Below are 110140 nucleotides of genomic sequence, written 5' to 3'. Positions count from 1 at the left end.
CCTTGAGTATTCAAACCTTTGTTATGGCAAGCCTTAATAAGCTCAGGAGTAAAAATGTGCTTAATAAGTTACAGAATAAGTTGCATGGACTAATAGTGTTTAACATGATTTTTGAATGACTACCTCATCTCTGTACCCCACACATACACTACATGACCAAAGGTGTGTGGATACCTGCTCCTCGAACATCTCATTCCAAAATCATGGGCATTAATATGGAGTTGGTCCCCCCTTTGCTGCTACAACAGCCTCCACTCTTCTGGGAAGGCTTTCCACTAGATGTTGGAACATTGCTGCAGGGACTTGCTTCCATTCAGCCACAACAGCATTAGTGAGGTCGGGCACTGACGTTGGGCGAATAGGCCTGTCTCGCAGTTGGCGTTCCAATCCCAAAGGTGTTCGATGGAGTTGAGGTCAGGGCTCTGTGCAGGCCAGTCAAGTTCTTCCACACCGATCTGACAAACTATTTCTGCATGGACCTCGCTTTGTGCACGAGGGCATTGTCATGGTGAAACAGGAAAGGGCCTTCCCCCAAAATGTTGCCACAAAGTTGGAAGCACAGAATCATCTAGAAATGCTGTAGCGTTATATATCTCCGGTATTGAACATTCTATTTTCCATCTTAAATTTGATTGTTTATTTACATATTAGGGTACCTGAGGATTGATTAGGAACGTTGTTTGACATGTTTTTACACCAAGTTTATTGGTAACGTTTGGGATTCATTTTGTATGCATTTTTTATGAGGGGAAACAGGTGGATTATTGAATGAAGCACGCCAAATAAACATACTTTTTGGGGATATAAAGAAGGACTTTATTGAACAAAAGGACCATTTGTTATGTAACTGTGACCCTTGTGATTGCAACCAGATGAAGATGTTCAAAGGTAAGGGATTTATTTTATCACTATTTCTGACTTTCGCGATGCATCTGCTTGGTTGGAAAATGCTTTTTATGCTTTTGTATGCGGGCGCAATCCTCAGATAACCGCATGGTGTGCTTTCGCCATAAAGCCTTTTTATATGATATATGACACTTGTATTTTCATGAATGTTTAATATTACAATTTCTGTCATTTGAATTTGGCGCTCTGCAATTTCACCGGATGTTGTCGAGGTGGGTCGCTTGAGGCACGCCTAGCCCAAAGAGGATAACCAAGTGCACGCCCTCACCGGAGCGCATCAAAAACATTTTCTAACCAAGCAGACGCATCACGAAAGTCAGAAATAGCGATAAAATAAATCGCTTACCTTTGAAGATCTTAATCTTTTTGCAGTCCCAAAGGTCACAGTTACACACTTAGAAAGAATATGAATACTTCTTCATTTTTCAACAACAAAAAACATTGAACAATTTCTAAAGACTGTTGACATCTAGTGGAAGCCATAGGAACTGCAATCTCGGTCCTAATAATTAGGCTTTTCCATAGAATAGCATTGGAAAGTCCAATGTCCTCCAAATTGTTTTTTTGCCTGGATGGATTGGCCTCGGGGTTTCACCTGCCAAATCAGTTCTGTTATACGCACAGACAATATTATAACAGTTTTATAAACTTTTGAGTGTTTTCTATCCAATACTACCATATATAGTATATCCTATATGCATATCTTAGCTTCTGGGCCTGAGTAACAGGCAGTTTACTTTGGGCACCTCAGTCATCCAAACTTCTGAATACTGCCCTCTAGCCTTAACAAATTAAGATTTCCCTTCACTGAAACTAAGGGGCCTAGCCCGAACCATGAAAAACAGCCCCAGACCATTATTCCTCCTCCACCAAACTTTACAGTTGGCACTATGCATAGGGGCAGGTAGCATTCTCCTGGCATCCGCCAAACCCAGATTCGTCCATCAGACTGCCAGATGGTGAAGTGTGATTCATCACTCCAGAGAACGCATTTCCACTGCTCCAGAGTCCAATGGCGGCAACCTTTACACCACTCCAGCCGACACTTGGCATTGCGCATGGTGATCTTAGGCTTGTCTGCGGCTGTTCGGCCATGGAAAACTATTTGATGAAGATTCCGACGAACATTTCTTGTGCAGATGTTGCTTCCAGAGGCAGTTTGGAACTCGGTAGTGAGTGTTGCACCTGAGGACAGACAATTGTTACGTGCTACGCGCTTCAGCACTCGGCAGTCCCATTCTGTAGGTTTGTGTGGCCTACCTCCTCGTGACTGAGGCGTTGTTGCTCCTAGACGTTTACACTTCAAAATAACAGCACTTACAATTGACGGGCAGCTCTAGCAGGACAGAAATTTGACAAACTGACTTGTTGGAAAGGTGGCATCCTATGACGGTGCCATGTTGAAAGTCACTGAGCTCTTCAGTAAGGCCATTTTACTGCCAATGTTAGTTTATGGAGATTGCATGGCTGTGTGCTTGATTTTATCAGCAACAGGTGTGGTTGAAATGGCCAAATTTGAAGGGGTGTCCACATACTTTGTTTATATAGTGTATAATTATCTGTAAGGTCCCTCAATCGAGTAGTGGATTTCAAACACAGATTCAACCACAAAGAATAGGGAGGTTTCCCAATACCTCTCAAAGAACCTATATGAATATCCCTTTGAGCATGTTGAAGCTATTAATTACACTTTGGATGGTGTTTCACTACACCCAGTCACTACAAAGGTACAGGCGTCCTTCCTAACTCAGTTGCCGGAGAGGAAGGAAACCGCTCAGGGATCAACACCAAGAGGCCAATGTTGACTTTGAAACAGTTACTAAATTAAATGGCTGTAATAGGAGAAAACTGAGGATGGATCAACAACATTGTAGTTACTACATAATACTAACCTAATTGACAGAGTGAAAAGAAGGAAGCGTACAGAATACAAATATTCCAAAAACATGCATCCTGTTTGCAACAAGGCATTAAACACTGCAAGAAATGTGTCAAAGCAATTATCTTTTTGTCCCGAATAGAAAGTGTTATGTTTGGGGCAAATCCAATACAACACGTTACTTATTACCAATCTCCATATTTTCAAGCATAGTGATGGCTGCATTATGCTTGTAATCGTCAAAGACTGGAACGTTTTTCGGAATAAAAAATAAATGGAATGGAGCTTAGCACAGGTAAAATCCTAGAGGAAAACCTGGTTGAGTCTGCTTTCCTCCAGACACTGGGAGATAAATTCCTCTTTCAGCAGGACAATAACTGAAAACACAAGGCCAAAAAATACACTGGAGTTGTTTACGAAGAAGACAGTGAGTGGCCGATTTACAGATTTGACTTACACTAAGACCTGAAAATTGTTGTCTAGCAATGATCAACAACCAATTTGACAGAGCTTGAAGAATTTTGAAAAGAATAATGGCCAAATGTTGCCCAAATGTTGCCAAATGTTGCCCAATCCAGACTTACCCAGAAAGACTCACAGCTTTAATCGCTGCCAACGATGATTCTAACACGTATTGACTCAGGGGTGTGAATACTCATTCATATGAGATATTTCTGTATTTCATTTTCAGTTAATTAGCTTAATAAAAAAAATGAAAACATGTTTTCAATTTGTCATTATGGGTTATTGTGTGTAGATGGGTGAAGAAAAGTAAATCATTCATCCATTTTGAATTTAGGCTGTAACACAATAAATGTCAAGGTGTATGACTATTTTCTGAAGGCACTGTAACTATGCAGTCTGTTGGATGAATCTGCATACCACTGTGGCCTAACTTAACCCTGTTCCTCTGTTTCTCCCACCCTGCAGAGCCCAGGGCCAATTAGAGAGCCTCACAGAGAGATGGGAGACGGACATTCACCCATGCTTCTGCTACCACCTCCTCCTCTTCCGCCTCCTCCCCAACTGCCTGCCCCCTGTCCATCCCTACACCTGTCAACATATTCCCCCCCCCTTCTATACCACTCTCCCTCCCATCTCTATCTGTGACACACTGCAACCCATCCTCCTGCCCCATCTCTCCATCCTGGATGAGGAGGAACCAAAGACAGCCATTTACAAGGAAACGGGAGCTGAAATGCTGGGTTTGGAGAGGGACAGGGTGAGTTGAGGTTTAGGATGAGACTCTGGGATTCATTGAATAGAATAAAAGGGTTTCACTGTAGATTCACCGTAGATGAGACTTTATGAGGGTCAGACCTGGGTCAAATACATTATGTAAAGTATTTGACTGGTGAACTCTTCTAATTCTCCCTCTCTGTCTCAATCTGAACGAATAGACAGAGGTGAAGGAGCAGGCAGAGGGGAGCATTGATAGGAGAAAAAAAAAGAAAAAGGTAGCGAAAGCACCAGAGGAGAAGGAGGAAAGGGTGAACAGGAGGAGGAAAGGGTGAACAGGAGGAGGAGAAGAGGGATATTCAGGGAGATGAGATGAAACGCAGTGACATTCATACTGAAATTCAGGCAGCAAGAGAGGACAAGAGAGACAGGAAACTGAGTTTCAAGAAAAGGTGAGCAGATAGAAAATCTCAAGCAAAATAAACCTCAAATAAATATTTTATGTTTTCCATAGTTTGGGGGTATCGGAGTTAACAGATTCAACCCATAGAAGAAGAGTAGTAAGAATAGGAATAACACAGGAAGGTCTTGAGGGTGATGTACCATATTAAGTAAGTTAGGTTTCTATAATTTAGTTTCTATATTTTCTATAATTTATTTCTAGAGCCGGGTCTCCCAAATTCGTTCCTGGGTGCACATTTTTGTTTTTGCCCTAGCATTACACAGTTGATTCAAATAATCAACTCATCATCACGCTTTGATTATTTGAATCAGCTGTGTAGTTCTAGGGCAAAAACCAAAACGTACACTCAGTGGGGGCCCCAGGACCGAGTTTGGGAAACCCTGTTCTAGAGTATATATATATCTATCTGTATATCTGTCTCATTCACAGATGGATTCGGTTGAGATGACACTTCTTTCTCCTGTTGACCCATCATCCGTCTAAGAAAAGCTACCCAAGCTACTAAGTACAAAAACAAACACACACAAAGACACACACACACACACACACACACACACCTGTCTGCCTGCCGACTGACCTGACCAACTGACCAACCTACCTATCTACTGACATACCTACAGTGGCTTGCGAAAGTATTCACCCCCTTTGGCATTTTTTGTATTTTGTTGCCTTACAACCTGGAATTAAAATAGATTTTGTAGTTTGTGTCATTGTCACGGGGGTCGTAGTGATTGGACCAAAATGCAGCGGGAATGTGTATGCTCATTTTCTTCTTTATTAAATAAATGAACACTGAACAAAAAGAACGACAAAAACAGTCCTGTCAGGCACACAGCTAAAGAAACAACTACCCACAAAACCCATAGAAAAACACCTCTACTAAATAGGACCTTCAAGTAGAGGCAACGAGGAACAGCTGCCTCCAATTGAAGGTCAAAACAATAAACTAAACATAGAAATAGAATAACTAGAAAATAGAACATAGAAATACAAAACATAGAACACTACCCAAAAACCCTGACAACACAAAACAAACACACCCCTGCCACGTCCTGACCAAACTACAATAACAAATAACCCCTTATACTGGTCAGGATGTGACATTCATTTGATTTACACAACATGCCTACCACTTCAAAGAGGCAAAATATTTTTTATTGTGAAACAAGCAAGAAATAAGACAAAAAAACAGAAAATACTTTGTAGAGCCACCTTTTGCAGCAATTACAGCTGCAAGTCTCTTGGGGTAGGTCTCTATAAGCTTGGCACATCTAGCCACTGGGATTTTGCCCATTCTTCAAGGCAAAACTGCTTCAGCTCCTTCAAGTTGGATGGGTTCTGCTGGTGTACAGCAATCTTTAAGTCATACCACAGATCCTCAATTGGATTGAGGTCTGGGCTTTGACTAGGCCATTCCAAGACATTTAAATGTTTCCCGTTAAACCACTCGAGTGTTGCTTTAGCAGTATGCTTAGGGTCATTGTCCTGCTGGAAGGTGAACCTCCGCCCCAGTCTCAAATCTCTTGAAGACTGAAACGGGTTTCCCTCAAGAATTTCCATGTGTTTAGCGCCATCCACCATTTCTTCAATTCTGACCAGTTTCCCAGTCCCTGCCGATGAAAAACATCCCCACAGCATGATGCTGCGACCAGCATGCTTTACTGTGGGGATGGTGTTCTCAGAGTGATGGGGGGTGTTGGGTTTGCGCCAGACATAGCGTTTTCCTTGATGGCCAAAAAAGCTAAATTTTTGTCTCATCTGACCAGAGTACCTTCTTCCATATGTTTGGGGAGTGTCCCACATGCCTTTTGGCAAACACCAAACAAGTTTACTTATTTATTTCTTTAAGCAATGGCTTTTTTTTCTGGCCACTCTTCCGTAAAGCCCTGCTCTGTGGAGTGTACGGCTTAAAGTGGTCCTATGGACAAATACTCTAAACTCCGCTGTGGAGCTTTGCAGCTCCTTTAGGGTTATCTTTGGTCTCTTTGTTGCCTCTCTGATTAATTTCCTCCTTGTCTGGTCCATGAGTTTTGGTGGGCAGCCCTCTCTTGGCAGGTTTGTTGTGGTGCCATATTCCTTCAATTTTTTTAATAATGGATTTAATGGTGCTCCGTGGGATGTTCAAAGTTTCTGATATTTTTTTATAACCCAACCCTGATCTGTACTTCTCCACAACTTTATCCCTGACCTGTTTGGCGAGCTCCTTGGTCTTCATGGTGCCGCTTGCTTGGCGGTGCCCATTGCTTAGTGGTGTTGCAGACTCTGGGGCCTTTCCGAACAGGTGTATATATACTGCGATCATGTGACAGATCATGTGACACAGATTTCGCACAGGTGGACTTTATTTAACTAATTATGTGACTTCTGAAGGTAATTGGTTCCACCAGATCTTATTTAGGGGCTTCATAGCAAAGGGGGTGAATACGTTTAAAAAAACAACATTTAAACAAGTTATTTTTTTCATTTCACTTCACCAATTTTGACTATTTTGTGTATGTCCATTACATGAAATCCAATAAAAATCTATTTAAATTACAGGTTGTAATGCAACAAAATAGGAAAAATGCCAAGGGTGTTGAATACTTTTGCAAGGCAATGTACCTAAACAACCTACATGCCTATGTACCTGCCTACCTGCCTACCGACATACTTACCAACCTACCGGTCTACCAACCTACCGACCTACATACCTACGTACTTTATTATGGCTTATGGCTTATGAAAGCGTAATACATACATACATTTTTGAATGAATTTTCATTGTGTCTGTGTATTTAATTTGTAATGGAATTTACGTTGACCTCTAAGGGCAATTGACTCATTAGATTCTGTTTCCTGTTCACTTGTAAAATAATGAAATTGAGAGAAAAGACAGGATCATAATTTTGACCTGAATGTGAAATGTTGTGAAAAACAGGCCTTACCTACACCTATAGCTTAGGACCATGGACAGTTCCCAAGCATTCAGGCCGCAGTGCACTCTTCCTAAGCAGTTAGAAACCAAGGGGAATCAGATCTCTTTATAGTAATGACAAGGGGAACTAGAAGTCCACATTTAAAATACTTTTTTACATCAGGTATTGTTATTTTAATGCTAGACTAATAGCGAGATTATCACACCATATCATCCAATTATTTATAACTGTGTATCACTTATTAAATCACTATATACTGTATAATCTCAAGATCAACAGTCTATAAACTCATTTTAAAACATGAATAAAGTACATATTTCTGTAAACATTTTACCAAAAGTTTTGTATTGTCTGAACACATCCAGAATCCTGGTATATTAGCACATTTGGCCCGAAGTGGATGTATTGTAGCATCACCACAGGAGGTTGGTGGCACCTTAATTGGGGAGGACGGGCTTGCGGTAATGGCTGGAGGGGAATGAGTGGAATGCTATCAAATCACATGGTTAAATGCCATTCCATTCGCTCCGTTCCAGCCATTATTACAAGCCGTTCTCCCCTCAGCAGCCTCATCTGGGCTGCAGCACTCAGGCTATTTCAACAGCGATAACCCGGCCTCGGACCCCAGTTATACCTCTCATTAAAGATAAATGGAGCTTTATTGTCCTTATAATCCCGATGGAGGGTGAGTCAGCGACTGACGGAGTAAAACCCTCTTGGTATGTCCAACACTTCCTCCTCGTCAATGTCACTCCATCTGGTACGGTTTTCTATCTCACACACATATATATTCTCTCTCTCTCTCTCTCTCTCTCTCTCTCTCTCTCTCTCTCTCTCTCTCTCTCTCTCTCTCTCTCTCTCTCTCTCTCTCTCTCTCTCTCTCTCTCTCTCTCTCTCTCTCTCTCTCTCTCTCTCTCTCTCTCTCTCTCTCTCTCTCTCTCAAAACACAGTGTTCTAAAACTCACCCACTGACACAGAACCCTAAGCCCTGCGGGCATATCTGGACTTCAGACCAGATTTTGTTTTGAAAATAGATTTTCACACCTTGTTTCTTCCTCGCTTCAAAAGCACTTAAGGTGTAAATGGGGTTTCTGAATATTTCACACGAGGTGAGAGGGAGTTGCTGTTGCCAAGATAAGACAGATAGCTAAGCCAGACAGACATTTCATAGAGTGAGCAGAATAAGCATGCAACACGCACACACACACACACACACACACTTAAGCACTTTATTTGTATCCACAATGATACATTGCAGCACAGCTAGAGCAATTTTTTGAGGAGAACGCTGAGTCCCAATCCCAAGACAGCAATATTATTCTCCCACTAACATCCGTAACCAGCCAGAGAGCAGCCACATCGACGCGTGCAACTAAGAATAGACCTCTGGCTGTCAGATTTGTTGAGCAAACATATTTCTATGCCGGCTCTGCTATCTGGCTTCCTCTGTTTCCCTGGCAGTCTGACTGGCTTTGTCATTGAAGGCCGCCCTCTCTCTATCACACTCACACACTCTTTTATTCGATGATCCAATAAATGAAATCGAATCCCCAATTTTCAATTCTGAACGAAAAGTATACTTGTTTTTTGGTCATAGTTTTCTTTTTTTATGGAGGGTTGGGATCTCTCTCTATCTCTCCTTCTCTCTCTCTCCCTCTTTCCCATGGGAGGTTATTACCAGTATATCATACCACTGCTGATTTCTTTTATTCCCACTCAGCACAGATGGACACTGGAATGCTAATGTACTCATTGTCCAGGCTAAATATCTTTGTACATACACATTTATAAATATATTAAGTCATAAATATGTCATACCAGACTTATTGTACTACATGTAGGGGTATAAATGACAATGTTTAAACTCTCTAATCAAGACCCGTTTATTATTCTAAATTCCCGGTAATCCAATCAATATTCATGGTCATGGCAGGGATTAAAATGAGAAAGGCCATTTTACGTGTTCATTTTGTGTGCCACATATGTGACTGCTCATGTCAATCTGCAGTAGCTAAGCATAGTACCATTGACCTTTAGGTGTTTGTATTTTTCAACATCTGTAGTGAAGATTATTTTTTCGAAGCGCATACACATACGTGCGTGCATATGCACAAACACGCAAACTGCCTTTACCACACACACACACACACACACACACACACACACACACACACACACACACACACACACACACTTCATGTCCACATAGGTCCAAACACACACACACACACACTTCATGTCCACATAGGTCCAAACACACACAGAGATATTTTGCACACAAACACAAACCCACAGATCTTTTCACACTCAATGGAAGTGTGTTATATCATTCAGGTATTTGACTTATTTTATGTATTAGTAGGTGAATCTTTGACCGAGATAGAGCAAGAAATTGGGGACTTTCATAACAACAGAGGGTACAAATAAAGCTCTACCACTGACTTCACTCCTAAACTAACAATGGCCAAGCTGAAGGCTTGTAATCTTAATATGTTAGAAAACACGTCTTAAAGGCACAATCTGTCATTTCAACAGCCTGACCCGGCATCTTGGTTTGGTAAGCTGAGGGATAGGGCTGGGGTAATGTAACCACTGTTAAATACATACACTGCTCAAGAAAATAAAGGGAACACTTAAACAACACAATGTAACTCCAAGTCAATCACACTTCTGTGAAATCAAATTGTCCACTTAGGAAGCAACACTGATTGACAATACATTTCACATGCTGTTGTGCAAATGGAATAGACAACAGGTGGAAATTATAGGCAATTAGCAAGACACCCCCAATAAAGGAGTGGTTCTGCAGGTGGGGACCACAGACCACTTCTCAGTTCCTATGCTTCCTGGCTGATGTTTTGGTCACTTTTGAATGCTGGCGGTGCTTTCACTCTAGTGGTAGCATGAGACGGAGTCTACAACCCACACAAGTGGCTCAGGTAGTGCAGCTCATCCAGGATGGCACATCAATGCGAGCTGTGGCAAGAAGGTTTGCTGTGTCTGTCAGCGTAGTGTCCAGAGCATGGAGGCGCTACCAGGAGACAGGCCAGTACATCAGGAGACATGGAGGAGGCCGTAGGAGGGCAACAACCCAGCAGCAGGACCGCTACCTCCGTCTTTGTGCAAGGAGGAGCAGGAGAAGCACTGCCAGAGCCCTGCAAAATGACCTCCAGCAGGCCACAAATGTGCATGTGTCTGCTCAAACGGTCAGAAACAGACTCCATGAGGGTGGTATGAGGGCCCGACATCCACAGGTGGGGGTTGTGCTTACAGCCCAACACCGTGCAGGGCGTTTGGCATTTGCCAGAGAACACCAAGATTGGCAAATTTGCCACTGGCGCCCTGTGCTCTTCACAGATGAAAGCAGGTTCACACTGAGCACGTGACAGACGTGACAGAGTCTGGAGACGCCGTGGAGAACGTTCTGCTGCCTGCAATATCCTCCAGCATGACTGGTTTGGCGGTGGGTCAGTCATGGTGTGGGGTGGAATTTCTTTGCGGGGCCGCACAGCCCTCCATGTGCTCGCCAGAGGTAGCCTGACTGCCATTAGGTACCGAGATGAGATCCTCAGACCCCTTGTGAGACCATATGCTGGTGCGGTCGGCCCTGGGTTCCTCCTAATGCAAGACAATGCTAGACCTCATGTGGCTGGAGTGTGTCAGCAGTTCCTGCAAGAGGAAGGCATTGATGCAATGGACTGGCCCACCCGTTCCCCAGACCTGAATCCAATTGAGCACATCTGGGACATCATGTCTCGTTCCATCCACCAACGCCACGTTGCACCACAGACTGTCCAGGAGTTGGCGGATGCTTTAGTCCAGGTCTGGGAGGAGATCCCTCAGGAGACCATCCGCCACCTCATCAGGAGCATGCCCAGGCATTGTAGGGAGGTCATACAGGCACGTGGAGGCCACACACACTACTGAGCCTCATTTTGACTTGTTTTAAGGACATTACATCAAAGTTGGATCAGCCTGTAGTGTGGTTTTCCACTTTAATTTTGAGTGTGACTCCAAATCCAGACCTCCATGGGTTGATAAATTGGATTTCCATTGATTATTTTTGTGTGATTTTGTTGTCAGCACCTTCAACTATGTAAAGAAAAAAGTATTTAATAAGATTATTTCTTTCATTCAGATCTAGGATGTGTTGTTTAAGTGTTCCCTTTATTTTTTTGAGCAGTATATATACCACAGTGGATGTAAGGACTGACAGTTTTACTTGGCTCATAAGGCATTATAAGGCATGTTATTCAAAATAGGAAAAGTGATCACACATTTGAGGTTGATAGGTAATAATGAAATTATATCCCTCTTATATTTAAAGTCCCCTCTTTTGGGGACCTGTGTGATTCTGGTACCGGTTCCGACTGACATTTTTGCTTAGAAATCATTATGTGGACGCCACAGATTGAAATGGATAACACACACACACACACACAATTAAGTTATACTATGTCACTCAAAAGCTAGGCCTCAATGTGCCTCTGGAATGTAATGTGGAAATGCAAGCTAGCCGGCGAAACAATCAACCAACCTCCGATCACGTATTATGGCCTAATATTTGGCCTAATATGTGATACTGTTTTTATTCCTGTAACAGAATGGACAAGACGTGACTAAGAACCCATGGGAATGAGTAATGAATACACGTGCATGAACCGCAGTGCCAATTACAACCTCAAGGACGGTCTGATAAAAGTGATCAGCTACTGTCTGTGTTTAGATAAATGAGTAATTGTGGTGGTTATTTTTATTTATTTATTTATTTCACCTTTATTTAACCAGGTAGGCAAGTTGAGAACAAGTTCTCATTTACAATTGCGACCTGGCCAAGATAAAGCAAAGCAGTTCGACAACATACAAAAACACAGAGTTACACATGGAGTGAAACAACATACAATCAATGATGCAGTAGAAAAAAATGTAGCCATTGCCTGTCCCATCTGAGTTTTCAGCATTGCGGTGTTGTAAGTGAATAATAGTATATGCCTCTCTATCCTCCTTGTTTTATTCAATAGCTTCTATACTTAGCTTGTGTTGAGCTGGAGTCCTGATTCTCACGGACACAGGAGTATGTCTCTTGTGCATGTGTGAAGCAGGATGTGAAATCTGACACCACTTGAAGCTGGGTTGTCCTTCCTTACCATTTCATTCGCTCGTCCGACTCCCTACGTCACAGTCAATAACAACGCATATGCCTGGAATCCTTACATCGTACCGCAGCAGGAGAGAGTGGTTTCGTCGCTGTAGAACATTCAGAGATCGATTTATAGCCAGCAATCCAAAAATAATTCATAGATCGTACACTTTCTGTTTGTCGTAGACGGGTAAGATTAATGTGCGATGAAAGGCGAGTTCCTAACGAGCTCAGGAAGCCAGAGCTCTGTGAGACGTTCACAGCTGTGGGGCAGACGTTTTGATCAAGAGAGACCTTTCTGAAAATACGCACTGAATACACAGATATGTGTTTTACAGTTATAATAAGGAAGGTGAACTCTAATAGCTTATTCGTTTTATAAATAGATTATACTATATTTAGAAAAAAAGATGTACTTTCAAGCCTTATTCATACAGCTTTGTTGAATAGGAAAGGGATCATATAAAATATTTCCTATTTTCATCATAATTGTACTGTGCACTTGAGCTTGTGTCCTCAAAAATGACTACACCTCAGCAATTTATTATTAAAAAAGACCAGAAAGTTGAGATTTTAACCTTTCTTGGAGTATGCAGCATTACTAGTTATTGTTTATCGCCCTCTCATGATAAATCATTACTTTTTGGGGGATTATGTAGATTACATTTTCAATTACAATTAGTTACATTTAAGAAGTCTTAAAGGCCTTGTGAGTTTTTCTTGTCATCGAGGTACATTCTTCAAGAATCAATGAGCTTTATCACAGAAATATAATCAGATGATTCTATTTAAAGTAACTTATGTGGCTCATGCACATCCTATCTAATGATGTGAGGAACCGCTCACACTGTGATTGCTACCGCCCAGCCTTTCCTGGCATTGTGGCGCATCATAACACACCCCACAGCGTTCTCCTCCAAATCACGCCCAAAACTTTCTTCTATTTCCGTTTTGCGATAATAATGAACACGCCGGTGAAACGAGGTCACTCGTCAGAAGCACTGGTAAATAACATGCCACGGAGCTGAGTCTAAAAAGACACCAGAGCAGACAGCCCCCCCCCCCCCCCCCAGCAGAGCGAGAAGGCTGAAAGCACTATTTGCTCACAGGCCTCTTTTGTACCAAAATAGATTTAAGAAACAAAAAGTTGGCACTCAGTAGAAATGACAGAGCAGCAGAAAGGAATAAGAGAGTGAGAGAGATGAAAAGAGAGAGAGAGAGAGAGAGAGAGATGAAAAGAGAGAGAGAGAGAGAGGAAAAGAGAGAGATGAGAGAGAGGAAAAGAGAAAAAGAGATAGAGAGAGAGAGAGGAAAAGAGAGAGAGAGAGAGGAAAAGAGAGAGAGAGAGAGGAAAGAGAGAGAGAGAGATGAAAAGAGAGAGAGAGAGGAAAAGAGAGAGAGAGAGGAAAAGAGAGAGAGAGAGAGAGAGAGATGAAAAAAGAGAGGAAAAGAGAGAGAGATGAAAAGAGAGAGAGAGATGAAAAGAGAGAGAGAGATGAAAAGAGAGAGAGAGAGAGATGAAAAGAGAGAGAGAGAGAGGAAAAGAGAGAGAGAGGAAAAGAGAGAGGAAAAGAGAGAGATGAAAAGAGAGATAGAGATGAAAAGAGAGAGAGGAGAAGAGGGAGAGAGAGAGGAAAAGAGAGAGAGAGGAAAAGAGAGAGAGAGAGGAAAAGAGAGAGAGATGAAAAGAGAGAGAGATGAAGAGAGAGAGAGAGAGAGAGAGAGAGAGAGAGGTGTTATGCTAATTGGGGGGGCCAGATATTCAGCCTGCTTATGTTCCTGAGCCAGGAGACTTATCCCCTTGCTCTCTACCTACTGTGGAAGAGCTTCTGGATCTTAAAAAGCCACACATACTCCAGCTTGCATGCACACTAGCTCACACACACACACGCTTGCCTCTAATGCTACTTCTGTGCCCTGCCGTGTGCTACGAATGTTGTAACCTTTACACTGCGGGATGACTGTTTGTGGAGGCAGAGTTGGGAAACAAAAACACAGAGTAGAGGGCCGCACGTGCACAGTCAGGAGTGGAAGGAGAAGAGAGAGAAATAGACGTGGACATTTGTCCAGAATCTTAGCTGTCGCCCCCACCCTGCCTGATAACAGCACGAGCCACACATCTCCATTCTACCTGATTCCTCTGGATGGTGTGATGAGGTGTCAATGAGAGAGAGAGAGAGAGAGAGAGAGAAATGCGCCATGAGAGAATAGAATAGTACAGCAAGGATGAGTACGTACTCTAAGTGGGACTAAAAATGCTCTTACACACAATTTATAAAATATGTCCTTTTTATGTAACAGCCATGTTCTCTCTCTGTCACTCCTCGCCCTCACTAATCCACTTACACCATAAGTAGTGCTTAAAGCTCTTAGTATATTTGACTTCAGTCGATGGTCCAAATGGCACACTATTCCCTACATAGTGGACGTTCTGTTCACCAGAGCCCTATGGGAATAGGGTGCCATTTGAGATGCAACCTACATGATCCCGACAAACATAAATGCCCTGTATGAAACTCGGGTTACAGAGTAGCTAATACACTTGATATGTATTATGTATCACACACACACACACACACACACACACAATTAAGTTATACTATGTCACTCAAAAGCTAGGCCTCAATGTGCCTCTGGAATGTAATGTGGAAATACAAGCTAGCCGGCGAAACAATCAACCAACCTCCGATCACGTATTATGGCCTAATATTTGGCCTAATATGTGATACTGTTTTTATTCCTGTAACAGAATGGACAAGACGTGACTAAGAACCCATGGGAATGAGTAATGAATACACGTGCATGAACCGCAGTGCCAATTACAACCTCAAGGACGGTCTGATAAAAGTGATCAGCTACTGTCTGTGTTTAGATAAATGAGTAATTGTGGTGGTTATGTAGCCATTGCCTGTCCCATCTGAGTTTTCAGCATTGCGGTGTTGTAAGTGAATAATATTATATGCCTCTCTATCCTCCTTGTTCTATTCAATAGCTTCTATATTTAGCTCGGCGTCATGGGGTGGGTGCATATTTAAAAACTCGAAGGGGGGGGGGATGCTTGCAAGTGAGAAGTACTGCTTTTTAGCAAAACCACTAATTATTACAGTAGATTGACCTGGTAAAGTTGACTATGAGAAAGTGTATTTGATGTTTTTGAAGATTTTCATTGTGTTTCACCCCCTTTTTTTAATGTGATTTGGCTATTCTAAGGTTCAGGTTCTGTCCATGGCATATGGTGCTGAAACATGAGACTAGGTGCCTTCAGGATTTACTTTGGAAGAGGCGCTGTCCAGCTGTAATATGGTCCAGAACCGTGAGGAAAGAGTCAAACTCTGTCCGGGCATATGGTGCTGAAACACAACGTTCCACCTAGCCTTCCTACGACTCCACTTTGAAATAACATCATCCAACATAAAAGCAGTCAGAACCACAAACCGAAAGGAAATGAATAGACATGTTAGCAAGCTGTTGCGTTGCCATCAACATCTTCAGAGACGTACACCTGCGCCCTAGCACCGCCCAGGTCTACCAACGTCATCAACTCTCATCCAGTCCTGACGTGGTACTACACTAACATTTACATAGTGTAAGGGAGGTTAGGCCAATCAGGTTGAGCCAACCTTGTCACTAAATCAAAGTTTTAGTAAAGGCGCGTGTGGCAGAAGCTGAGCGAACCAGTGCACCGCGCTCATCAATAGACACACGGATAAAGACAAGACTATGTAATACGCTTTGGCTAGTGGATATTTACAATTGTTTTAAAGTAGCCTAACGTGATATGCGTATTTTTTTTTTTTTGGATGAGAGAGGATATTGTTTTTGCGACGGAGTGGCTTTGCGCGTCAAGATACCTTATGCACTGGAATGTTATCGAGTAAATTACTTCGATTTGACTTGTGAGAAAGTGAAAAGCATGAGCCTTTATAGCCTACGTATGCTTTCAAGTTCATAGCCCGCGAATACCGGTCGCGTTAGACGTTTGTTGTATTTCACTAGAGCAAATTTAACCACGGTATCCAATTTTGGCAGTGTACTGTAATAGCTGCTGCTTGTCTGCCAAAAGATGACGGAAAACAATGAGAAGGAGAATGAACCGCAACACCGGGACCTCCATCGTTGCCCGAGCACTGTGCCTATTCAGCCCGAATCAAAGGTAAGACGTTCGGCTTTACTTTGAAGCCTTGCAGGTGCGCACGCAAAGACGTTGATTCTAGTTGCCTGATATTAGTTTAAATTAAATGCAATGCAGGTTAATGGCCTGAATCAAATGATGAGGACTTGATGAGCCATACCTAACCATTTTTAGACTACATTTTTCCTTTATATGCAAAGCATTTCTATTTGTTTTTGAGACCCAAAATGATTGAGAAAAACCGGCATGTGACACCACAGGCGGCAAAAGTGACAGCGTGTATCTAAAGTGACAGCTAGCGGCTAGCCTTAAATCACAGTGTCATGGTGCTTTCAAGACAACTGGGAACTCGGGGGAAAAACGAGGTCAAATCATGACATCAGTGATCTTCAGGTCGGAAAGGCGGGGCTCTAGAAAGAGTTCCGAGTTCCCGACTTGCAATTCCGAGTTGGATGACTGTTCGAAACTATTTTTTACCAGTTGGAGCTCTTTATTTTCCAAGTTTCCAATTGTGTTGAACACACTAAAGTCGGAACTCAGAGAGTTGTTTGAGAGAAGACTATAGCTTAAGGAGGGATGAACCTGCATGTCACCAGATGAAATCTACAAGATCCAAATATTCATAAATGTAATAATAATACATTTTATTTATAAAGCAGCATTGTTTTTTTTATCCCAAAATGCATTGACATATTAAAACGTATTACAGAATGCCCATCTAGTACCGGCTTAGACTCCCCTTTGCCTCCAGAACCGCCTGAATTCTTTGGGGTGGGAATTATAAAACGTGTTGGAAACGTTCGTTGCTCAATTGGTATCAAGGGACATAACGTGTGCCAGGAATACATTCCCCACACCAGTACACCACCACCATGAGCCTGTACCATTGACACCAGGCAGGATGGGTCCATGGACTCATGCTGCTTACGCCAAATGCTGACTCTGCCATCAGCATGACGCAACCGCATCGTCGGACCAGGCAATTTTTTTCCACTCCTCAATTGCCCAGTGTTGATGATCGCGCCCTCACTGGAGCCGCTCCTTCTTGTTTTTAGTTGATAGGACTGGAACCCGGTGTGGTTGTCTGCTGTGTCATTCTGCACACCACTGTTGTACCGCGCCGTGATTTGCCTGTTTGTGGCCCTCCTGTTAGCGTGCATGATTCTTGGCGTTTTCTTCTGACCTTTCTCATCAACAAACTGTATTCTCCCGCAGGACTCCAGCTGACTAGATGTTTTTTGTTTGTCGCACCATTTGCAGTAAACCCTAGACACTGTGGTGCGTGAAAAGCCCAGGATGGCGACCGTTCCTGAGACACTGGATCCGGTGTGCCTGGCGCCGACGATCACACCACGCTCAAAGTTGCTTAGGTCACTTGTTTTTCCCATTTTAATATTCAATCGAACAGTAACTGAATGCCTCAATGCCTCAATGCCTGCTTTATATAGCAAGCCACGGCCACGTGACTCACTGTCTGTACGAGCGATTCATTTTCATGAACGGGATGGTGTACCTAATAAACTGACTGGTGAGTGTACTGTATATGAAACAGTGTAATATAAAACAACAAAAGTAGCCTACATAGGGAATAATACAACTGGTAGGCCTACATGTAAATGTGGATAACCAGCAAGAAAGATACAAAAGCAATTGAAAATAGGCCTACATTTTCTACTGTCTCTTAAAATGAAGATTGTTTACAAAATGGTTGGTACTTCTATTGAAACAAGCCAAAGCTATCAACCCCAAAAATAACGTATCACACACAACAGAAAAAAACACTATCCAAAGCTTTCATTGATTGCAGAGCCCTGACAACCTTCTACTCTGCACTTGGATTTGTGTGGTGTGTGTATATGTATGTGTGTGAGTGTTGTTTGTCTGTTTCTGTATGTCCACTGAGTGTACAAAACATGACATAGACTGATGAGTTGAATCCAGGTGAAAGCTATGATCCCTTATTGATGTCACTTGTTAAATCCACTTCAGGCAGTGTAGACGAAGGGGAGAAGACAGGTTAAAGAAGGATTTTAAACATTGAGGCAATTGAGACATGGATTGTGTATGTGTGGCATTTAGAGGTTGTATGGGCAAGACAAAATATTTAAGTGCCTTTGAACGGGGTATGGTAGTTGGTGCCAGGCACACCGGTTTGAGTGTGTCAAGAACTGTAATGCTGCTGAGTTTTTCACGCTCAACAGTTTCACTTGTGTATCAAGAATGGTCCACCACCCAAAGGAAATCTATTTGTCAATAACAGCTGGTGCTCGATGTCTAATATTAAGGTAGTCTTGAGGTATTGCTCGCCTAAGGCCGAGTACCTCATGTAGAGTTGTAGATCATTCTATCTACTGAGAGAGTTTTCATCTATATTTTTCTTAGCCATCTATTTACCACCACAAACCGACACTGGCACTAAGACCACACTCAATGAGCTGTATAAGGCCAATAGCAAACATGGAAATGCTCATCCAGAAGCGGCACTCCTAGTGGCTGGGGACTTTAATGCAGGCAAACTTAAATCTGTTTTACCTCATTTCTACCAGCATGTCAAATGCAACCAGAGAAAAAAAAACTCTAGACCACCTTTACTCCACACACAGAGATGCATACAAAGCTCTCCCTCGCCCTCCATTTGGCAAATCTGACCATGATTCTATCCTCCTGATTCCTACTTACAAGCAAAAACTAAAGCGGGAAGTACCAGTGACTCGCTCAATACGGAAGTGGTCAAATGACGCGGATGCTACACTACAGGACTGAAATATGTTCCGCGATTAATCCAATGGCATTGAGGAGTATATTACCTCAGTCACCGGCTTCATCAATAAGTACATCAACGACATCTTCCCCAACAGTAAATGTGCGTACATACAGTGGCTTGCGAAAGTATTCACGCCCCTTGATATTTTGTTGCCTTACAACCTGGAATTAAAATATATTTTTGGGGGGTTTGTATCATTTGATTTACACAACATGCCTACCACTTTGAAGATGCAAAATCATTTTTCTTGTGAAACAAACAACAAATAAGACAAAAAAAAATCACAACTTGAGCGTGCATAACTATTCAACTATTCAAAGTCAATACTTTGTAGAGCCACCTTTTGCAGCAATAACAGCTGCAAGTCTCTTGGGGTAGGTCTCTATAAGCTTGGCACATCTAGCTACTAGGATTTTTGGCCATTCCTCAAGGCAAAACTGCTCCAGGTCCTTAAAGTTGGATGAGTTCCGCTGGTGTACAGCAATATTTAAGTCCTACCACATATTCTCAATTGGATTGAGGTCTGGTCTTTGACTAGGCCATTCCAAGACATTTAAATGTTTCCCCTTAAGCCACTTGAGTGTTGCTTTAGCAGTATGCTTAGGGTCATTGTTCTGCTGGAAGGTGAACCTCCGTCCCAGTCTCAAATCGCTGGAAGCTTGAAACGGGTTTCCCTCAAGAATTTCCCAGTATTTAACGCCATCCATCATTCCCTCAATTCTGACCAGTTTCCCAGTCCCTGCTGATGAAAAACACTGTGGGGATGGTGTTCTCAGGGTGATGAGAGGTGTTGGGTTTGCACCAGACATAGCGTTTTCCTTAATGGCCAAAAAGCTCAATTTTAGTCTCATCTGACCAGAGTACCTTCTTCCATATGTTTGGGAAGTGTCCCACATGCCTTTTGGCAAACACCAAACGTGTTTACTTATTTAAAAAAAGAATTCTGGCTACACTTCCGTAAAGCCCAGCTCTGTGGAGTGTACTGCTTAAAGTGGTCCTATGGACAGACACTCCAATCTCAGCTGTGGAGCTTTGCAGCCCCTTCAGGGTTATCTTTGGTCTCTTTGTTGCCTTTCTGATTAATGCCCTCCTTGCCTGTTCCATGAGTTTTGGTGGGCGGCCCTCTCTTGGCAGGTTTGTTGTGGTGCCATATTCCTTGCCATTTTTAATAATGGATGTAATGGTCTGTGGGATGTTCAAAGTTTCTGATATTTTTTTATAACCCAACCCTGATCTGTACTTCTCCACAACTTTGTCCCTGACCTGTTTGGAGAGCTCCTTGGTCTTCATGGTGCCGCTTGCTTGGTGGTGCGTCATGCTTAGTGGTGTTGCAGACTCTGGGGTCTTTCAGAACATGTGTGTATATATACTGAGGTCATGTGACAGATCATGTGACACATAGATTGCACACAGGTGGACTTTATTTAACTAGTTATGTGACTTATGAAGGTAATTGGTTGCACCAGATCTTATTTAGGGGCTTCAAAGCAAAAGGGGTGAATACATATGAATGCACCACTTTTCCATTTTTGTGTTTTTAGAATGTTTTTAAACAAATAATTTTTTTCATTTCACTTCACCAATTTTGACTATTTTGTGTATGTCCATTACATGAAATCCAAATAAAAATCTATTTAAATTACAGGTTGTAATGCAACAAAATAGGAAAAAGGCCAAGGGGGATGAATACTTTTGCAAGGCGCTGTATCCCAAACAGAAGCCATGGATTACAGGCAACATCCGAGCTAAAGGCTAGAGATTCCGCTTTCAAGGAGCGGGACACTAATCCGGACGCTTGTAAGAAATCCCGCTATGCCCGCAGATGAACCATCAAACAGGCAAAGCGTCAAACAGACAAATCATCAGATGTGGCAGGGCTTGCAAACTATTACGGACTACAAAGGGAAAACCAGCTGCGAGCTGCCCAGTGACACAAGCCTACCAGATGGGAAAAATGCCTTTTATGCTTGCTTCGAGGCAAGCAACACTGAAGCAAGCATGAGAGCACCAGCTGTTCTGGATGACTGTGTGATCACGCTGTCCGTAGCCAATGTGAGCAAGACCTTTAAACAGTTCAACATTCACAAGGCTACGGTGCAGGACGGATTACCAGAACGTGTACTCTGAGCATGCATGGACCAACTGGCAAGTGTCTTCACTAACATTTTCAACCTCTCCCTGACCAAGTCTGTAATACCTACATATTTCAAGCAGACCACCATAGTCCCTGTGCCCAAGAAAGTGAAGGTAACCTGCCTAAATGACTACCGCCCCATAGCACTCATGTCGGTAGCCATGAAGTGCTTTGAAAGGCTGGTCATGGCTCACATCAACACCATCATCCCGGAAACCCTAGACCCACTCCAATTTGCATAACGCCCCAACAGATCCACAGATGATGCAATCTCAATTTCACTCCACACTGCCCTTTCCCACCTGGACAAAAGGAACACCTATCTGAGAATGCTGTTCATTGACTACAGCTCAGCGTTCAACACCATAGTGCCCACGAAGCTCATCACTAAGCTAAGGACCCTGGGACTAAACACCTCCCTCTGCAACTGGATCCTGGACTTCCTGATGGACCGCCCCCAAGTGGTAAGGGTAGGCAACAATACATCTGCCACACTGATCCTCAACACGGGGACCCCTCAGGGTGTGTGCTTAGTCCCCTTCTGTACTCCCTGTTCACCCACGACTGCATGGCCAAGCATGACTCCAACACCATCATTAAATTTGCTGACGACACAATTGTGGTAGGCCTGATCACCGACAACAATGAGACAGCCTATAGGGAGGAGGTCAGAGACCTGGCAGTGTGGTGCCAGGACAACAACCTCTCCCTCAATGTGAGCAAGACGAAGGAGATGATCGTGGACTACAAGAAAAGGAGGTCCGAACAGGCCCCCATTCACATTGACGGAGCTGTAGTAGAGCGGGTCGAGAGTTTCAAGTTCCTTGGTGTCCACATCACCAACAAACTATCATTGTCCAAACACACCAAGACAGTTGTGAAGAGGGCACGACAACACCTTTCCCCCTCAGGAGACTGAAAAGGTTTGGCTTGGGTCCCCAGCTCCTCAAAAAGTTCTACAGCTGCACCATCAAGAGCATCCTGGCCGGTTGCATCACCGCCTGGTATGGCAACTGCTCGGCATCCGACCGTAAGGTGCTACATAGGGTAGTACGTACGGCCCAGTACATAACTGGGGCCAAGCTTCCTGCCATCCAGGACGTATATATACGAGGCAATGTCAGAGGAAGGTTCTCTCTGCCACCGCATGGCAAGCAGTACCAGAGCGCCAAGTCTAGGTCCAAAAAGCTAATTAACAAAAGGGGGTGCAACTCAATATTAGGAAGGTGTTCCTAATGTTTTGTACACTCAGTGCATGTGTGTATGTTGTGTTAGAATGTGTGTGTGCGTGCATGCGTGTGAGAGTGTGCGTGCGTGCGTGCGTGCGTGCCTGCGTGCGTGTGTGTGTGTGTGTGTGTGTGTGTGTGTGTGTGTGTGTGTACTGACAGGGACAGAGCTCCAGAGCTCCAGAGACAGTCTGGGTGTAGTTCCCTGAGAGTTTGTTTTTATCCCAATGGTGGAACTTTGTGCCATTACTCTCCAGACCTCTAGACAGGCTGTTACTCTAGACAGGCTGTTACTCTAGACAGGCTGTTACTCTAGACAGGCTGTTACTCTAGACAGGCTGTTACTCTAGACAGGCTGTTACTCTAGACAGACTGTTACTCTAGACAGACTGTAGACAGACTGTTACTCTAGACAGACTGTTACTCTAGACAGGCTGTTACTCTAGACAGACTGTTACTCTAGACAGACTGTTACTCTAGACAGGCTGTTATTCTAGACAGGCTGTTATTCTAGACAGGCTGTTACTCTAGACAGGCTGTTACTCTAGACAGGCTGTCACTCTAGACAGGCTGTAGACAGACTGTTACTCTAGACAGACTGTTACTCTAGACAGGCTGTTACTCTAGACAGGCTGTTACTCTAGACAGGCTGTTATTCTAGACAGACTGTTACTCTAGACAGGCTGTAGACAGACTGTTACTCTAGACATGCTGTTACTCTAGACAGACTGTTACTCTAGACAAGCTGTAGACAGACTGTTACTCTAGACAGGCTGTTACTCTAGACAGACTGTTACTCTAGACAGACTGTTACTCTAGACAGGCTGTTACTCTAGACAGACTGTTACTCTAGACAGGCTGTTACTCTAGACAGGCTGTAGACAGACTGTTACTCTAGACAGGCTGTAGACAGACTGTTACTCTAGACAGGCTGTAGACAGACTGTTACTCTAGACAGGCTGTAGACAGACTGTTACTCTAGACAGGCTGTTACTCTAGACAGACTGTTACTCTAGACAGACTGTTACTCTAGACAGGCTGTAGACAGACTGTTACTCTAGACAGACTGTTATTCTAGACAGGCTGTTACTCTAGACAGACTGTTATTCTAGACAGGCTGTTACTCTAGACAGACTGTTACTCTAGACAGGCTGTTACTCTAGACAGGCTGTTACTCTAGACAGGCTGTTACTCTAGACAGACTGTTGCTCTAGACAGACTGTTGCTCTAGACAGACTGTTGCTCTAGACAGACTGTTGCTCTAGACAGACTGTTACTCTAGACAGACTGTTACTCTAGACAGACTGTTACTCTAGACAGGCTGTAGACAGACTGTTACTCTAGACAGGCTGTTGCTCTAGACAGACTGTTACTCTAGACAGACTGTTACTCTAGACAGACTGTTACTCTAGACAGACTGTTACTCTAGACAGGCTGTTACTCTAGACAGGCTGTTACTCTAGACAGGCTGTTACTCTAGACAGGCTGTTACTCTAGACAGACTGTTACTCTAGACAGACTGTTATTCTAGACAGACTGTTACTCTAGACAGGCTGTAGACAGACTGTTACTCTAGACAGGCTGTTACTCTAGACAGGCTGTTTGTCTAGACAGACTGTTAGTCTAGACAGACTGTTACTCTAGACAGGCTGTTAGTCTAGACAGGCTGTTAGTCTAGACAGGCTGTTACTCTAGACAGACTGTTAGTCTAGACAGGCTGTTAGTCTAGACAGGCTGTTAGTCTAGACAGACTGTTACTCTAGACAGACTGTTACTCTAGACAGACTGTTACTCTAGACAGGCTGTTACTCTAGACAGGCTGTTAGTCTAGACAGACTGTTAGTCTAGACAGGCACACCATGTACTAGAGGTTGTATGAATGGAGGTGGTTTTCTGAATCACACTTTATGTGATGAGTAACATTGTTTTATACTTGAATACTCACCTAGGCTTTAGCTTAGGCGTCTAACACAGGCATGCAGGAAACCCGGGTTTGAACCCAACTGGTCACACCCAGCATTAGGTTGTCAATGATCTATATGCAAACTGAGACCGCCCTCAATAAGTATTTGTGAAACAAAATGTTAGTGTTAAAGATGGTTTTTGGACATCCCCTTTCCCATGGGCCCCAATTATTTCAACCAAGAGTATCTCTGTACGCAATGTACATTTTTTGATTGATCATGGAAACACACACCTAGCATACACACACACACAAGGGTTAAAGGGATGAGCTACGGTACATTTCGACCAGGGAGGGCGGACTCGACCGTCACCTGAGAATTTATGACTCAATCAGGCAACAGATGTTTTCTTTGTCTGGCCACCAGCTGGGTCATAACTCAGTGGGTCGCTGGCTCAACAAGACATGGGGGAAAGGATGTCCCATGTTTCACTTCCCGCCAAGCCAAAGCCCCGGCTGGCAGCCACAGGCCCATTTCCAACCGGTTAGAGAGTCTCAGTGAATAACGGCCAGGAGGACATGTGGCGTATCATCCCTCTTTCTCGTATTGTGCCTCTCTCTCCTCTCTCCACTCTCGCTGTCCCTATCCACTCCAATTTCAAATGGCTCTGGGAGAATTTGTCATAGTCTTAAATGGGACCGCTGGCCTCAGCGCTCTGCTAAGTGACCCTCTCCTCCTTTGGGGTGCAGTGACAGCTATGTTCTCTGAAACAAATGATTTGGGCCCTTTTTACCCCCTCTACCTCCCTGCTGGGGGAGGTTTCTAAGGGGGAGGTAAGACTAATGGGTGAGGTTGATAGTCTCCCGAGTGGCGCAGCGGTCTAAGGCACTGCATCTCGGTGCTAGAGGCACCACTACAGACCCTGGTTTGATCCCGGGCTGTATCACAACCGGCCATGATCGTCCGATAGGGCGTGCACAATTGGCCCCAATATTATCCGGGCTTGGCCGTGGTAGGCTGTCATTATAAAATAAGAATTGGTTCCCAACTGACTTGCCTGGTTAAATAAATCAAATAAAAATAACGATTCCACTCAAGCTGTTTGAGTTCTAATCAAAGTGGTATGGAGCAGTGATTCCCCTATTATTGTAAAGGTGGGGTGGGCCACCTTTGCCTACAGCTCTGAAATAGAACTCCAGCCATTACCACGAGCCCATCCTCCCCAATTAAGGTGCCAGCAACCTCCTGTGCTCTCTATCTATCCTGCACGCACTCTTCATCTGTCTCTCCCTTCTCTGCCTCTTTAATGTTGCACCCCTCTCTTTGCGTCGTTATCTTGTTTCCCTCTCTCCCTCTGTTCGCTTTTTGTATGAACATTTTCTCGGGAACTCTCTCCTCACCCACTCTGTTTTCTCTTCGATTCATTCTTGTCTCCTTCTCTATACACTTCTCCACATTTGATGTTCCCTCTCCTTTGAATGTCTCCCCCCCTCCCCTCTGTTTCCGCCCCCCTCTGTCTTTATGGACATTGATTGGGTGGTGATGGCTGGCTGAGCGCTTGGCAGGTTAGAGGTGTGATTACGGGCAGGGTAGCGTGCCAGGGGCAGTGCCCGTGCCAAGACGGGGGGATAGAGTGCTGGAAAAAATAGCAAGGAAGCAAGAGGGACAAAAATAGAGATAGGACAGAGAGAGGAGAGTGAAGCCTAGAGAGAGATGGAAGTGATAGAACACAAGCAAGAGTGAAAGAAGAGAGCAAGGAAGTGAGAGAGATGTGTCATCTGTGTTTTGGTTTCTTGACTGTGCCTCCACAAACAGTCATTCCACAGTGTAAAGGTTACATCATTCACAGCACATTATGCTACTATGGAGGCAATCATAGCAATCATAGCAAATGTGGGTGTATTTGCATGTGCGCGTGTGTGTGTGTGTGTGTGTGTGTGTGTGTGTGTGTGTGTGTGTGTGTGTGTGTGTGTGTGTGTGTGTGTGTAAGCATGACTGTATATATTTGTGTGCTAACTTTGGTTTGGGCAAGTGTTTGTGAGAGTGCGCACGTCCGTGTTTGTTTACACACACACAGCTTGCCAAACTGAGTGACCTGCTGACCTTTAAATAAAAATTTTGTCTGTACAGAGAACAGATGGGGGGAGAGAGAGAAAGCAAGGTTAGAGAGAGAAAGGAAAAGAGAAAGCGAGACGGAGAGAGAAAGAGAGAAAGCATAGGTGGAGAGAGAGAGAGATGTAGAGAGAGAGCAAGGGTAGAAAGAGAAAGAAAGATTGAGAGAAAGAGAGAGAGAGCGAGAGAGAGAAAGAGATGGAAAAGCGACAAGAGAATACAGAAGGATGAAGGAGGAGGCAACGCTAACCATTAGCTAGACCAACCCAGCGCCACGATCTGATCATTTATAACACTCTGAATGATGATCCTTCTAATACCCTTGATTGAGCCACACAAAGTGCTGACCCAGAAAAGTCACAGTTGGAGAACAAGAGAACAAGAGAGTGCTGACACTGATGACCTTTTACTGTTGCAATTATATTCTTCATATATTCATCTTGATGTCATTTAGGATTACCACATGCGCACGCACGCACACACACACACACGCACACGCACACGCACGCACGCACACACACACACGCACACGCACGCACGCACACACTCACACGCTCACACCCCTGATGATATTTGGAATATTTAAGAAATCAAGGCCTTCCCGAGATATGGGATAGTAATTGCGAAGAGTTTGCTCTGGATCAAGGTGTACTATGTATCTGCATAGCATAACATTATCAAGATAACCTATTGATAGTCTCCTTTAAGAATATATAATGGAATCTTATTCAAATGGATAGTTCACCCAAATTACAAACTGCCATATTTGTTTTCTTACCCTGTAAGCAGTCCATCGACAAGGTAAGAGTAAGACAGCAATTCATGCTTTGATTTTGTTTAGCTGGACAACCTTTTTTTGCAAGTCAATATCCTTGATATAAGCATTTTTCGACACTTTATGTCCCCAAAACTTTAATTTGGGTGTAACTATCCCTTTAAGGACACTAGAGCTGATGATGCTGTGATCAAGAGGATAAAAAGAGTAACAATGTGACTAACGATGTATGTGGATCATATATTTAAATGTATATATTCTTATTCCATTCCTTTACTTAGATTTGTGTGTATTAGGTAGTTGTTGCGGAATTGTTAGATATTGCTGCACTGTCGGAACTAGAAGCGCAAGCATTTCGCTACACTCGCATTAACATCTGCTAACCATGTGTATGTGACCAATAACATTTGATTTGATTTAATTTTATTTAACTAGGCAAGTCAGTTAAGAACAAATTCTTATTTTCAATGACGGACTAGGAACAGTGGGTTAACTGCCTTGTTCAGGGGCAGAACGACAGATTTGTACCTCGTCAGCTCAGGGATTTTAACTTGCAACCTTTCGGTTACTAGCTCAAGACTCTAACCACTAGGCTACCCTGCCGCCCCAATCAGTATTCTTATTAAATATGTGTTTTTTGAGAGTCAGGAAAGCGTAAACAGCCAAAAACCTTAAGGTGTGTGTGTGTGTGTGTGTGTGTGTGTGTGTGTGGCAGGTTGTCCATACAAAATATTTCTTAACCCAACCATCAGTCTCACAAAGCCTCAGTGTGACCGCCGTAGATTGCATCTGTGTTGTGTTTTGATTGGCTTACATATAACCATAAGATCAGGGTTGGTGTTGATCTTTTTTTCTCTGATAATGACAGGAAAAACTTCTAGAAACAAATGCTGTAAAGCCCTTATACGTCAACTCCTCTCTTCCACTCCTCTCTTCCACACCAAGACAGTCGTGAAGAGGACACGACAAAACCTATTCCCCTTCAGGAGACTGAAAAGATTTGGCATGGGTCCTCAGATCCTCAAAAGGTTCTACAGCTGCACCATCGAGAGCATCCTGATGGGTTGCATCACTGCCTGGTATGGCAACTGCTTGGCCTCCAACTTCAAGGCACTACAGAGGGTAGTGCGTACGGCCCAGTACATCACTGGGGCCAAGCTTCCTGCCATCCAGGACCTCTATACCAGGCGGTGTCAGAGGAAGGCCGCCAGCCACCCTAGTCATAGACTGTTCTCTCTGCTACCGCACGGCAAGCCGTACCGGAGTGCCAAGTCTAGGTACAAGAGGCTTCTAGACAGCTTCTACCCCCAGGGCTCCCGAGTGGCGCAGCGGTCTAAGGCACTGCATCTCAGTGCAGGAGGCGACCGGTAGGCCGTCATTGTAAATAACTATTTGTTCTTAACTGACTTGCCTAGTTAAATAAAGGTTAAAAATAAATAGCCCCAAGCCATAAGACTCCTCAACATCTAATCAAATGGCTACCCAGACAATATGCACTGCCCCCTCCTCTCCTCCTCCTCCTTTACGCTGCTGAACCTCTAGGTTATTATTTATGCATAGTCACTTTAATAACTCTGCCTACATGTACATATTACCTCGACTAACCGGTGCCCCGCACATTGACTCTGCACCGGTACTCCTCTTTATATAGTCTCGCTATTGTTATTTTATTGCTGCTCTTTAATTATTTGTTACTTTTATTTCTTATTTTTTTAAGGTATTTTTCTTAAAACTGCATTGTTGGTTAAGGGCTTGTAAGTAAGCATTTCACTGCTGTATTCGGGCGCATGTGGCAAATAAAATTCGATTTGATTTATACAATAAATCTCATTTCACATAACAGTACAATATAAGGTTAATGCAATGTACAGTATGAAATAGAAATGTACAGTATAGCCTGTGAGGCTAGCCAACCTTCTCAACGACAGCGCATTTGCGACAGCTAACAGTCAGTAAAATATTGTCAAAATCTTTAAAAAAACAAAAAAAAACACATGCCATACCTGATAATGACAGGAAATACGTCCATTAACAAATGCTGTGCTGCCCTTATACGCCAACTCCCCTGCAAGGTACTAACAATGAAAGGGGACATGAGTAGTAGCGATTGCGGAAAGAACAGATACAGCTACATATCTATACCTATCTTTATGATGATATCTCGCATCGTATCAGTTTGACTATCGCAATATTATTTTTCCACTAGTTGTTTGTACCTGCACCAAAAAACGCCAGTATTTTTCCTTCATAGATTTTTCCCTAAACTTCTTTTTAAATAGGGAGCGAATTTTGTTTTCATCGCTTTTATTTCCCTGACTGATCAAAACGAGTTTTCTCGGGGTTCTCTCTTGTCCCGCTGCAGCAGATGTAACAGATGTATATCGTACTCTCCTTGCGTTGTGTTTTCTCCTAATAAATCACATCAGCCAGTGGTCCCAGTTGAGCATCATTTATTCCTGTTGTTAAATGAGAAACAGCACGGTAGTTGTACAGGGCTTAATGATACTGATGGCTGTCGATGGCAAAAGCCCTTGCATCACATTTTCATACTGGGCCACAAAATACAAAAATACAATACAAAATATAACATGTGTAAATACCTGTTGTTAAATGAGAAACAGCACGGTAGTTGTACAGGGCTTAATGATACTGATGGCTGTCGATGGCAAAAGCCCTTGCATCACATTTTCATACTGGGCCACAAAATACAAAAATACAATACAAAATATAACATGTGTAAATACCTGTTGTTAAATGAGAAACAGCACGGTAGTTGTACAGGGCTTAATGATACTGATGGCTGTCGATGGCAAAAGCTGTAGCATGAAGACAACTGTGTTAGCAGTGGGCTTATGTGACCATTACAACGGTGTATGCTAGCTAACACTTATCTACAGCAATCATATGCCAAAGCACATCCCATAAAGCCCCTCAATCCCTAACAGGTACCATATACCCACACATGTATAAATCAGTAACGTACAGCAAACTTGTACACATTGTAAAATATAAAATATAAAACAGTATTCAGAACGTGACCTACCCCTTGCATCACATTTTCATACTGGGAAGACCTGACGTTCGCGATCTCCCCCTATCTGCAAGCGGGGCCAATCACAACACACCTTATTGTCATCAGTTGAACCAACCAATACGAATGCTTGAACATTAAGTACACATTGTTTTAGAGGCAAGTGGAAACATAACCAACCCTGTTACATTCTCCCCTGCTGAATTACACTTGCACACTATAAAGAAACAAAATGAGGTATGCAATACCTTGCAATACATATGTCACCAAATATTCCAGTGCAAAGACTATTCTCCAAAGAGAATTAGGGGAATTCAAAGACCCCGTAGGAAAACATGCCTGTTACATGTTCAGCACACTCAGTGACAATAAGAACCTCACAGAAAAACCTTGGTCTACTTGACCTCTGACCCATGACCCCCATGGGGTCTCTTGAATGAGAAAAAAAAGAAGGAAAAACAAAAGAAATGGACTACAGACTTGGATTCTAATCCTACACCCACACAGGTATTCTAATGAATTCTGTATGAAAAACCCTCTGTGTCTGCATAGTCTCTATGAGTCTCACTGGGCGTTTCTTAACCCGACCAGCCGCTGACCTGACAGGCCTAACAGAGTTAATACGTTTAACCTGTTCACCTACAACCACCACTGGTGGGTCACTTTCCACAGTCGGTGGATAGTCAAGGTCAAGGGTTCTGTGACTGTTGCTGGAGCTTGTGCTACCAGCGGCATCTTCAGAATGCCTTTCTTCTTCAGAGGGTTCGGACATTTCTTCTCCAAAGGTTAGCTCTGACACGCTTGTGCTACCAGTGGCACCCTCAGAATGTGGTGAGTTCTGAGGGTCCCTCGCCAGTGGCCCATCTTCCAGCACATCTGGGGTTTCTTTTTTCAGAGTGCTCCGGCTGTCCTTCCCCCGAGGTCTGTTCTGATACCCACACACTAGTCCTCTCACCAATGTCCATTTCTGGTATATCGTTCACGGATGAGTCCTCCATCTCCTCACTCGGATCCTCACGGTCTCCCATATTAGGTGTCTCCAAGGCAGTGTCAGGTAGAGGCAAGAAGTTTACAGGCATTATCAGATTACGGTGGACCGTTTTCTCCTGGCCAGTCGACATGTTCTGTATATTGAAGATGTGGATGTCGCTATTCTTCTCCGTAACAATATAGAGGTTGTTCTCCCAACGATCCGCCAGCTTCCTCTTTCCACGTTCACCCTTATTCGCCAGCAGCACCCGATCACCGACCTCCACTGGAGCCCCTCTGATCTTCCTGTTGTAGAGGCCCGCATGCCTCTTCAGCTGTTTGGTTGCCGACACCTGTACCGTCTCCATGGCCTCCCTCAGGTCTCTCGTCAGGGACTTTATGTACTCGTCATAGTCTACAACCTCTGAGTCTTGCAGCACCGTACCAAACATCATGTCGACAGGCAGACGTGGGGTTCTCCCAAACATCAACTGGAAAGGGGCGTGGCCCGTGGTTTCATGGACCGTACAGTTGTAGGCGAAGGTCAACGACTTCAGCTTCTGGGGCCACCTGTGCTTCGCTCTCGTAGGTAAAGCCCTGATCATGTTTCCCAGCGTTCTATTGAACCTTTCGACTCCCCTGTTCCCCATAGGATGGTAGGGAGTTGTGTGCGACTTCTGGACTCCTGCAGCACTCAACAACTCAGCAATCAATTTACTTTCAAAGTTGGCCTCTTGGTCAGAGTGGATACGACGAGGAAAACCATACACACAGAAGATGTTGTTCCATAGCTGAAGGGCCACTGCTTTAGCTGATTGGTTCGGACACAAGAAGGCATGGGCCATCTTAGTAAAATGATCAGTGACGACCAGGACATCCAAGGACTTGTTGTTGGAGTCTTCAGCAGAACAGAAGTCCACGCACACCAACTCGAGGGGCTCAGTCGTGATGATGTTCTCCAGTGGAGCTCTGGCCTCTGGCTCGGGGGCCTTACTGAACACACACCTCTTGCAGGTCTTGACATACTCTCTGACATCCGACGCCAGACCATGCCAGAAGAACCTCTGTCTCGTCAAGTACAACGTCCGCTGTTGCCCCTGATGACCGGCTTCATTGTGGACAACCTTCAAAACTGTCGCCCTCATTGAGGTGGGTACTACATACTGGTACGTCTTCTTCTTTGACAGCAAACTTTTGGTAACGCGATACAGTACACCCATTTTCAGAGTGAGCTTCTCCCAGGTCTTCAGAATCCGCAGAGCCTCGAGTGGTTCATGGCCACGTTCCCTCCTAGAAGGTCTACGGCCCCTGTCCACGTAGAAGACAACTCTGGCGAGAGCGTCATCCTGGCGCTGCTTTGATATCAGGTCGTCACGGGATAGCACTCTCACATCTGACATCTCAGACGGCACCAGTGACTGAGTGAGCTGAGGCAGTAGCAGCGCACAGTTCTGTAGACCAGCCTCCCCTTGCGACCTCAGGACTGCTGACACCGCTTCCTTTGACAGAGAACCACGAGAAGGATAGGAGGAGGTTTGGCAGTCCATGACAATTTCACAGGCATCTGCCTCAATTGACGGTGAGCAGCTTTCGAGGTCGAATGGGTGGGTCGACCAGCGGAACACATCTTGCACCTTCTCAGCACGTACTCCCGCAGCTTCTTCCAGCAAGGCCTTGTATGGAACCCTTGTGATGCGGTGGAGAGCCCTCGGCTGAACAAATGGCTGTCTACTGAGTGCATCAGCAATGACATTTTTGGGACCGGGAATGTACTTGATGTCAAACTCGAATGGAGCAAGTTTAGCAACCCATCTCTGTTCACAGGCGTCCAATTTGGGCTTGGACAGGATGTACGTTAATGGATTGTTGTCTGTCCATACAGTAAAAGGCTTGCCCCTTAGCCAATGACTAAATTTCTCACAGACAGCCCACCGTAAAGCAAAAAACTCTAACCTATGGGCAGGATACTTTGACTGTGCATAAGTAAGTGATTTGCTAGCGAATGCTACCGGTCTGGCTGTAGACCCATCCTCTGGCACCTGGGAAAGGACAGCACCTAATCCATTACTAGATGCGTCTACAGACAGCAAGAAAGGTCTACTAAAATCAGGGTGGGCTAGCATGACCTGATCGAGGAGAGCTTGTTTCAACTGACTAAAGGCCTGTTTGCACTCACCAGTCCAGTCTGCTGCTGTGAGTTTCCTATGTATTCCTCTTTTCCTCTTGCCTTTCCCGTGGCGTGGTGCCTTCGTCCCCGTTGTCAGCCCATGCAGCGGCTTAGCGATGGTGGAGCACCCCTCAATGAACTGCTGGTAATAGACTATCATTCCGAGAAAGGACCGAATCTTCCCCTGGGAAGGCACGTCCGTGTTATCCTCCATGAGATCCTTCTCTGTCATCCCTGTAATAGCCGTCACTTTTTCTGGGTCTGTGGCCACACCTCCTTCACTGATGACATGCCCCAAGAACCGCACTGACCTCTTCATGAAATGGCATTTCTTTGGAGACAATTTCAGATTATGGGCTTTGAGACGCTCAAAAACTGACTCCAAGCGTTGCAATCCAAGTTCTTCAGTCGGGGCAAAAACCAGCACATCGTCCAGGTAGCATAGGAGGCTAGAAACATTTTGATCCCCAAAAATGCTCAACATCATCCTCATGAATGTAGCTGGGCTGTTGCATAGTCCTTGTGGAAGACGGTTATATTCATATAACCCAAAAGGAGAAGTGAAGGCTGTAAACTTCTTGTTGTCTTCATGCACCTCCACATTGTAGTAGCCGGAGGTCAAATCCATTGTAGAGAAGAAAGCATTGCCACCCAGGGCCGCCAGAGCATCAGCTTGGTGAGGTAGAGGGTGGGCATCCTTTACGGTGCGAGCATTGAGCCATCGGAAGTCTGTACACAGTCTCAGATCACCAGACTTCTTCCAGACCAGGACGAGTGGGGAGGCATACTCACTGCTGGATTTCCTGATTATCTCTCGCTCTTCCATCTCATCCAAGGCCTGCCTGAGCTTGTCATAATGGTTAGGGGAGAGCCTACGGTAAGGTAGCCTAAAAGGCTTAGTGTCACTGAGTCTGATGCGATGGACATATCCCGTAGCCTTCCCGCAATCTAGTTTGTGCCGGGAGAAGATAGACTCATAGCGGGCTATAAGCTGAACTAGCCTGGCCTTACACTGTTGCGACAACTGAGTGGACTCAATGTCAATGTCACCTAACCCTAACTCGTGCAACACCTCACTTGTCACTCTGTGCGGGTTGACGGTACTGTCAACGGTCAAGCTATCTCCACTACCATTGTCAAAGTCTGGATTGTCATCCATTTTGTGTACCTGCTGCACCAGGGGGACCAGTTTGACAGTGGGCCCATCCATATAGTCAGTGTCAAAGTCCTCTAATGCCATGCAAGGAAAAACATCCGCTATCTTGGCATTCCGTCTCACCGTTACTGGCTTTGGTGAGGGGTTGATAACTTTGACAGGGACCCAGCCATCGCTCCACAATGTCGCTACTGTTCTCCCCACTAGAATGTTTTTTGGCCTTGAGCGTGCCCTCGTAGGCTCAATAACGACAGCACTGCCCGCGGATACATTTTGAGGCGTACACAGCCGGCCCCAGACTAAATGTTCCTGCATAGGCTCCAATGTGACCGCCCGCTTCAGCCTTACTGTGCCCACTCTTTCTGGCACTTCAGTCCCTTTCCATCTCTCTACATTAGCCAGCAGACGGAACAGTTTGTCATCTCCATTGTGTTCAGATGATGACATCTTCTCCCAGAAGTCACCAGTCGTCTTCAGCTCCCTGATGAGGTGTTTAATCACGTTGCTGCCTAGGATAAGCTCATCATGTTGGCCATCCACTACTAGAACAGGGACAGAGACACTGCTGCCATACACAGACAGTATCAATTCACACACACCTACAGGCTTGGTCTTCAACCCCCCGCAGCCAACCAACACCACTTCAGTTGGACTGAGGGAGCCACTCTTGAGCACACCTGCTTTCTCAAGGCGTGGCACCACTGTTGAGCTCAATGTGCATGCCATAGAACCGCTGTCAATCATAGCGCTCACCTCTATAACATCCCCCAGTAACACACTAGTATAGAAGAGTTCATCGTTGTGGAGTACTCTCTGTGTATTTTGCATAACGACTTTTTCGTTCGACTTGACTTCATCACAAACATTTGAATATACTGACTCTAGATCTACACCACTAACTGATTGGGGCACCTCACAAGGCCCAGCACTTCCCCCCATCCCGTGTGGGCCAGCTAGTTTTCCTGCCGCTGTGTCGTTGTTTGATGGAACAACGGGAGTTACCGATGAAGTGCGAGGGCATTCTTGACGTGTGTGCCCAGCTGCATAACAGAGGAAGCATAGGTGGTTAGAATAACAATGATCCATTGTGCTGTGATTCGCATCACCACACAATTTGCATCGCAAAGACGGGTTCTCCCTTCTCCTGGGCCTCCCCTGGAAACGGTTATCATAGCCGCCTACAGGTTGCTGTGGCCTCTGCTCCAAGACCCGTTCAAGCATGCCAATCACCCGATCCAATGCCTCGGATGAGCCAGTTGTGGGCTGCTGCAAGGGGTCCGGACAGTTTGCAACAGCTGACACTGGCCTACTTACTTCCTGCGTCAGTGTGGTGACCAGTGGGGCCAGCCGCAAGGGACGTGGAGCCTTGCACTTCCTCTGGTACTCCTCCAGCCTGCCATGGACCTCCGCAACCGTCCACTCATGCAATGGTTTGCACATGAATATCAATGACAGCTCTGGGTTCGGACAGTGCTTGATGAACATGACAGTCAGAACACGTGATGGATTGTCTAGCTCCTTGTTCTGCCTCTTCAAACAGTCCTCTGCCACCTCTATGGCCCTGTTCAGTCTGATCCAGTAGTCAAATGGAGTCTCCCCTTCCATTGGCAACGTAGAATAAACATCAGCTAGGGGCATGTCGGAGTTGACTGTGTCGCTAAAGTGACGCTTCAGAATGTCAAAAACTGGTCTAGGGCCCTGGCTTAAGTCAACTGGGTTACTGCGTAGGCTTACTCTTACCACGTCACGTGCCCGCCCTGACAGTTTACCCAAAACTTCATCTGACCTCTCCTGCCCATCATAGCCCTTCCTCTGCATGTACGCTAACATGGTCTCCTCCCACTCATGCACTGTGCATTTCTCTGAACCATCCCCCCTGAAACACACTGGTTCCCTGACATCATTTTTCACCACTACATTTAGACTAGAGCTGGCCCCAGCCATGGTACCACCAACATAATCGACCTTCTGTCCTACCCCATCTCCCATAGCCTTTAATTCCAAACAAGAGGCAATATTTTCACCTATGGAGTGACCTATCTGCTTAACAATGTCTGCCAGGAAATCCATAGAGGCATCCTCCTTCCTAGGACTAGGTGAAACTGGCTCGAATGCACTGAGTTGAGGTAGCTCTAAATCATGTGGAAAGCGCACACTTGCCTGTGCAGTTGGCCTGGCCAGAGGTGTGGAAGCAACTGGAGAAATAGCTGCCCCCCTACCCACTGGCGGTGAAGGGTTAAACATGAAAACTCCCCTACCTCTCCCAAAACCTTCCATTTTTAAAATAAAATTTAAATAAAATATATTGGTTTTTTTAATGTAAATATTTAGACAAAAAAAAAAAATCACAATCAATATGAACAATTCTATCAAATCGAAATGAACATAATCCACTCAAAACAAACGTTCAGTAGTAGATGTCTAACAAGACCAAGAATCAACACAGAAAAGTAACAAGAAACGCCATCATAAATAGTTGTCGCCACAGTGTGGTAGAAAATGGCGTTGCCCTCACGTTAATTGGCTTCGGAAGGTTACTAGCATAACAGCACAATTACATCACTAAATAATCATAGCATCACCACATACATGTAATAACCAGTACATTATATTTCCCCCACTCATGCTACCAGGAGCTCCCTGAGAATTCCACTTGTGCAGAAAGAGAAACCTAGCCCTCTGGCGTGCATCAGCAACCACAGTACTTCTTGAAGCCGGGTCTCGGATCCCTCCACGTGACGTCCGGCGAAGACAAGAAGACGAGTCACGGCACCAGTGTAACAGATGTATATCGTACTCTCCTTGCGTTGTGTTTTCTCCTAATAAATCACATCAGCCAGTGGTCCCAGTTGAGCATCATTTATTCCTGTTGTTAAATGAGAAACAGCACGGTAGTTGTACAGGGCTTAATGATACTGATGGCTGTCGATGGCAAAAGCCCTTGCATCACATTTTCATACTGGGCCACAAAATACAAAAATACAATACAAAATATAACATGTGTAAATACCTGTTGTTAAATGAGAAACAGCACGGTAGTTGTACAGGGCTTAATGATACTGATGGCTGTCGATGGCAAAAGCTGTAGCATGAAGACAACTGTGTTAGCAGTGGGCTTATGTGACCATTACAACGGTGTATGCTAGCTAACACTTATCTACAGCAATCATATGCCAAAGCACATCCCATAAAGCCCCTCAATCCCTAACAGGTACCATATACCCACACATGTATAAATCAGTAACGTACAGCAAACTTGTACACATTGTAAAATATAAAACAGTATTCAGAACGTGACCTACCCCTTGCATCACATTTTCATACTGGGAAGACCTGACGTTCGCGATCTCCCCCTATCTGCAAGCGGGGCCAATCACAACACACCTTATTGTCATCAGTTGAACCAACCAATACGAATGCTTGAACATTAAGTACACATTGCTTTAGAGGCAAGTGGAAACATAACCAACCCTGTTACACAGACATATGGTGAGCAATATGTTTGGAGCATCGAATCGCAATAAAATCACAGTATCAAATAGCAATACATATAGAATAGCGAGAGTCACGAGAATCACAGTACGTATCGTGTCGGCACCTAAGTATCGTGATAATATCGTATCGCGAGGTCCCTGGCGATTCCCCAGCCCTAATGAGTAGCTATGCTAGCCCAATGACGACGTGTACAGACATCTACCACCTCATGCTAATTGCTAAAGCTGCTTAGGCAGGATTTAGAGATGCTACATATAGCTAGCTCCTCTTCACACATACACACACTCAGACCAAAGCACTCAAGCACGTGGAGTGTTGGCTAGTTAGGCTAAAATAGGCTAAATAGGGCAAAAAATACCTACCACCCCCAGAAAAGCCAGACCGTTTACGCACAAAGCTAAAAGTGAGGCCTGAGAGAAACCGATTAGACTGACAGTGGGTGGCCATTGATTTCTTTCACTTCTATCGCAATGATATCTTCACCCTTAGCTCTTGTATAAAACATACATTTGCATAACACATAATTTGACAATTATCTCCCCTACTGTTGGCACTTTTTTTACCATGTTTTTTGTTTCTTGGTGCACTGTAAATACTGTCAAGCGTCCTAACTTAAATATATTTAAATGTTTTCAATTTGCTGACAGGACTATGGCTTAGTTCTCTGTACTTTTAGGATGAAAAGTTTAGTCAACTCAGTGTAATAAGTTGAGTGTACTTAAAGGGGCAATATGCAGTTTGCACAATAAGGCTGGAGTTACACAAAGCAACATTTTAGTTGCAGGTTGCAAGTGACATCATCATCTCAAGCAACTTTGCTGTTACATAAAGCAACTCAAACGCGATTAGAATTGCATGCAACAGACATTCAAATTGAAGCAGCTTCTGTCATATTGTTTGAGAATTCTATACCCCATGTCATCTGCTGCATTACATAATGGTTTCACAAATGATTTGTTTTTCCAACCGTTTGGTTATTGTAACAGCATGGATATGAACACAATGCTAGCTAGCCAAAATGACATTGCAAACACCAACACAGCTAGCTAGCAATGAGCTATCCAAGCTAGCAACTAATTAAGCTAGTGAATAATGGTGAATAATTGAAGTTGAAACTGGTCAGTGAGTGGTTTAGGTTCACTTTGAACATGACATTTATTGACTGCCAAACCATGTACATAAACCTTTACTAGCCATTCTATGAACAGTTCTATCAATCATCGTGGTTCCCGCAGCACTGACAGCTGTGTTGACATGACAACTCGGGTCGGAGTTCTGAACCTTCGAATGGATCATGTGACAACAGCATTTGTTTTGATTGGCAGTTGCTTTGTATTTGTATTTATTAAGGATCCCCAGCAGCTACTCTTCCTGGGGTCCAGCAGAATTAAGGCAGTTTATACAGTTTTAAAAACATTACAATACATTCACTGATTTTACAACACGCTGTGTGACCTCAGGCCCCTACTCCACCACTACCACATATCTACAGTACTAAATCCATGTGTACGTGTGTGCATAGTGCGTATGTTATCGTGTGTGTATGCATGTGTCTGTGCCTATGTTTGGGTTGCTTCACAGTCCCTGCTGTTCCATAAGGTGTATTTTCATCTGTTTTTTAAAGCAAATTTTACTGCTTGCATCAGTTACATGATGTGGAATAGAGTTCCATGTAGTCATGGCTCTATGTAGTACTGTGCACCTCCCATAGTCTGTTCTGGACTTGGGGACTGTGAAGAGACCACTTGTGGCATGTCTTGTGGGGTATGCATGTGTGTCTGAGCTGTGCTCCAGCAGCTCAAACAGACTGCTCGGTCCACTCAACATGTCAATACCGCTCATAAATACAAGTAGTGATGAAGTCACATCTCTCCTCCACTTTGAGCCAGGAGAGATTGACATGCATATGATTAATATTAGCTCTCTGTGTACATCCAAGGGCCAGCTTGCAACTAATTGCACAAAGTTGACATTTTTGCAACTGCATGCAACCAAGTTGCAGATAAGTTGCTTATTAGTTGCTGGGGCTGTTTCAGGAATCAATCAAGAAGCAACTCAGTTGCAAGAAACCAAGCTGTTTTGGTAAAAAGCTGAGAGATGGGGCTAGAGAAATGTACCCACTCTCAAATTCATGGATAGAGCTATGGATACAAGGGGTGCATTCAGTTCGATTGAATGTTTGCTACATTGCAGAACGGTTTGTACTCAGCTACACGTTTCCCCCAAATTTTCTTGTATGCTCTGGAACAGACTTTTCAGGTATTTTTGATCCGTTTGGTGGTGTGGCGGGGTGTGGCTTGAAGCAATGAGTGACGCATTTAAAGGGCAGCGGCCATGCTAACAGCGTTCCACAACCCAACCCCTCCCCGTTTTTCAGCTGGTCGTTCAGTACATCACCGTTTCTGTTGAATTGAACGTTCCAGTATGTTTTTTCGTACTGAACGCAGCCCTGGACTGACCATCCATGTTATCAAAATTATAGTTTAACCATGTTTTGAGGCCATACAGTTTTTCTTTACAATTGTTTTGTTTAAAAAACAAAGTTGAAAAACAAACTTATATTTTGGGGTACAACAGTTGAACTAAGTAGTGTGAGAAACAGGAAGTCGACAGTAAATCTAATGTGTACTGAAGGCCTAACAGAAGCAGGTCGTTTTTTTGTGCTCGATACCTTACCGTTATTCCGAGGCATGCCGTGTGAACGCCTCCGTAACCCTAATCATTAATTTATCTATGCATCTCACAACACGCTATTTTTAGCTCGCCGCCAAACAACCCTCTGTGGACTGCTCATCTTCAAACAGCTGAAGAAGAACAAGGCCACAATGTCTTCACTGCCTCTGTCTTTACCATCTGTCTATCTGTCTGTCAGGAGGGAGGAAAAAAGGCTCTGTGCATTGTTTGGGATTTCAAAAGCAAGGGTTTCTCTCTCTTTCCCTCCCCCCCTCTCTCTCTCTCACACACACACACACACACACACACACACACACACACACACACACACACACACACACTCTGTCCTGCTATCTCTATTTCTCTCTTTTTTCTCTCCCTGTCTCACTTTCACACGGTCCTTCCTCTATCGCTCCCTCTTTCTCTCTTTTACGCTAATTGAGCAGCCAGTTGTTCAGAGAGAGGGGGGGTCTGTGTTTTCTGGAACTATGAATTGATGCAACAGCACATGAGGGAGAGACTGCTGCAATTGAAGAGGGTCGGCGTCCCCCAAGGGTCTGCTTTTGTTCCTTTCAAATTCAGGGAGACATGTGGTAAGAGACAAGGAGCAGAGGAGCACATTTGGGAAGTCGCCATTTACCCTCCTCGCATGTAAATAGGCTACTCACAAACACAAACACACACACACACAGTCAAATACACACACACATACACACGTACACACACAAACAGTCTCACACTTACACAGGCCTAACCACACACAAAAAAGTTCACACATATACACGCACAGTCTCACACTATACACACACAGTCACTCCCCCTGCGTACACACACACACAGACACATACACACCCCTACCACCACACACACACACACCTTTCAGCCCCTGATGTGTGAGTGGCGAATAGAACAGTTATGAGTCAGATGCTTCATGCAGTCACTTTGGTAGTACTAATGGTGTAAGGTGTGAAAAACACCCATGAGACCCAAACCTGTCACAGGGCCCTTCTGTTCACAGCTGGCACCCACTGCGGCAGTTCGGGACAATGGGAGAAGCCAAGGCACTTAACCTGGCCTATGCATATTGATATGAGATCCATGTAGCCCGAACCTAAGAGGCGTGGAATTAAATTGAGATTGCTGAATAATGCAAACCTACTGTATAGTGATTAGCCCAGTGGGATGCACTCACAAGTGTGTCGACTGAGGTACTTAGGTGTGCTGTCAGTGGTGCATAATGGTAGTTATTCACATAGGCCTGCGGAAATATGCAGATTTGCTACTATAACGAGAGGATGAAGGGAAGGTTTAATTAACATGATTGTACATATGCAAACACATACATAAAACATGTGATGTCATACAATACTTAAAAAAACAGGTACAAATATATAAATGCTGGTTGGCATTTTTTTGTCATGATCTGCCAGGAGTTTGCCGAATTGGTCAATTGATACATTTTCAAGTCCATAACTATAGAGAACATACGAACATTCTATGGTAATACAACATTTAAGTTTACACACTCCATAGGAGAGTGACATATAAAGCGGAGGAAATGAAGGTAATGAAGTCCAGGTGTGAATCATAATGATTAACAGGTGCGCGTAATGATGAGTGCCAGGTGTGCGTAATGATGAATCCCAGGACCGGTGGTTAGTATTCTGGCGACGTTGTACGCCGGAGGGGAGGAGCAGGAGAAGATGTGACAGTACCCCCTCTCTGATGCGTGGCTCCAGCCGCAGGACGACGCTGACCAGAGGGATGACCGCGAGGACGAGGAGCGGGTCAGTCCGGGCGGCGAAGGTGGAAGTCACAGATGATGTTGGGGTCCAGAATGTCCACCGGAACATACCCCTCCAAGTCCACCAGATACTGAAGCCGACCCCCACGACGTCGGGAGTCCAGTAGGGATCTGACAGCGTACGCCGGACCCCCCTCAATGTCCAGGGCGTGGAGGTGTGTCGTGGGGGACAGTATCAGCTAGGGGACCAGGAACCACCGGCCTGAGAAGGGAGACATGAAAAGAGGGTGATATGCGATAGTGACTGGGTAGTTGTAACCTGTACGTCACCTCGTTGACCCTCCGGAGAACCTTGAACGGCCCCACAAACCGGGGGCTCAGTTTGTTGCAGGGCAGGTGGAGTGGGAGGTTCCTGGTAGAGAGCCAGACGCGGTCCCCAGGATGGAACACAGGGGTCTCACTGTGGTGGCGGCCTGCCTGTTCCTTCTGACGATGGACAGTGCGCTGGAGTCTCACATGCGCGTCACTCCACACCTCCTTCGTGTGCCGGAACCACTCATCTACCGCAGGAGCCGTGGTCTGGACCGGGATCCATGGGGCCAGGGCCAGCTGGAAATCCAAAACACACTGGAACGGGGTCAACCCAGTGGAGGAGTGATGTAGGGAGTTCTGAGCGTACTCTGCCCAGGGAAGGAATTGTGCCCACTCACGCTGCTGGTCCTGACAGTGACTCCTCAGGAACCTCCCCAGCTCCTGGTTCATCCTCTTCACCTGCCCATTGGACTGAGGCCGATATCCGGAAGTGAGGCTGACCGTGACCCTGAGCTTCTCCAAGAAGGCCCTCCAAACTCGTGATGTAAATTGGGGGCCACGGTTGGAGACGATGTCCTCCGGAAGGCCATAATCCTGGAAGACCTGCTGGAAGAGTGCCTCAGAAGAGGGATTAATCAACATGACTTGGAAAATCTATCCACTATCACCAGAATGGTGGTGAAACCATCAGAGGAGGGAAGATCGGTTACAAAGTCAATGGATAGATGTGACCAAGGTTGCTGAGGCATGGGAAGCGGCAGGAGCTTCCCTGCTGGAGCATTCCGGGGGGACTTGGTTTGAGCACATATGGAACCAGGAGTTGACATACCGAGTGACATCCTGCACCAAGGTGGGCCACCAGTACTTCTCCACGATGGAGGGGATGGTGCGAGTAATACCTGGACTTCCAGTGACGACAGCTGTGTGTGCCCAGGTCAGCAGCTGATTCCTTATCCCTGTGGGAACGTAGAAGCGCTCGGGAGGACAATTCCAGGGTGTGGGCTCCCTCTCTAGAGCCTGGTGGATGTCCACATCTATGTCCCAAACCACTGGACCCACGACTCGGGAGGATGAGATTATGGGTGCCCTCTGGACAAGAACTTCTCCCGAATTGTAGATAGGGGACAGAGCATCGGCCTTGATGTTCTTAGAACCTGGGCGATAGGTCAGCGTGAAGTCGAACCTGGTGAAGAAAAGGGCCCACCTGGCTTGGCGCGGATTCAGTCTCCTCGCTGTCCATATGTATTCTAGGTGCCGGTGGTCGGTGAGGTTGACGAATGGTTCCATGGCGCCCTCAAGTCAGTGTTTCCACTCCTCTAATGCCAACTTCACCGCAAGGTGCTCCCAATCGCCGACGTTGTAATCCCTCTTTGCGGAGGACAGTTTCTTGGAGAAAAAAGCACAAGGATACAATTTCAATGAGTTACCCTGTCTTTGTGACAAAACTGCCCCCACGCCCACCTCAGATGTGTCTACCTCAACCACAAAAGGTAGTGTGGGATCTGGGTGTTTTAGCAAGAAGGCGGAGGTGAAACGCCCCTTGAGGAGACGAAAGGCCTCATCAGTTGCTGGAGACCACACCAGCCTGTGAGGCCCACCCTTGAGGAGGGAGGTAAGAGGGGTGGCGACAGCACAGAAGTTCCTGATGAAGCGGAGGTAGAAATGGGCAAACGCCAAAAACCGTTGTAACCCCTTGATGGTGGTTGGGACTGGCCATGACCTTACCGCATCTACCTTCGTGTCCTCCATCCTCACTCCCTGCGGGCTGATTTGGTAACCCAAGAAGAATATAGCCCTCTGGTGGAATTGACACTTCTCCGCCTTGACGAACAGGTGGTTGACCAATAGGCGTTCCAGGACTACTCGAACGTGAGTGATGTGATCCTTCAGGTTGGTCGAGAAGATCCGGATGTCATCGATGTATACAATCACCTGCCGTCCGAGCATGTCCCTGAACACCTCGTTGACGAATGCCTGGAACACTGACGGAGCATTGGCTAAGCCAAAGGGCATAACCAAATACTCGTAGTGACCAGACATCGTGCTGAACGCCATCTTCCACGCATCCCCCTCCCGGATGCGGATGAGATTGTAGGCACTCCGCAGGTCCAGTTTGGTGAAGAACTGGGCCCAGCGGAGCTGCTCGATGGCTGATGGCACCAACGGGAGAGGGTACCGATACTTCTTGGTAATGTCATTGAGTCCTCGGTAATCGATACATGGGCGTAATCCTCCGTCCTTCTTGGCCACGAAGAAGAAACCAGCCGATGCAGGGGACTTGGATGTGCGGATGAAACCCTGTTGGAGTGCCTCTTTTGAATGTAATTCTCCATGGCCTTGGTCTCAGCCACAGACAGAGGGTAGATGCGTCTGCGCGGAGGTGTAGCACTGGAAACAGGTCAATGGCACATTCCCAGGGGCGATGAGGTAGACAAGTAGCACGGGTCTTGGAGAATACGTCCTTTAGGTCCCATAGGACTCTCAAACGACATGGAACCACAGGAGACAGGGAAGCAGGTCTTCCGGCATTTAGGTGACCAGTCTGTGCTTTTCATCCTCGACCATGAGATGGTTGTGCCAGCAGCAACAAGAGAATCTTGTTTCTCATGGTCTCAGAGCACTCCCCAAGCGGGCTGTCATGTGCCTTTGACTGCGGAATGGCTTCCGTCTGGCCACTACCATAAAGGCCGGATTGGTGGAGTGCTGCAGAGATGGTTGTCCTACTGGAAGGTTCTTCCATCTCCACAGAGGAACTCTGGAGCTCTGTCAGAGTGACCATCAGGTTCTTGGTTACCTCCATGACCAAGGTCCTTCTCCCCCGATTGCTCAGTTTGGCCGGGCGGCTAGCTCTAGGAAGAGTCTTGGTGGTTCCAAACTTCTTCCATTTTAGAATGATAGAGGCCACTGTGTTCTTGGGGACCTTCAATGCTGCAGACATGTTTTTGTACCCTTCCCCAGATCTGTGCCTTGACACAATCCTGTCTCGGAGCTGCAAGAACAATTCCTTTCGACCTCATGGCTTGGTTTTTGCTCTGACATGCACTGTCAACTGTGGGACCTTATATACACAGGTATGTGCCTTTCCAAATCATGTCCAATCAATGGAATTTATCACAGGTGGACTCCAAACAAGTTGTAGAAACATCTCCAGATGATCAGTGGAAACAGGATGCACCTGATCTCCATTTCAAGTCTCATAGCAAAGGCTAGGTATACTTATGTAAATGAGGGATTTTTTTTTATATATATATATATATATATACACTGCTCAAAAAAATAAAGGGAACACTTAAACAACACAATGTAACTCCAAGTCAATCACACTTCTGTGAAATCAAACTGTCCACTTAGGAAGCAACACTGATTGACAATACATTTCACATGCTGTTGTGCAAATGGAATAGACAACAGGTGGAAATTATAGGCAATTACTAAGACACCCCCAATAAAGGAGTTGTTCTGCAGGTGGGGACCACAGACCACTTCTCAGTTCCTATGCTTCCTGGCTGATGTTTTGGTAACTTTTGAATGCTGGCGGTGCTTTCGCTCTAGTGGTAGCATGAGACGGAGTCTATAACCCACACAAGTGGCTCAGGTAGTGCAGCTCATCCAGGATGGCACATCAATGCGAGCTGTGGCAAGAAGGTTTGCTGTGTCTGTCAGCGTAGTGTCCAGAGCATGGAGGCGCTACCAGGAGACAGGCCAGTACATCAGGAGACGTGGAGGAGGCCGTAGGAGGGCAACAACCCAGCAGCAGGACCACTACCTCCGCCTTTGTGCAAGGAGGAGCAGGAGAAGCACTGCCAGAGCCCTGCAAAATGACCTCCAGCAGGCCACAAATGTGCATGTGTCTGCTCAAACGGTCAGAAACAGACTCCATGAGGGTGGTATGAGGGCCCGACGTCCACAGGTGGGGGTTGTGCTTACAGCCCAACACTGTGCAGGACGTTTGGCATTTGCCAGAGAACACCAAGATTGGCAAATTCGCCACTGGCGCCCTGTGCTCTTCACAGATGAAAGCAGGTTCACACTGAGCACGTGACAGACGTGACAGAGTCTGGAGACGCCGTGGAGAACGTTCTGCTGCCTGCAACATCCTCCAGCATGACCGGTTTGGCGGTGGGTCAGTCATGGTGTGGGGTGGCATTTCTTTGGGGGGCCGCACAGCCCTCCATGTGCTCGCCAGAGGTAGCCTGACTGCCATTAGGTACCGAGATGAGATCCTCAGACCCCTTGTGAGACCATATGCTGGTGCGGTTGGCCCTGGGTTCCTCCTAATGCAAGACAATGCTAGACCTCATGTGGCTGGAGTGTGTCAGCAGTTCCTGCAAGAGGAAGGCATTGATGCTATGGACTGGCCCGCCCGTTCCCCAGACCTGAATCCAATTGAGCACATCTGGGACATCATGTCTCGCTCCATCCACCAACGCCACGTTGCACCACAGACTGTCCAGGAGTTGGCGGATGCTTTAGTCCAGGTCTAGGAGGAGATCCCTCAGGAGACCATCCGCCATCTCATCAGGAGCATGCCCAGGCGTTGTAGGGAGGTCATACAGGCACGTGGAGGCCACACACACTACTGATCCTCATTTTGACTTGTTTTAAGGACATTACATCAAAGTTGGATCAGCCTGTAGTGTGGTTTTCCACTTTAATTGTGAGTGTGACTCCAAATCCAGACCTCCATGGGTTGATAAATTGGATTTCCATTGATTATTTTTGGGTGATTTTGTTGTCAGCACATTCAACTATGTAAAGAAAAAAGTATTTAATAAGATTATTTCTTTCATTCAGATCTAGGATGTGTTGTTTAAGTGTTCCCTTTATTTTTTTGAGCAGTATATATATATATATATATATATATAGATTTGGAAAAAAATCTAAAAACCTGTTTTTGCATTGTCATTATGGGGTATTGTGTGTAGACTGAGGAAAAATGTTATTTAATACATTTTAGAATAAGGCTGTAACGTAACAAAATGTGGAAAAGGTCAAGGGGTCTGAATACTTTCTGAATGCACTGTAAATAGGTTGAAATTGCTGGTTCTTTGTGTAAAGTAGATGATAGAACATAATTCTATGTCACAAGTCAGGAAATTAATTTGATGCGCTACAGAATTTGATGAAACTTACAGGTTTTACTCTCCAGCTTTGAAATAGGTATAGCAAAATATATTTGTTAATGATATAATAATGAATATTATTTTTATACAATTATGTCATTATAATTTATCTTTCAGATTTCACAGAAGAAGTTGTCTTTAAGAAGGCTTTTAAGTGTTTCAATACCTTACCCAAGGTCGAGATCTGAGACTGGTGACTGAGACGGCCATGGCATATGGTTTCCATCGTTTTCAAGCTCATCAAACCATTCGGTGACTGATCGTGCCCTGTGGATGCGGGCATTGTCATCCTATGTGGACATAGCCATCGTAGCCAAAATAATGGCCTTAAATAATTGCTTAATTAACTCAGGAACCACACCTATGTGGAAGCACCTGCTTTCAATATACTTTTTATCCCACATTTACTCAAGTGTTTCTACTATTAAGTACATTAAAAACAAGGTCAAATGTGTAAACGATGTGGTGGAAAGAGAAAAAAAATCAAATAGACTATTTTGAATGAACCACCAGTCAACCCTATAAAAGCCCATTAAAAATGAGCCTGTATGCAGGGGTAGAAAAACACTTGCAAGAGGTGCTCGCTAATGGGTCAACAGAGAGAGTGCTCTTTTCATCACTCAAGATAATTGGCGTCAGTGGAGCCATGGCTTAAGGGAGGAAAAGAGGAACCCACTCAGCGTTATTGATGACCGTTTCTCCGAGTGAGCGCAGGCTCCAATAAGCTTCCGCAGGTGCAGAGGGAAATGATGTGAAGGCTACAAACACTCAGTGACACAGACATATGGAGACACGAATATATGCAGGCACGCATGCGCACACACACACACGCCAACTTATACAAGGCCTTGATAATGATATATACACACACACACACACAGTTGTGTCATATTTCTTTATCTTTAGGCTACTGCAGTGCAGGTGCAAACAGAAACAAACAAGCTGTAACCTGCAGACAAAATACACCGAAAAGCATATAACAAACAGCTAGCTATACACCACAGACACAAGCTGTAAGGCGTAGACATAACACACAACTATACTGCGCCACAGAAAAAAATGTAAAAAAAGGCCGTACCGGTCAGATAGGCAGCTAATAGCGGTATGCCCAACACTTTCACCTCAATCTTTGTGACTATCGCTGCGTGTGAGTGTGTTTTTGGTTTTACTATATATAAAAACAAGGAAAATTGGAGACATTTCGTCGGTACCCACAAGGAAAATGTTATTTTAGGCTTAGGGGTTAGGTTTAGGGTTAGGGTTACAATTAGGTTTACGGTTAGAATTAGAGTTAGGGTTAGAGTTAGGGGTTAGGTTTAAGGTTAGGGTTATGGTTAGGACAGGGTTGGAGTACCATTGGTTCGGAGTTAGGATTAGGGGTTTGTGGTTAAAGTTAGGATTAAGGTTAGGGTTAAATTAAGGGCTCAGGGTTAAATTTAGGATTAGGGGTTAGGGAATATAGGATTTTGAATGGGAATCAATAGTTTGGTCCCCACACTGGTAGTAAAACAAACGTGTGTGTGTGTGTGTGTGTGTGTGTGTGTGTGTGTGTGTGTGTGTGTGTGTGTGTGTGTGCCTGCATGTGTGCTCTCTCATTCCGTAGGCCATTCTATTGATGTAGGAATCTGTGGCTTATTATCATACCATAGGACCTCATTGCCTTCCACTCCCCATAATCTTATATCATTAGCAGCATCATAATATCGCGGCCAAGATGACTGGGCAAGTCCACTGAAAGTGAGGCGGCCGGAGGAGTGAAATATCAACCTAGTGTTTGTTCCTTGTTGTGCATCAGTACATCACAGTACGGAGGAGCAGACCGGTCAATAAACTAATCAAATCTGAATTTTAAGGGGTATTGACTTGAGTTCCCTGGATCTGCTATAATTCTGATCCAAACAAGCCAACTGTGGTGTTGTAGGACAAGGGCAGTCAGAGGGTACTGCAGGGTCTCTGTCTCGCTTCCCTCTGTCTCACTCCTGTCACCTTATTCAAGTCAGAAGAGCTGTTTCTAGCTGCTGCTAAAATGTTAGCGTTTAGATTTGTTTTTTTAAGAGTCTGTTAGCAAATTCTGTGGTCGTTTTGTTTTCATCATCACTGAGTGAATGAATAAATGAATGAATGAATGGATGGATGGAATGAATGTCTTTGATCCAGTGGGTTGAACACAGATCATGACCAGGGATCTTGGGGAGATGTGAGTGGCTGCGGTCAAACCCAGGTCTCGTGCCACAAGACTACGTTAGCCTGCTGCGCAATAAGCTCATATGCATTAGCTTGGGAAGTTAACACAATTCTTCAGGTCTCTGGCAAGGTTACTCATTACTCGAGAGTGGTTCTACCGAACCACCTTTGTTATCGTTACGTGGAGACAGCGAAGTTATAGTGCTTTGTCAAATTGTGTTCGAATTCTGGAGTTGCTAGGTGCGTACATGGGTCTCAAGTTACGATTCAGCCCTTATTGAGTGCACCCTGCTTTTCTGAACGACCAGTGTCAGTGATTTTGTCATTCCCCAGCTCTTGTCTATTCATGCTAACCTAATGTCTCCACTCCTCTCTTTCCACAGCTGCAGCGACTAAAGCGCTCCTTGTCCTTCAAGTCAGTGATGCGCAGCAAGAGCGTGGACAACTTCTTCCAGCGCCCCAGCAACGGGGAAGTCCGCCTGCCCTCTGGGATCATCCAGGAGCCTCCGCTGACCTCCTCGCCACCACCCTTCGGGGAGACGCCCCTGACCTGCGAGCGCTCACCCTCCCTCTCCCCTTCGCTCAGCCCCAACCCCTCGCTTTCGTCCCACTCTCCCTCCCTCAGTCCCTCCCTCTCCCTGACCTCCAAAGCCCAGCTCCAGGGCCAGCTCCAGGCCCGGCTAGTGAAGACCCACTGTTTCCAGGAGCACGTCTTCCGCCGGCCCACCTGCTGCCAGCAATGCAAACACGTGATCCAGGGTAGGTCGATTCAGGTCCAGTGTTCCCTTAATGCAGTGACATGAAATGCAAATAATCTTCTGGTAGATCATGTCACATAAAAGCTATTATCTTTGGGCAGACTACTGACAGACAGTATGCACGTCCAACACAATCTAGCAATCCCATGTGATCAGTGCAATGTTTCCATGAAAGTTTGAGCTCTTGTGGCCAAATGGCAAGTTAGGATTTTGATTGAGGATGAGTTCGAAGTAGATATGGCTAATAATCACACTGTCCATACACATGTTGCCTATAACATCTCTCATCAAAAGGGTCACTTTGACATTGTACAACCTAGTTCTAGTTGATTGATTGATTGATTGATTGATTGATTGATGAATGGATTGTATTGTGTGAGCTGAGGCTACTGTTGTGTATGTATAGTATAGTAAAGGAAAGTACAGTACTGTAGTAACCTGGCTTCCTATCTGTGCAGGGAACTCCAAGCAGGGTCTGCGCTGTAAAGCCTGTAAGCTGGGCACCCACCTCTGGTGCTCCTCTGAGCTGTCCCAACAGCCCTGCACAGGAAAGGTGAGTCAACTGCCCTAGATTCAGATTTCCCCACAGCTGTCTTGTACTCAACCATTACAACCTAAGTAGTGGACTGTTCTAGAGTTAGATATCTACTGCTTTCTGATCCTCAACAATTACGGTCTAAATATGTTTTTTTGGGGGGGGGGGGCATGGTGCACCCAATACCCTCACTATGCAAGGTGGGCTTGCGGGGGGGGGGGGGGGGGGCTGCATGTAGTCTCAAAGTCCCAATCGTGTTAGAAGAGGATGATCGTTTTTCCACTAGAGGAGCTTAAAAAAAAGAAAAGAGAGGATAGAAATAGAAAGAGAATTGACAACCTGACAAAGAGAAACAGCTGAAGAAAAGAGAGGAGAAGAGGATGAGTGAGAGCCATAATAAAATGATCCGCAATGACTCTGAATTTCTATATGTGGAACAAAAGCCGAGGCGAGGGCTGAGGCAGATAGCGCTGTCCTGTTTTTTTCCCCCCATCCATCCCCCTGTCACCCCCCCCTACTCACCCTCTTCTTGCATGGATCCGATTTTCTCAAGTCAGTGGGAAAAATCAACATCTCCCTGCACCAGGCGCTGTGGCTAATTCAGTGTGAAATGCGGTGTGTTTGAGGTGCTCGCAGTTCCCGCGGGACGCGACATGTCCGCCAGCAGCAAAACTTGTGTCCGCTGCATGTCATAATGGAGGAGAGACAGCAGCAACATGCTACAGTAGCCCGTACATAAGTTTAAACCCGTGTTGCCCCCCCTGATTAGTATGTAATGAATTTTGGTGTCACTTTGTATGCAAATTAAATATGGCCCCTGTGGAGTGGGATTTTAATTTGAATTCATTTTTAAACTTTTAATTCATTTAACTTAGTGACGTCAGCGTTTTTCTTTTGTAGAGTAAATTACAATTTATTTTTAAAAAAAACAAGGACCAAACATTATGAAAAGCAAAGTGAGGGTTTGGAAAATATGGTTACACTGGTAAATTCACCTTGCCTTCAGATAGGCTCGTTGAAAATGTCCTCCATATTGCTTACACCTATCCAATCCTCTCTGATCTACACAATGCCTAGGGGCTAGGAGTTAGGAGTGATGGTGTCAATACAGGATTGGACACCAGTCTCGTTTGAGGTCAAAAGAGGGGCAATTGTGTGTTTGTCCAAAAGTGTCCAAAAATCTTAATCAGTTGGACATCTGGGAGCCACATTGAATCCAGCCAGTGGGAATATCTTCAAAGGTGCATTAGTAATCTAGCCCAATACCCAGCCCAGACCAATAATTATAATAAAGGCCCGATTGGGGTGGGGAGAAGGGATGATTAGGTAAGTTTGGTTCGTAATTCAACCCCTCTCAGCTTCACCACCAAATACTATAAAATAAAGTCGTCGGCCAAGATTATCGAGCAAGAGTTTTGTGAACACAACTAGTTTAGTTATCTATTCTCTCTTTCTCTCTCTCTCTCTCTCTCTCTCTCTCTCTCTCTCTCTCTCTCTCTCCCTCTCGTTCTCATCATCGTTTTACCCTATCAGAGGTGAAGCTGTAATTTGGACAGGGACGAGGAGGCCCCCAAGATAAGCAATAAGAGAAGCAATAAGCGTTAAATTGACTTTAGATCACTCCAGAGAAAGTAGAAAGTCACCCCTCCAATTCCCCACGTGCCCTGCTGAGCACCTTGGGGCCATCTTGATAGCCAATAGGAACCTCTCGTCTCATTTATCAAAATCTCACGGTGGCGCATCTGTTATAATAAGACTAATCTAATCAAATGCAGAGAGGATACTCAGCTCATATAATGACTTATGATTTATGTTTCCAAAATGTTATATTTGGAAGAAGCGAGAGTGATCGACCAGTTATCGCCACAAGACCGCGTCGGTGCACCAAACTAAACCAAGGCATTAGCTCTTGGAGCCAACGCGAGTCTTCCCGCCTTGGGTGAGGTCACTCGTCACGGTTCACCTTACATGAGTATGGTTGACAATATTTTGTCGATGACACTGCCTGGTCCTATGTTATGCTTTCGGTTATCAGTTCTCATCACAAGACTGTGTTAGCCCACTGAACTGAAGCCAAGGCATTACCTCGGAAGCTAACACAAGTCTTCAGGTCTTGGGTAAAGTGCCTTATCACATTAGCGTGGTCCTGACACCTTATCTTCTCCTTTCTGTATAAGCTCTCATCCAGCCACTGATGACAGCTGTTGATATATGGATATATTTTACGCTCTGATGCCGCAAAGATGAAAGTAGAGCTACGCTGCACCTAGGACGGGCTCGTACAGGAAAAAACAACGACACAACACTGCTCCCTCTGTCAAATACAAAACTTTCAATGACTCAGATCGACCTTTGAGTTCTATTCCGTTCCTATTTCTAAATCAGAATCTGTGATTCATTGCCTCACACGTCTGTGGACTATTTTAATCCCAACAGCTTGGGTATTACTGTGGCGAATGTTGGTTTTCTGTCAAACGACAATGCCGAGGCTTTGTTGTGCTTGTCTAGCTGAAATTGGGTGTGAGGTGTGAACGATGCTGTACAGATAGACATGATAAGAGAGTGCAGGTACAGTTCATTGCAAATGCAGAAGGCTAAGAATCGAGTTCCACCTGTCTGCTTGTTCAATTTACAGTGACCCCCGAGCCACAGACTGCAGAGGGAATATCATACACACGCACGCACACACCCGCACACACACACACACACGCACACGCACACGCACACACGCACACATACATTTTCAGCTCCCTTTGTAAACCACAAGACTATCCATTTACGGTGGGAAAGTTTCTGACATTTGTGTTTGTCTGCTTTTCGCTGCTTAAATAACATTCAGCTGATAGGGTAAGAATTTGTTCTTAACTGAATTGCCTAGTTAAATAAAGGTTAAATAAAATGAATAAATAGGGACAGTTATTCATCCCCTCTCTGTCTCTTCTCATCCCACTCTCCTTCTCTCTTTCTCGCCTGCTAGACCGGGGCCTTTAAACGAAACTTCAGCTCCCCTCTCTTGACTAACGATATGTTAGGGGTGGTCAAGGAAGCTCTACCATCGCAAGGTGAGGGAGTGTGTATGTGTGTGTGCGCGTGCATGTTGCTTGAGTGATCAGTGTTGATGCTACAGATACATAGACCATTAGTTCATTCCAAGATCTGGTCTTTAGTCTGACACATTGTTTTTTTCTCTCTGTGTGTGTGTGTGTGTGTGTGTGTGTGTGTTTCTAGAGTCTGATAAAGGGGGAGTTGACCCTGTGTATGAGGCTCTGCGTTATGGGACGTCGCTGGCACAGATGAGTCGCTCTAGCTTCGGAAGCATCACTGAGTCCCCCATTCATAAGGTACACTGTTTCCACGCACTTGCGTTCATAGATACAAATAGTCGATTTGAAATGTTTTCTCACTAAAGCAATGTGTTTTGATATACAAATGCTAACAATAAGAGTTAAAACTGAGCAGTATTTTCCCAGCTTCTTTCCTTTTTTGCACGCTGTCTTCTTCCCTCTCTGACTTGGCACCTTGTTCTGATCTTCTTTAGGTGGAGAGAGTAGGGGAGGGACTGGAAACACAACCAATCGTTGAGGAGGAGTTTGTCCCAGAGACTGAGAGTGAGTTGGATCAAATTCCCCACAATTTACTCACCCCTAACCTATTACCTGACATCTCACCCCAACCTCTCACTCCTAACCTATTATCAGAGATGGAAGAGGAAGTGAGACATCCCACTCTCAGTTTTTTTTCTGGTTCATATACATTCAATGAACTAAGCAGACCAGACCCATCATTGGTATCTATGGGAGAGCCACCCCGTTAAGTAGATTACAAATTACAATTTTTTTCAATGGTAAACAGCCAGAGTGAACTATCTTCATTTATTCACCATCTTTGCTATTATCCCTAACCCCTCCCCAATGTTTCCTCTAATATTTCTAATATTTTTCTGTGAACACTGAGGCTGTACCTGCTTTAATTTACAGTTTTAAGTGGCCAAGTAGACTACTGTGGCTATTTGATCATAATGTAGGCCTCCCAGAGTGGCCTACCATTTTTTTTTAAACGATGGAGAAAATAAATCACATAACATTTTAACATGGAAATAGGGTTTCTATCATTCAGCCTACAGTAACAGCCAATGTGTGGTGTTTGATGCAGGCTTACATTCAAGAGACTTTTGAAAAAAAACATGCAGGGCTTGACATTAACCTGTTTATCCACTTGTCCTTTCAGATAAGGAGGTGATTGAAAATGTTGTTTGATGCAAGAAAACACTTTACCAAATAAAATGAGTTATTATTCTTATACCATTCTTATAGAGAATCAGACAAATGATGCTACCCTCTACCTATTAGCTACTTAGCTTCTTCAAGCCTGTCTCAAAATGCAACACTGCCCCTTTAAGACAAAAAAAATCTCTTTACCTGACTCGATTTTCAAAGATGGCTAGAAACACACGTTTTGGACTCTTGTAGGAAGCAATCACTCCCACATTGCTAACTACAAGTTAGCTATAACTGGGCTAATAACTCACTAACTAGCAAAGAATATGAACAAATGTGAACACGTGGCTACATGCAGCTCTCGCTTCGATCTCAAAAGAAGCGCATAATAATCACAACCACTCCTGGTGTAAAACAGTCCAGTTCAAAGTGAATGGCACAAATCCATATATGGCAATGGTTCATTTGCATGTAGGTCTACTGCAGCTCTGATTGGTTATTGCGCACCAGTCTGTTTAGAGTACGGGCAATAGAATCCTATTCCGATGCGTTCTGCCTACAACAAAATATTTTGCATAGTTAGTTTTGCATACTAAGGCATGAATAATTTTTTTTATTTTGGTATGTTGCATTGAAAGTGGCTAATATTGCGTTGATTCTATTACAATTCCCATAGTAAAGGCAAACATTGCTAATGTTAACTAATGGGGGAAACTCTAGAACTTCGTGCTTCTCTGCGCGACTTGATATTTCTTCTGTGCGCGGCAGTCCCTGGGAAGCTGCGCCTGTGCACTCGCGTTGCTGAGAGGAAACATTGCCCCTCCCTATCCTTTCACCCTAAAGCACGCTCACTCCAAACCCCCAAAACTCTGGGCTTTAAATGGTTGAGTCAACCTATTTCCTCATTATTTCAAACTCATGTATCAATGTCATGTCATTTAAATGTAATCAATGTAATGTTATATATGTAATGTTGCATCAACGTGACTAGTTGGTTGAACTTGCAAAAAGCCAAGCCTGGACTGTCAACCATTGTCCTCTCTCCTGAAATAATCTCTTTCATTATAGACTATCATTATACCCATCCATTAAACTGAGAAGGCCTTTCATTGCCAAAACTAGGTGGTGTGTGTGTGTGTGTGTGTGTGTGTGTGTGTGTGTGTGTGTGTGTGTGTGTGTGTGTGTGTGTGTGTGTGTGTGTGTGAGAGAGTATGCCTGTGTGTGTGTTTGTGTATGCATGCGTGTCTGTAGTGAATTCACCAGTGTTTTTCCATCTTCAATAAATCCGATGATATAAAGTACTGTGTATGCTTTAACTAACTGACCTTGTCTTTGTGCTATACTGCAAAGTGACAAGACCCCCTCCCTCTTTCTCTCTTTATCTGTTTCTGTATCTCTGCTCTCTTTCAATCTGTATGCTCCCTCTCTCTTTCACTCTCCCTCCCTCCCTCCCTCCCTCCCTATCTCTTTCTCTCTCTCCTCTCTCTCTTCCCTGCTCTCGAGCTATCTTCTCTCTCTCTTTCTCTCTCTCTCGTTCTCTCTCTATCTCTCCCCCTCTCTCTATCTATCTCTCTCTCCCTCTAGCTCTCAACCCTCCTGAAAGTGAGAAGGCTGATTCAGAGGACAGGGTCAGTCTGAAGGTGCGTAGTCAGCATATCGCTTTCGCAAGTGTTTCCTCTTTCCTTTCCTCCTTTCATCCTTCTTCACCTCTAACTTTAAACCCTCCCTCTCTTTATCTATCCTTCTTTCAAACTCTACCTATCAACCTCCATGTGACTTTTTGTTCACCCCTGTTTTACTAAAATGGCATAGGCCAATACAGTACCGTAATAGCGTAGTATATGCTATTTACGATTGATTGCCATCCCCATGAGTGTACCACCCTCCTTCAGGCCATGGATGAGGCATGCAATGACATCAAACTAGCCCTACAGTATGTCAGGCTTGGATTCGCCATGCCAAAACGGTTTTCCCCAGGCGCATGAACAATGAGGATATTTACTGCGATTTCGATGAGAACCTATGGCCAAATGCTCAAGACAGGCTGGACAGAAACTAGTGCCTGCTAAATATTATGTCTCTTTCATTTCTTTCATTTAATTACATTGTGAAAGATGACTTCAATGATCACACCTTTGGTCACACATGGGATAGAAATTACGTAAATGCTATGTTCAGTAAATTTGAATGTGTAGTGCAAGTGTATTGCCTAATGTGAAAACAGTGTAATGTACTGTAATTTACAGTACTGAAGCATTCTACATTCAATGGGCAATTTTTAAACATGCATATTACATTTTTTGCTATTGGATTAACTGGTTGTTAAAATAACTAAATTGAGAAGATATCATTATTTTGTGTTTTGGTGAACCAATGTACTCATTATATTTCGAAGTAAACTTATATTTTGGATCAATGGTGAAAGATGTCCACAAACAAAACGAATGCACAATGAAAGGTTTTGAATGCAAGACTTGCTGCATTACAAGTGTTACCAGTTTGGAAATTTGTAATAGAAGTTTTGAAAATTCGCCACACACATACTTGTGAAAATAGTACCAAAGTAATCAAATGAAATACAAAGTGTGTGTATTAGACTAATCTGGTGTGTGCGTGTGTCCAGACTCCAAAGCGCATCGACGTCCACTCTGTACACACCTACGTGGCTCTGTACAAGTTCATTCCTCAGGAGAAGAATGATCTGGAGTTGCAGTGAGTTAAATACATAGTACCTTTGTGTGTGTGTGTGTGTGTGTGTGTGTGTGTGTGTGTGTGTGTGTGTGTGTGTGTGTGTGTGTGTGTGTGTGTGTGTGTGTGTGTGTGTGTGTGTGTGTGTGTGTGTGTGTGTGTGTGTGCCTGCACACGTGTTCAGTCATATTCAGACAGTAAGTCAGACTTCGCATTACCACATGAAAGGTAAAAAGTTAGAGGTAAAGAAATAGGCAGTGATGAAGAATGGATGAAGGGAGAAAGGTATGTGTGTATGAGGAGGGGGTACTGTCGCAGTGGGCAGGTGAGAGAAAGAGGAAGGACAGGTGTGCAGTGCCAACACATCTCTCAGACCATCTGCCTTCTCACTGGGGGTCTGAGACGTAACTGGCAACGCTGTTGGAGCCACAGACTGAGAAGGACAGGCAGCCGGGAATGTGTGTGTGTGTGTGTGTGTGTGTGTGCATTTGTGTGTTTAATCAGGACCTGTTGTTTCCCTCTCAGACCTGGCGATCGAGTGCAAGTAACTGATGACTCCAATGAGGACTGGTGGAAGGTGGGTGAAAAATACGTTTTTTGTTTTGTTATAATTCTTTTGCTATCCTTCTGTTCTTCCTTCCTTCCTTCTGTTCTTCCTTCCTTCCTTCTGTTCTTCCTTCCTTCCTTCTGTTCTTCCTTCCTTCCGTTCTTCCTGCAGTTCTTCCTTCCTTCCTTCCTTTAGAAAAATGCAACACATTTGGATATGTACAGTTGAAGTCGAAAGTTTACATACACCTCAGCCAAATACATTTAAACTCAGTTTTTCACAATTCCTGACATTTAATCCTAGTACAAATTCCCTGTCTTAGGCCAGTTAGGATCCCCACTTTATTTTAAGAATGTGAAATGTATAATAGAGAGAATAATAGTAAAGAGAATTATTTATTTCAGCTTTTATTTCTTTCATCACATTCCCAGTGGGTCAGAAGTTTACATACACTCAATTAGTATTTGGTAGCATTGCCTTTAAATTGTTTAACCTCTCTTGCTTAGAGGTTAAAACACACCACGGTTCACACTATTCAACAGCCAGTGAAAAATCAGAGCGCCAAATTCAAAACCACAAAATGTCATAATTCAAAGTTCTCAAACATACGACTATTTTACACCATTTTAAAGATACACGTCTCCTTAATGTAACCACATTGTCCGATTTCAAAAAGGCTTTACGGCGAAAGCATAAAGTTAGATTATGTTAGGACAGTTCCAACACAAGAAAAAACACTGCCATTTTCCTAGCAAGGTCAGGTGTCACAAAAACCAGAAAACCAGCTAAAATTATGCACTAACCTTTGACGATCTTCATCAGATGACACTCCTAGGACATCATGTTACACAATACATGCATTTCTTGTTCGATCAAGTTGATATTTATATCCAAAAACAGCATTTTACATTGGCGCGTGATGTTCAGAAAATATTTTGCCTCCAATACTGCCGGTGAATCAGCACTACAATTTACAAAAATACTCATCATAAACGTTGATAAAATATTAAACTGTTATTCAAAGAATTATAGATGAACATCTCCTTTATGCAACCGCTGTGACAGATTTCAAAAAAGCTTCACGGGGAAAGCACACTTTGCAATAATCTGAGTACTGCGCTCAGAAAAAGACATCAAGCAATACAGATACCCGCCATTTTGGAGTCATCTAAAATCATAAATAGCATTAGAAATATTCACTTACCTTTGATGATCTTCCCAGGTCCACAATAAATTTTGTTTTGTTCGATAAAGTCCATAATTTATGTCCAAATACCTCCTTGTTGTTTGCGCGTTCAGTAAGCTACTCCAAGCGTAGGAAGCGCGGCCAAAATGTCACGACAAAAAGTCAAAAAAAGGTCTATTTACGTTCGTTCAAACATGTCAAACGTTGTATAGCATCAATCTTTATGGCCTTTTTAACTTAGAACTTCAGTAATATTCCAACCGGACGATTCCAATGTCTTGAAAAACGTTTTGGAACACAGCTACCCCTCATGTGAATGCGCGCCAATAAACCCATGTGCTTTCCTGAGTCAACAACTTCCTTTGTTCGCTCTCTGTTCACCATAGAAGCCTCAAACAACTTTCTAAAGACTGTTGACATCTAGTGGAAGCCTTAGGAAGTGCAAAAGGAAACCTAAGTCACTGTGTGTTAGATAGGCAATCACTTGAAAAGACTACAAGAACCAGATTTCCCACTTCCAGGTTGGATTTTTCTCAGGTTTTTGCCTGCCATATGAGTTCTGTTATACTCACAGACATCATTCAAACAGTTTTAGAAACTTCAGAGTGTTTTCTATCCAAATCTACTAATATGCATATTCTAGTTCCTGGGCCCGAGTAGTAGGCCGTTTAATTTGGGTACGTTTTTCATCCGGCCGTGAAAATACTGCCCCCTACCCAAGAGAGGTTAACTTGGGTCAAACGTTTCGGGTAGCCTTTCACAAGCTTCCCACAATAAGTTGGGTGAATTTTGGCCCATTCCTCCTGACAAAGCTGGTGTAACTGAGTCAGGTTTGTAGGCCTCCTTGCTCGCACACGCTTTTTCAGGTCTACCCACAGATTTTCTATAGGATTGAGGTCAGGGCTTTGTGATGGCCACTCCAATACCTTGACTTTGTTGTCCTTAAGCCATTTTACCACAATTTTGGAAGTATGCTTGGGGTCATTGTCCATTTGGAAGACCCATTTGCAACCAAGCTTTAACTTCCTGACTGATGTCTTGAGATGTTGCTTCAATATATCCACATAATTTCCATCCTCATGATGCCATCTATTTTGTGAAGTGCACCAGTCCCTCCTGCAGCAAAGCATCCCCACAACATAATGCTGCCACCTCTGTGCTTCACGGTTGGGATGGTGTTCTTCAGCTTGCAAACATAACAATGGTCATTATGGCCAAACAGCTCTATTTTTGTTTAATCAGACCAGAGGACATTTCTCCAAAAAGTACGATCTTTGTCCCCATGTGCAGTTGCAAACAGTAGTCTGTTTTTTATGGCGGTTTTGGAGCAGCAGCTTCTTCCTTGTTAAGCGGCCTTTCAGCTTATGTTGATATAAGACTAATTTTATTGTGGCTATAGATACTTTTGTACCTGTTTCCTCCAGCATCTTCACAAGGTCCTTTGCTGCTGTTCTGGGATTGATTTGCACTTTTCGCACCAAAGTACGTTCATCTCTAGGAGACAGAACGTGTCTCCTTCCTAAGCGGTATGACAGCTGCGTGGTCCCATGGTGTTTATACTTGCGTACTATTGTTTGTACAGATGAAAGTAGTATCTTCAGACATTTGGAAATTGCTCCCAAGGATGAACCAGACTTGTGGAGTTCTACAATTATTTTTCTGGGGTCTTGGCTGATTTCTTTTGATTTTCCCATGATGTCAAGCAAAGAGGCACTGAGTTTGAAGGTAGGCCTTTAAATACATCCACAGGTACACCTCCAATTGACTCAAATGATGTCAATTAGCCTGTCAGAAGCTTCTAAAGCCATGACATCATTTTCTGGAATTTTCCAAGCTGTTTAAAGGCACAGACAACTTCTGACCAACTGGAATTGTGATACAGTGAATTATAAGTGAAATAATCTGTCTGTAAACAATTGTTGTAAAAATTACTTGTCATGCACAAAGTAGATGTCTTAACCGACTTGCCAAAACTATAGTTTGTTAACAAACAGTACAAAACAAGCAAAAAATATGCATGAAATGTATGCACTCACTACTGTAAGTCGCTCTGGATAAGAGCGTCTGCTAAATGACTAAAAATGTAAATGTAAAATGTAACAAGAAATTTGTGGAGTGGTTGGAAAAACGAGTTTTAATGACTCTAACCTAAGTGTATGTAAACTTCTGACTTCAAATGTATATCTAAGGGCTCCATTACAAAGCTCCCACCCTTCCAGTCTTGTCAATATCAGAAAAGACATGAAAGCATTCAAGTATTCAAACAGGATCTACTATACTTTATACAGTAGTGATGCACGGGTCAGCTATTTCTTCACCTGCACCTGCCCGCACTTGCTAATAACCTACCTGCAACCGCCTGATTATACAGTATGTAATAACATGACAATCTGAGGCTTGCACCCGACCCTAACCCACAAATATAGAAAATGCGCTCGTTCCAGATAGCACCTTTTGTAGAAGACTAAATAAACGCTTGTTCATAAATCGACAGAATGAATGTTTCAATCTAGTTGACATCGGGTAAAGTTTGTTTTCATTTCCCTCTTTCATCTCTGCTTCGCTCGCGCAGCAAAGACATTTAGGTACTGGGGAGAAAACAATAACAACAAAACACAGGGAAGATTTTTCGTGCAACATTTTCAAATGACATCAGTTTGACCGGTTGTAAGAAAATTGTATGTTTAAAAAAAAAATAGCCCAACATGTTTTCATAAGATTTCAGTTTGGCTTGGATGCATATATTCTATGTGGTTGGAATACGATCATCTTTTATGATGGTGATAGCACCTCCACCATTTACAGACAGTCCTTAACCATGCATTCATTCTCTCAAGATGCTGAGAAAGAAAGAAATCCATATTTCTCCACTCCTGTTCCTGATAAAAATGTACATTTGGTGTTTAATTTTACTGCAGGAAATGCTTTATTCTGCAGGAGTATATTATATTAGGCTATGTGAGAGGTTATAGACCAACAGTCAGTGTCCAGATTTCAGTTATGCTACTATTCCATTTAACCCATCTAAACTGTACAGTTCCCTTGACGTGCCCTTTTGAAGTCCCCGTCTTGTGACTGTCGAATTTGTATAGTGCCTCACAATCATCACACATAACATAGCCGACACTGCTAACATCCTCTTTTACCACTTCACAAAATCTTTCCCAAACATTAGACTACTGTTCTGGCCCTCCCTTCTATTTATTTGTAACTTCCCATTTTGCAGCTTTTCTCTTATTGAATTAAACTCCGGCATTGTCCTTTTTGCCTCTGTGGATCGTCATTCACTTTTTCTGCTCAAGTTCCCAAAAGCGTTTGGCAATTGGCATGTATTTGGTGTGCTACAGTTCAGCCTGGTCTCATAGGCTAGACGTAACATAGTAAATGCAAATCCGGAACACTCAAATTAGTATGATATGTTACATTTGGTAAGACAGAAGGTTACTTAACTTCTTGGGGCTATGTGGGACGTTAGCGTGCCACCCGTGGCGCACCCTATCAACAGCAGGTGCATTTCAAGAGCGGCAAATTTGAAACCAAATAAATGTCAAAATTCAAATTTCTCAAACATACAACTAACTTACACCCTTTGAAAGATAAACATCTCCTTAATCTAACCACGTTGTCCGATTTCAAAAAGGTTTTACGGCGAAAGCATAAAGTTAGGTTATGTTAGGAGAGTACATTGACAATAGCTGTGTGTAATGTATTGTCGATTCAAAGACAGGCGTCACCAAAACCATAAAATCAGCTAAAATTATGCACTAACCTTTTACAATCTCCATCAGATGACACTCCTAGGACATTATGTTAGACAATGCATGCATTTTTAGTTCTATCAAGTTCATATTTATATCTAAAAACAGCGTTTTACTATGGCGTTGATGTTCAGGAAATCATTTCCCTCCAATAACCGGCAGTCAAGTCATGACAACAAAATAATTAATTAATATTAGAAAACATGGGTAAAATATTATATTGTCATTCAAAGAATTATAGATTTACATCTCTTGAACGCAATCGACTTGCCAGATTTAAAATTAACCTTACTGGGAAATCACACTTTGCAATAATCTGAGCACTGCGCCCAGAAAAATACGCATTGCGATACAGACTAACCGCCATGTTGGAGAGATCTAAAATCGAAAATACAATGTAAATAATCCATTACCTTTGGTTCTCTTCATCAGATGTCACTTCCAAGGAATCCCAGGTCCATAACGAATGTAGTTTTGTTCAAAAAAGCTCATCATTTATGTCCAAAAAGCTCCGTGTTGTTAGCACATGATCTAAGCCAGCCAGACTTCACTTCACTTCACGAACGGAAAAAATATATTTACGTTCGTTCAAACATGTCAAACGTTGTATATCTTAAATCATTAGTGCCTTTTTTAACCAGAACATTAATAAAATTCAAGGCGGACGATTGGGATCTCTTTTAAAACGTTTCGGAACGAGAGTACCCACCATCAACTCGCGCGCCAGGGGTCTAATCGGCCATCACCGTTCCAAGTCTCTTATTCGGTCAGATCTCACAGTATAAGACTCAAAACACTTTGTAAAGGCTGGTGACATCTAGTGGAAGCCATAGGAAGTGCCAAAACATTCCTCAGCCCCTTTGTTTTTCAATGGCATAGGCTTAAAGTCAATTCAACACATCAGGTATCCACTTCCTGTCAGAATCTGTCTCAGGGTTTTGCCTGCCAAATGAGTTCTGTTATACTCACAGACACCATTCAAACAGTTTTAGAAACTTTAGGGTGTTTTCTATCCATATATAATAAGTATATGCATATTCTAGTTACTGGGTAGGATTAGTAACCAGATTAAATCGGGTACATTTTTTTATCCAGCCGTGAAAATACTGCCCCCTATACCCTAACAGGTTAAGGCTAAAATGAAAGTAGGGCGGTTGGTCGGTTACATAACACAAACGTCTATCTTGGACAACTTTAGCATTTTAGCTAATTAGCAACTTTGCAAATACATGCTACTTTTTAGCTCCTTTGCAACTACTTAGCATATTAGCTAACCCTTACCCTAAACCTAACCTTAACCCTTTAACCTAACTTCTAACTTTAGCCTTAACGTTAACCCCTAACCCTAACCCCTTGCCTAGCTAACGTTAGCCACCTAGCTAGCATTAGTGTTAGCCACCTAGCTAACATTAGCCACAACAAATTGTAATTCGTAGCTTATTGTACGAATTGCAATTCGTAACATATCATACAAATTGTAATTCGTAACATATCATACGAAATGAATGTTAGACATCCACAAATGAATACATACAAAACGTACCCCTGAGTCCAGGTTGTACAGTTAGGCCCTAAAGCTTAGGCTACGCACTAACTGCAGATAAAAATAATGTAAGAAAAACCTCAATGTAGCCCATAGATATGAATTGCACGAAAATTATACATTTATGGATTTTTAATGCATTGTTTTATCTATATTCAACCCGCCCGCCACCCACACGCCCTTCATCCACACAATATTTCCTGACCCTAAACATGCGAGGTCAACCGGTGCATCACTAATATACAGTACATCTCCATGAAGTGTTCTTAGACAATGGAGAGGGTAGTGTCTTTATCTAGGTACAAGTTGCCCATAAGCACAGATCTAGGATCATCTTAACTTCCCCCAATTCTACCTGTAACCATTAGGTGGGGAAAAGCAAAACTGACCTTAAATCAGTGTCTTTGGGCAACTTCGGTTTAGCAGAGCTAGTAGTCAGTAAGTGGAGCAGGATGTAATGAAAGTTTTATGTGCTTTGCCTTTTGGTTTGGCCTAATGGAGGTAAGGTGAGCCCAGATGGAAAGGCAATCGTCAGCTCACACAGTTACACACAAACACGTCGGAACACAAGCGTGCATGCAGACACACCATTTGTTCAAACAATAAAAAAGTGCTGTATCTACATGGATGTGCCGTTTGTCTATTGGCATTCGGCGTTTACACACCTTTTTATCACTTCATCCCTGAGAATATACTAGCATAGTGTAATTAATTATCTTAACTATGTTCTGCCGTGTGTCTTCGCAGGGGAAAAGCAAAGACAAGCTGGGTTTCTTCCCCGCCAACTTTGTACAGAGAGTGCGCCCAGGTGAGCGTGTGTGGAAGGTTACGGGTGGTTTCCATGGTGACCGTGACAGAGGGCAGATGACTGTGAAAGAGGCTCAGGTACGCTGACGCACACGCACACAACACGCGCACACACGCACAGACACACATTCACAGACGCACACACACACACACACACACACAAGCACCTGTACTAAACACTCACCTTTCTTTTCTCAAACTAGATCTGTGTGGGGAAGAACGAAGAGTTGGACGGTTTCCTAAAGCTGAGCAGTGGGAAGAAGAGAGGTCTAGTCCCTTCCAAGTACCTTCTGGAGATATGACTTCCGTCAAAGAAGGGAATTCTCTGTGTCCCGACCCTCGTTCTGCCCTGAAGACCACCCTCTATCAGGAGCGCTTTCCTAACACCTCACTGACTGCCAACTCCCTGGATGTGGAAATGGACCCTCCCACCAACACCAGAAAACATAGAGAGGGAGGGAGAATATGGTGGACACTGGCCAGGATCAAATTGGTTTCACTGCTTTGCTTGGAGTGGTGGAATAATTTTGAGAGAAAGGAGGGGGGAGGGCTTCTGTTGAGCTAGCTGCTTTACCTGTGGTGTACCCTCACTCTTTTACCTGTTCTCTCTCACACACACACACACACACACACACACACACACACACACACACACACACACACACACACACACACACACACTGCACAAAGACACTGATGCTAACAATGGCCCTGGAGCTTGGGCGGCGTGACTGTAGCAGGCAGTGGTTGTCTGAAAGATGTATGGATACCTCACAATCTACACAAGCACAGCTTCTGCTTGAGCCAAGGTGGAGAAGACTGGCAGTTATTCGCCGTGTTGGTCGTGTGACCTTTTGGATTTCATGTGAAAGTGAAATTTGGACATTTTTGTGAGTCCAAGTTCTGTAGCATTTTATTGTAGCAGCTTGTTGCGACCAAGCTCTTTTCCTTTGAGGTTGTCCTCCCAGCCAGATAGGGCATAGCCGCATTCCCTGTGGCACAGATTATTTAACACATTGGGGCAAACCAAAGTGGGTAGGTGGTGGGGGTAGAAGTGAGCCTCAAGGGCCTTATGCTTGATTTGAGGATTGTAGCTTGGACAATGTAATTGAAAGTGTACTGTTGAGTCAAATGTATTGATGCATGCTTCACTCACTCCCTGACCATTGGGAAGTTCAGGTCCTAGCATTTCATCTTTGCTAACTCCCCTTCTTTGCTTTACATTGGTCAATCCCATTTGACAATTTGTTTAGCTAAAAGGCTAACAGTTGTTTTTGGTGCAAAATGGCTTCCGTGGCATCATCCAGGTGGTTGCTACACATACCTGTAGGTGTTGGATGAGGTTTAAAGTGCTCCGAGCATCTGGAAAAGCGCTATATAAATCCAATCCATTATCATTAATTATCTTTACTATTAAGAAGGGTTTAGCCAGGAGAGTGAGGGGAGACAGACACACATGTTAATCCTGCTGTGATGTCCTTCCCAACAATGGGTGATTATTTGGGACCTCTGTCCCTCTCCCCGTATTTATTTTCCCCCACCTCTCTGTATGTCACACATGCTCTCTGTCTAGCACTCTCTCCCTCTCTGTGATCACTAAAGGCTTAGAGCTCTGTGACTGCAGCAGAGGTCACAGCACTGAGACAGTGTAGCATGATAAGACACTCAGACACAAAGCTTAACCTAAACATCAGATTCCTCCCTCTGTATGGGCTCCTCCGTAGGCCTCTGGATGTCAGCCATTTTCATAGCATTTTATAGTAAGTTAGTAATACATTATTCTCATGGAATGTGTTGGGATGCAACCACCCGACAAAATGATTTTCACATGTCTTCAGCCCTTTTGGTAATGCTTGTTTCCATGTTGTTGTTGTTTCTCTCCAGAGAAATAGTCTGCATCTTGTGTTGAAACATACCATTCTAACACACTCAAATGCCTAGGCCGGACAAAGGATGTTTTTGTGTATCCCGCTGAATTGAGAGTGTAATATCTATGAAATCACTGTATATAACGTCCTGTGGATGTCATTACTTCATTTGCTGATTTATTCACTCTAGGATTCACTCCGTAGCAGTCAGAAGATTTCTTGGCAATAACCACCCAGTACCAGTCAAAAGTTTGGACACACCTACTTAATCAAGGGTTTTTCATTATTTTCTACATTGTAGAATAATAGTGAAAACATCAAAACTATGAAAGAACACACATGGAATCATGTAGTAACCAAAAAAGTGTTAAACAAATCCAAATATATTTTAGGTTATTGATTCTTCAAAGTAGCCACTCTTTGCCTTGATGACAGCTTTGCACACTCTTGGCATTCTCCCAACCAGCTTCACGAGGAATGCTTTTCCAACAGTCTTGAAGGAGTTCCCACATATGCTGAGCACCTGTTGGCTGCTTTTCCTTCACTCTGCGATCCAATCCATCCCAAACCATCTCAATTGGGTTGAGGTCGGGTGATTATGGAAGCCATGTCATCTGATGCATCGCTCTCCTTCTTAGTCAAATAGCTCTTAGTCAAATAACTTTTACAACGATGGTGTGGGCAGTCATTGTAAATAAGAATTTGTTCTTAACTGACTTGCCTAGTTAAATAATTAATTCAAATAAAAAAATGGAAACAACATTTTCACAGCCTGGAGGTGTGTTTTTGGTCATTGTCCTATTGAAAAACAAGTGATAGTCTCACTGAGCACAAACCAGGTGGGATGGCGTATCGCTGCAGAATGCTGTGGTAGCCATGCTGGTTAACTGTGCCTTAAATTCTAAACAAATCACTGACAGTGTCACCAGCAAAGCACCCCACACCATCACAGCTCCTCCTCCATGCTTCATGGTGAGAACCACACGTGCGGAGATTATCTGTTCACCTAATCTGCGTCTCACAAAGACACTGTGGTTGGAACCAAAAATCTCAAATTTGGACTCATCAGACCAAAGGACAGATTTCCACCAGTCTAATGTCCATTGCTGGTGTCTCTTCTTGCAATTGGTGTCTTTTAGTGGTGGTTTCTTTGCAGCAATTTGATCATGAAGGCCTGATTCACACAGTCTTCCCTGAAGAGTAGATGTTGAGATGTGTCTGTTACTTGAACTCTGTGAAGCATTTATTTGGGCTGCAATTTCTGAGGCTTGTAAATCTAATAAACTTATCCTCTGCAGCAGAGTTAACTCTGGGTCTTCCTTTCCTGTGGCGGTTGTCATGAGAGCCAGTTTCATTATAGTGCTTGATGGTTTTTGCGACTCCACTTGAAGAAACTGTTCCGGATTGACTGACCTTCATGTCTTAAAGTAATGGTGGACTGTCGTTTCTCTTTGCTTATTTTAGCTGTTCTTGCCATAATATGGACTTGGTCTTTACTATATAGGGCTATCTTCTGTATACCACCCCTACATTGTCACAACACAGCTAAATGGCTCAAATGTAGTAAGAAGGAAAGAAATTCCACAAATTAACTTTTAACAAGGCAGACCTGTTAATTGAAATGCATTCCACCTCATGAAGCTGGTTGAGAGATTGCCAATTGTGTGCAAAGCTGTCATCGAGGCAAAGGGTGGCTACTTTAAACAAATCAAAATATATTTTAGATTCTTCAACGCTTTTTTGGTTACTACATGAGTCCATATGTGTTACATCATAGTTTTGATGTCTTCACTATTATTCTACAATGTAGAAAATAGTAAAAAATAAAGAAAAACCCTTGAAGCAGTAGGTGTGTCCAAACTTTTGACTGGTACTGCATTTAAATAGAACTATGGGGAAACTGTTGTATGTATTCAGTTATCATGGCCATAACCATGTGGTATATGGCTATCAAAGAGTTCACTGTTTTCAGTAACGGCATTAATTCCCTACCTAATATATCAGCATCGAGACTTAAAAGCACAACCCAACCACAGGGCTTTGCACTCTACCCATTCTAGTCACTCTGTACATCTGCTTACCCCTCAGTATAGTCTCAATCTTTACTAACAGTTATAAGGTGTATATTGCAATTAAGCCACACTCTTGGATTTCTTGGCCATCAAGGAGTGGGTCCACCAAGCATTGGAGCATTACGATGCATTCCAGTACAGTGACACACGCATATAGCAATTTAATTATATGATATTTCTATAGGGATCAAGGGGACGACATTTCATGAGAGCAACAGTACTTTTTCATACATGATTTAAAGCTATACATACAGTAATTTGTTTACAAAGTCCTACATAACTACAAAAGCTAAGACAATGGAGTAATATGTATGGTACCGTAATTTCCGGACTATAAGCCGCAACGTTTTTCCCACGCTTTGAACCTCACGGCTTAAACAATGACGCGGCTAATATATGGATTTTTCCCGCTTTCAATTTTTTTTTCTCCAAAAAAACACATTCTGTGGCGTGCTCAGTTTTTTGGCGGCATGAAGCTTTCATTAGACCAATGAAATTGCCGAACGGGTTAAGGTCAAACAACTTTTTGGTTTACTGTTTAGATTAAATCGAGCGCTCTCAAACTTCCCATCATTCTGATTACGGTAGTCATTTTGTCACCCTCATCATGGCAAAGACACAGAGAAATGCATATGATGCAGCTTTCAAGTTGAAGGCGATTGATCTGGCTGTTGGAAAAGGAAATAGAGCTGCTGCACGGGAGCTTGGTCTTAATGAGTCGATGATAAGACGTTGGAAACAGCAGCGTTAGGAATTGACTCAGTGCAAAAAGACAACTAAAGCTTACTGCTAATTATTATTTTTTTGTTACAAGCCGTGTTTCGTTAAAGCCTATTTATTTTTGTTACAAGCTGTGTTTCGTTAAAGCCTGTGTAAAGTTCATTTGTTTCAATGTACCGGTAGGCACCTGCGGCTTATAGACATGTGCGGCTTATTTATGTTCAAAATAAAAATATTTTTTCAATTCAGTGGCTGCGGCTTATATTCAGGTGCGCTCAATAGTCCGGAAATTACGGTATATATGTTCTCCTCATCAAGAGGTGTATTTTATTAGTCAAAATTACCACTGGAGTGACTTGAAATCTTACAGCACGTAGCTTTAAAGAGTAGCTGCGTAATAAAGGTTTTAGAGGTATAACGGGTATAAGACCAGCCCTTTAAGGGCTGATCGTGGATCAGTTTATTTGAGACTGACTAACCAAGCCTGGCTCTGGACCAGTACTCCAAGGTCATTTCCCTCCCCATCCACCTGGCATTGACACACACAGTCTCCCTTCCTGCATGGCCACCTGGACTGTGACCTGTACACATGTCAATAAATTTCCATCAAATCAATCAACAGCTGTTTTATTTTGTATTTTTACTCCTATAGATAGAAAACCATCACACTCTCCTGCCCAGCTGCCTTTATTGGCTCTAGCTGCAGCTTAGACCCAATTGGTTGGCTGTCAGGAAGTACAGTAATGTTTGATTAGATAAACTGAAATGATGACCTTGTGATGATGAAGGCCTCTGGTTTACAGAGGCTCACTTAGGCTGCATCTCAAATGACATACTGTACATACTGTACTACATACTGTACTATACTGCCCTCCTTATGGCGAGAGCTGGATGTTTTTATAGAGTACATAACACTGGTCATATTGCAGTGCTTGAAATGGAATGAAAAAAAAGGGCTGTTACTAATATGTCTGTACAAAGGTTTGTATTAGAGCCAGTATTCGATAAGAGATGCACGCAAAGGAGAAAATGATGGTGCCGGTTCTCCATACAGGTCAGGACTGGCTCACTTCAATCACTTACTATCTGGGGAATAGGGTGTCACTTTAGATTTGGTCTTGGAGCTGTGTAGTTGTATGACAACCCTATGGCTGGCTGTGTAAGTCGTTGGCCACAGAATGCCGTGGTGACAGTGACACTCCTCTGGGAGTCTTTAGTTTAAAACCACTTCGATGTAAAGCCCGATGTTTAGGGGAACTGCGTGGTTCTGGTACCGGTTCCGACCAACATTTTAGCTTATAAATCGATCTGTGGACACCGTAGATTGAAATGGCTTGCATCGAGCGATAGCCCTGACTCTAATATGTCGAATTTTCATGTGTGAAGCAGGATGTGAAATCTGACACCACTTGAAGCTGGGGTGTCCCTCCTACCATTTTATTCGCTCTTCTGACTGTCCATCATCTCCTGGCAGAACCCTATGTCATAGCCACTAACATAATTGTATGCCTAGGAATCCTTACATTGTAACCTCAGCAGGAGAGAGTGGTTTCGTGGCTGTAGCACATTCAGAGATCAATTTATAGCCAGTAATCTAAAAAATGGACAAGATTAATGAGATGAAAGGCGAGTTCCAAACAAGTTCAGGAAGCCAAGCTAGAGCTTTTTGAGACATTCACAGCGATGGTCAAGAGAGGCCTTTAGAAAATATGCACACTGAATATACACATATGTACATTGAGTATACCATTCATTAGACACACATTCACCTTCCTAATATTGAGTTGAACCCCCTTTTGCCCTCAGAACAGACTCAATTTGTCGGGACATGGACTCTACAAGGTGTCGAAAGAGTTCAAAAGGGATGCTGGCCCATGTTGACTCCAATGCTTCCCACAGTCACGTCAAGTTGGCTGGATGTCCTTCGGGTGGTGGACCATTCTTGATACACACGGAAATCTGTTGAGCATGAAAAACCCAGCAGCGTTGCAGTTCTTGACACAAACCGGTGCGCCTGGCACCTACTACCACACCCTATTCAAAGGCACTTAAATGTTTTGTCTTGCCCATTCACCCTCTGAATGGCACACATACACAATCCATGTCTCAATTGTGTCAAGGCTTAAAAATCCATCTTTAACCTGTCTCCTCCCCTTCATCTACACTGATTGAAGTGGATTTATCAAGTGACATCAATAAAGGATCTTAGCTTTCACCTGTATTCACTTGGTCAGTCTATGTCACGGAAAGAGCAGTTACAGTTATAAGGAAGGGGAAATCTTATAGGTAGTCCTTTCAGAACTTGATTATTTTATATTTAGAAGAAAATATGTAATTTCAAGCCTTATTCATAGTTTTGTTGAATAGGAAATACATAATATAAAATATTTCATATTTTCATTATATTTGTACTGTGTACTTGAGCTTGTGTCCTCAAAAGTTCATGTTTTATCTCATGATAAATAATTACTTTTGGTGATTACATAGATTGCATTTTCAATTACATTTAGTTACATTTAAGAGGATTAACCTTTTACTGCAGTGGGCTAAATCAGGGTCACACAGAGTGTGAAATCTAACTTGAAACAAAAGTATAAACCTCACACACAGTTATGGGCTTTAAAAAAAGAAGGCACCTGTGCTATGCCAGATACTGTATATAAAGCAGTTGAAATGTATTCCATTTTGAGTTTATATCCCAATATACCAAAAACGTTTGACACAGAAACACCGGATTTTCAGCATAAAAAATAATATAATGTTTATTAATTATGAAATGATGAATAAGTATGAATAATATTCCACCCATGAGGCCAGTAGAGGACAATTTGGTCAGGACAGGGCTACAGTGACATGGCAGAGCTCAGGAAGTTTGCTCTGCCTTAATGAGCCCAAATAACACAATTAGTTCCAATTAAACTAATTGGCATTGAAGGGGTGCTGCTGGCAGGTGAGACAGTGAGCTGGCAGAGTGGAGTGATGTGTGTGTGTGTGTGTGTGTGTCAGGTCCTTTGAGAATGTTGTTCTGGTTAATACATTAGACAGACACTTTATTATCGTCACAGGGAGCATGTGAGCCAGGGGAGACCATAGTACTGTAAAATATATAACTATAAACAGGTGACTCTGCTTTGAATTTTTATTTAATAAATAAACAGTGTTAGTGTCATTCTACAAAATTGTTGAATAGCAACAATTCTAAATAAAGCAGTTATTTAGAATTGCTGTATTAAAATTACATTTTGACGGACACTCATAAATGTACAATTCTGACTATAACTACTGTTCCCTGAAGGAGGGAACGAGGTATAACAACATACTATGGGGAGTCAACTACCAATCATATTCACCCGAAGAAAACTGAAATCCTGCCCAACGGGCCAATGGATGCCGAGCCCGCTCTCGGAAGCCCCGTCTCCCTGGCTATAATATCGGGCTCGCATCCATTACCTCAACTCAGTATCGCTCTTCAGCGAGCTCAACTCCCGCGATAGCGCGGTGCCAAAATATGTTATACCTTGCCCCCTCTTTCAGGGAACAGTATTTATATTCATAACTGTACGTTCCCTTTCAGTCGGTCACTCGGTATAGCATACTATGGGGACATACAGTCACGTACCAAGACGGCTCAGAGAGTAACAAACTAGGAGGTACACAGCAGCCCAAGCACACAGTTCCACCAGCTCCAAAAAAGGGGTTACAGAAGCCATATTTTTCCCCAAAACTTACCCGAAGAGGCTTCTTCTTCTTCTAGGTCCAAAAGGCTTCTTAACAGCTTCTACCCCCAAACAATAAGACTACTGAACAGCTAATCAAATGGCTACCCGGACTATTTGCATTGACCCCTTTCCCCCCTTTTTTTACGCTGCTCCTACTCGCTGTTTATTATCAACGTATAGTCACTTTACCCCTACCTACATGTCCAGTACCAGTTTAAAGTTTGGACACACCTACTCATTCCAGGGTTTTTCTTTATTTTTAATATTTCCTACATTGTAGAGTAATAGTGAAGACATCAAAACTATGAAATAACACACATGGAATCATGTATTAACCAAAAAAGTATTAAACATATCAAAATATACTGCTCAAAAAAATAAAGGGAACACTTAAACAACACATCCTAGATCTGAATGAAAGAAATAATCTTATTAAATACTTTTTTCTTTACATAGTTGAATGTGCTGACAACAAAATCACACAAAAATAATCAATGGAAATCCAATTTATCAACCCATGGAGGTCTGGATTTGGAGTCACACTCAAAATTAAAGTGGAAAACCACACTACAGGCTGATCCAACTTTGATGTAATGTCCTTAAAACAAGTCAAAATGAGGCTCAGTAGTGTGTGTGGCCTCCACATGCCTGTATGACCTCCCTACAACGCCTGGGCATGCTCCTGATGAGGTGGCGGATGGTCTCCTGAGGGATCTCCTCCCAGACCTGGACTAAAGCATCCGCCAACTCCTGGACAGTCTGTGGTGCAACGTGGCGTTGGTGGATGGAGCGAGACATGATGTCCCAGATGTGCTCAATTGGATTCAGGTCTGGGGAACGGGCGGGCCAGTCCATAGCATCAATGCCTTCCTCTTGCAGGAACTGCTGACACACTCCAGCCACATGAAGTCTAGCATTGTCTTGCATTAGGAGGAACCCAGGGCCAACCGCACCAGCATATGGTCTCACAATGGGTCTGAGGATCTCATCTCGGTACCTAATGGCAGTCAGGCTACCTCTGGCGAGCACATGGAGGGCTGTGCGGCCCCCCAAAGAAATGCCACCCCACACCATGACTGACCCACCGCCAAACCGGTCATGCTGGAGGATGTTGCAGGCAGCAGAACGTTCTCCACGGCGTCTCCAGACTCTGTCACGTCTGTCACGTGCTCAGTGTGAACCTGCTTTCATCTGTGAAGAGCACAGGGCGCCAGTGGCGAATTTGCCAATCTTGGTGTTCTCTGGCAAATGCCAAACGTCCTGCACGGTGTTGGGCTGTAAGCACAACCCCCACCTGTGGACGTCGGGCCCTCATACCACCCTCATGGAGTCTGTTTCTGACCGTTTGAGCAGACACATGCACATTTGTGGCCTGCTGGAGGTCATTTGCAGGGCTCTGGCAGTGCTCCTCCTGCTCCTCCTTGCACAAAGGCGGAGGTAGCGGTCCTGCTGCTGGGTTGTTGCCCTCCTACGGCCTCCTCCACGTCTCCTGATGTACTGGCCTGTCTCCTGGTAGCGCCTCCATGCTCTGGACACTACGCTGACAGACACAGCAAACCTTCTTGCCACAGCTCGCATTGATGTGCCATCCTGGATGAGCTGCACTACCTGAGCCACTTGTGTGGGTTGTAGACTCCGTCTCATGCTACCACTAGAGTGAAAGCACCGCCAGCATTCAAAAGTGTCCAAAACATCAGCCAGGAAGCATAGGAACTGAGAAGTGGTCTGTGGTCCCCACCTGCAGAACCACTCCTTTATTGGGGGTGTCTTGCTAATTGCCTATAATTTCCACCTGTTGTCTATTCCATTTGCACAACAGCATGTGAAATGTATTGTCAATCAGTGTTGCTTCCTAAGTGGACAGTTTGATTTCACAGAAGTGTGATTGATTTGGAGTTACATTGTGTTGTTTAAGTGTTCCCTTTATTTTTTTGAGCAGTGTATATTTTATATTTGAGATTCTTCAAAGTAGCCACACTTTGCCTTGATGACAGCTTTGCAAACTCTTGGCATTCTCTCAACCAGCTTCCTGATGTAGTCACCTGGAATGCATTTCAATTAACAGGTGTGCCTTGTTAAAAGTTAATTTGTGGAATTTCTTTCCTTCTCAATGCGTTTGAGCCAATCAGTTGTGTTGTGACAAGGTAGGGCTGATATACAGAAGATAGCTCTATTTGGTAAAAGACCAAGTCCATATTATAATAAGCAAAGGGAAATGACAGTCCATCATTACTTCAAGATATGAAGGTCAGTCAATGCGGAAAATTTCAACAACTTTGAACGTTTCTTCAAGTGCAGTCGCAAAAACCACCAAGCGATATGATGAAACTGGCTCTCATGAGGACCGCCACAGGAAAGGAAGACCCAGAGTTAACTCTGCTGCATAGGATAAGTTCATTAGAGTTAACTGCACCTCAGATTGCAGCCCAAATAAATGCTTCACAGAGTTCAAGTCATAGACACGTATCAACATCAACTGTTCAGAGGAGACTGCTGTCACGACTTCGTCCTTGTTCGGGCGGCATTCGACGGTCGACGTCACCGGCCTTCTAGCAATTGCCGATCCACTTTTCATTTTCCATTTGTTTTGTCTTTGTCTTACACACCTGGTTTCAATTCCCCAATTACTTGTTCATTATTTAACCCTCTGTTCCCCCATGTTTGTTTGTGAGTAATTGTTTGTATGTAATACGGTCCGTTATTGTGGGCTTGCTTTATTGTATTATTTTAGTCTATTTTGAGTAAATTACGTTTATTTACTCATATCTGCTGTCCTGCGCCTGACTCAAGCTACATACAGACCCCATTACAACTGCGTGAATCAGGCCTTCATGGTCAAATTGCATTAAAAGAAACACAACTAAAGGACACCAATAAGAAGAAGAGAATGCAAAGCTGTCATCAAGGCAAAGGGTGGCTACTTTGTAGAATCTAAAATCTAAAATATATTTTGATTTGTTTAACACTTTTTTGGTTACGACATGATTCCATATGTGTTATTTCATAGTTTTGATGTCTTCGCTATTATTCTACAATGAGGATGGAGCCGTCAATCCCTACATGACACGCCGAGATGGCTGTCACATAAACCTTCAATGTGAAAAAAAGGCAGGGACATCAAAATGTCCACCAAAGAGCTCTGAAATGGAATAACACCTTTAATCTGACACCAACCCTCAAACGCATGCCACTTATATGTATACAACCCTCTCGTAGAGGGTGCACGCTAACTGTGTAGTCGTAATCACATTCGAGGGTAAACGCCTAATTGTCAAAATTCAACCTTTCAGTGGCCAAACCCACAGATCCCATTTCTGCGGTCATGGGTAACAAACTGTCACGTACACCTGGGGCAATAGATCCCGACGACATGTAACCGTCCATGTCTTCTCGCGATATGTAAAGATCTACGTCGGCCCTGCCGAACTGGTCCCATATCTGGGCAACCACAGAGGGGTGCAGTCTCCACTCCATAGAGATAGGACCCCCCTGGAAAGTAGATATGCAGCCACATTAAGAGATCCGAAAGATACGTCACCCTGAGTGACAGGAAATGCACACTGCTCCATACGAGCAGATAATAGGCCAGGTTTAGGAGAGAGGGAGAGCGTGTTCCCCCGCCTGTTGAGGTATATCACCGCCATCCTATTGTTGGAGCTTACCAACAGATAATGGCCCTCCAACATCAGAAGAAAACGTCTCAGTGCCAGCAAAACAGTCAGTAGCTCTAGGTGATTGATATGCAGCACCCTTTGCGCTGTTGACCAAATCCCTCTTTCCGAGTAGCCCACACACAGCGGTCCCCATCCCAGTAAGGATGTGTCTGGTAAGGGTAGATAACAACACATCCGCCACGCCAATCCTCAACACGGGCCCCTCAGGGGTGCGTGCTCAGTCCCCTCATGTACTCCCTGTTCACTCATGACTGCACAGCCAGGCACGACAACAACACCATCATTAATTAATTTAAATTTGCCGATGACACAACACTGGTGGTAGGCCTGATCACCGACGTTGACGAGACAGTCTATAGGGAGGAGGTCAGAGACCTGGCCGTGTGGTGCCAGGACAACAACCTCTCCCTCAACGTGATCAAGACAGGTGAGATGATTGTGGACTACAGGAAAAGGAGGGCCGAGCATGCCCCCATTCTCATTGACGGGCTGCAGTGGAGCAGGTTGAGAGATTCAAGTTCCTTGGTGTCCACATCACCAACAAACTAACATGGTCCAAGCACACCAAGGCAGTCGTTAAGAGGGCACAACAAAACCAATTCCCCCTCAGGAGACTGAAAAGATTTGGCATGGGTCCTCAGATCCTCAAAAGGTTCTACAGCTCCACCATCGAGAGCATCCTGACTGGTTGCATCACTGCCTGGTATGGCAACTGCTCTGCCTCCAGCCGCAAGGCACTAGTACCCCAAAGCCATAAGACTCCTGAACACCTAATCAAATGGCTACCCAGACAATTTGCATTGCCCCCCCTTTTACACCGCTGCTACTCTCTGTTGTTATCATCTATGCATAGTCACTTTAATAACTCTACCTACATGTACATATCGCCTCAACTAACCGGTGCCCCCGCACATTGACTCTGCACCGGTACTCCTCTTTATATAGTCTCGTTATTGTTATTTTACTGCTGCTCTTTAATTACTTGTTACTTTTATTTCTTATTCTAATCCGTATTTTTTTTAACTGCATTGTTGGTTAGGGGCTTGTAAGTAAGCATTTCACCTGTTGTATTTGGCGCATGTGACTAATAAAATTTGATTTGATACATTGAGCAACCTATGGCAGTGGCAAGATGCGTTCAGACGCCTAGCAATCACCCAGCGCTGAAACAAATGCGTTAACATAAGTCCCAGAGACACCAGAGCTATCATACAGGAACCATTCCAGACAGAGCCAGAATATGACCCTCTGTTGGGACAAAAATGCATGATTCAGAACCGAGTCCAGAACAAGATCCAGAAACTGAATGCGCTGAGCCAGAGTCAAACAACTTTTCTTATGATTCACTATGAACCCTAGAGACTGAATATGGGAGGAAACCAGCTGTTCCCCCTTGCGTCTGCTATGACCAGCCAATCGTCCAGATAGGCCAATACTCTGATTCCCTGGCACCACACCGGTGCCCAAGCTATAGAAAAGATGTGGGGAGCCCAAAAGGCAGGACCAGAAACTCTTAGGCCGCACCCTCAAAATGAAACCTCAGAAACGTTCTGTGGGGAGGATGTATAGCCACGTGAAAATATGCATCTTTCAGCTTTATGGTATTTAAAACACGCAAGTTTCATCGCTCTTGGGAAATAAGAAGTACCAACCGCTCTGTACTTCTGATACGGGTGTAACAGTATAGCTTCCGTCCCTCTCCACACCCCAACCTGGGCTTGAACCAGGGAATCTCTGCACACATCAACAACTGACACCCACGAAGCATTGTTACCCATCGCGCCACAATAGCCGTGGCTCTCGCAGAGCAAGGGGAACAACTACTTCACGGTCTCAGAGCGAGTGACGTCACCGATTGAAACGCTATTAGCGCGCACCACTGCTAACTAGTTAGCCATTTCACATCAGTTACACTGGGACCACCCGAATAGCCTGCTTTTGAAGGAGAGAGAAAATATCCTCTCTCAGGACAGCGCTAGGACCTCGGGGACCATTGACATAATGACGCCTCAAAAAGGAGGACGCACAGTGAACTGCAGACCGTACCCCCTCATTCCCATCCTCATCACCCACGATGAAACTGTGCATGCCTGCCACTGGACAAAGCACGCTGCCAGTCTCCCAAACATTATCTCCTGATAGGGGGGGGCATATCCACCACTCTTGACAACCGTGTGTCTGAATGTGGGGAAGAAACTGTGTTTATTATGCCCACATCGGACGATACCGCACTCTCAATACCCTGAACACCAAGGAACCTTGGATAGAAACTATGTGCTTTTCTGGTACCGCTGTTCTGATACCCGGCCCACACCGGGATCGGGGACTTTGGCAACCAGTAACTTGCCACCATTGACTGAGCCACTTGAGAGCTCTGTTGCCACTGTAAATGGTTGGGGAGGAGGGCCCTGAGTACAGTACACTCCCTCCCCCGGCCTCCAGCTAGGGTTGCGAGGTCTGCTCATTCCCCCACGCCGCAGAACAATCAGCTTTCACCCCGCTCTCCTTCGGCCCAGCAGGGCATCTGTGCCAGAACGTCCGCCGCTGCCCAGAAGCACTAACACAGTCAAAGACCGATCTCGAAGCCGCCTTCTAGTTCGGGGCAACACGCCTCTGACCTGGACCCTTTCCTTCACTCGTCGGGAACTGCCAAACAGCCCCGCAAAGGATTTCCCATAGAGCTGCGTCTTGTTTTTGTTTCTCCTCGAAACGGGTCTGTAAGGACTGCATAGACGAGCCAAACAACCTTGTTGGCAAAACTGGCTCATCCAAATGCATCTGCCTCAGCCTGGTATACTTTGTTGAGCTGATCCATGAGAACCAGCACTGCTCATTCGGAAGCACTGTGCTAGGATTAGCCCCCTTGTTAGCCTCTGGAGCTAATTAACGCACCAACTTTTCATCCATTGGAGGTGTGCAAACAAGCCCCACCTCCTCCCTACACTCTACATTCATGAACTCGCCATAACCTGGTAGTAGCAGCCTGGCTGAATAAGGGGAATACCAGGCCGCCTTTAGCGCATTGGCTAATTCTTTAAACAGGGGTAAGCGACACTTCATCGCTGCAGGGATACCTCCCAAACCTGAAGATGACCAATCCACTCCCACGTGACCTGTTGCCCTATGACATAGCTCCATCAAAGGCGCATTAACCCCCAATGGTTCACTCTCCCCCGTTGAATCCAAAGCCAGGGCTTTAGGCTCCTCCAGACTGATGTCATCCGATTCAAACTATGAAACCCTCCAAAGCTAACCAGGGATAGTATATCATCCCCGGAATCCGGACTCTGAACACTGGCAGGGAAACTGGAATGAACCTCACTCGGCTGGGGTGACACCCCTATCATCTCCGACCACCGCTGCGGCTCTCTACCGGCCTCAGACAACTCAATTCCTGGGGTCAATTCACCTGAAGACCCTTCGCAAGCAGACACAATTTTTCTCACAAAAGTCAGCCCGACGCCCAATGGAAGTTGAGCCCAGCCAGAGACAACAGTCACATGAACTGGTGCGAGCTAAAGCCTCCAGAGCGTGTTTCCACTCCAGGCAAACAGGACAGCACTCGTGAGTATCTTTAATTTTCATTGTGAAACCACATGCCCTAGGGCACAGATGGAGGTTCAAACTTGGCTGGTTAGTCTTTTGAACTGACTCTTACCACTGGTCATCTTACTCAAGCAAGGAAGCACTGAATACACAGGCAATGCAGGAAGCAGTGGGTTTTAGTAAACACAAATCCTACCCAAGCAAGGAAGCATTAGCTACACAAGCAGAGAAAAAAGTGGTTTGCTCTTAGCAAACACAAAAAAACGTTACCAAAACCCAAAACTTGCAGCAAATAAAACATGTTAGTCACAATACCCCATAATGAGAGGTTTTTACATTTAGAAAAAAATGGAATTACCTTATTTACATAAGAATTCAGACCCTTTGCTATGAGACTCAAAATTGAGCTCAGGTGCATCCTGTTTCCGTTGATCATCCTTGAGATGTTTCTACAACTTGAGTGGAGTCCACCTGTGATAAGTTCAATTGATTGGACATGATTTGGAAAGGCACACACCTGTCTATATAAGGTCCCACAGTTGACAGTGCATGTCAGAGCAAAAACCAAGCCATGAGGTTGAAGGAAATGTCTGTAGAGCTCTGAGACAAGATTGTGTTGAGGCACAGATCTGGGGAAGGGTACCAAAACATTTCTGCAGCATTGAAGGTCCCCAGGAGCACAGTGGCCTCTATCATTCTTAAATGGAAGAAGTTTGGAACCACCAAGACTCTTCCTAAAGCTGGCCGCCCGGCCAAACTGAGCAATCGGGGGAAAAGGGCCTTGCTCAGGGAGTGGACCAAGAACCCGATGGTCACTCAGAGCTCCAGAGTTCATCTGTGGAGATGGGAAAACCTTCCAGAAGGACAACGATCTCTGCAGCACTCCACCAATCAGGCCTTTTTGGTAGAGTGGCCAGATGGAAGCCACTCCTCACTAAAAGGCACATGACACCCCGCATCTGGTCTCCCAGCCCGCAATATTCTCTGGTCTGATGAAACCAAGATTGAACTCTTTGGCCTGAATGCCAAGCGTCACGTCTGGAGGAAACCTGGCACCATCCCTACGGTGAAGCATGGTGGTGTGTGAATGTTTTTCAGCGACAGGGACTGGGAGACGAGTCAGGATCAAGGGAAAGATGCACAGAGCAAATTAAAGAAAGATCTTGATGAAAACCCGCTCAGGACCTCAGACTGGGGCAAAGGTTCACCTTCCAACAGGACAACGACCCTAAGCACAAAGCCAAAACAAGCAGGAGTGGCTTCGGGACAAGTCAATTAATGTCCTTGAGTGGCCCAGCCAAAGCCCAGACTTGAACCCAATCGAAGATCAAAGGGTCTGAATTCTTTCCGAATTCACTTTATTTTATACAGAGTGACCAACTGAAAGAGAACTAATCATATGTAAAATATCCTGTCACTCTTCATTCATCGCTCTCTCTCTTGCGCTTTCTCTCTCTCTCTCTCTCTCTCTCTTGCGCTCTCTCTCTCTCTCTCTTTCTCTCTCTCTCAGTATCTCCTATTTCTCTCTCTCTCTTTCTCTCTCTCTCAGTATCTCCTATTTTTCTCTCTTTCTCTTTCTCTCTCTCTCAGTATCTCCTATTTCTCTCTCTCTCCGTTCCCAGTGTAGTGTAAATGAGCGAGAGATTGTCTCTTTGTTCTGAGGTGGCATCACTCTCCTGTGTCAGATCATTTTCATTCGCTCAACATGAAAGTGTGCTGGAGAAACTGACTGTTAACAGGCAGAGCCAAGGTAGGAGGCTCTGATGTTATGAACGTGTTTGAACTAACTGGCTATGGATGTGTCCCAGAGAATGTGCAACTAGAAAACCTTAGATGTAATGAACTGCTGACAATTATATACACACATTTGCACGCACACACACACACACACACAGATGCATGCAGGCACACACACACACACACACACACACACACACACACACACACACACACACACCTGCAATGAAACTGGAACACCACCAGAGAAAATGAAACGAGTGACAAATACAGCTTTTTATCGAGCCAGCAGCATACAACCCTGCATCCCACTGCTGGCTTGCCTCGGATGCTAAGCAGAGTTGGTCCTGGATGGAAGACCAGATGCCACTGGAAGTGGTGTTGGAGGGTCAGTAGGAGGCAATCCTTCCTCTGGTCTAAAAAATATCCCAATGCCCCAGGGCATTGATTGGGGACATTGCCCTGTACAGGGTGCTGCCATTCGGATGGGACGTTGAACGGGTTTCCTGACTCTCTGTGGTTACTAAAGCTCCCATGGCACTTATTGTAAGAGTAGTGGTGTTAACCCAGGTGTCCTGACTAAATTCCCAATCTGGCCCTCATACCATCTTGGCCACCTAATCATCCCCTGCTTCCAATTGGCTCATTCATCTCCCCTGTAACTATTCCCCAGGTTGTTGCTGTAAATGAGAATGTGTTCTCAGTCAACTTACCTGGTAAAATAAGGGATAAATAAAAAGTACATTTTGCTGTACGTCTTGAATGAGCAAGTCCATGCTCTCCTAGCATCTTTCCGAAAGGGCCAGCGGATGGTGTCATCACTAAATGTCAGGGTCAGGACAAAGTTAGTTGTTCAAATGTCAAACAAAAGAAATCAAGAGATCTTGCGGCCTTAACATGTTGTTACATTAGCGAGTCCACTTCTTAGTTAGCTAGCTACCTAAAAGAACTAGGAGACGGTAGCTCAAGTTGAACATACGAACTGGGTTTATATTGCCCTTGAACTACAGGCTAACTGAGGGTTAGGAGGGCTGCCCAAAACAATAAAAGCATCTGGCTCACTCAAATAACTTGCTGGAACTTAGAGGAGAGGTTATCGTTGTCCATTCAGTCTCGGTCTGACTCGCTCTCCTTCTGCTACCCCTCAACCCCCAAAACTAGGGGCCTATAAGAGCTACCTGAAAGGTAACTCTTACCCCAAAACTTTCCCCATGAGCCCCCCCATGCGATAGACCTACAGGGTCGCTACAATATTATTAGATGTACTGCACTCACCTCTCTGCGGCTTTATATTGCTCTCCAATATATATTGCAAACACACAAGACTGAGATGTAAGTGTCAATTGCGACACCAAATTGAGAAATGGTTGTGCTTAAAGTCCCCTTTTTAACATTCTGTCTCCTCTACAGGAATTATGAGATCTCCCCTTTATTTTTATGGCTCATTCTCTCTCTCTCTCTCTCTCTCTCTCTCTCTCAATGTTGCGAGGAAGAAAGGATTTAATTTACATCGTCTACATTTCAAAACGAGGAAGCTGAATCAATAAGACACTTTAAATAGTAACGTCTTCATTACAATACTGGCCAAGTAGAAAGGAATATCCATGATGAAAATAAAACAGCTCTTGATTACGGAGAAACACAAATACAGTGCATTCAGACACTATTCATGCCCTTTAACTTTTTCCACATTTTGTTGTGTTACAGACAGAATTTAAAATGAATTAGATTGAGGTTTTGCGTCACTGACCTACACGCAATACCCAATAATGTCAAAATGGAATTATGTTTTTAGACATTTTAATAAATTCATAAAAAATACAACTGAAATGTCTTGAGTCAGTACGTATTCAACCCCTTTGCTATGCAAGCCTAAATAAGTTCAAGAGTAAAAAAAATGGTCACATAATAAGTTGAATGTGTTTTAATATGATTTTGAATGACTACCTCATCTCTGTACACCACACATACAATTATCTGTAAGGTCCCTCAGTCGAGCAGTGAATTTCAAATACAGATTCAACCACAAAGACCAGGGAGGTTTTCCAATGCCTATTGGTAGATGGGTAAAAAAAAAAAGAAGCAGACATTGAATATCCCTTTGGCTTTGAGCATGGTGAAGTTATTCATTCCAGTTTGGCTGGTGTATCAATACACCCAGTCACTACAAAGATACAGTCGTTCTTCCTAACTCAGTTGCTGTAGAGGAAAGAAACAGCTCAGGGAATTCACCACAAAGCCAATGGAAACTTTAAAGCAGTTGCAGAGTTTAATGGCTGTGATAGGAGAAAACTGAGGATGGATCAACAACACTGTAGTTACTCCACAATACTAACCTAAATGACAGAGTGAAAAGAAGGAAGCTGTACAGAAACCAAATATTCCAAAACATGTATCCAAGAAATGAACTTTATGCCCTGAATATAAAGCGATATGTTTGGGGGAAATACCACACAACACATCACTGTGTTGTGTTGGATTTACCGCTTAAATAACTAGAAGTAAAAAAACAAAAGCCTGTGGTCTAGCTAGCAGTAACGCTGCCAGACACATGTATGGTCCTTTTCCCACCAGAGACTGGGCTTCAATCCCCCTTTCAATCTATTTCTCCCATCTGCCTGTATCCCCTCTGATTTCCTCCTTGTCTAAATAAAGTGTCAAAATACCCACCAAATGTTGTGTTTAATCTCCTCCCAAATTCTGGGTCTAATATCTTGTTATACCACGCCGCTCTCTCCCCACCTCTACCCCCCCCCCACTCTTATGCTGTTCCTGATCAAAGACAAATATTAACATTAGGGGGCACCGGAAGGCGTAAATGACACATTTCACCGCAACACACAGCCAGTCTTTTCCATGCTGAGCCCAGGGGGACCTTTTTGCATTGTGACACCGAATGACCAACAGTCGCCTCTGCACTGCGGAAAAGGGAAGGGATGTAGCGAATCTCAGAGGTATTCAAAATACAAACTTGCTCTTCAGAAGTGACCTGTGCCATCTGGAATGAACCAAAGTTTGTTTAATTTTCATAACCTTTATTTTTTACCAGTTAGGTTATTGAGAACAATGGACGGGGACGGGCTGTACCAAAATGAAGAAAGAATTGTGCATTAGAGGAGGTATTCTCAGTATGGGTGAGCCTAGTATGTTGATATTTGTTTCTGACTGCATACATTTTTTACTAAACAGTATGTTCTAAATAGCATGTAGTATCATTAGCACACAGTATATCGTTTTAGTAAGTAGCAGGCAAGACAGATTCCGGACATGTCCAGAGAGAAAGATAGAAAGAAAGAAAAAATAACATTGGAGTTTCAATAAAAGACATATCTCATATGAATCATTATAACAATGAAACCCCCATGGTAAATCATTATACAAATGTATCTCATTTCAGAAAATAACAGTCCGTGTCCGAATACCTCTACCTGTGTTCTAAATAATAGGCATTTTGGGTATGCGAAAATACAACGTTTTATAGTATGTGCAATTTAGAAAATGTAGTATGCTTTAATTGCCAGGACATCATACTCGTTTCGGCTTTTAATCTATTACGAATTTGCTGCATGCTATTGAGGAAGAGAGTCATCTTTTCAAATCCACGTGTGTTTAGTAACCGCTGATAATCAGCTGATAACAGACGCGGCACCAGGATAAAGTGACTAAGGGGGCAGTTGAAATCAGTGAGGATTCACAAGTTTGGTGGGTTCTTTGCATTGGAATTCTATTGAATTCTGTTTTTATCACGCTATACCACAAGAAACATAATGTTCAAATGTCGAGACTCCAAGATCATTGATTGAGTGGTGCGCTGTATTAGCACAATGGACAGCGCCCTACATACTGAGTTAAGGCCATTTTTGTAATGAATATAGGCTACAAGATAGATAGGGTAATTCACCTATTGCAAAACAGCCTATGTGAATCCAGTTGTCTTACGAAAATAATGCAAACTAAATGCTGAAAGTAGTTGGCCGTGTGGCTCAGTTGGTAGAGCATGGTGTTTGCAACGCCAGGGTTGTGGGTTCGATTCCCACGGGGGACCAGTTTGGGGGGAAAAAAATGTATGCATTCACTACTGTAAGTCGCTCTGGATAAGAGTGTCTGCTAAATGACAAAAAATGTAAAATGTAAACAAAAGGCGAATAAAGATCAAAATAACTAAACACCAGCCTACTTCAGTGAGATGCAGCCATGCACAGCTGTCTTGCCAAACAAATAGGCCTATAGGCCTGCTTCAAACATGTAAAACCATGCATCTCATGAGTACAGCAACATGTTGTGATATGGCACAATACACTCATGTGGATCCAATTTGATCCATGTAATCAATTAAGCAATGCCAGCCTATCATAAACATGTTTCCAATACATACAGTTCCATTTACAACCACAAAAACCAATAGGCTACCAAGAAAACCATAATAGAATGTATCTATTTCCATGATGAAACATACTGATATGTAGCTATACCCAGCCAGGGGTGTCATTTGGGTTCTTCCATTGGAATTATATTGAACTCTGCTTATATCCCGCTATACCACAATAAACATGAAAGTTAAAATGCTGAGACCGTTGAGTGCTTTTGACCAAGAAGTGACAGCTTGGCGCGAAATCTCCGCTGTGCTCTATCAGCACTATGGATAGTGCCCTACACACTAAAGCAAGGCTTGAGAAAACCTAGGCTGGCTAAGAAGGTCATTTTGTCATTCAATACCCTAGGTTTTTTGCTAAAATTATGCCACTGGCTATACAACCATGAAAAGAAGAAGAAAAAAAACAACCAGATAGATTGTTTCGTACCTTTTCAGAAGAGTTGCAGCTTCCTTGATGCTTTGTGGAACTTCCTGAGTAATCGATCGTTCCATTCGCCCTGATATCTTCTTGTAAGGTCCCCCTCAATGCCAGCTGGGTTAGTTGAGCTTTCCTCGGTGCAGCATGCTTCTTCTGTGCTGACTGAACACGTTTGTCAAAGTGGAAAATGTGTTCCCGCATGTAGCTGTGGACACCCCAAAAGTAAATCCATGTTTCAGTGCAGAAAGCAGGGTCGGCATAGCGGAGAGAGGCCCAGAGAATCATTGCAGGATATCGAGTGAGGTCCATTTGTCCACATTGGAGCCGGAGCAAGCGATTTCAGTCTGCAAAAACTGGCGAGCGACACCAAACACGGCTTCCACTGAATCTGTTTTGCTTAGATCCAGCAGTGGTTTCACCTTTTTCTACATCTAGAAAAGTCATGGATCTCCGGGTCAAGGGCGCACAAGGCGTCAACCAGTTGGCTGTTGCATTCACTGAATCATTCTGACGTTTCACCAATGACAGCATCCAACGTGCTGAAGAACAGTCTTTTACACTCAGACTCTTCTCTGTCCGGCTGGCATATTGTACTGTCCACCACGTATTGCTGGAGATTTGGACTTGCATAACGTCGTTGTTTGCGTGGAACTGGTGGTGAGTCAGTGCCACTGGCACTGCACTGTGCCTAAATGGCTTTGAACTCACTGTCGCTCCTCAGCTTCTCAATGCACTCCAACGCACTGCGGACCACTTTGACACCAGTGTAAATATCTGTTGCTTTTGCCTGGAGTAATTCGTTTTTTGGAGGATGGAGAAGACTGAGGATTCTGTGCACCACGGTGGCTGTAAACTTAAAGCCGGGGACGGTCACCGGCGCCAGCAGCCCTGTAGCCTGGAGTCTTACTCCTGTGTTCGATGTCAGAGAGGAACTTACCATGCTGTCACAACTAACGCTTTTCACAGCTAGCTAAGAAGCTAACTAAACTGTAGTGGTGGGGCGTGAAGCAGAGTTGAGTGTGCTGGCAAACTTGACCCCACCCTTATAAATCAAAATGAAATATTACAGGCGGGGTGTATAACGCTATTCACTTAGCCTACCACAGATGAGAAGCGTTTTGTCGTGGAGATTCTACACAGGGACACTTGGATTCAATCTTAAATGAATCATTGTTTATGAACAGCAAGCTGGAGAGGTCACAGTCAAACTCAGATGCATAAAGTAGTCCCGTTACAGATGCAGTCCCGTTACTTCTCTTATATACTGCTTACACAGACAAGTTATATTTGCATGATTTAGCTTATTCATTATTCATAATTAATTCATCATTAACGTTTGGTTCATGCATGTGACCGACCAATACTGGTTCATGCATGTGGCAGACCAATACCTCACGAGGCTTCTTCTCTCCAAGCTTAAAAGATATCTCTTGAAACGGAGATATCCTTTCCTTCTCAAAACAAAGTTCTGGGCGAACTGCCAAATTGCAGGTACCGGTCATGAGGATTCGTTCAATCAGTCACTTGCATGAACATGGAAATTGATTATTAGAAAAGCACAAACATAGAACACAGAAATTGGTTATTAGAAAAACATTTCCCTGCTTTCTATGGAAACCCGAAGGAGTCATACCTAACCCCCCCAGTGGCTTTCCATAGCCCCCCGAAACACATCGCGGCACGCTCTGTCCATTGTACTGACACAGCGCAGCGCAGATACAGATTTTGTCGCAACCTGTCCCTCAATCATTTGAACTTTTTTGCTATTTTTATATAGGGACATAAAACTAAAACTGAGGGAGCACAAATTTCAATTGAGGGGGCTAAGCCACCTTAAAGAGCCGGGCCGGCTGATAATCAGATCAAGGGACACACTGTACCAAAATGAACAAATGGCTGGAAACAACGTAATTGCGCATTCGATCGATGACGCATTCTCAGTACGGGTGAGGCTAGTACAGTATGTTGATATTTGTCGCTTACGGCATACATTTTTACTAAACAGCATGTTCTAAGTAGTATGTTTAGTACATAGTATGTCGTTTTAATAAGTAGTAGGCTTTTTTTCGTCTGCTTTACAGTAGAAGGATGGGAAATATAAATAGAATGGCCCCTTTCATTTGCCATTAAAAGTGAAAACTCAGTCTGTTTGATTTACAGGAATGATAACCAACGGGGCTGAGTTTTTACCATTCTCATAAAGGCACGGACTGAAGTATGGATAGAGGTTCTCAGAGAAGTTGCAGTCAGTGAGAGAGAAGATATGAGACGTGGCCTCCAGATCATAGGAGGAGACCTGGCCCCCTCATAATCCACAAACACCCCCACCTTCTGGGGCTTCTGACTCAGAGAGAGGAGGAAAGGGGATCATCATAAGCTTTCTACTCATTATCATTCCTCAGCTCCATAATCCAGTATCCATTCTTAAAGCCCAGGTCAATCTGCCCCTTCCTAGTTGATTGACTCACTGGCCACTCCCACTCTGGTCTTCCCAACACCTACATCTCATAGTAGAATCTCCCTGAGGAGAAGCCCTCCTTTCCTAGAACACAGACTACAGGATCAAACCTAACTGAGTTATCAGGGAGATTCTGTCTTGTGTCTCCAAATCTCATCTTCAGGCAGGGTGAGAGAGGGATGTGCAGTATCAGGGTCTAGAGTCACATCCACTGCATACTGCGGCATCCCCCTCAGCTCAACATCAGTCAATGAACTGAGTTTCTCCATCAGCCCGGACACAACTCCTCTCACAGTTCCCACAAACCGATCACTGATCTCAGAACAGTCCTTGGATGGGAGACTCACTCTGTAGGAGATGGAGGTGGTCCTCAGTGTGTAGCAGCTCCAGCTCAGTGTTTCTCCTCTGCAGCTCAGCTATTTCCTACTCCAGCTCTTTAATGGGCCCTTCAGTGAGCCTCTCTGCTGCTCTCTGATTCATCTCGATATCTCTATGAGCTCAGCCTGGCTTCTCTCAATCATTAGCTTCACTTCAATGATTGACTTTAAAACTGATGCCTCACTGTCTGTCTGCGTCTCTCTCGCTGAGGTCCACTGTGTGTATGACCTACCCGACTTTCTCCAGTCGCTCCTGGATCATCTGCTGAATTTCTCTGTTCAGTTTCTTCCGAATCTTCTCTCCCATGTCTGTGGATACATCATATACACCACAAAGGCCAAGCAGATCACCAGGGCCATCCTCCACCGGACACTGCCAGACACAGACAAAGGGGCTGGGCGTCTTGCTTTAAATTGATCAACTACATCTCTGAATGCTGTGTTGACATGTATAGCTTGGGTCTTCCGTGAAATCTCTCCTGACAGAGTGGACACTGGTACTGGTCAATACTATTACCAGTGTTGGTTGATGCAGGCCTAATGGTGACAGGCAGAAGTTGTGTCACCAGGTGGTGACTGGGTCAGAGAGAAAATGCATACAGATGGAGCCTTAGAGATCCTATTAAATTACGAGAGGGGCTATGTGATGAAACCCTCAAAGGTCCAGAATGGGATGAAAAGGGCAGCCATATTAGTCAGGGAGAAATCTGAACCAGTCTAATTGGAATGAAAGGCAGTAGAGGCATAATCCTGATTTTACTTATGCAGGAAAATATAAGTACGGCTGGTGATATATCAGAAATTGGTAATATAATTATTGTCAACTTAAAATATGCCCATATAATTATAAATACAGTTCATACGGGTTTTATACCAATTGTCTGTATAAATAGCCTCTGTAATGAACTGAGTGTACAAACATTAGGAACGTCTGCTCATTCCATGACATAGACTGACCAGGTAAATCCAGGTGAAAGCTATGATCCCATTGATGTCACCTATTAAATCCACTTCAATCAGTGTAGATGAAAGGGAGGAGACAGGTTAAATAAGGATTTTTAAGTCTTGAGACATGGATTGTGTAGGTGTGCCATTCAGAGGGTGAATGGGCAAGACAAAAGATTTAAGTGCCTTTGAACGGGGTATGGCAGTAGGTTTCAGGAACACCGGTTTGAATGTGTCAAAAATGGCAACGCTGCTGTTTTTTTCACGTACAACCGTTTCCCGTGTGTATCAAGAATGGTCCACCACCCAAAGGACATCCAGCCAACTTAACACAACTGTGGAAAACATTGGAGTCAACATGGGCCAGCATCCCTGTAGAACGCTTCGACATCTTGGGTTATTCCATGCCCCGACGAATCGAGGCTGTATACAGTATGTAAACAGACCATAAATATTCAAATGTTTGTTTTCATGGAAGCTGTGAGTGCTATTATATGATATGATATCAGTAGGGTAATGTGGGGTAACTAGCCTCCCCTAAGACCAATGTCCAACTGCTGACGCAAAAAAAGCAAAGTTGGGTTAAAAAAAAGAGATGTATGTGGATGATGGTCATGCTTTATGTGAACAAACCATGAAGGAAATTAAGTGGCTACAGTTTACACTTTTTTTGTTATTTAAGGTTTTTAGAAAGGGGCAATTTTTCCCAAGTACCAGGGTAACTGTGTGTAATGACACACAGTACAATACTGTACTATACTGTAAAAAAAATCAATGCTACCGTCATTGGAATGAATTGAATGAATGGATGGATGAATGAATGAAATTCATTGAGGAGAGGGGCTTGTATTTCACAGTATTTTACTGTAATTACAAGGGATTGGTGCAAGCAGGTTGGCTGCTAGGTAAAGTGTTTGCACATTACAGCATATTAATTCATATTTTGTGTTTTATATCTCTTGGACTTCTAGAGGCCTTAACAAAAGTTTCCAAACTGGTAGCGACTCCAGGGCAAAACTGACCAAAAGGACATGGTAAAATGTTTAGGTATAGGACTTGCTACCACTCCAATCTGTCCCCTATACATTTTAAATTGATGGGGCACTATAACCAAATAGGAGTTTAATTGGTACAATATTCCAAAAAAAATATAGCCTCTTACAGCTCACGACTCAAAATATGTTAATGGCCAAAAACAAAAATACCACGCACCAAGGTTTAATTGCGCTCCTAAGAAATGGTAGGTACTCTATTCTGTGGGGTGGAATTACAGTACCATTCGAAATATAGCAATTCTTTCCCCACCCACAACATTTTTCCAAAATGCACCATCATTTACAGTATGCAGCAGTACAACGTTTCAGAGTATTTTACTGTTGATAATACCCAAAATTACCGTATAAATTACTGTTTTCTGTTACAGTGTATCTACAGTTGTGGTCAAATATATTGGCACCCTTGCACTCACTATTTCTTCTTTAGTGTTCACATGTGTATTTGTCTGATTTACAACTGTACAGGACCCCTCAAAAAAAAATTATAACTGAAATTGAGATTTTTATCCTTGGCTAAATTATTCAAAATCGCCATTAATTTGGTTTGAGGCAAGTGATTCTCATTTACTGTATAATTGATCTCACCTGTGATAAGTTGCAGGTGGATACAGGGTAAAAATATCCATTTAGCAAGGTTTGAAAAGAGAAAACAGAACATTCTGCTCCATTGCACTCCATTCTAAAGTGCAAGGTTGCCAATATATTTACCCGCCACTGTACCTCATATGACGTGCTTGTCTGTATTACCCAGGTGTTATACATTTTCATGTCATCTCACCAAAACACCAGTTCCAATCCAAGTACCAATGCCGTTTAGCAACATCCAGCTGTTTACATTTGTTGGAGGACATGAAAATATAGCTCAGTGGTGGCTTTGGAATGGAAATGAGGATGCATGAGCAGAAAAGAACCCCATACCGAATGTAAAATATGGTGGTAGATCTTTGATGTTATGGGGCCATTTTGCTTCCACTGGTCCTGGGGCCCTTTTTTAAGGTCAACGACATCATGAAGTTTACCCAGTACCAGGATATTTTATCCAAAAACCTGGTTGCCTCTGCCAGGAGGCTGAAACTTGGTCACAAGTGGATCTTCCAGCAAGACAATAACCCAAAGCACATATCTTAAACCACAAAGAAATGGTTAATTGGCCACAAATACAACATTTTGCAATGGCCATCTCAGTCTCCGGACTTGAAACCCATTGAAAAACGTTGGATTTAATTATAGAGGGAAGTCTATAAGCACAGACGAAGGATATCAAGGATCTGGAAGGATTCTGTATGGAGGAATGGTCTAAGATCCCTCCCAATGTACGTATTCTCCAACTCATAAAACATTTTAGAAAAAGGCTCAGTGCAGTTATCCTCGCAAGGTGTTATTTAAAGGTATTGAAAATAGGGCTGTCAGTAATTTAGACCCCCACGTTTTGAGGAAAAAAAGTATTACTTGTTAAACAAAATCTCTTCCTCTGAACAATTGTATTAGTATAAAATAATATAATTCCCCAATTGTTTTATCATACAATATAGCTCAATATTTGAATTATTTATTTGATAAATCACTGCAGTCAATGATGTATGTAGAGTGGGGTCTGAAATTATTGACACCCTTGATAAAGATTAGCAAAAATGACTGTATTAAAATAAGAAATTCCCCAATTGTTTTAGCATACAATATAGCTCCATATTTGAATTATTTATTTTATACAGTCATTTTTGCTTATCTTTTTCAAGGGTGTCAATCATTTCAGACCCCACTGTACATACATCATTCACTGCAGTGGAACGTAGTAACCACCCATTCTAAAACCACTTATGCATTCCTTTCCCATTTGATTTGGCTACATTATTAACATTTAATATTCAGAGGATGAAGGTCACTGTCATTCAACTTTCAATTCCTCTTTTCTTCCAATTACCCCCATATCAAATCTTAACCTGGCCCATAACGTAACTCTGATACCAAAATTAGCCTCTTGACTGCTTGGAATGTACCAAAGAGTTCAAGAGAGGGGGAGTCAGAAGATCAGGGATCAAGGTCATACTGACACACATTTGAGCTGGGGTGAGGAATGCTGTACATTTGGAGAAGGCAAGTGCACCCCCTGCATTACAAATGCCGAGCACACACGCACACGCACACACACACACACACACACACACACACACACACACACACACACACACACACACACATACAACACAGTACCACTCCCTGGTGGACGCAGCCTAATTAGCAGTAGCTGGCGGTCATGCTTGTTTAATTACCCCAGGCTCCAGTCCCTGGACATTAATGTGCTCCGTTAGTTGTACTGCTCTGCATTAATGACACTCCTGCAATGTCACCCTATTCCTTAGATAGTGCACTACTTTTGGCAAGGCCCGCTCTGCATTAATGACACCCCTGCATCCGTTGTGACACCCTACTCCCTACAAAGTGCACAACTTGTACCTCTGCACATTGACTCGGTACCGGTACCCACTGTATATACCCCTGTATATAGCCTCGTTATTGTTATTTTATTGTGTTACTTTTTTAAACTTTTGTTTATTTGGTAAATGTTTTACTTAAAACAGCGTTGTTGGTTAAGGGCTTGTAAGTAAGGTCTACACCTGTTGTATTCGGCGCATGTGACAAATAAAATTAGATTTGTCACATGATTTGGCTAGGGCTCTATAAGGCTCTGGCACCCTATTCCCTTGATAGTGCTCTACTTTTAGCTAGGGGTTTATGAGGCTCTGGCACCCTATTCCCTAGCCTGCCAAAAGAAATGCACGTTATAGAGAATTATGGTGGTAGTGAAAGTCTTCACACTCCTCACACAATCTTTACGAAGGCAGGTAGTGAAAGTCTACACACCCCTTGCACAATCTTCACATTTTGCTCTCTTAAAATTGAATTTGAAAAGGGATTACATTTCATTTCCTTCGTACCGCTCTTCACAACCTACTCCACATTTTCAAAGTGAAAGAATAATGATAGAAAATGTTCCAAATGAATACAATAAAAAAAAATAAAGATGCATTGATTACGTATGTCTTCACACCCAAGAGTTAATACTTGGTGGAAGCAGCTTTAGCAGCCATTACAGCTGTGAATCATTGTGAATTAGATTCTACTAGCTTTTCTCAACTGTTAGGGCGACATTTATTGATCGTTTTTTGTCCAAATTGCTCAAGCTCAGTACATTTGGTTGGGAATCATTGATGGACAGCAATATTCAAAACTTGTCTCTGATTTTCAAGCAGATTTAAGTCAGGACTGAACCTGGACCATTTAGGAACACTTAACACCTTTTGGATAGCCATTCTGGTGTGTCTTTGGCATTTCAATTTGTGTAATTGTCCTACTGGGCACAAATGTCAATTCAACATCTATTCAAAGTTGGTTTAACGTAATTTAATTGACATTTACATGGAAACAACGTTGATTCAACCAGTGTGTGCCCAAGGGGGTGGTTAGGTTTTCAGAAGACTGCGGCGAGTTTTTCTTTCACTTTTAACCTGGGCTTTGATCCTTTCATATTTCTTTTGATCCTGACAAACTCCCCAGTCCCTGCCAGTTACAGGCATACACATAACATGATGCGGCCACCACAATACTTGAAAATATAAAGGATCAACAACATTGCATTCACTCCACATTACTGGCCTGTGTGACAAAGTGAAAAGAAGTAAGCCTGTGTTAAAAAATTCACTTCAAATCATCAATTCTGTTTTCAACTAGGCCAATAAGTAATACTGTGTGTTTTACTGTGGTGGCAGCATCATGTTATGGGTATGCTTGTCACCGGCACTGGGGAATTTGTCAGGATCAAAATAAATATGAAAGGAGCAAAGCCACAGTAAAAGGTTTGAGAAAAACTGGCTTCATTCTTCTAAAACCCTGGGATAGTTTCATTTTTCAGCGGGACCATTACAAAAATGTTGATTCCAAAGACACAAGAATGGCTTTCCAAGAGGAATCAAGTGACAAGGTTTGAATATAGCTATCCAGCAATGATTCCTTTGCCAAATTTACTGAGCTTCTGGAGACAGGTTAAAGAAGAATTTTTAGGCCTTGGGACAATTGAGACATCGATTGCGTATGTGTGCCATTCAGATGGTGAATGGGCAAGACAAAATATTTAAGTGCCTTTTGAATGGGGTATGGTAGTAGGTGCCAGGCACACCGGTTTGTGTCAAGAACTGCAACGCTGCTGGGGTTTTCACCCTCAACAGTTTCCCATGTGTATCAAGAACAGTCCACCACCGAAAGGACATCCAGCCAACTTGACACAACTGTGGGAAGTGTTGGAGTCAGCATTGGCCAGCATCCCTGGAACACTTTTAACACCTTTAGGGGGGGTGCAACTCAATATTAGAAAGTTGTTCCTAATGTTTGGTATTCTCAGTGTACGTTGCCCTAAGAGTTGTGCAAATTTGGTAGAATCTTATTCACAACGATTCACAGCTGTAACAGCTGCAAAAGGCACTTCCAACAAGTATCTGTAGGAGAAAATAAAAAAAACGTTCTAAGGGAGCAAAATGTGAAGATTGTGCAAGGGTTGTGTAGACTCTCACTAGGCACTGTAGGATCAAGATGTTGTAGAATGTTGAGGAAGACACACAACCTCCCTCTCTTTCTCCCCTAAAAGCCTGCGAATTCAACAATGGCCGTAAAAGTTAATGGAGTTCAAATCCATTAAGTCGCAGAAAGAAAGGGATCTTAAATCCAGGAGACAGGTTATTTTAGCTCCCCCAGCCGAACTCATGTCATGCCGCATTTGCAGATCTGAAGATATAAATTTTTCAGCTCCCCCCTGCAGCTTCACCCTTAGGGTCTAAATATAACGCACACGCACACACACACACACACACACACACACACACACACACACACACACACACACACACACACAACCCACTGCCATTCTCTTCTTCGACGTTAGGTTTGAGTGGGTTTTTGATATTTGATTGAAGAACCTAGCAGTTCAGTGCATGGAAGAGAGGCTGTGATGCTACCGTGTCCTGGACTCTGCAGTGAAGACAGCATGACTAAATCTATTTAATTGAGAGTGTGTCAGAGACTGACTGACTCCTCTGCCATCACAGCACCAGGATTGGTAGGTAATTGGAACCTTACTAGCTGGTTGCTAGTAATTTAAATTTCATTGACTGTATAGGGTCATGTTCATTAAGGCACGCCATATCCAAATGTTTTGCAAGGGAAAACGACCAGGGATACTTCCTCTCTGCGTCTGCGTAACATGCCTTACTCCTAAGGATACTTCTGTCTGTAAAACGCTGTCAGACCAGCTTGGGAGGGTGAAAGGTGCGTAAAAGCGAGGAAAGAGAAGATGAGATGAGGGAGGGGAGGATGTCAATTGTCTTTGACATTTGATTCTCTTCATTTATTTAAAAGGTTAGGCATACATACTGTAAAAAGAGAGAGAGAGAGAGAGAGAGAGAGAGAGAGAGAGAGAGGGAATGAGCAAGAAAAGAGAGGGAAGAGCTCAGAATTCCTGTAGAGGACTTTAAGAACACCCATTTCATTCACATCCCAGTCTTGTGTCTTTGCCTAAGTTACCCGCCGGGGACCGTTCACCTTCTGGCCCTTTGGAGCTGAAATGTCAGTCGCCAGTCGAAAAACCCTTTTATTAATTGCCAATCTCCTTAATCAAAGGCCGATCGACCCGAAGCCCTCCCTGCAGAGAGGGAGAGTGTGGGAGACAGACAGAGTCAGAGTGGCAGAGGGAGAGAGAAATAAAGAATCAAAGTGTGTGTCTGTGTGTGTGTGTGTGTGTGTGTGTGTGTGTGTGTGTGTGTGTGTGTGTGTGTGTGTGTGTGTGTGTGTGTGTGTGTGTGTGTGTGTGTAGACACACAGTTGAGCGTCAAATGTATCCTTGACCTTGACATCAAAAAGATCTGAGGATAATATCTTCCTCATGAATCCTGATGTCAAGCGTATTAGTCACCCACAGACTATAATAGCTGCAGCATAGCAGGGCCTATAGAAATAGAAATAGAACTAGTAATTGAATAGAATAGCAGAATTTGTCATTCTATTTCTAGGGCAGGCCCTCTCACATCCCTGCCAGGTACTGTCATGCCCACAAAGGCACAGTGATGGCTGGATGGTAAGTGTTCCACTGTCTTTAGGCTTAAGCACTAACCCTAAATTGGACCCTAATCCCAACCCGAAAAAATGGGTTCACAGCATCTGGGACATTTGAGTGTTCAGGTCATACACGCCATTTCCTGCTTCGTCACACTTCACCTTTATGCCGCTTGAGTGTGTAGCCGTACTACCAAAGTGTAAGATGACTTTGCTCCTTGATGCTGATCTTGGGTTAGTTTAGCATTTTTCCCCACTAATGGTTAAAGTTAGGATTGGGGGAGGGGGAGCTGATCCTAGATCTGTACCTAGGGGAACTTCACCCCGGAGTGTAGTGCCAGATATGTGGACTTGAGGCACGTGACTTCAGCTTGAGCATCTGTGACTTGTGACTTGCAAGCCCAAGTCCGAGTTAACGCTCAAGAGACTCGAGTGACATTGGATTTCCCCCTCCCAAAAGAGCAGCACCACCTTCCTCTCCTGTTAAATTCTGTTATTACATCGTGAACATACATTTGTGGCAATTTTGTTGCTCAAAGTGGAGAATTGCATTGGGTTATATGGGGGAATGAGCGTTAAATTCTGTTCTGCCTAGCGCCACTGTGCCTGCAAGTGCAGAAAGGCAAGGGGAAAAATAAAGCATTGTCCTATATTTTTCCAATGCTTGAAAATATGCACTCTGAGCAAGAGTTTCCGTGAATGTTTATTTTCAGCCAACCATTTCATTCTAACTGGAGATTTTGTCAGTCAAACTGTAGCTGTACTATCAACACTTGCTATGAATCATAATTTGGATCGCCTTTCCATTAGTAAGGATTCAAAAACCATTTATTTCATGATCTGTGAAGTTTCTTATGTAGGCCTATGTACTGTACTAGTAGCCCTAGTGTAAGAAAAACATCAAATATAACCTGAATTAAAGAATTACATTGAAAGTGGTATAAAAGACTTAACCATTAACTTGATCACTCAAAACCCCAAATTAGGGACTTGTGACTTGACTTGACCTGAGCTCTGGAACTTGGGACTTGACTCAAGATTTGAAGGTTAAGAGTTGAGACTTGCCCAGGACTTGATCAATTGTGACTTGGTCCCATCTCTGTGTGGAGCCATCCAGTGTACAGATTGCTGTCACTCAATTTCTATGCCTGGTGTGGTGTTAAAACGGTTTTTAAAGCTAGAGGTCTTTTGAGCTCAAGAACGCTTAGAAGAGCTGTACAATCAAGCTCAAAACTGTCGCCTCAAATGCAGTAAGCAGCGTCAGCCCCTGTGTGGAACTGGAAAACCGAAAGCCTGTATTTGCCTGTAGCTCACTGAGTATAATATCCTTATGGTGCTTAGAAGCTGAAAATACCTCTACCCTCCCCACAACCTCCTTTCCATCCTCCTCCCTCCCCCCCTCCCTCCCCATGTTTCTCGAGCCGACTATGCGCCATAAAGCTTAACTGGCAAATGACTCCCGACGGTGCCTCTTGCTCCTCTCCGCGGGAATTAGCTTGACGAGTGTGTGGTCGTGTGCACCAGTTATTTTCGCACCAGTTATTTTCACACCGTCAACAGAGAAGAGCTGTGATGTACTATGGAAGGATGACAGCGCTATTCATAGAAATGATCACACTACTAAAGATGACCAAGAAAACCCTTCTGTCTTCTCGCTCAATGCAATCATCGAGCTACACATTCTCACATTCCGAGCTCGGGCTGTCAACCCAGCCACACTCATTCTGTCTCTCTCCCTTCTCACTGTGACCTCTCGTTTAACGGCATACATCCCTCATTTCTTTGTTTTTCTTTTCAGTAAACTGCAGCCCCGCCACATGGTTTGCTATAAAGTGGAGGGGCAATATTGCAGTGCACTTTTAATAACGGACATCAAATCCATAATTAATCCCTAGCTGACTTTCAAAGTAACCAAGAACCGCACACTTCTTCTGACTCACACTCTACAGTGGCCAATTTAGTTATAGTAGCATTTAGCTACTGTCATATGTTCACGCATTCAGTCTTCTAGCGGAAGGTAAACATGCTTTGAGCTGGGCTATGTTTGGCAGCATGATGGCTGACGGGCAAAGGCATCCTCCTCCTCCTTGGCCTCCAGTGACTGAGGCTGTGGTGTAGAGTGGTGCCAAGAGCTGTGGCTGCACTAGAGGATTGAGGACAGAGTGGCTTATCGAAGCTCCAGGCACACAGTGGCAAGACTGCAGCTCTGGGGCCTGCAGGCAAAGCTTCTGCACTGGGGGCTGACAGAAAATGACATTGGCTGAGGGTCGTTCTACCTCGAAAAGAACAAGGAACAGGATTTCGACACCCACCTATCTCAGATTGTTCTGAAGGGTTCTGTAGTTAGTAACAGATACATTTAGCATTCCTGAAACATAATTTTGTTTAAATATAATTTGATCTCTGAGAAATTCAGCTAATTGATTGCATCCCAAATTGGCCATTTTAATTGATAGGATTCTGATAATATTCAATAAATATAGTACCCGACTTCCAATTTGGACTAAACGTCCTCCTACCAATAAGTAAGGCATGACGAATCCAAAGAAATTGTCAAAAGACACCTACGGACACAGCACACCCCACGCCAATCCCACCCCAACAACCAGTATCAGTCCTCTATATTTGACAAGTAGTATGAAGATGTGGTTTGGAGTATTGCTTCTTCATGCGATGTAATGTATTCCCTGTGAATCTGGTGATGGTCTTTTCTCCTATTCAGACAAACGAATTGAAGTAATTGCATTGTTTACTGTAAAGTAGTGTGAAAGTACCATGTTTTGACCACTAGATGCTGCTGTTCCCGCTATACTGCCCTCACTATTTTATCAATTTTTCTGGTCTCTTGTGTTAATTAAATAGATTGCAACATTTCCTTTGCATCTTTGGGTAAAAAAAAAAAAACACTCTCACAATTCAAGTCCTCCATGAAAACAATTCAGTTTGTTCTTCTCTTACGCTTAATCTATGTCCGACAAACGGCCCCTTTGTGTATGTTTTATTCTCTTTAAAAAAAAGGCCTGGAATTAGTTACTGTTAGACCATTCCTGGTGAACAAGCAAACAATTAGGCTACAGCAGTTCTAATGGTTTCAATGTTATGGTCTTCAAAGGAACAAGTCCCAAACACACAGTGTATAGTGTTTTGCAATGGTAATGGTACTGGGTTGGGCTTAATGTTAAATATTACCAATCATCAGAGCTGTTTCCTGATATATACAGTACCAGTCAAAAGTTTGGGCACACCTACTCGTTCAAGGGTTTTTACTATTCTCTACATTGCAAAATAGACGAAGACATCAAAACTATGAAATAACACATATGGAATCATTTACAGTAGTAACCAAAAAGTGTTAAACAGATTAACATATATTTTATAATTGAGATTCTTCAAAGTAGCCATCTTTTGCCTTGATGACAGCTTTGCACACTGTTGGCATTCTCTCAACCAGCTTCATGATGTAATGATGTAGTCACCTGGAATGCATTTCAATTAACAGGTGTGCCTTGTTATAAGTTAATTTGTGGAATTTCTTTCCTTCTTAATGCATTTGAGCCAATCAGTTGTGTTGTGACAAGGTAGGGGTGGTATACAGTAGATAACCCTATTTGGTAAAAGACCAAGTCCATATTATGGCAAGAAAAGCTAAAAAAAGCAAAGACAAATGACAGTCCATCAAGACATGAAAGTCAGTCAATCTGGAAAATTTGAACAACTTGAAAGTTTCTTCAAGTGCGGTTGTAAAATCCATGAAGTGCTACGATGAAACTGGCTCTCATGAAAACCACAACTGGAAAGGAAGACCCAGATTTACCTCTGCTGCAGAGGATAAGTTCATTAGAGTTACCAACCTCAGAAATTGCAGCCCAAATAAATGCTTCCCAGAGTTCAAATAACAGACACATCTCATCATCAACTGTTCACAGGGTACTGTGTGAATCAGGCATTCATGGTAGAATTGCTGCTAGGAAACCATTACTAAAGGACACCAATAAGAAGAAAAGATTTGCTTGGGCCAAGAAACATGTGCAATGGACATTAAACCGGTGGAAATCTGTCCTTTGGTCTGATGAGTCCAAATTTGAGATTTTTGGTTCCAACCGCCATGTCTTTGTGAGACACAGAGTAGGTGAACGGATGATCTCTGCATGCGTGGTTCCCACCTTGAAGCATGGAGGAGGAGGTGTGATGGTGTGGGGTACTTTGCTGGTGACACTGTCTGTGATTTATTTAGAATTCAAGGGACACTTAACCAGCATGGCTACCACAGCATTCTGCAGCGATACGCCATCCCATCTGGCTTGCACTTCGTGGGACTATCATTTGTTTTTCAACAGAACAATGACCCAACCCACATCCAGGCTGTGTAAGGGCTATTTGACCAAGAAGGAGAGTGGTGGAGTGCTGCATCAGATGACCTGGCCTCCACAATCACCCAACCTCAAACCAATTGAGATGGTTTGGGATGAGTTGGACCGCATAGTGAAGGAAAAGCAGCCAAACAAGTGCTCAGCATATGTGGTAACTCGTTCAAGACTGTTGGAAAAGCATTCCTCATGAAGCTGGTTGAGAGAATGCCAAGTGTGCAAAGCTGTCATCAAGGCAAAGGTTGGCTACTTTGAAGAATCTAAAATATATTTTGATTTGTTAAACACATTTTTGTTTACTACATAATACATAAATACATGTGTTATTTCATAGTTTTGATGTCTTCACTATTTTTCCACATTGTAGAAAATAGTACAAATAAATAAAAACCCTTGAATGAGTAGGTGTGCCCAAACTTTTGACTGGTACTGTATATATACATTTTTTAAAACACAATACAGCCATGCAATGTATTATTTTGTTTGGGTTGTCACAACATTTTAGTCCCTAGCCTATTTCTCCATTAACGTTTTGAGAATTACACCATAGCCCTCTCAGAGAGCTCCCACTTGATGGACTATTCAAGAAGAGCTGGGTTGAAGCATTAGGTTGCTAAGTGAAGGAAAAACTGAATTGCTTTCATGGAGGACTGGCTTGAACTGAGGATGACCACACAATTTATTTTCATCATGAGCAAAATTGAATGGTTTTCTACCCAAAGTTGCAAACAAAATGTGGTGATGTATTTATAATGTAGCCCTGCAAAATTGATAAAATAGTGTGGCGGTATAGCATGAACAGTGGCATCTAGTGGTCAAAATATGGTACTTCTACACTTTCTGGTAAATAAAATATACAAATTGAATTGACTAATTTCTCTGAACAAGGGGAACAATCTGAAATGGTGGATATCATGGTTTGCTGAAATGACATGGACCGACTCCGGAGTGACAAGGGAGGGAAAGGGGAATGAGGGGGTGAGTGACAAACAAAAGAGAGGGGAGAAAAAAAGATGGTGTGTGCCAAAAGAGGGAAAAGGAGAGATGGGGTAAGAGTGACAGAGTAAGAGCGGGACATATGAAAGAGAGAGAATTAGAGAAGACAATGATAAAGGGAAAAAATAGGGAGATGGATGGCAGGGGGAAAAAGGTAGAATAGATATAAGAGTAAAAATAGCAGTTAATAAATGGGAAGGAGCACGAGAGGACGCAAAGCATAAAACATAGGTCAGGGAAGACGGGAAAAAGTGGAGGGGTGCCAAAAAAATAGGAGGGGTGTCAGACCAGGAAAGAGTCGGAGGTGGGTGGTAGGATGGGATGATTGTGAAATTGGATGGGTTTAAGAAGCAGAGGATCAGCAGTTTTAGAAAGGTCGCAGGAGAAAGAAATGAAAGTCTAGGAGCGAGGGAGAAAGGAGGAGTGTGACAGGCTTGCTGCTGTTTCAGGGTTTCTTTCATCTCCCTGAGGTTTGACACACAGTGCAAACGGCTGTGCTGCAAATTAGTCGGCTCACTGCCACAGAGTGGTGTGTGAGTGACAGTAGTAAAGTACAGGCGTGTGTGTGTGTGAAAAAAAATATCCTAACTATGTATCACAATAAATCCCAGCCAGGTCACCCTTGATATAAGTCAGTATTTGACGTCCATCCATGTCTGAGGACGTCGGGGGCTTTAGTGGAAATCGGCCACTAGGTGCAACAGTGAGAAGCTGTTACCTTCAAGTAGGTTTCGGTTTTGCTAAGGCGTTGTAGGTGGGTGTAAGCATCTGCCTCGGATTACAAAGGTTGCGAGTTTGAATCCAGTGATATAACGTTTGTTTTGTTTTAGGCCTATACCAAACTTTAACCCATCAGAATTAATGCTTAACATTAAGAATTCAGAGTTAATGCCTAAACTTAACCCTAACCTAAACAAATGTAGTTAATGCCTAAATTTAACCTTAAATACGATGAAATTTGACGTTTGAGAAACATGGATGAACGTCTAATTAAGACTGTGAGAGGTAGTTGATAAAACCCTAACCAATGTGAGTTTACACACGTGAAACATGGATAGTGTCTGTTTAAATATAGAATCGAGTATATCGAAAACCCAAAACAGTTTCAAGCACAAGTGAAGGTTGGCAAAAGCCACAACAAAAAATGGTAAAACTCAAATGAGCTCCACAAGCCTGAACTTGAACGACAGTGGACACACCTACTCATGCTTTCTTATTATTTTTTACTATTTTCTACATTGTAGAATAATAGTGAAGACATCAAAACTATGAAATAACACATATGGAATCATGTAGTAACCAAAAAAAGTGTTAAACAATTAAAAATATATTTTAGAATTTAGATTCTTCAAAGTAGCCAACCTTTGCCTTGATGACAGCTTTGCACACTCTTGGCATTCTCTCAACCAGCTTCACCTGGAATGCTTTTCCAACAGTCTTGAAGGCGTTCCCACATATGCTGAGCACTTGTTTGGCTGCTTTTCCTTCACTCTGCGGTCCAAATCATCCCAAACCACATCAATTGGGTTGAGGTTGAGTGATTGTGGAAGCCAGGTCATCTGATGCAGCACTCCACCACTCTCCTTCTTGGTCAAATAGCCCTTACACAGCCTGGAGGTGTGTTGGGTCATTGTCCTGTTGAAAAACGAATTATAGTCCCACTAAGTGCAGACCAGATGGGATGGCGTATCACTGCAGAACTCTGTGGTAGCCATGCTGGTTAAGTGTGCTCTGAATTCAAAATAAATCACAGACAGTGTCACCAGCAATGCCCCCCCCACCCCACCCCATCCTCCATGCTTCACGGTGGGAACCACACAATGCAGAGATCATCCGTTCACCTACTCTGCATCTCACAAAGACATGGCGGTTGAAACCAAAAATCTCAAATTTGGACTCATCAGACCAAAGGACAGATTTCCACCGGTCTAATGTCCATTGCTCGAGTTTCTTGGCCCAAGCAAGTCTTTTCATTTTATTGGTGTCCTTTAGTAGTAGTAGGTTTCTTTAAAGCAATTTGACCGTGAAGGCCATATTCACACAGTCTCCTGTGAACAGTTGATGTTGAAATGTGTCTGTTACTTTAACTGTGAAGCATTTATTTTGGCTGCAATCTGAGGTGCAGTTAACTCTAATGAACTTATCCTCTGCAGCAGAGATAACTCTGTGTCTTCCTTTCATGTGGCGGTCCTCATGAGAGCCAGTTACATCATAGCGATTGATGGGTTTGGCGACTAGACTTTTATTAATAAACCAATTAGGCACATTTGGCCAGTCTTGATACATTTTGAATAGAAATGCAATAAACTTTCAAAGTTCTTGAAATTTTCCGGATTGACTGACCTTCATGTCCTCTACAGGATTAGTTGGTCCCCCTCTGGACGGTTGAGCTAATGTAGGCTAATGCGATTAGCATGAGGTTGTAAGTAACAAGAACATTTCCCAGGACATAGACATATCTGATATTGGTAGAAAGCTTATATTCCTGTTAATCTAACTGCACTGTCCAATTTACAGTAGCTATTACAGTGAAAGAATACTATGCTATTGTTTGAGGAGAGTGCACAGTTATGAACTTGAAAAGTTATTAATAAACCAATTAGGCACATTTGGGCAGTCTTGATACATTTTGAACAGAAATGCAATGGTTCATTGGATCAGTCTAAAACTTTGCACATACACTGCTGCCGTCTAGTGGCCAACATCTAAATTGCGCCTGGGCTGGAATAATACATTATGTCCTTTCTCTTGCATTTCAAGGACGCATGTTCTTTTTCTTTTGTATTATCTTTTACCAGATCTAATGTGTTATATTCTCCTACATTAATTTCACATTTCCAAAAACTTCAATGTGTTTCCTTTCAAATGGTATGAAGAATATGCATATCCTTGCTTCAGGTCCTGAGCTACAGGCAGTTAGGTTTGGGTAAGTCATTTTAGGCTAAAACATTTTTTAAAAGGGTCCGATCCTTAAGAGTTAAAGTTATGATGGACTGTCATTTCTCTTTGCTTATTTGAGCTGTTCTTGCCCTAATTTGGACCTGGTCTTTTACCAAATAGGGCTATCTTCTGTATACCAACCCTACCTTGTCACAACACAATTGATTGGCTCAAACGCATTATGAAGGAAATAAATTCCACAAATCAAATTAACAAGGCACACCTGTTAATTGAAATGCATTCTAGGTGACTAAATCATGAAGCTGGTTGAGAGAATGCCAAGCGTGTGCAAAGCTGTCATCAAGGCAAAGGGTGGCTACAAAATATATTTTGATTTGTTTAACACTTTTTTGTTTTACTACATGATTCCATATGATTTATTTTATAGTTTTGATGTCTTCACTATTATTCTATAATGCAAAAAATAGTAAAAATAAATAAAAACCCTTGAATGAATAGGTGTGTCCAAACTTTTGACTGGTACTGTATGTGTATTGGCAAAGCTTTTAGTTTTCAGTAGCCACACATGGCATTGACACTGCCCTGCCCGGCATCCAAAGACCATGTATGTGTCCCAATTATCTCTCCTTTCTCCTGAAGTGTGTAATTGTTCACTTCCCTTTATGGATTTGAAAGGAAATTACATGTATGGAAACTACCTCAATCCCATGCCAACACCAATCCAATGCTTTTAATTTGTGGGGAGTAGTGAACGGGTGCACATACCAGGAGGAACGAGAGATTATTGGGACACACCCAAAATTGGATATCTGTGGACTCTAAGTGTACGGGACAGATAACTAGGGATGAGGGAACGGAAGTTCAAATGGCATGTTGGTCCATTGCAACAGTGTCACTTCAACAGAGGTGTCATAATACCCATAAAACCTAGCGGTCAAACAGGGAAATGGTTCCAATTGTTTTTCCACCATACACTTTTCCCATAAGAAATTTTAGAAATACTTAAAATAAGGGCTGTGTTTCGTATAGGCTTAACCTGGCGTGACTTTTGAATAACCATGTAAATCTCTCTCAGACAAGGCGACTACATTATACAAATATTTGGGGTAGGGTGAAAGGTCAAAAAGTCAGCTGACTGTATTGGGAAGGTTAGATGCCAGGGTCCACATTCAAACAAGCATCTCAGAACATGAGTGCTGATCTAGGATCAGATCCCCTGTCCAAACATTTTCATTACGATCTAAATGGCAGAATACGGGGCCAGAGCCCCATTCCAGTACTTTTACTTCCTCTTCTCTTCCTCCCTTCATTGTCATCACTAGATCGAACATGACTGGATAAGCGAAATGAAAGTCACTTCACAACATCATTTCCACCAATCACATGTCAGATCAGTGATTACTTCAAAGAAGTGAGAGGAAAGATACATTATACAAATATTTTAACAGAATTCATGAGATATTGTGGTAGACTGCACTACAAGCCATTATGATCCAACTAGAATGCAAGCGATTTGCCCCCACCAGGTCCAAAATGACTGTTTGAAAATGCACTTCAGTACAAACTCCTTTTTGCCCTGTTACCTTCAGAGTTCACTGGTTTCATGCTCCATCAGAATACTGCGATATATATATATATATATATATATATATATATATATATATATAAAAAATAACATTCAGTATCTGGTGTGACCACCATTTGCCTCATGCAGCGAGCATAGAGTTGATCAGGCTGTTGATTGTGGCCTGTGGAATGTTGTCCCACTTCTCTTCAATGGCTGTGTGAAGTTGCTGGACATTGGCGGGAACTGGAACACGCTGTCGTACACATCCAGAGCATCCTAAACATGCTCAATGGGTGACATGTCTGGTGAGTATGCAGGCCATGGAAGAACTGTGATATTTTCAGCTTCCAGGAATTGTGAACAGATTCTTGCGACATGGTGCCATGCATATCATGCTGAAACATGAGGCTGATTGCACGACAATGGGCCTCAGGATCTCGTCACGGTATCTCTGTGCATTCATATTGCCAACGATAAAATGTAATTGTGTTCGTTGTCTGTAGCTCAAGCCTGCACATACCATAATCCCAACACCACCATAGGGCACTCTGTTCACAACATTGACATCAGCAAACCGCTTGCTCACACAACACCATACTGGCTGTCTGCCATCTGCCCGGTACAGTTGAAACCAGGATTCATCCGTGAAGAGCACATTTCTCCAGCGTGTCATTGGCCATCGAAGGTGAGCGTTTGCCCACTTTAGTCGGTTACAACACCAAACTGCAGTCAGGTCAAGACCCTGGTGAGGACGACGAGCACGCAGATGAGCTTCCCTGAGACGATTTCTGACAGTTTGTGCAGAAATTATTCTGTTGTGCAAA

General features: G+C 43.6%; 1 protein-coding gene across 1 annotated transcript; it reads left to right on the top strand.

Moving 5' to 3' along the window:
• Positions 1-16162: 16162 nt before the first annotated feature.
• Positions 16163-66907, top strand: LOC115161184 (SH3 and cysteine-rich domain-containing protein 2). Its single transcript, XM_029711969.1, has 11 exons — positions 16163-16635; positions 50767-51142; positions 51600-51694; positions 54654-54738; positions 54905-55017; positions 55215-55284; positions 57478-57533; positions 58517-58605; positions 59107-59158; positions 66363-66500; positions 66626-66907. Exons 1-11 carry the CDS (start codon positions 16546-16548, stop codon positions 66722-66724), a joined length of 1263 nt encoding a protein of 420 aa, XP_029567829.1. The 5' UTR covers positions 16163-16545; the 3' UTR covers positions 66725-66907.
• Positions 66908-110140: the final 43233 nt, after the last annotated feature.

The sequence above is a fragment of the Salmo trutta genome, chromosome 2, assembly GCF_901001165.1.
Source record: "Salmo trutta chromosome 2, fSalTru1.1, whole genome shotgun sequence".
NCBI classification, from domain to species: Eukaryota; Metazoa; Chordata; class Actinopteri; order Salmoniformes; family Salmonidae; genus Salmo; species Salmo trutta.
Note: the sequence above shows the minus strand (reverse complement) of the source record. Positions and strands in the feature narration are given on the sequence as shown.

What these genes read in the sequence shown, in the direction of transcription:
- LOC115161184 (XM_029711969.1), top strand. Translation starts at nt 16,546, where the DNA reads ATGACGGAAAACAATGAGAAGGAGAATGAACCGCAACACCGGGACCTC. An exon ending in GGAAGCTCTACCATCGCAAG is followed by an intron (nt 54,739 to 54,904) that starts GTGAGGGAGTGT and finishes GTGTGTTTCTAG; the next exon opens with AGTCTGATAAAGGGGGAGTT. An exon ending in CTGAGTCCCCCATTCATAAG is followed by an intron (nt 55,018 to 55,214) that starts GTACACTGTTTC and finishes GATCTTCTTTAG; the next exon opens with GTGGAGAGAGTAGGGGAGGG.